The 143043-nt window shown below is 45.2% G+C and overlaps 5 protein-coding genes and 1 long non-coding RNA gene across 16 annotated transcripts in view; 3 read left to right on the top strand and 3 right to left on the bottom strand.

Moving 5' to 3' along the window:
- Positions 1-47838: 47838 nt before the first annotated feature.
- NXT1 (nuclear transport factor 2 like export factor 1) lies at positions 47839-51837 on the top strand. The gene is made up of 2 exons (XM_055265987.2): positions 47839-48114; positions 51105-51837. Exon 2 carries the CDS (start codon positions 51166-51168, stop codon positions 51586-51588), a length of 423 nt encoding a protein of 140 aa, XP_055121962.1. The 5' UTR covers positions 47839-48114; positions 51105-51165; the 3' UTR covers positions 51589-51837.
- A 1824-nt stretch (positions 51838-53661) lies between these two features.
- On the bottom strand, positions 53662-55188 carry LOC129474153 (uncharacterized). 2 transcript variants are annotated; one of them, XR_010119543.1, is made up of 3 exons: positions 55016-55188; positions 54440-54586; positions 53662-54198 (listed from the first exon to the last, which is right to left on the bottom strand). It is a non-coding gene; the product is annotated as an uncharacterized lncRNA (long non-coding RNA). The 2 variants fall into 2 exon arrangements; XR_010119542.1 differs by having other exon boundaries at positions 53662-54586.
- Positions 55189-55268: 80 nt separating this feature from the next.
- On the top strand, positions 55269-69568 carry GZF1 (GDNF inducible zinc finger protein 1). Of its 5 annotated transcripts, none has more exons than XM_063634223.1 (6): positions 55269-55451; positions 61803-63187; positions 64437-64531; positions 66205-66372; positions 67007-67185; positions 67535-69568. In XM_063634223.1, the coding sequence occupies exons 2-6, from the start codon at positions 61824-61826 to the stop codon at positions 67883-67885; spliced, it is 2157 nt and encodes a 718-aa protein (XP_063490293.1). In that variant the 5' UTR covers positions 55269-55451; positions 61803-61823; the 3' UTR covers positions 67886-69568. The 5 variants fall into 5 exon arrangements, with proteins under 5 accessions (XP_063490293.1, XP_055121069.2, XP_055121071.2 ...); XM_055265094.2 differs by lacking the exon at positions 55269-55451 and adding an exon at positions 59421-59663 and having other exon boundaries at positions 67028-67185; XM_055265096.2 differs by lacking the exon at positions 55269-55451 and adding an exon at positions 59679-60305 and having other exon boundaries at positions 67028-67185.
- Positions 69569-71943: 2375 nt separating this feature from the next.
- NAPB (NSF attachment protein beta) lies at positions 71944-118867 on the bottom strand. Of its 4 annotated transcripts, none has more exons than XM_055265100.2 (11): positions 118670-118867; positions 100383-100462; positions 94458-94574; positions 92535-92581; positions 92318-92395; positions 87638-87693; positions 87375-87459; positions 78676-78780; positions 77302-77370; positions 76880-76930; positions 71944-74915 (listed from the first exon to the last, which is right to left on the bottom strand). In XM_055265100.2, exons 1-11 carry the CDS (start codon positions 118765-118767, stop codon positions 74805-74807), a joined length of 897 nt encoding a protein of 298 aa, XP_055121075.1. In that variant the 5' UTR covers positions 118768-118867; the 3' UTR covers positions 71944-74804. The 4 variants fall into 4 exon arrangements, with proteins under 4 accessions (XP_055121075.1, XP_055121074.1, XP_055121076.1 ...); XM_055265099.2 differs by having other exon boundaries at positions 94458-94586; positions 118670-118851; XM_055265101.2 differs by lacking the exon at positions 94458-94574 and having other exon boundaries at positions 118670-118851.
- Positions 118868-130893: 12026 nt separating this feature from the next.
- The window catches only part of CSTL1 (cystatin like 1), a 21038-nt gene continuing 8888 nt past the window's right edge, over positions 130894-143043 (top strand). Inside the window, exons 1-4 of one of the 2 annotated variants that reach the window (XM_055265108.2) lie at positions 130894-131015; positions 131353-131695; positions 135120-135230; positions 135957-136117. In XM_055265108.2, the coding sequence (XP_055121083.1) occupies positions 131477-131695; positions 135120-135230; positions 135957-136040 (414 nt within the window). In that variant the 5' untranslated portion in view covers positions 130894-131015; positions 131353-131476 and the 3' untranslated portion in view covers positions 136041-136117. Of the gene's footprint in view, positions 131016-131352; positions 131696-135119; positions 135231-135956; positions 136118-143043 lie in introns of those variants that run through there. The other variant, XR_008654462.2, reaches the window with a different exon arrangement.
- The window catches only part of CST11 (cystatin 11), a 2466-nt gene continuing 1024 nt past the window's right edge, over positions 141602-143043 (bottom strand). Inside the window, exons 2-3 of one of the 2 annotated variants that reach the window (XM_055265105.2) lie at positions 143006-143043; positions 141602-141779 (exon numbers count right to left, since the gene is read on the bottom strand). The exon at positions 143006-143043 is cut by the window's right edge and continues 67 nt beyond it. In XM_055265105.2, the coding sequence (XP_055121080.2) occupies positions 141696-141779; positions 143006-143043 (122 nt within the window). In that variant the 3' untranslated portion in view covers positions 141602-141695. The remainder of the gene's footprint in view (positions 141780-143005) is intronic. The other variant, XM_055265106.2, reaches the window with a different exon arrangement.

The raw sequence follows: 143043 nt of genomic DNA, 5'->3' as shown, positions 1-143043 counted from the left end.
CACAGGCCTTCATACAGATTGCCCAGCCTGCACTGAATGCCTGCAGGGGTGGAGAACCCACTCCCCATGATGCTGAGTGGAGGACAGGCAGGCTTCACTCGCCACTACATTCTCAGGCCCAGTCTTGCTCTAAGTGGGTGTTAACACGGTATCTCACACATACCTGTCCTTTGGAACCACATGACAAGGCTAAACTTCACAGCGGCACTGCAATCTCAGAAAACAGCAAAGGTTAATGACTTTCTTCACAGAGTTGGCAAATAGTACTTTAAAGTTCATATGGAACCAAAAAAGAGCCCGCATTGCCAAGTCAATCCTGAGCCAAAAGAACAAAGCTGGAGGCATCACGCTACCTGACTTCAAACTATACTACAAGGCTACAGTAACCAAAACAGCATGGTACTGGTACCAAAACAGAGATATAGACCAATGGAACAGAACAGAGCCCTCAGAAATAATGCCACATATCTACAACTATCTGATCTTTGACAAACCTGACAAAAACAAGAAATGGAGAAAGGATTCCCTATTTAATAAATGGTGCTGGGAAAACAGGCTAGCCATATGTAGAAAGCTGAAACTGGATCCCTTCCTTACACCTTATAATAAAATTAATTCAAGATGGATTGAAGACTTAAATGTTAGACCTAAAACCATAAAAGCCCTAGAAGAAAACCTAGGCAATACCATTCAGGACATAGGCATGGGCAAGGACTTCATGTCTAAAACACCAAAAGCAATGGCAACAGAAGCCAAAATTGACAAATGGGATCTAATTAAACTAAAGAGCTTCTGCACAGCAAAAGAAACTATCATCAGAGTGAACAGGCAACCTACAGAATGGGAGAAAATTTTTGCAATCTACTTGTCTGACAAAGGGCTAATATCCAGAGTCTACAAAGAACTCAAACAAATTTACAAGAAAAAAACAAACAACCCCATTCAACAAGTGGGCGAAAGATATGAACAGACACTTCTGAAAAGAAGACATTTATGCAGCCAAAAGACACATGAAAAAATGCTCATCATCACTGGGCATCAGAGAAATGCAAATCAAAACCACAATGAGATACCATCTCACACCAGTTAGAATGGTGATCATTAAAAGGTCAGGAAACAACAGGTGCTGGAGAGGATGTGGAGAAATAGGAACACTTTTACACTGTTGGTGGGACTGTAAACTAGTTCAACCATTGTGGAAGTCAGTGTGGTGATTCCTCAAGGATCTAGAACTAGAAATACCATTTGACCCAGCCATCCCATTACTGGGTATATACCCAAAGGACTATAAATCATGCTGATATAAAGACACATGCACATGTATGTTTATTGTGGCACTATTCACAATAGCAAAGAGTTGGAACCAACCCAAATGTCCAACAATGATAGATTGGATTAAGAAAATGTGGCACATATACACCATGGAATATATGCAGCCATAAAAAATTATGAGTTCATGTCCTTTGTAGGGACATGGATGAAGCTAGAAACCATCATTCTCAGCAAACTATAGCAAGGACAAAAAACCAAACACCGCATGTTCTCACTCATAGGTGGGAATTGAACAATGAGAACACATGGACACAGGAAAGGAACATCACACACCGGGGCCTGTTGTGGGGTGGGCGGGGGGAGGGATAGTATTAGGAGATATACCTAATGTTAAATGATGAGTTAGTGGGTGCAGCACATGAACATGGCACATGTATACATATGTAACAAACCTGCACGTTGTGCACATGTACCCTAAAACTTAAAGTATAATTAAAAAATAATAATAATAATAAAAAGAAAAAATTAGAGCTAAAAAAAAAAGAAAAGAGTGAAGGTTAAGAAATCGCCCCACCTTCTATGTTCTGAGAACACTGAAGAAACCCCTCATATGACTTAGATAAAAGTCACAGTTGCCCACCCCCATTTACCTATGATAAAGTCAGATACAGGCCCTCAAAATCCCATTACTTGAGTCATAAGTGATGCACTGAACTTCCTGTCCCACTGATCAATTGGAACAAAATGCTTGCTAACCACACTTTGGCAAAGCATCTCTCCTTCTGAGCCAGCACACAGCCCCTCCTGAGAACACTCTGGGATCTACCGTCTGGTCTCAATCATGCCATCTCCACTCCTTCAAGCCACTTTCCCCACTTGGTTCTTTCTGGCCTTGTTGGCTCCCCTTCATAAAAGAAACGCCCTCCTTGCCTCACCCCTGTGACGCTGGCAGACCCCACAGTTGGACTGATCTCCTTCCGTGTGGCAATAGCCCTCCTCCCCGTGCAAGAATCTTTTCCAATAACGTCTCTCCTTACTAAGACCGGGTTAGTTTTCATTTGGTGCATAACAGCCATGATATCGACAGTAGTCAGCACCATCCCCATAACTGCGCACACACACCTGCCATGCCCCTTGTTGCCTGTGTGATCTAATTCTGCACAGCATTACTATTACCAGAAAGAGATAGCAAATGGCAGAGAGAGAAACTGAGATGCCAGGGCATGGGAAAGTGAATGAAGAAGTGCTGAAGCCATCCCAAAGCACTCTGAGCCAAAATCTCCCCACTCCTCTGGTCATGCACAATCTATCGATTCCTGAGTTTTGCACAGTGTTCCAGTGTTCCTCAGTGTCACAACCGTCTCACCACCCTCCCCTGCAAGATCTCAGAGGCCTTTCCTCTGTGGTTGAATGACGAGCATCTACAATGCTTGTGAAAGATTCTGTCAGTCTCCCAGAAGATCTGAGATTCCCAGGTTCTGAGAATGAAGTGGGCCAATAAATAAGTCAATTGTGGTGTGGATCTGAAGAGTTGAGAGGGTGTGACAGAGACCCTGTTTCGACAGTGGCCATAGCAGTCCTGTCCTGAAGCTCTTCTCTGATGTGACCAATGCTCCTCCCACCCAGGGTGGGTCTACACCCCCGCCCCTGAAAATGCAGGCTCTTGATGCCCCCAGGATGGACACAATGCTGTGTGTGACTTCTCAACTGAGCAAGACAATAAAAGAAGTCAGAGGCCACCAGTGTCTCCCTCCCTCTCGCCCTCCTCCTCCCCTTCCCCCATTCCCTCCTCTATGTCTCCCTCCTCCTCCCCTTCCCCCATTCCCTCCTCTGTGTCTCCCTCCTCCTCCCCTTCCCCCACTCCCTCCTCTGTGTCTCCCTCCTCCTCCCCTTCCCCCACTCCCTCCTCTATGTCTCCCTCCTCCTCCCCTTCCCCCACTCCCTCCTCTCTGTCTCCCTCCCTCTCGCCCTCCTCCTCCCCTTCCCCCATTCCCTCCTCTGTGTCTCCCTCCTCCTCCCCTTCCCCCACTCCCTCCTCTATGTCTCCCTCCTCCTCCCCTTCCCCCACTCCCTCCTCTCTGTCTCCCTCCTCCTCCCCTTCCCCCACTCCCTCCTCTGTGTCTCCCTCCTCCTCCCCTTCCCCCATTCCCTCCTCTGTGTCTCCCTCCTCCTCCCCTTCCCCCACTCCCTCCTCTATGTCTCCCTCCTCCTCCCCTTCCCCCACTCCCTCCTCTCTGTCTCCCTCCTCCTCCCCTTCCCCCACTCCCTCCTCTCTGTCTCCCTCCTCCTCCCCTTCCCCCACTCCCTCCTCTATGTCTCCCTCCTCCTCCCCTTCCCCCACTCCCTCCTCTCTGTCTCCCTCCCTCTCGCCCTCCTCCTCCCCTGCCCTCCTCTCTCTCTTCATCTTTCCCTCTCTCCCCGTGTCTCCCTCTTCCTGCTCCTCCATCTCCCTTTCTATCTCTCTCCCCCACTCTTCCATGCTTGCCCATGGAACCGGCCACCACTTTATGAGGAAGCCCAGTCCACATGGAGAGGCTCGTGTGGTGTCCCAGCTGAGAGCCAGCACCCTGTAGGCTTGTGGCTAGATGAGTCTTCAGAGATTTCAGTCTATGACCTTCACATCTTCCAGCTGAGGCCCACGGTGGAGCAAAAGCAAGCCATCCCACTGTGCCATGTCTGAACTTCTGACCCAGAGAAATTGTGGGAGATAGTAAAATAATCACTGTAGTTGGAAGCCCCCATGTTTAGAGGACATATGTTATGCAGTAAAGGACAACCAATCCAGGTGGAGATAGAGATGATATGCCAGTGGGTCAAAGCTCCACATCCTCCTTCTCCTGTCCCCCCACCTCTGCCCAGGCCACCCGCCAGCTTCTCATGCTCTGCCTGTCTCTCCTGCTCACTCTCTCACTGAAGGCCCCACTTCTCCTGCCTGGTAAAGCTGCTCTCTTGTTTCTGCTGCCAGTTCCTGTGGACCTATCTGCAGTCATCACCTCCAGGTGTTCCTGCTTCAGCCATCTCTGCAAGGCCACAGATCCAGCAGCCAAGAGTCGGGTACAGCCTGGCCATCTGTGAGAGATGTGGCTTCCCAATTAGAGGTGACATTTCAGATGAGACAACCCAGGAGACGCAGCCTCCACACAAAGACACACTGTGAATAATCACAGTGATAACAAAGTGACTGCTAGAAAGAATTCATTAATTGGGATCATCTTCACTCCAGAAATACATGTGAACATGACATTTGACAGCATCTAAAGTCTAATTTCACACCTGTCTCCAGCAACTACCTCCTATCTCCTTCAGCTCATCCACTCTGACACCTCCTGCTATCCATCCAGAGCTTCACCCAGACACCATCCCACCCCACCCCGGCTTCCTCACCCTGCAAGTCCCTCCTGCACCAGCCTGGGTTGCAAGACCCTGCAGGGAGCCCACCAGCCCCCACGACATGGGTGCATCCCACCTGCCCTGGGATGGACTCTCCCTCCAGGCCTAGGACTGTGCGTTCCTAATCTCCCCCTCACACTTAGTCCTACCCTTGCTCATGACTTTTGCTCCTATTTCAAAAAAGTAGAAACAGGGGCCGGCTCTACTCTTAGGCCTGGCTGCCCCTGCTGCCCCCAGTCGCTGGTGAGCTGAGGGTTCCACTGGCCTCAGGGACTCACAACCGCCCACAGCTTCTCTGGGGCTGTGCCCCTTCCCTGGCCCTGGCTATCCCATCAGGGCCTGACCTGCTCTCCACTTCTCTCTCGCCCTAAATGCTCTTTTCTTACCCCTGGAAGTTCTCACTATAGACACATTCACCCATCCCCATAAACTCAAATAACTCTATAAGCCTGATGACTCCCTGTTATAAATCCAGACCCATTTCTCCCCTAAGCTCCAGTTTTGATTTTCCAGGGGTTACCCCATGTGGATGCCTCATGAACTTTATACACAGAAGGGCTCACATGTGCTCTGGTTTCCTCCACACATGGTAGGTCAAGGTAGGAAAGGCGGAAATCCTGATTTCTCCCTTTCCTCACCCCAACAGCAATGCCAGATTATGCAATCCTCAAAATGCGTCTCACCCATGGCTCCTTTGCTCCATTTTTCACTCCTCTCACCTTCCCTGACCACCGTGACCTCTCTTCATGTGCTTCAGATTGCGCCCATCCATTCCTACCCACCACCACCCCTCCTGTCCCCATCCCCTCCCACTCCAGCTCTCCAACCCATTTCCCACGGAGCCAGGGTGGGGAGGGGGGGTGCCCTTTAATGTGCATGCATTACATCACTGCTGCACCTGCAACTTTTCTGACGGTTCCCATTAGGTACAAACAGCATTCCTCCCTGTTCCTTGCCACACCAGGCCAGGCACGACCTGTCTCCAGAGGCTCCTCCAGCCTCATCCTATGCCACTCTGTGGCAGGATTGCCTTCCCACCAACCTTGTGCACCAGCCATGGGGTCCTCCTTCTGCTCCTTGAACACTCCCAAATTGAGTCCACCACAGGGCCTTTGCATTAGCTGTTCTCTTTGCCTACGATGATCTTTCCCGCCGACCTTCACGGACTCGGCTAAAAGCCTACTCTTAAAGGCCTTCTCTTGACAATCCTGTATACAGCCAGTCTTCCCTTTCTTACTTTCTAGTCATTCCTTTGCAATTCCTTTATTTATAAATAGGTTATACAGGGTTCTAGGTTCTATTCCCTTCATAACATACAATGTGCCCCAAATTTCTTTATCATCTTCTGTGTTTGTGTGTTTGTATGTGTGTGTGTTTGTGTGTGTGTGTGCCTGTGTGTGTGCCTGTGTGTGTGTTATCTGTTTTGCCACCCAGGGGCAGGGCCATGACTCTTGTTTATTGCTGTATTTCACATTCAAAAGTACACACCTGGCAGTAAGTCAACGCCCAGTTACTATCTGTTGAAAAAGCAAGTGAAAGAGTGAATATGTGTACATCATGAGCAACACCAAGGACACCGTAGGGTTTTCCTTTGTAATCCTCAATCCCAGAAGATGAAAAAGGATGAAAAATGCTGTCATCAATAATGTTTTCTATTGTGTGTGACCTCTCAGGGACATTGATAAACACGACAAAAATGTAGACTTGTTAATCACAGGAGAAGAGCTGCCCATTCTCCAGGGACTCAGGGGAGGAGGCGTCACTCTGACTTGTGCACTCTGTCTGCGACCTTCTGATAAAGAGCTGACAAGTCAAGTCAACTCAGACGGCTGTCATTTTGAGCATTAAGAGGTGTTTGAGGGGACAGCTGTCTTTATTCCTAGGAGTGGTAAGGCAAGAAGGAGTTGTAAGTATTTCCCACACTGGAGGCTGCCTCAAATAAAAGCATTCCTGGTGTTAGGACTGCCATAGATGTTACTGCACTAACAGCAACCTGGTAACCTTTGTCACTAGGGTTCTCAGCTAACAATATCTTGGTTCATTGCTTTGACTGACGAAGCTCAGGAAACCTAAGTGATTTTCTTTGTGTTTGTCCTGGACGATGAGGCAAGCAGAGAAAGATAAATCAGAAAGTTATTTGTAAAACATTGTCAGGTTCCCAAAATGATCCTTGGAAAAAAGGATATAGGCTTATCTGTCTTTACTTTTTAGAAATAGAATTAATGACAGACACAGACTATTTTAGTGTCCCCACATCCTGTCTATCAAAGACAGGGAATCAGATTGTTCTTTCAAAGATTACCCTGTTCATTTATTTTAAAAACGTCTGGAGCACCCATCTTGAGCCAAACACTAAACCAGATCCCAAGAAATAGAAATGACCAAGACACAATCCTAATCTCCATGATCAGGATTCCCGGTAAGTGAGGAAGGCAGAGAAATAAGCAAAAGATCTCAAAATGGCAAGATAGGACTGTGATGGAGGTGTTCCCAGGGCTTCACCAGATGGGTAAGTGGAGAAGTGAGTGAGGGCAGCAGCAGAAGACGCAGACAGAGCTCCGGGGAGGACGGATGACTGGAAGAGCTTCATTCTGGGCAGAGGCCAAGAACGTCAGTGCTGGAGGGTGATGGGATTCAGTAGACTGGCCTATGCTCTTTGTCCAAGGCTTGGCATCTAACATGTTTAAATGCAGAGCTCTGCCCACAGGAGGCCAGGCAAGGGAATGGTTAGTGCTGGAAACATACCTTTTATAGGAACTCAGTGGCCATAGCGTATGGCACCTTCTCTTTGTAGAGCACTCAATGAAGACATGCTTTTATCTGGTTATGTCCCATCTTCCCAAAGACCCGGAAAGCTCTTTCCTTCACCACTCACCCCCGCCACCAAATATCTTTTGGCGACAATCCTAGCCCAGGCCCAGGGCCAGGTGTTGAGGGCACAAAGATGAGGAAGATGCCATCATCACCCCTCAGGTACAACAATCAAGCAGACCTTGAAGGCCAGGACTTCCTTTATCTCCTTAAACCCCCACTCCATGCATAAAGTAAAATGGGAACCTTACAAATCATTGTTGGCTGAGTTCCTTCCCCAACGCTGTCTTTCCCTTCCTCCCTCCTGAATTCCAGCCAATGGCAGATTCACAGGGAATACACTTCCAGAAGCAAAGAGCACAGAGCAAGGGAGTGGACGAAAAATAGCAATGCTGAAACTTTCACCATGTTTGGCAGATGTCATAAACACTTAAAAATGATTACACTGATTGTGACAACATTGGAATATGGAATAAAGAATTTTTATAATTGTTGAATATGTGAAGCATACCCCAGACATCATATATTTGATATCATATATTTGATATATAAATATATATATATATCAAATATATGATATATATGATATCAATATATGATAAAATATATATATATATATCCTTCAAGTTTGTATATAGAGAATGAATTTCATGGAGTGAGTAATTGAAGCTTTATTTATTTATTTATTTATTTTCTGAGACAAGCTCTCATTTTGTCTCCCAGGCTAGAGTACAGTGGTGTGATCATAACTCATTGCAGCCTCGAACTCCTGGGCTCAAGTGACTCTCCTGCCTCAGCCTCCCAAGTAGCTAGAACTATAGGTACACACCATTGCTCCCAGCTATTTTTTTTTTTTTAGAAACAGGGCCTTGTTATGTTGCCCAAGCTGGTATGAGACCTCAAGAGATCCTCCTGCCTCAGCTTCCCAAAGTGCTGGAATTACAGATGTGAGCCACTGTGTCCAGGCAACAGCAGTAAAATTTAGATTGTCATTTATTTACTTACTCTCAATACAGAGTAGTTGATTCTGCTGTCAAAGTAGAAGAAATGGCCCCGGAGAAACTTTCAGCCACTCTCAATAAGTTGGTCTAGTGTCTGTCTGTTTCAGTTATCCATTGCTGCATAACAAACCAACCCAATGCTTGTGGCTTAAAATAACAACGTACTATATATATCACAGTTCTGTGGGTTGCCTAGGCAATTCTCCTGTACTCGTCAGGGCTTGCTGCTGTGGCTATCTTCAGCTGATGGCTGGGCTGGGCTAGGCTGGACAGCCCAGGATGACCTTGCTCCCACATCTGGCTGGCACTGGTGGTGGCTGCTGGCTAGAATGTCTCAGTCTTCTTCCCACAGGCTGCACCATACTTCCACCTATCATGGTGGTCTCAGGCTCCAAGAGAGTGAGAATGGGAGTTCTTGAGACCAGAACTAGAATGTCATTCCTCCAGTCTGCTGGTCAAAGCAATTCCCAGGGCTAATCCAAATTGGAGGTTCACTTCCTCCTGGGAAGAGCAGTAACATCATGTCGCAGAGGGGTGTAGCCCTAAGAGGCTTCGCTGGGAACCATTTCACTATAAGCATGTGTCACAGTGCCAGGCAAAGCACAAAAAGGAACCTCAGGATGTGCAACATTTAGACCTCTGCTAAAGGTTGAAAGGAAGGCAGATATTCCCCAAAAGATCCCCTGATGCTCAAGGGGACAGTCTGCTACACGTGCGAGGGACGCCTGGCTCCCATGTCAAAGCTGCACATTTGTTATGTCTCATTAAGGTGTTTCCTTCAAATTCCTGGGGAAATGACCATCGGCATGTCTCCCTATGGGCTTCACTAGAAATGCTTTTTCACTCAGAAATACAAACAAGCATGCATCCAGGGAGTACAACCCCAGCCGGCATGTGTCAATGCATCAGCCGCCGGTTCAAGGAATAGAACTATGAGAAAACGTGTTTTTCTGGTCTCACTTTGGGCTGAAGGTCAGTTTCATTCCCATTCAAAGAGAGCGTCAGGTCACCCAAGGCTCCTCCACACCCTGGCTGATCCAAACAAACATGCTGTTCTTGGCAGACCAAAACTCCTGTCTCTGCAGGATTGCTCTCTGGAGTCCAGCATTTTCATGCTCCATCTCCAGACTGGGGCCACAAGGGAAATTGCTCAGGACACAGAGTTTTGATCAGCACAAAATATACCCTTCCTAAGAATGTGAGCACACATGGAGAGCCATGTACACCAGGTGAGAACTACTTCAGTTCCACCTTTGTGCCCTTTCCCATCATCCAGCCCTGCCCAAGCAGGGACAATCGCTCCACTTTCTAAACAAGCACACTGAATTCAACAATATTCTGGCAAGTCATGAAGAGCCGGTGTCTTGTTCATCTTGGTCCACCATCACCTAGCAAGATTTCAATGCGCTCTGGCTGCAGTCTCCTCCTGCTGAGATCATTCCTGTGTATCCCCCACACATCCACCCTCATTCATTTCCCCTGTCCTCACAGACCAATCCAGGGTACCTGGAACAGTTAGGGACCTTGTTTGCAAGCAATAGAGTCTGAAACTGGCTAATGCGGGCCAAAAGGGAAATTTTAATAGAAAGCTGTCTAAGAGCTCACAGAATCAAGGCACAGTTTGGCAACCAGTCTTACATGTTCCTCTGGGTATATCATGCACCCCTAATGTGACTGAGAGGTTCCAAGAAGCCTCTGCTGTTTAATAACATCTACACTGAGACCTGAGAGATATACAAGACTCACAAGTGCAAGGTATCAGGAGGATCCAGCACAGCCACTCCCTGCCAGCCTCCCTCAGTTTCCATCAGCTCTCTTACACCAGACTTCACTAGGCTTCCAGACCTGACACCACCTAGGGATGTCCTAGTCTGGTCTCGGGGAAAGAGCGCTCCTTTGGGAGTCAGGAGATGGAAATATTTCTTCCTGCCTCAGGATCCAGGGAATGACACTACTCAGCTATGGGCTTAGTTCCTTCCAGAAATGGAAGCATGTGGGCTTCGTGACTTTGAAGGCCCACCCAGTCTTATGTTCTATTTAGCAGCAGAGAATCCCAGCTTCTCTGTGTTCTACCTCCAGCTTTATAGAATCATGGCATGTTTTGCAAAGTAGTCACTGTGACTACTACTGCTTACTGAGCACCTAGTCAACCACAGGCTGTGCCCTAATGAATGTAACACTGAGGTTCTAAGCTTCACTGCAACCCTGAGCCAGAGGTCCCCGGACTCCTGTTTACCTGTCCCCCAAATGTCTCTAGGCTACTAAACTCTCACAGCACAAATTATCCCAATGTGCAAATAAAATGGCTCCAATCCCCACTCCGCTCCCAGATGGAAACCATACCTGAGTCCACAGGCCATTCAGCAGGCAGCACAGAGTGTCCACCATGCTCCCTGTCCCCTCGATGGCTGTTCCTTGTTAACTTCTGCTGTCCACAAACCACCTGCCACTTGTGCCTGTCACAGGCACACCACGCTCCATATCCTGAGCTTTCTCAGCTATTTGGATGTTGAGGCAGAGCTGGGCTCTGTGCAGGGTGAGGGGTTCTTCTATCATGTATGTGGTCCCTTGGGCCCAAGGCAACATGGCCTTCATCCAGATGCCTCGTGGGGTTCTTTTCTCAAGGCCCATTATTCCAACGCTGCCTTGCCCAGACCCTGTCCACAGCACTGAGTTCAAATGTCATGCCATCTTCTCTAAGGGCCACCATGCACAGTCACATTGCTCTTTCCTTCTTTGAGTAAAAAACCAAAGTTCCAGGCAGAACAAGTCACATAATCTGCAGGGCCCAGTGCAAAATGAAAATGCAGGTTCCCTTGTTCAAAACTGACTAAGAAACTCAAGATGATGACCACAGAGCATTAACCTAGCATGGGGCCCTTCTGAGCCCTGTGCGACTGCACATACCATGTGTTGGGAAGTCAGCCCTGGCGCCAGGCACCTGGGTGGCCATGCACAGTGGTGAGGAGGATCTAATGTGCATGTCAGAGGCCAAAAGATCCCATGCAGGAAAGCCAAGATGCTCTATGTTTGTGCAACTTTCCCATGGCTTTCTTCCACTCCACCCCTCCAAAGTGCTCAGCAAATGAATTTAACAACTGAATAAAGGCAGGGAGGAACAAACCTATGAGTTGGCAGGAAGCAAGACTGGTGCTTGGGTTTTCTGGCTCCTTCTTCATTGTTTCCACTCTTCCCAAATGCCAACCCTGTGCTGTAGGCGTTATTTGCCTTAAGGGAAAGCTATCATTTTAAATTTATAACTAGGTCAGAGTAACCCAGAAACTTTTTCTACCCTTGCTAGGGAGCTCATGCCCCACCCTCTTGAGTGACCTTCTCAAAATATTTTGCAAATGTCCTCTCCAGTTTCCACATTTGCCTGTGTCAACACAAGATTGGTAACTTACCCAGAAAGTATAGGACTCGAACTCAGACGCTCAGATTTGAGGTCCCTGCTTGAAAGTGAGAACTCAAGCACCTTCAAAAGGGTCATAAAGCAAAATCGCCTGGCTGTCCTTCTACCTCCATGGGGAAAGATATTTTTGGAAGGGCTTCGATGATTTCCCTACAATATTTTTGCCTGTGTCACTATAGGACTCTGTCCTAAGCCCAAGCAGAAGCCCTTGTGAGAAGCTGCAAGAGCAAAATTCCGCATGGTATAGAGGGAACCACTTGCTGACAGGCTTGTTTTTCAAACTACTTGTATTTATCTTATTTTTTATTTATTTTTTTCAAGACAGAATTTTGCTCTTGTCACCTAGGCTGGAGTGCAATGGCGCAATCTCTGGTCACTGCAGCCTCAGCCTCCTGGGTTCAAGCAATTCTCCAGCCTCAGCCTCCCAAGTAGCTGGGATTACAGGCATCCTCCACCACACCTGGCTAATTTTTGTATTTTTAGTAGAGATAGGGTTTCACCATGTTGGCCAGGCTGGTCTGAAACTCTTGATCTCAGGTGATTCTCCTACCTCGGCCTCCCAAAGTGCTGGGATTACAGGCATGAGCCACTGTGCTCAGTCTTTTTTTTTTTTTTGTCTGCCCTATTCCTCTAAATAAACAACAATTAAGCTAACAGCAGCGAGAGGATAAAACCAACATAATCTTTTCTGTGTTCTGCATCCAGACCTTGCAGGCACCGTGCACCCTGAATTATGCTTCTTCATCCACCCTTCACCCTTACCAACTGAACACATTATTCCCCAAGGTGAGATGCAATGTTGTAAATGGGTCCTAGAGCAACGAGAGGCTGAGCTCTGCAGGAGAAGCCCACACAGGGAGCTGTGTGGAGGGTGGGGGGCCAGTGCTGGAAGAATTCTGGTTTTCATTAAGTTTAGGCAAAGTTAACCACATGGACGTATTCTTTTCTGCTAATTTCAGACATTCTGAGTTTTAAAGTGCAAACTAAATACATTACATATCTAGAAGACACTGGAAGAAGGCAGAAGGGATGCAATAGTCTGTCGTGGAAATCCAGGAGTGGACTTCCTCAAAGGGCACATGGCAATGCAATTACGGCAAAGCATGGCTGCTGGAGGATGGAGCTCTTTAAAGCAGTCCCATGAATCTTGCTGTGCCAATGTCAATCCTCACCTGCCTTCTTTCCCTGCCCCAGCCCTGCCAGGTGTGTTTTTGTAAATCTTGATGTTCGTGTGAAGTAAGACCTTGTTAATTAGAATGGAAACAGCAACAATTTTCAAACAATATGTCTTTTGGTTATTCATCTATCAGAAAGAAGTTGATATCTGGGAACAACTGGGAACAATTCATGTTTGGGTTTTCCCTATAAAATGGAAGAATCGAGCTTCGGTTAAATAAGCCATCATGGAATGGGAAAGGCCATGGTGAATGTTGTGCTGTGGTTTCCCAGACACCCCTCATCCCCTAACAGACCACAATGGTGGCTGCCAAAGGCTCCCTGCTAAGCCTGTCTGGGAAATTTCCTTGGCCCAAAGACAGCCACATGGCCCAACACCCACCCCTCCACCTGAGTTCCATGTTGTCTACCTTCCGATGTGAATTTCCTTTATTGATTCTTAAAAGAGGTTCCATGGTACAGTAAGATTACAAAAGTCCAGTGACAAGGCCCAGAGGTGGGGTGTGGAGGGAGGCAGAGGTGGAGAGAGAAAGAAATAAGAATGCAATAAACCAGTACGCCACACACTTGGGATACTCAGTAAATGTTTGTTGGGTTATTGATCTATTTACAGAAACACTTGTAAATAACTAAGGACTGATGATCCTGAAAGCAAAATATAGTCTTCTTCCCACTTCTCCTGAACTTGAAGAATCTCACAGAATTCTGTATTCATACCAGCAGCATATAATATGATTTGAATGCTGTTATTTCATGAGATGTTTAAACCAGACTTTCTCAATCTCAGTATGATTGACATTCGGGGCTCGGTAATTCTTTGTTGTGGGGTATTGTCCTGTGCATGGAAGTATTTTCTAAGTAATGCCCCTGACCTCTACCCACTCAATGCCAGTAGCACCCCCAGTCCCAGTGTGACCAGCTGTCTCCAGACACTGTCAAATTTCCTCTAGGAGCAAAATGTCCCCCACCTTGAGAACCACTGATTTAGAGCAATGACCCAGAAGAACTAAATATTTATTCAAGAAAAGAACTCTGAATTATTTTGACTCAGCTCTGCAAGAACCTTTTTATCTCTTTTTTTTTTTTTTTTGAAACAGGGTCTCACTCTGTCATCCAGACTGGAGTGCAGTGGCATGATCTCTGCTCACCACAACCTCCCCCCTCCCAGGCTGAAGCAATTCTCCTGCCTAAGCCTCCTGAGTAGCTGGTATTAGAGCTGCATGCCACTACCACTCGGCTAATTTTTGTATTTTTAGTAGAGACAGGGTTTCACCATGTTGGCCAGGCTGGTCTTGAACTCCTGACCTCAAATAATCCACCTGCCTCAGCCTCCCAAAGTGCTGGGATTACAGGCCTGAGCCACCACGCCCGGCCTGCAAGACCCTTTTTCAATAAAAATTGGCCAGCTGGAAACAAGACCCCAGACTACACAGTGATCTGTTCCAACCATCCTGGTTCTCCATGGTTGTTGTGTCCTCCTCCCTAGAGAAGCCAGGAGCCCCTCTTACGCTGCTTATTTATTCCTGCATTCATCTAGCTGAGCACCTGTTGCACATCAGGCACTGCTCTGAGTAATGAGGATAAAGCTGCACACAAGACGGAGGCTAGCCCGGCCTCAAAGAACTTTCCCTCTAGTGGAGAGGAAGGGGACAGCACACAAGGAAATGAATATACTTCAGTGGGAAGTCCATGTGAAATGGAAGAGTTCCCTGACCCCCCTCGCATGACATGCAATGGGGTGTGGCTCATCTGTTTGGCCACCTCAACTGCGCAAACCCCTTACAGGAAGGTGATCATGCAGACGAGCAGGTGCAGGAGCCAGGGCAAGCACCTTGGGGCTCCAGCCCCATGCTAGCTTCTAGGGGTGGGAGCCTGCAACTCCCAAAGCCCAAGTAGGCATGTGTTACAGTGAATTCTTTTAGCTTTGCTGCCTGCAGATAGCTTAAGTGTTAACCAGCTCAGTGCCCTCTTCGTACCTAGGTCCTTGTCCGGGATCCAGAAAGAATCAGGTCACACACAGACTTGAGGGTGGTGAATGCAGGGTTTTATTGAGTGGTGGAGGTGGCTCTCAGCAGGATGGATGAGGAGCTGGAAAGGGGATGGAGTGGGAAGATGATCTTCCCCTAGGGCTTGGCTGTCCTGCATTCTATCTCCTCTCTGACCTCCCCCAGCTGAATTTCTCTTGGCGTTCAGATGGTCCCTCTCTTCTCTCTGCCATGCCATTCTGTTGTTCTTGTGTTCTTCTGCTTGTTCCCTCGTCTGCTTCTGGAGCCTAGGTCGGGGGTTTATGCAAGTACAGGATAGGGGGGCATGGCAGGCCAAAAGGCAACTTTTGGGCTTGAAAACAGGAATGCCTGTTCCCATTTAGGGCCACGGGTTTCCAGGATTGAGGGTGGGATCTTTGCTGGAGAACTGCCCACTTCTACTCAGTATTTCCCTGTCTCCTGTCCTTATCACATGTAGAGAAAAAAGGCACTCAGCTAGAGAGGGATGGGGAAGGTGTGAGCTGTTTGAGGTAGCAGGGTCAGGGAAGGTCTCTCAGATGAGGTGACATCTGAGCAGAGATTAGGATGAAAAGAGAAAGCCAGCCCTGTCAGCGTCCACTGCAAGAACAGCCAACCCCTAACCCTCAGCCCTGGGAAAGGAGCAAACACAGCTTCTTCTGAGAACAGCAAACAGGGCGCTGGAGCTGAATTGGTGTAAACAAGGGTACAAGGGGGAGAAGATGAGGTGGGGAGATGGGGGGTGCATGCCATGCAGGGACTTGGCTTTGATTTGATTTTGGCTTATAGTCAGGGTGAGTGAGAAGCCATAGGAGGGTTTGAGCAGGGGGGTACTGACAAGTTTCTAAAGAACCACTGTGGTTGCTATGTTGGAAATAAACAGTGAGGGGGTTGGGTAAGGGCAGGGGCAGGAAACTATATCAGAGACATGGCTAATTAGGATCAGCTGCATGGGGCCAAAATTCCCAAATAACAATGACTTCAGTAACACAGATGCTTCTCTCTCTACTGTAAACCAAGTATAGAGATAGGCCGATTGAGGCTGGTAATGGAGACCTTAAATTTTCTTCCAGCCTGCTTCCCCGCCATCCAACATTGCTGCCTCACAGTCCCAGAGGTTGGTTCAGCCCCAGCCAGCACGCCTGCATTCCAGCCAGCTGCTGTAAGGAAAGGTCAAAGAAGAACCTGTTCTGTCCTTTTAAGTGTATTTCCTGGAAGTTGTATAGGACACTTCTGTTTATTTCCTATTGGCCAGAGCTCCAGGGGAGGCTGGCAAATCCAGGTCTGTATTCTGAGCTACCATGTGGCCTCCCACTTCAAAATAATCAGGAGTTCTGTTCCTAAGGAAAAAGGGGGATGAATGTTGGGGAGACCATTAGCCATCTTTACCTTGAAGGAGACTGCACCAGTCCAGGTGAGAGATGATGGAGGCTCAACTGGGATGGGGAGAGTGGGGGTGGGGGTGAAAAAAGAAAAAAACTTATCTGGGGAATATGAGTCTTTTTAAATGTCAAACCCACAACAAGCATGTTTAAAAAATGGTTAACATCACTAATCATCAGGGAAATTCAAATTAAAACTGCAATAACGTACCACCTTACTCTGCAAGAATAGCATTAAAAAGTCAAAAAACAATAGATGTTTGTGTGAGTGTGGGTGAAAAGGGAATGCTTATACACTGCTGGTGGGATGTAAATTGGTACAACCTCTGTGGAAAACAGTATGGAGATTTCTTAAAGAACTAAAAGTAGATCTACCATTCGATCCAGTAATCTCACTCCTGGGTTATCTAAACAAAGCAAAATAAATTATTACATCAAAAAGACACCAGCACATGTATGTTTATTGCAGCACAATTCACAATCGCAAAGATATGGAGCCAACCTAAGTGTCCATTGACAAACGAGTGGATAAAGAAAATGTGGGATGTATGTGCCATGGAATATACTACTCAGGCATTAAAGCCAACAAAATAATGTGTCTTTTGCAGCAACTTGGATGGAGCTGGAGGCCATAAATCTAAGTAAAGTAACTCAGGAATGGAAAACCAAATACTGCATGTTCTCACTTATAAGTGGGAGCTAAGCTGTGGATATGTGGAGGCACACAGAGTGGCGTAATGAACACTGGAGACTCAGAAGGGGGAGGGTGGGAGGGGGATGAAGGATGAAAAACTACATATTGGGCACAATGTACACTACACTACTCAGGTGACAGGTGCACTGAAACCTCTGACTTCACCACTATACAATTCATACACATAACCAAAAATCACTTGTACCCAAAAGCTATTGAAATTTAAAAAATAATTTTTAAAATTCATAATAAGTTGAGGGTAAAGGAGTACATGGATTTCACTGTACTTTCTGCTCAGTTTTGTTGTGAACCTAAAACTGCTCTATGTAAAAGAATAAAATCTATATAAAAGAATTTTAAAAATTAAAATAGAAATAATAAAAAATAGAAATAAATAAACATCAGGCCAGAGATATTAAAATGAGACAGCAATCACATACTACTTCTGTCTTGAGCTATGAATTTATCTCCTGAAACTGCTTGCTACTGCCACAAGTAGCTATAATGTCTTATGTAGCTAATTAACATAATAATGCTTCAGCAGACACTATAACCCACACTTTATAGCTTAACAATGTGTAGCCAATCAATCACTAACCAATATTATTGCAGTTAAACCAATGAGAATTCCTAACAAACAACTTCGTACTGGCCCACTCCCTGTCCCCCTTTTCTGCCTTTGAAAATCCCCTTGTCAGTGCTGCTAAGGGAGTATAAGTATTCAGGCAACTTGAATCAATGCTCCCAGGTTGCAATCCTCAAGGTTGGCCCGGATCAACTCTACTTATATAAATTGTGCCCCAGCTTCTTCTTTTTAGATTGACAGTGGAAATTTAGAAGTGGTGAAATGCTGGAAATATTCTGGAGGCAGAGCTGATCTGTTTTGCTGATGACTTAGGTGTGGATGTGAGTGACAGAGGGGAACCAGGAACCAAAATTGTTTTCGGTTTCCATGGCTGCACAACAAATTATCAGAAACCAGTCTCTTGAAACAACACAGATAAAGCAAACAGCCCTCTAGAAACCTGGTGCAGGTCTCACTGGGCTGAACTCAAAGTGTGCATGGGGCTGGGCTTCTTCTTTGGGCTCTAGGGGAGAATCCTTGCCTTGCCTCTCCCAGTTCTAGAGGCTGCTTGCATTCCTTGGCTCATGGTTGCATTCCTTGGCTCATGGCCACCTAACTCCAGCCTCTCCTGTAGTCACCTCCCCTTCTCTGACTCTGATCCTCCTGCCTCCCTCCTATCAGAATATCAGGCCTACCCAGACAGGGAAGCCAGGATCATTGCCCCATCACAAGATCCTCAACTGAACCACACATGAGAGGTCTCGTTTGCCATGTAAGGTCACGTAGTCACAGGTCCCTTGGATTAGGACATGGTCATCATTAGGGTGCATTATTCTGCCTCCGCAGAAGTTTTAGCTGAATAACTAGGAGACTGGACTTGTCATTTAGTGAGATGGAGAAGAAGAAGGTTTGTGGGGAGGGGCAAGAGTCAAGCCCTGGTTTTAGCGGTGTTGATTTGGGACATCCTACTAGGCACCCAGTGAAGAGAAGTGGAGCTGGCTGGTGGGAGGTTGAATATGAAATTCAGGGATCTGAGCAGGAAATGTAAGTTGTGGGGTCAGCAACAATTGGATAGGATGTGCAACCCCAGGACAGGCTCTGTTTATATTGGGAATGGAAAGAAAGTGGTGTGGGAACTGAACTCTGAATGCCAGTGCTTAGAAGACTGGGCCATGAGGAAAAACCACCACAGGAGACTGAGAAGGGGCTTCTGGTGGGGAGAGGGAGACCCAGAGAGTGTTTCTTGTTCCTTTTATGAGTTTCACTGGGAACAGTAAGAAAAAGGGCTCCCTCTCTGGCTTTTGCCCAATACCCTGCCACTGTACCCCCTGCTCAGGAAGAAATGTAATCGGTTGAGGCAGCAGAAACAGGACAGAGGGCAGCTGGGAGGTTGAATCCACCTTAGGAGTGAGAAGGGGTAACAAAGTCCTTTGGGATTGACAGCTCCTGCCTTTTGGGTGGCAGCAGCACCTTCCCTGGCACCAGGTCCCATCCTTCTCTGCAAAATAGCTCTTTCTGTAGGATGTTACCTTTCCTGCAACAGTGGACCTCAGCCTCAGCTATGCAGCTTTGAAAAATGCTTATGCTTGGGAACCACCCTAGAATTTTGGATTTAATTGATCTAGGATGAGGCCCAGATGGGTCAAGCTTAAACAGCTCTCCTGCTGATTCCAGCATGCAGCCTGCTCTCCAGCTACAGCAAACCCTCCATTCACTGCAATCCCTGCAGGAGGCTGTTTTGCTAGCTTATATCTCAGATAAAGTCCTTTGTGTTTTAACTGTTCCTATGAAGTCCTGGTGAGGATGTGGAAGAACAAGAGCTCTCATGCTGTGCTGGTGGGATGTAAGATGGTGCAAGTGCTTTGGAAAACTGGCCGTTCTTTAAGGAGTGAAATGTTCACTTAACCACAAGATCACAATCATACCCCTAGATACTTACTCGAGGGAAATAAAGGCTAGGCACGGTGGCTCATGCCTGTAAACTCAACACTTTGGGAGGCCGAGGCAAGTGGATCATTTGAGGTCAGGAGTTAGAGACCAGCTTGACCAATATGGTGAAACCCCGTCTCTACTAAAAATAAAAAATTAGCTGGGCATGATGGTGGGTGCCTGTAGTCTGAGCTACTGGGGAGGCTGAGGACAGGAGAATTGTTTGACCCTGGGAGGCAGAGGTTGCAGTGAGCCCAGATCGTGCCACAGCATTCCAGCCTGGGCACATGGACACAGAGCAAGACTCTGTCTCAAAAAGGGGGGGGGGGGGTGGGGGGCAGGGGAAATTAAAAGATAACACCACAAAAAGGCTTCTAGACAATATCCCCTAGAAGCTCTATTTGTCCAAAACTGGAAACAGCCCACAGGTAAATAAAGAGATTGTAGAACAGCCATACATGGAATGCTACTCAGTGATGAAAAGAGACAGACCATCAATGCACTGAACATGGATGAGTCTCGAAGACATTCTGCTGAACAAAAGAACCCAAGTGCAAAGGACCACATATAAGTGCAATTCCCCACGGGAAGCTCTAGAAGAGGCACACCCAATCCACAGTGACAAATGCAGGCTATCAAGGAAGAAAATGGTCCCTCAATATCCATTTTCTCCATCCCCAATATTCCTCTGAGCACATGGACACTCAACATAAAAGCCACATTTCTCAGCATCCTTTGCAGCTGTGCATAGCTATGTGCCTAATTTCCAGCCAGCAGGAAGTAAGCAGGAAGAAGTGTACAACTTCTTTAAAAAGAAGAGTTAACGATTTTGCCATCTGAGTGACGACGAGGACGTTTCCAGCCACCAAGATTGCTGATGCCGAAAAAGAAGAGTTGTCTCCCCTTTCCTTCCCACCTTGGTCAAAATATACCATCTTGCTTGGGTCAAGAAGATAAGGAATAGGACAAAAAAGTACCAGACACCGTGGACCATCACATTTGCCTGGACTTCCTACACCTGCACCATCACGTGGAAAGAATGCAAATTATGCAAGTTATTTCTTTGTGGAACCTCTCTTATTTGGGGTGGCTATCAGAGCAGACAAATCTAGGTCCTAACCAATTCAGGTTCAGAGGATGAAGGGGGCTGAAATCACAGATTCTCAGGAGGTTATCACCATGCAATTCCTCATTCAGAGGACATGAATTAGCAGACAAGCTGTGGGGAAGGAATGGAGCCTCCCTGTCTCCAACCTCCCTGTCCACCAGGGCAGCCACTGGAAACCCAGGGCTTGGTATATCCCACAAGTCAGAGAAACACATGGTGTCCTCCTTCCTCAGCCAGGCCTCTCTCGCGCGCTGATGATGACAGCAGCCATGCTGCTCTCAGGACCAAGGAATCTGTCCCACAGCCGCTGGCAAGTGTGTCGGCCGATATCTTCAGCTGTCAGCTCTCTCCAGGAGCCGCCTCAGCCCAGCTGAGTCCACATGAAGTATTGTCTCTCCTGGGAGCAGCTGCACCCAATACTGATCCACCTGGAGGGTGGAGGCCCTACCCTGAGCTGACCAGCTCTGAAGAGCCATTATAGCCTGACAGGTCCCCAGGGGGTGGCTGAAGCCTCTGTGGAGACACCTGCAGCCTTGTTTTGCCCTGGTGAACCTCCTGCTCTCCAGTCTCAACGCAGAGCTGCTCCCCCTATGGAACCAGCCAGTGACATGCAGATAGCTATGTGTGGAACACAAGAAGCACTTGCAAACATTCTCTCCACACATGCCCACAAGACCCCACAGGCCACTGCTACTGAGGTCAACAGTGGGTTCTACCAGTTTTTTAAAAATTAGATGAGGCCGGGCATAGTGGCTCACGCCTGTAATCCCAGCACTTTGGGAGGCCAGGGTGGGCAGATTGCCTGAAGTCAGGAGTTCGAGACCAGCTTGGCCAACATGGCAAAACCTTGTCTCTACTAAAAATACAACAATTAGTCGGGCGTGGTGGTGGGCGCCTGTAATCCCAGCTACTTGGGAGGTAGAGGGAGGAGAATCGCTTGAACCTAGGAGGTGAAAGTTGCAGTGAGCCGAGATCATGCCACTGCACTCCAGCCTGGGTGACAGAGCAAGACTCTGTCTCAAAAAATTAAATAAATAAATAAATAAATAAATAAATAAATAAATAAATAAATAAGTAAAAAATAAAAATTAGATGAAATGAGGAAGAGCCAGTGTCCTGGGTTGGATGTCATCCATATCCCAGATGAGGCACAAGGGGGCACATCACGAACTTACCCACAATCTTTGCCTAAGTCATAGGAGGGCTGTAAAGAGAGCCGGGAGAGCCCCAGACACGCAGAGGAGGCTGCAGGCTGGGAAGGCTTGAGGGGAGACCCTCAACCAGGGCCACGGGGCAGGAAAGTGGAGATGGCTTAGACGGCTAAAGCCTGCTGAATGACAGAAACACCCTTGTCTCCCCAGACGGCCTCAAGAAGATATCATTTCTCAACAATGCCATAGCAAGGAATTTTTTTCTGGGAATTAAGCAGTGCAGCGCAAGGGAAGAAGGAACCGCAGGAGGCCATAGGATCCCAGCAGAAGCCTGGGGATTTCAGCATCACCTGCATCTGAAAGGGCAAGGACCTGGAAGTTCTATACCGCTCTGGCCGCTGGCCACCATCCGAAGGTCTCCCCAGCAGCCGGCACCCTGCACAGGGTTCACAGGAGGCTCAGTGTCTGCACAACACAGACTGTGGCAGGAGCAGAGGGACACCACACTGGCACCAGCCACTGGGCCTCAGTGGGCCCCTAGAGATTAGATTTCTCCCTTCTGGCAAAAGAGCAAAGTGGCTGTCTCAAGCTGCAGATCAAAAAGTTCTCCTATGTAATTGTCCACTTCTTATATTTAAGAACTCAAGGTAAAAACAAATTCTGCTCTAATTGGCAGTCAGACCTCACACTGCTTGATGTTCACAGTTCCCAAGCCTGAGCCACTGCTGGTGAGCAGGGTTGGTGGTCAAGAGGACAGGCTGGACCTGAGCAAAGGAGGGCCATGCCACGCCGGGACCTGTTGGACAACTCTGCATCTGTCCATCGCCACATCCAACCTCGACCATGCTTGAGAGTGATGACTGCCACCTCACTGCAGCCTCCTGGATCTCAGGCAAGTTTTTCTTTGGCCAGCTGTAACCTGGAGCCATGCAGTGAAGGGGTTCAGGTCACAAAGCTTGGCCAGGTCGAAAGGCACCATCCAGCCAGAGCCCTGAGGTGTAGCTGGCTGGTTCTTCAGGCATGTGCAGCCCCTCCCTGGAGTCCTGCCCCAACAAAAAGCATGACGCTGCTCCTCACAGTGCCCCAATCTCACCTCTCAGCCTCGGTTTCCTCATCTGTACAATGGAGACAGTCATAAAACCCACCTGACAGGACCATTGCAAAGATCTTCAAAAACTACAAAGCCATACCCAGATGAAAGCGGTCATCACTATTCAAGATGAGAAAAGCAGCAATTTACTCAGAATCTTGAAGAACAATGTTCAGTTTGAAGCATCAGTTTGCTTTTGCCTCCCCCTAAAAAAACTCCACAATTTAGGAGCTGCTGCCAATCATGAATCCTGACAGTGAATAATGATAATTTTGCAATTGTTTTAAACAAGTTATTTAAAATAAAATATCTGATGTGATTTCCAAATTACAGGGCTTGTTCCTAAGCAACAGCACAGGCTTTAAGAAATACGCACAAGAACAGAGAGAATCCAGGGCTGTAGCTGTGCTGGGTGAGGGTAAGCCTTGGCCAAAGATGTCTGCCTTTCCCTCACCATTGCCCTCTGCCTTAGGGATCTCAAGAAGTGGCCTTCTCCTCTTCTTTGGGGAGGCAGTTGACTCCTGACATATTGGCCTGGTGGGCCATTGGCTTCTACCCTGGCTGCCCTGCTGCTCCCAGCCATTGGTCCTTCACGAAACCCCCAAGGTTCATGTACCACATTCTTATTCAGGGCTGGGAGTGCATCTCTGCAGGCCCTTGCACCTACAAAGTGCAGGTGGCCAACTTCTGGCTTGTTGGGGACCCTGCTCTGCACACACACACGTGGGTGGAACTGCCCTCCTGAGACCTCTTGGTTTTCATGGACAATGGTACCACCAAGGCATTTCCCCTTCTCAGCCCAAGCCTTTAGAACCCCATCTCTTCCTCATGCCTGTAGTTGCCCAGCAGGCTCTCATTCAGTCCTTGTCTACCCTTCTTGGTGGGCCCAGACCCATCTTTTCAGTCTTTTTCCTTCATGGTGCAGCCCATAAGACATGGGGCCAACCAGACCCCACTGGGGCTTGCTGTTGCTATGGTTAACAGTGGGCTCTATCAGTTTTTAAAAATTAGATAAAATGAGGAAGGCCCAACGTCCCTGGTTTGGATGGATACCATCTCTTTTGCTGAGCTGCTACCTAAACGAATGCCTTTATTTGCCATCTGCTAAAAAGATTAGGTCCTTGAGAGCTGAAACGACTACCCTAGCTGAAGAATTGTATCTGATAAAGTGAGAGATGCTGTTCTTTGCTCCATAGTGCCTATTGGAGTCATTCCTTGTTGCCATCACCCAATGATTAAGATTGGGAGCATTTCTCCATCAAAGGCAATTTGCGGAACTCAGTCTGCTTTTGCATGGCTGCACCCTATTCTCAACAGTCCAGCACACACAAGTCAAGGATACAATAAAACTTCACCAAGTGTGATGGTTGTTTTGTATGTCAACTTGACTGGGTCACGGGGTGTCCAGATAGCTGGTTAAACATGGTTTCTTGTGTATCTGTGAAGCTGTTTCCAGAAGAGACCAGCATTTGAATTGGTGGACCGAGTAAAGCCGATGCCTCCCCCCAATGTGGATGGGCATCATTCAATCTGTTGAGAGCCAGAATAAAACAAAAAGGCAGAGGAAGGGCAAACGCTTTCTCTTCTGAAACTGGGCCATCCATCTTCTCCCATCCTCAGACATTGAAGCTCTTGGTTCTCGGGTCTCCAGGCTCAGCCAGGTCTTAGTACATTGGCTTCTGAGTTCTTGGGTGGAAGAACTGCCTGACTGCTTGAGTTGGGACATGGATCTTCTGCCCTCTGTGCTTCTAGTCCTCAGGCTTTCAGACTGGACTGGAATCCCCACCATTGGCTCTCCAGCTCTCGGACCTTTGAACTACAGCACTAGCCTTCCTGAATCCCCAGCTTGCAGATGGCAAATTGTAGGACTTCTTGACTCCCATAATCATGTGAGCCAATGGCTTATAATAAACCTCCTTTTTCTAGATATATATCTGGAAATATATTTTTTCATATAATTCTTATATTTATAATTTATATTAATATAATTTATCATACTATTATTACATATTATACTATTATTACATATTATATATAACAGCACCCATTGAAGATATATAGATTTATATCTCCACTATCCTACTGGTTTTCTTCCCCTGGAGAACCCTGACTACTATACCAAGTGTATAGTAGCTCACCATATTCTGGGTAGCTCACCATATCCCAGGATGATCACCCACATACATGCTACAACTGCCCCTTTCTTGGCCTTATTTTTTTCTCTCTTTTCTTCCTTTCTTCCTTATCGAATATTTATGACATAGGATTACTTATACTCAGAGATAGGGCCAAGCTTGTCTCCCACAAAGATGAAAGAGTTGTATAAACTCACCTCAAAGATGCTCCAGAAAGGAAATCAAAACAGGTTCAGAACTTGAATAGGAACCAGGAAAGAATCAGTGTTAAAGTATATTTCTCAAAATACAAATCACCTAGGGTGGGAGTGGGGGCTTGTGGAAGCACACATTCCCAGGTCCTGCCCAGATGGACTGAATCAAAACACTAGAGATGGGTCTTGAGTTCAACATTTTAAGCAAACTTGCATAATTTGTTTGCTTGTGGTTGCACACAAGTTTGAGAACCAATGCCATAGATATTCTGGAACAAGGACATATGCAGGAGCTGCATTTTAGGAAGCTCAGTCCAGCAGTTTATATAATATGCACTAAGGGGAGGGGGCGCTGGACACCTGGAGAAGATCAAAGAAGGATGGAGGCACTTGCAGTAATCCAAGTGTGAAGGCAGAGCCTCGAGTCAGGTCTTGTAGAAGCAGAGCCAGAGACAGGGGTGTGGGTGCCCATGACTGGAGGGAGGACTCAGGAGGAAGAGAGGGAGGGAAGCAGAACAAGTCAGGGAAGGAGTGAGATGGCCTCATATTCTCTGCAGTCACACCTCAGCCTGGCCCCACTGGGGGCTCTGGAGCAGGGGCTGCACTGTGGCATTGATCCACCTTGACTCACGGGCACCATGTTGGTAATGTGGCTATTTCCAGCCAGCACACACAACAGCTGGGGGTGTGACCACTCAGTAAAATGAATTGGGCAGGGCACCTGCAGAGTTATAATACATCAACCCTGGAACAATACACACCCCTTCGAATTTACTGACAAGCCAAGTTTCAAGCCAAAAATACAGTCCCCAAAAGGGTGTCAGTGGCTGGCCAAGGGAGGTATTATTGGTGTTAGAAGGAGAAAAGGAATCAATCCCTAGAGAAGATGCTACTTCTTCAGGGTCTGATGATTTCATTTCAAGGATTTTTACTGGTGTTTTTTCTAAGCAAAGTTTACTGGAAAATACTAAAAGAGACCCATGGCAGAGACTGGAAAGGAAAAAAGAAGAAGTGACTAAGCTGATGTTTTACGCATGACTGACTGGGACGATAACGGTATCAGTAACAAAAGGACCACATTCAAGTCTTCTTTTCTTTTTCTCAGATGTTTGCTAGAGCCATATCTGACCAACCAAGGTCCTTCAGGAGGGACTCAATCCTGAGATCGTCAATTCATCTTTCTCTCACAATAGCTTCATTAAAAATCACCACAATTCAATACTGACAAATCCCCATTACTTCCTATTATAAATCTTAAAACCATAAGAATCAGCATCTTCCTTACTACATAAACTTCCAGCCCTCAAATCTCACCTTTTTTAGGTAAGGGTGAGCTATTTGTTGACACTTGCACAAACCTTTGGCTGGCAGAAAATTTTTAAATAATTTCTAAAGAATCATTCAAATAAAATACCAGACCCAGGAAGAAAGAACCATTTCACTCACCAACAACAATAATGTCTCCCTCAACCATCTATCCACACACATCCAGGCACATCCCTTTTTGGTTTAGAACTGGTCAGGTGTGCACTGTGAAGGCATGACAAGTTGCTTCAGGAAAAGGAAGATCAGGTGTACAGGCTGTGGTAGGCAGACAGGCTCTGATCTTTATCCCCAGTAGATCCATCACAGGGCATAAGAACAGCATAGCTCTTTGAGTAACTGGTTTCTGTGTAAGCAATATATGACATTTCACAGACATTAGGCTCCCTCTGGGAATTCTTCTTCTGCATGGCTCCTTTACAAAACGAGATCCTCTTTTAAGACTGGTTGGTGCATCTTGGTCAATAAGAAGAGCATCGGCTCTATCACCATCTAAACCTTGAGGGTTTTCATTTAAATTATTGATTACGACCCACTATTGTAAAACAGCCTTACTGTATCTTGAGTAAAATGCCACTTTTACAACCCTTGGTCTCTACTTTACATTTTTATTATGAGCTTTTCAGATCCTCCTGATAAGGATTTAACTTACAATGGTCAATGAAAAACAACCCAAACAACCAACACGTATGAATAAAGACAAAACAAAAAAATTTTGAACCCAGAAGTCATTTGGCTTTGACTCTGTCCAATGCCAACTGAGTCCATTTTTCTTGTCCTATTTTCTCTGCTAAATGAGCCCCCAAAACTCTTTCCAGAGAAGTGAATAAAATGCATGACTCAGGATTCCCATCTCATTTATGTCCTGCCTCATGGAACCAGAAACCCCTTTTGTCCTCCATCAATCCCTGGTTAAATAATATTCCCACCTGCAATGAACTCTTTCTTCAGTCTCTACCCAAGGGCCAGCCCGCTGCATGCACCAACTTTCGCTGAGGGGTTCGGGGTCTGAGAAGTGACTGGTTTTGCCCTTCTATGCATGCTTGCTTTATTACTTAATGTTATGACTTAATGCTACTTAATGAAAACTCTGGCTGGCGGGTCTGCAGAGCAATGCTTCAGAAAGGGCTCTGGATAGATAATCACCCTTTGCCAGAGCCCCTCAGTATTCCCAGTGCCTCCTTTCTTTTTTTTTTTTTTTTTTGAGATGGAGTCTCACTGTCACCCAGGCTGGAGTGCAGTGGCACAATCATGGTTCACTGCAACCTCTGCCTCCCAGATTCCAGCAATTTTCCTGCCTCAGCCTCCCAAGTAGATGGAATTACAGGTGTGCACCACCATGTCTGGCTAATTTTTGTATTTTTAGTAGAGATAGGGTTTCACCACATTGGCCAAGCTGGTCTCAAACTCCTGACCTCAGGTGACCCACCCACCTTGGCCTCCCAAAGTGCTGGAATTATGGGCGTGAGCCACTGTGCCTGGCCGGCCTTCTTTCCCTTCCCTGTCTGCTTTCCCACTCCCTACTGGTGCTCCTGAGCATCACCTGCAAAATGATCAAGGAGTTCATTCTTAGGTCAGGGAATCCATTCTGAGGTCAGGGAGTTCATTCTGAGTTCAGAGAGTTCATTCTGAGTTCAGAGAGCTCATTCTGAGGTCAGAGAGTTCATTCCTAGGTCAGGGAGTCCATTCTTAGGTCGGGGAATCCATTCTGAGTTCAGGGAGTTCATTCTGAGTTCAGAGAGTTCATTCTGAGTTCAAAGAGTTCATTCTGAGGTCAGAGAGTTCATTCTGAGTTCAAAGAGTTCATTCTGAGGTCAGAGAGTTCATTCTGAGGTCACGGAGTCCACTCTGAGGTCAGGGAGTCCATTCTGAGGTCAGGGAGTTCATTCTGAGGTCGGGGAGTTCATTCTGAGGTCGGGGAGTTCATTCTGAGGTCAAGGGTCCATTCTGATAGCAGAAAGTTCATTCTTAAGTAAAGAAGTTCATTCTGAGGTCAGGCAGTTCATTCCTAGGTCAGGAAGTTCATTTTTAGGTTGGGGAGTCTATTATTAGGTCAGGGGATTCATTCTTGGGTCAGGAAGTTTATTCTTAGGTTGAAGAGTCTATTCTTAGGTTAGGGAATCCATTATTGCTTCGGGAGTTCATTCTTAGGTGGGGGATTTATTCTTAGGTCAGGGAATCCATTCTGAGGTCAGAAAGTTCATTCTTAGGCCCAGGAATTCATTCTGAGGTCAGAGAGTTTATTCTAAGGTTGGGGAGTCCATCCCGAGGTGGGGAGTCCTTTTCTTAGGTCAGGGAGTCCATTCTGAGATCAGGAAGCTCTAACCTAAAACAGTCTTTAGCTGGAATCCCAGTGTGGCCACTTAGTAGCTGAGTGGTCTTGAGTAAGTCAGGACCTCCAGGTCCACATGATGATCCCACCAGGCAGGCTCATCCCCTGGGCAAATCTCTCACTACTCAGCACCTGCTCTGCAGCAGAGATCCTGAGAGTGCCCACGTGTGGTGGGTGCTCAGTGCCCTCTTCAGATCCTGCTCCAAGGCCAGGGTACCCTTTCCCCACTGATGGCTGAGCCCCTTCTGCATCTCACCAAACCCCCACTGGTCTAATGAGCAGCCTATGGCAGGGACACGGGGAACCCTTGCCTCAACTCTGCAGGTTTCCAAAGCTCCAAGCTCCCCAGGGTCCAGTGGAGGCCTCTGTTGCAGCAGCATCAAAGCCCCACTGCTCTCTTACCCTTCCCAGGTGGGACTCCCAAGATCCCCTCCCCAACAAACCCCTACATGCAAATCTCCATCTCAGGGTCTGTTTCTAGGGGACCCAACCTGAGACATACTTCATAATGTTGCTGCAATCATCTAGGACAGAATAATTATAAATAGCAAAGCTCTGAAAAATGTTAAAACATAAGTAGTAGCAGTAGTAGTAGTAGTAGTAGTAGTAGTAGTAGTAGTAGTAGTAGTAGTATTTTGTTATTGTCAACATTCTCATCATCAGGGTCTTATTGCCTGGACTCTGGCCTGTTGGTCTCAACCCTCCCATGGCCTCCAGCAACCATCTCTCCCCCACCCCTCCATAGCACATAGCCTTATAGATTAAAATGTTCCTAATGGCCCCCAAACTGGTTGTGGCTCCCCCAGTGCTTGGGGAATTTCAGAGGGGCTGGGGAACAGTTTGGCTTCTGCAGCCATTTCTGAATTTCACTTTTGGTTTGTTCATGCTGTGCTGATGCTTCAGGAGTTGACCACAAAGTAGCCACCAGCCACCAAAGTGGCACAGGCTGGCCTGAGGGTCATGAGCCAACCCACTGGGCCATCAGTAACAGAGGCGAGCCAGCTACTTGGCTTCCCCTCACATTTCAGACTCGTTAAGCCAGGCAGGGGTGTGGGCATGCTGAAAGAACGCTCTTGTTCTCAATCTCTTTTAACTGGTGATGCCAAGAAGAAACTTAAAAAAGAAAAAAAAAAAAACTGACCAGGCACAGTGGCTCATGCCTGTAATCCAAGCACTTTGGGAGGCTGAGGCAGGTGGATCACTTGAGGTCAGGAGTTCGAGACCAGCCTGGCCAACATGGTGAAACCCCGTCTCTACAAAATACAAAATTATCTGGGCATGGTGGCAGGTGCCTGTACTCCCAGCTACTCAAGAGGCTGAGGCAGGAGAATCACTTGAACACGGGAGGTGGAGGTTGCAGTGAGCCAAGATCGTGCCACTGCACTCCAGCCTGGGCGACAAGAACAAGACTCTGTTACAAATAAACAAATATATAAATAAATTAATTAAATAAAATAAAACTGAGTTGGGCCAATGTGCAGCTTGAGGCAGTATTTCTCTGAGCCCTTTGTTCTCTAAGGATAAATCTTCCGATGAGCGGCCCCCACGTGGGTGGTCCAGATGAGGCAGAAGAATAGGGTCTGGAGGCAGGGAACCTAAGGCCATTTCAAGCTGACTTCCTAGAACTAAATTCAAAGTAAAGCCCTAACTTTCCACACCTTAGTAACAAAAAGATCAGAAACTACTCCCTTTGCAAACCCTCACCTTTTCTGTGCAGCAGATGGGAAACTGAAAGTACCTCTGATTGGTTGCTTTTTGCAACCAATCAGATGTTGCATAGGAGTGTAACTTTGTAACTTCACTTCAGCCTCTGACTGGTTGCAGAAAGCAGGCCGCCACTTCATTTACACAGAGTGAACACCAAGTGGCCAATGGGAAACCTCTAAGGGGCATTTGGACTCTGTAGATGCTATATCTTGGACCTTGAGCTGCTGCTCCACCCATTCCCACACTGTGGAGTGTACTTTCGTTTTCAATAAATATCTGTTTTTGCTCTTTCGTTGCTTCATTCTTTCCTTGCTTTGCTGTGCGTTTTGTCTAATTCTTTGTTCAAAACACCAAGAACCTGGACAACTTGCAGTCAAGACCAAGACCCTCTACTGATAACACAGGTCAGATACTTCACAGCCTGCTACTGAGGGATGCTGTGGAGCTTCCTGGGCCCAGGATCCTTGTTGGATCCACAACTTTCCAAGTGGCCCTCAGCACTCTGTGACCCCCATGTGGCAGCCTCCTCCCAGGAGAGACTTCTAGCCTGTATTAGCTTCATGCCAGCCTCCCGGTGTGGCTGCTCATACAATATGATGGCTGTGTTCCTTACCCAAAGCCTCTGTTCCCCATGGGCAGGAATGCCCTTGGAAGAGGAGCACCAGCAGGGGACAGGCCAGACATAGGGCAGCAACCTCATTAAATCTCATCCTCAGAGTCTTTGTTTTCTCTCATTTGGCACTTCTTCCGCCCAAATCTAGTCCCACTGCTAGATCCTGAGAAGACACCCATTTTTACACACCACAGAGCCCTTTCCAGCACATTATTCTTCCTCTGAACCCCCTGGGGTAGCTTTGGTTTGGCATGCTGACCCAGCACCCCATCCTTTATCTGGGATCTGAGTTGACTCCACTAGTCACAGAGGTGGTTGCCAGAATGGGCCTCACCAATTAAATTACCTCATGTACTGTCACAGCTTAGTGCTTGCTGCCAACTCTGGCTGCATAATAAATATGCATTTGAAAAGGGCACAGCAGAGCCTGCTGAAGGCTCATCCATTGCACATCTGACAACTGATGTTTGCTGTCACTGGGGCCTCACTCAGCTCCTCCCCAAATAGGCCTGTCCATGTCCTCTTTCCAGCTGGCCTAGTCCAGTTTTCCTCACAGCATGGTAGCTGCATTCAAGGGTGAGCAGAGAGAGACAGAGGTGTGGGGAGTTGGAGGGAGAGAGAGACTGAGAGAGAGGAAAAAAAAAAGAGGGAGTGAGCACAGGTGAGCTGAGTGGAAGCTGCATCGCATTCTATGACCCAGCCTGGGAACTCCTCTCTGCCCAGATTTAAGGGGAGGAACACAGAGGCCACCTCTCAGTGAGAGCAATGTCAGTCATGATGTTAGAGCAGGAGGTCTGAGACATCTTTAATTGTGCAGATGCCTTTGGGCAATGCAATCTGCCACCAGTGACATGCACTCAGTACCTACCTGAAGTCAGGCACCATGTGTGCATCAGGTCATAGCAACTCTTTGATCTTGCCAAAGCCTTGAGGCAGATTAACTAACTTGCCCAGGATCATGCAGCTGGTAAGTGGCAGAGCCAGCATTTGAACTAAGGATGCTCAGCTCCAGAGGTTTCTATGCACTTAAGTCTGTTCTCATAAATTTTGAGAGGTAGTTGCATTCCTTACATATAAAAAGGAACAAGGCCCTTCCTTCCTTCCTTCCTTCCTTCCTTCCTTCCTTCCTTCCTTCCTTCCTTCCTTCCTTCCTTTCCCTCCCTCCCTCCCTCTGTGGCCCATGCTGCAATCTACTTGGCTCACTGCTGCCCGCGCCGCGGACTGCCTGGGACTGCCGGCGCGCTCCTTTCGCTGCAGGCACGTTCGCCATGTTGGCCACGCTGCTTGCCAGCTCCTAACGCCGAGTACTCCGCCCGCCTCCGCCTCCCGAGGTGCTGGGACTGCAGACGGAGTCTCGCTCACCCGGTGCTCGGTGTTGCCCGGGCTGGAGTGCGGTGGCGTGGTCTGGCCTCACAGCAGCCTCCGCCTCCCAACCGCCTGCCTTGGCCTACCAGGGTGCTGGGATTGCAGCCCCTGCCCGGCCACCGCCCGGTCTGGGAAGTGGGGAGCGTCTCTGCCTGGCCACCCATCGTCTGGGAAGTGAGGGCGCCTCTGCCTGGCCGCCCCGTCTGGGAAGTGGGGAGCGCCTCTGCCCGGCCACCCATTGTCTGGGAAGTGAGGAGCGCCTCTGCCCGGCCACCCATCGTCTGGGAAGTGAGGAGCGCCTCTGCCCGGCCACCTATCGTCTGGGAGGTGAGGAGCACCTCTGCCCGGCCGCCCCGTCTGGGAGGAAGTGAGGAGCACCTCTGGCCGGCCGCCCCGTCCGGGAAGAAGTGAGGAGCGCCTCTGCCCGGCCGCCCTGTCCGGGAAGAAGTGAGGAGCGCCTCTGCCCGGCCGCCCCGTCTGGGAAGTGAGGAGCACCTCTGCCCGGCCGCCCCGTCCGGGAAGAAGTGAGGAGCGCCTCTGCCCGGCCGCCCCGTCCGGGAAGAAGTGAGGAGCGCCTCTGCCCGGCCGCCCCGTCTGGGAAGTGAGGAGCGCCTCTGCCCGGCCGCCCCGTCCGGGAAGAAGTGAGGAGCACCTCTGCCCGGCCACCCATCGTCTGGGAAGTGAGGAGCGCCTCTGCCCGGCCACCCATCGTCTGGGAAGTGAGGAGCGCCTCTGCCCGGCCGCCCCGTCTGGGAAGTGAGGAGCACCTCTGCCCGGCCACCCCGTCTGGGAAGTGAGGAGCGCCTCTGCCCGGCCACCCATCGTCTCTAGGAAGTGAGGAGCCCCTCTGCCCGGCCGCCCTGTCTGGGAAGTGAGGAGCGCCTCTGCCCGGCCACCCATCGTCTGGGAAGTGAGGAGCGCCTCTGCCCGGCCACCCTGTCTGGGAAGTGAGGAGCGCCTCTGCCCGGCCACCCATCGTCTGGGAAGTGAGGAGCGCCTCTGCCCGGCCACCCATCGTCTGGGAAGTGAGGAGCGCCTCTACCCGGCCACCTATCGTCTGGGAGGTGAGGAGCGCCTCTGCCCGGCCGCCCCGTCCGGGAGGAAGTGAGGAGCACCTCTGCCCGGCCGCCCCGTTCGGGAAGAAGTGAGGAGAGCGTCTGCCCGGCCGCCCCGTCCGGGAAGAAGTGAGGAGCGCCTCTGCCCGGCCGCCCCATCTGGGAGGTGAGGAGCGCCTCTGCCCGCCCACCCATCGTCTGGGAGGTGAGGAGCGCCTCTGCCCGCCCACCCATCGTCTGGGAGGTAAGGAGCGCCTCTGCCCGGCCGCCCCGTCTGGGAGGAAGTGAGGAGCGCCTCTGCCTGGCCGCCCCGTCCGGGAAGAAGTGAGGAGCGCCTCTGCCCGGCCGCCCCGTCCGGGAAGAAGTGAGGATCGCCTCTGCCAGGCCGCCCCGTCCGGGAAGAAGTGAAGAGCGCCTCTGCCCGGCCACCTATCGTCTGGGAGGTGAGGAGCACCTCTGCCCGGCCGCCCCATCTGGGAGGAAGTGAGGATCGCCTCTGCCCGGCCGCCTCGTCTGGGAAGAAGTGAGGAGCACCTCTGCCCGACCGCCCCGTCTGGGAAGAAGTGAGGAGCGCCTCTGCCCGGCTGCCCCGTCTGGGAAGTGAGGAGCGCCTCTGCCCGGCCGCCCCGTCTGGGAAGAAGTGAGGAGCACCTCTGCCCGGCCACCCCGTCCGGGAAGAAGTGAGGAGCGCCTCTGCCTGGCCGCCCCGTCCGGGAAGAAGTGAGGAGCGCCTCTGCCCGGCCGCCCCGTCTGGGAAGTGAGGAGCGCCTCTGCCCGGCCACCCATCGTCTGGGAAGTGAGGAGCGCCTCTGCCCGGCCACCTATCGTCTGGGAAGAAGTGAGGAGCATCTCTGCCTGGCCGCCCCGTCTGGGAAGTGAGGAGCGCCTCTGCCCGGCCGCCCCGTGTCTGGGAAGAAGTGAGGAGCGCCTCTGCCCGGCCGCTCCGTCTGGGAGGTCTACCACGGAGGCCAGAAGCAATGTGGGGGCTGGACGTGGTGGCTCACGCCTGTGGTCCCGGCACTCTGGGGGGCGAGGCGGGTTGATCACTTCGGGCTAGGAGTTCGAGCCCAGTCTGGCCAACTTGGCGAAACATGAAAAATACAACAGACAAACCAACCAACCAACTCAGTGACAATAAAACAGGTCTACCCTGGAGTCATACTCTAATTTTTTCTATTTTCCTCCCTTTCTGATCCTTTATCCCACTTTCTTTTTCTTCCTCTTCCTTCTCCCTCTTCTTTGTCAAATAGAGGATTGAGTTATTATCACTGATCCATATAAAGTCCCTCTCTCATTTATTTTAACTCCCACCCCCCATTTCTATTCCCCGACTTCCCATGTGCAACCTTCCTAATATGTTTGATACGCATCTTTTTGTTTGTATGTATTTTTTAGAAAATGTTTATTGTTTTTGTGTGCAAAAAAAAATTAATTAAAAAAAATAAAAAAAAAAAGGAACAAGGCAAAAAGTACAATAGAAGAACAGAATACTAGAAAAAAGGAACAGTTAGAAACATGAGATCATGAAAGTAAGCTTAGAAAATAAAGATATAATTGGCAAGATAAGGCAAATAATAAGTCAATAGAAAGGATACACAATAAAGTTGTTTGTTTATTTTTAATTCCCAGGGCACAGGCAAAAAAAAAAGAAAAAAGAAAAAAAGAAAGCAAGCAAGAGAGAGGCCAAAATTGCAAAAACAAAAGAAAGAGGAGAGAAAGTAAATCGGGGAAAGCCATAAAAAAAAAAATAGAATAACTTTTCCAGAAGGTGAAGGAAACCCATACAGACTGGAAAGGTCCAAGGATCATTAGGGAGTGACTCCAGGGGTAAAGGGCCTTTCAAGCAATGAGGGGTGCTCTGGAAAGGCTGGCCCACGAGATGAAGGGATTAAGGCACATTATTTTGTTAACAGCAAAAGCAACAAAGACAAAAACAATTAGGAACTCCAAGAAAAACAAGATCCTGTTCCACAAAGATAGAGCCGGATAGAAAGTAAACTAAAATAAGCATGGTGTAAGGAGGGTTGGAAAAGAGAAGGCTGTACACTGGACTTTGAATCTGGGAAAGTCACCCTTTAGGGGGTACAGACATCGTGGGAGAGAACAGAGCGAGTCCTACGTGTGTGGTTCTATAGTAATCAATAGTTAGGCCTAATAGTGAAAATGCTGCTTATTTATTTTCAATGCTTGGACTCCGTCTAGACAAAGAATAAACCTAATCCGCCGCTGTAGAACAGAAGGTAAATATAGTCATCCTTGATGCTGTAAATGTGAAGACAGTTCTTACTATATTACCTAGAATTAGTTTTGATGGCATCTAACTGATGAGCTCAAAATGATGTAAACAAAATAGACTTGTAGTTCTCACTTGCCTAAAAGAGAACTTACCATAGCTGTATGAAATAAAGGGAGCCAAGTCCTTTCACCCTCCTCTCCACCATCCCTAGGATCTGGCCCACATCTGCATGGTCCAAAATAGCAGCCAAAGTACCAGCCATCACATCTGCATTTCAGGCAGTTGAATGAAGACATGGGGGATGGCCCAGCCTCCCTAGTTTTAGGAAGTCCCACACAACACTTCAAACTACATCTCATCAACCAGATGAGGTATATGCCACAGCTAGTGGGAGAGAAACTAGGAAGCATGGTCTTCAGGCTGAGTGGCCACACACAAGTCAGGGTTCTATTTCCACAGGTAGAGGAGAGCATGGAGGTGACAGCGGCTCAAGGGTTAGTCACAGAGATGGGACTTAGGAAGAGATGGTTGAGAGAACTGTTATCCCCATCCCAGAGGGCAGAGAGTTAGACAACAGTCTTTATCATTGATGGAATAAGAAGCAGAGAGGAATTATGTATTTAAAGCTATAAAGGTCATCACTAGAACTAAATCTAATGCAATTAGCTAAGAGACTATTTTGTAAGATTCTATTGTAATAGTCATGGAAGATTGTCCAAAATAGATAAGTCAAGCAATTGAATTACAAGCTCATTACTTAGAATTACAGTGGTAACTGCCAAAAGAACAAAAACATAGGAACAGTTGCAAGTGTTTACCCCACGAGCCTGAATGCGAGGGAAAGCAAGGGGCAGGACAAGAGGTACCTGCTCTCCTTACAAACCTTCTATGCTCTTGGATCTCTGTACCACGAGTTGGAACTTTGCCTTAAATTTTTTAATTAAATTAATGCAGCCTCTGCTTCCACTCAAGGCTGGGGACAGAAGAGTTGCCAGAAAGAAGAAAGAACCACTTTGCCTGTTGCTGACAGCTGCCATCCGCCATCCCCACGAAGCCAGGGCCCCCAAGGAATGCAGAGGGCAAGGCTGAGGGGGCTTGGGGCATGGCCAGCTCTCCTGTCAGGGTGCCCCTTTCAAACCCAGCAGGGATGAGAATCCTCATCACCCGGAGTGCCCTCCAGGGGCCCACAGCTGGGAGCAGGAAGGGAGACTGGGAATGTTCCACCTGGGGTGACCCTCTTATGTCACGGGAGAAGGGGTAGAGTCGTGGGGAGGGGCAGGATCTTCTCGATGCCCGCACCCCTCGCTGGTTGTAGGCACTGGCTGGCAAGAACGGGCTGCCTGGGGCCCTGCGCCGGCACCCTGAGCTGATCCTCCCACCTGCCATCGCGCTCATCCCATTGTACACTGTGCATTCATTGCCTTGGAACCATCCTGGGACAAAGTGCCAAAGTCAGCCATTGATGAAAATGCTCACCAGGAAGCATTTTTGAGACAGCACCTCAGAATTTGAAATAGCACCACACTAAAAGCTGTGCTGCTTTGGAAAGGCAGAGACATCTGCTTTCCCAAACCGGTTCTAAAATCTCCTAGGGAAAAACAAAAAAGCCTCTCTGAGCAGCCACCTGTCAACACAAAGGAGATTTTATTGGACTTTTTAAATGCCCTATGTTTGATATAGGGAAAGAATACTTTGGTTTCTTGATCAGAAAAGATGTCACTCAGATCCTGTCTACAACGCAAGCAGAGCGGCTCTTGTCAAAGGCTAGACCACCCTCGTGTGGCTGCTTCTGTGAATGGCAATTCAGATTCGAAGAGCAATACAGATCAGACAGCTTCAAAAGCTGGAAAACTGGCTGGGTGCGGTGGCTCATGCCTGTAATCCCAACATTTTGGGAGGCCGAAGCGGGCAGATCACCTGAGGTCAGGAGTTTGAGACCAGCCTGGCCAACATGGCGAAACCCCATCTCCACTAAAAAATACAAAAATTAGCTGGGCAAGGTGGCACATGCCTGTAGTCTCAGCTACTCAGGAGGTTCAGGCACGAGAACTGCTTGAACCCGGGAGGTGGAGGTTGCAGTGAGCCGAGACTGTGCTACTGCACTGCAAACTGGCAACAGAGTGAGACTCTGTCTCAAAAAAAAAAAAAAAAAGAAAAAAAAAAGGAAAACTAAGCTCAACAGTCAAGCCTGAACTAATTGCAGAAGACTATAAAATAATAATTTACTTCATTAAATAAGCTGCAGAGCACTTTTCAACCCAGGCTACTTTTATTCTCTAGTCAAGGGCAGTTGTTTTCGAAGTGTGGTCCCAGGTATCCAGCATGCCTAGAAATTGGTTAGAAATGCAAATTCTGGCCTTGCCTGGGCCCTGCTACGTCTGAAACTTTGAAGCTAAGGCTCTGGCACCCTAGTGTTAGCAAGGATTCTGACACTCCTTCACTTTGAGAACTGTAGTTAGCATTAGATTTGTTACTGTCTGGCACTAAAAGAGAGCTGTTAGCCAAGACATTGACCCTTCAAAGGACCAGGAAAACCCATCTAGACATTCTTCAGGCGTTTTAATAGTGGGAGAAAGTCCTTTCTTTGCTCCCTAGCTTAGACAGAGTCCCCAGCAGCAGCCCCTGAGACAACAATTGCACTGCAAGCCACTTATTTGAGAGGTGATCCCAGGGGCACCTGTTGGGGTGTGGGGATGTGAGGCAGGGCAGGGGGAAGCCAGTACAGGGGCAGCACTGCAGGTGCCTGGCTCAGTCCCTGGAGAGCTCCGGGATGATGCAGGGTGTGCCTCAGAGATGTCCTGCCTGACGGGTTGGAGGGGTTGGAGGGGTTGGAACCCTCCAATTCCCATCTGTCCTTATTGAAGGATGCTCTTGGGTGTTAACTCTGGGTATTCCTGCCCTGCCGTGAGTAAGGTCCAAGACTGTGGCCAGAAAACCCTGGTCTGGAAAGGAGTGAAGAGGGCACCTCACTGTCTGCTCCACTCAGCTTTCCCAGGCTAAAGTGGGAGACAAAAAGTGCTTGCCGCTCACTTCTGAGCTCTCAAGATTCTGATTCTTTATTCAAAGCCCACTCATCAATCAAGGCCTCTCTCAAGTCCCATCTTTGCCAAGCGACTCAGCGTCTCCCACTTGGGAGCAGCCTCTCTCCGCACCAGCCTTCAGATCCATGCATCACTAAAACGTCGCTGCTGATGCTGGGCAAACCAGAGCCTGGCCCTGAGCCCACACGGCCTGGCCGAACACAGGGGAGAGAGCAAGAAATGAATGCCACAAAAGGGGCACAGGAATGTTCAGAAAGGGGAACACCACAGACCTTTCCACAAAGTGGGATGGCTGTAAAGAGAAGGTGGCATCTGAGCCAGTCCCTGAAGGATAGCAGAACTGTGTGCAGAAATGGGGGCAAGGTACGCAAGGCAGAGAGGGCAGCCTAAGGACTGGGGCAAGCAGCATGGATTCTGCATGGCTGAAACATGGGACAGCGGGAGAATGGTGGGAACCCAGCTCATGTCTCATTATGGAGGGCCTCGGGTCTGGGACCCTAGTCTAGGATATGGGGAGCTCACAAGTAGGGATACTGCAGAGTGACAGTTGTGCCCCAGGCAAGTCCCTTTGAGGAGCATGTGTGGATTCAGGACCAGAAAAGTCAGTGACCCGTTAAGAGAGGAAGAGAAGATGGGAGTGGAGTTGGGGTAATTGTGCCACAGGAGCTGCACCCACTACTCAGGCATTGTTCAGCTATCCACATGCCAACATTAGGGAGCAGCTACCCTGATTTTACAGGCTCAGAGGGTTAGATCACTCACAGGAGGTCACGCAGGTCTGACTCCAAGTTCGCATGCTCTTTCTGCTCTATCCACCAGGATTGTTCAAATGGCCCCAGCCCAAACTCCAGACCCACAGTAGGAGCTGCAGGGGCATAAGCGACTCAGCAAGGCTGAAGTAAGTGTGAGCCTCAGAGTGTGAGAGGAATGGCTGGCCCCAGCCCCTAGTCCTGAATCAGGAGGAAGGGATACAGACACTGGCCCCAGCCCTCAGTTCTCAGAGTCAGGAGGAAGGGACATACGGCAGCTGGGAGACAAAGCATCTAGAAGCAGAGGAACCCAGTGGCCATGAGGTCACGAAAGTCACCTCCAGTCACTTGGACCAGAAGACATGCCTTTGGGCAGCTGGCATGTCAACTGAGCCTCGAGGAAAGAGAATTTTTTTTTCTGTTTAATAATTTCTTGAGGTGAAGTTTATATAAAATGGGCTCTTTTAACGAAACAATTCAATGGCTTTTAGCAGTTTCACAATATCGTCCAACCTCTATCAGTTCCAGAACATTTTTATGACTCAAAAGCCTGGTACCCATGAAGGTGCTTCTCCCCATTCCTCCCTGCCCACAGCCCCTGGCAAACACCATTCTCCATTCTCTCTGCAGATACACCTATTCTGGATATTCCACAGAAATGGAATCCTACAACAGGTGACTTTTGTGTATGGCTTCTTTCATCATGTTTTCAAGGTTCATCTACATTGCAGCATGTATCAGTACTTCATTTATTTTTATTTATTTTAGAAATGGGGTTTCTGTTGTCCAGGCTGCAGTGCAGTGGCATAATCATCGCTCACTGCAGCCTTGAACTCCTGGGCTCTAGAGATCCTCCTACATTATCTTCCCAAATAGCTAGTACTACAGGTGTGACCCACCACACCTGGCAAGTTTTTTTTTAATTTTTTGTAGAGGCTAGGTCTCATGATGTTGCCCAGGCTAGTGTGGAACTCCTGGCCTCAAGCAATCCTCCTGCCTCAGCCTCTCAAAGCACTGGGACTACAGGCATGAGCCACCACACCTGGCCAGTACTTTATTTTTCATGGCTGAATAATATTCCATTGTATGGGTATACTACATTTTGTTTATTCATTCATCCACTGGACATTTGGATTGTTTTCAATTTTTGGCTATTATGAACAATCATGAACAAATACTCACTTGAGTACCTATTTTCAATTCTTTTGGGTATTCACCTAGAAGTAGAATTGCTAGGTCATATGGCAGTTCTATGCTGAATTTTTTTTGGACTCATCATATTTTTTTTTACAGTGACTGAACCATTTTACATTCCCACCAGCGATGCACAAGGATTCCAATTTCCCCACATTCTCACCAACATTTGTTATTTTCCATTTTTTGATTCTAGGCATCCTAAGATTGCAGAATGGCACCTCACTGGGGTTTTGATTTGCATGTCCAGAGAAGGGCATTCCTCGTAAACAAAGCAGCACAGGCCATTTTACAAGGCCATCATTCCCTAAGAGCCTTGTGTTTATAAGTGTCATGCCCTCAGCTCAAAGCTCAGCTCATTGAGACCAAGAATCATACATTTTACCTTTCCTTTGTGTCATTAGCTCTGAGCACCCATGGCTTAATGAGGTTCACAGCCCCTTTCCACTCAGATCTACAGTTGGCCTGCATGGTTGGGTCAACAGGAATAGCCACCTCCAAGGCTATGCCCAAGGTCACCACGGGGTTGCTTGTGAAGGACATTGAATGCGCCAGGTCCTCCAGAAGCTGCTTGTGCAGCCACTTACAACACCTGCTATGAATGACACCTTCAGTGCCTGTCTGAGGCCTGGTACTTCCCTTTTCAGGGGCCTCCAGCTGATTTCAAAATGCCTAAGGGCTTTTTTTCCAGGCCAGTGGAAGAAAAGCTTCTCTGCCCCTCTTGCCAGACAAGAAAACGACACCCTCCCCAGCAGCACTCAACTCTCAGGAGTTGAGTGTAAATTCCACAGTTCCTACACGCTCCTGGCCCTCCAGGGGGAATAATTCTGAAGCATGTGTTCTATGCTGTTCTATGAGGAGCTGCATAGCATGATGAGGATCCAGTCACCCACAGTGGTAGCAGCCTGGGTAATCTACTCCTCAGTCATCCCAATTCCCCACACCCCTATGCCTAGCAAATCAATGACTTGCACCAAAATACTTGCTTCGGATCAGCTTCTTGGGGAATCCAAACTAAGACATGTACCATGTGCTAGGCACTTCCTACACAGTAATTTATAAAACTAGCTTAGAAGCAGAGAAATAAGTGTTCCTGAGAGTTGAAAGTCAGTAAGACTTGGAACATACCTATGCAATGTCACCTTTAAGAGAAAAGAGGCTCCCAGCCCATGAGGTGAACAAATTAAAATATCCACCACCAGAACGTGGAAACGCCCAAAAAGGGGTGGGGTAATTCACAGGGGCAAATGTGGGCGGGGCTGGTGGGAAGGGACTGTGGTCACCAGACTCACGGTGGGGTATCTGGTCTCCCTGGTGACCACGTTCCTTCCTGAGAACATAGATCCTTCAGGCCTTGTCAACCTGTGCCCTTGGCCACTGGGTTCACGCCATCTACTGTGTTTCCTTGTTCTGACCCATGCTCTTATAGCCACCTGCACCTGCTCACATACAGAGCACATGAACACATGCTGCTTAGTCCCTGGGAAGTTGGTTCTGGCCATAGATGAACCAACCAACACCCGCTCTGGAGTGCAGCCTTGTGAGCTTGTTCTTGTGACTGTTCCTGGCCAATGGACCCATTTTCAGAAATCAGGACAAAGCCAGCCTCAGGACTGTGGTGAGTTCGTTGAGGTGGCGTCACTACGTAAGGCCTTGAGGGGCCTTCTTTTTTTTTTTTTTTTTTTTTGAGATGGAGTCTCGTCACCCAAGCTGGAGTGCAATGGCGTGGTCTGTGGTCTCAGCTCACTGCAACCTCTGCCTCCCGGGTTTAAGCAATTCTCCTGCCTCAGCCTCCTGAGTAGCTGGGATTACAGGTACCTGTCACCACTCACGGCTAATTTTTGTATGTTTAGTAGAGACAAGGTTTCACCACGTTGGCCAGGCTGGTCTCAAACTCCTGACCTCATGAAGTGCCCACCTTGGCCTCCCAAAGTGCTGGGATTACAGGCATGAGCCATCGCACCCAGCCAAGAGGCCCTATTTTCAAGGTTGCATTAGCAGCAAGTGGCAAACCCAGGTCAAACATACATTAAAAAGGAGTTATTGCCAGCACTAGGCTATTCCCTGGAGTCTTGGGGCAGGACCACAGCAAGGACTTGGAGAAGGAAAGTAATGAGTAAGAACACTGTCTTGCTGCATAGCAGACTACTACAAAACTTAGTGGGTTAGCATGACAACAATCATTTATTTTGCCCACAAATCTGCAGTTTGGGTGGGGCATGGCAGGGTAGGCTCATTTCTCTCCAAGTCATGCCAACCTAGGACCACGGTGGTTCACACATGCCACTCACACAACTGGCTACTGGGCACGTGTTGCTGTGGGGTGGCTCAGCTGGAGCTGGGCTTTGCAGCACAGCACTGGGCTCCAGGGACATGTATAGCTAGAGAGCAGCACCGACTGTATCTCCCTTTACAGGCCAACCTTGGCAGCCATGTAACACCATTTAGCCTGAGCCCACACAGTCACAAAGGTGTGCCTGACCAAGGGAAGGACTCAACACCATCTCCTGACAGGGGGTTGGGGAGGAGGGCAAGGTGAAGTTCCAGATGAGGACATGGGACCAGAAATTTATTTTGTGGCCATTTTCAGAAAATGTAACCCATCACAGTGAGGAATCAAGGCAACCACTCTCCATAGCTTGTGTGTGCACATGTGTACATGTAAGTGTGCATATGTGTACATGTAAGTGTGTATATGTGATTGTCCATGTGTACATGTGTGTGTGCATACATGTCTTGCTCCAGCTCTCTCCTCTCTCTGGTCACATGGCCTTAACCTCTGCTTCATCCGCTGTCTGTGCTCACGGCCTCAGTTATTCCTGCCTTCTCAGAATCCCTCCTCTTTCCTTTGGGAACAGCTCCTCCACATTACTTCTTTTGAGAAACTTCCTCCCCAGGTGTGTTTGGTGGGACTGTCCCTCAAGCCACCCATCCCTCCTGGGCAGCAGAGGGGTGGCACATGACTGAAGTTGGGCCAATCCAACTCTCTCCTGAGAATCTGACTTTAGTGGAGAATCCCGGGTGCTAGACACTGGTCACAGCTCTGTCAGTCCAACTCAGCCTCTGAGGCATCCACCCCCCAGTTCTTGTTCCCAGACTCCAAGAGCCACTTTACCCAGTGCCTTCTGTAGACTCTGCAAGCATCCTGCAATCTTCCATTAAACACTGATAAATATGCATATTTAGTTCCAATTCCACATAGAGGCTCTGCAGCCAACTGACCTCTCTCACGATTCCAGATGGCTGGTGGCTGAGCTGGGAAGAGGGCTGAGATCCAAACCAGAAATGATCCCTACAACCTTCTCAGACAAACGGCATCATTGCAGGCTGGGCAAATGCTCCAGATGGTGCCTCCTTGATACACTGCCATTTAATGTCTACAGTGTCCACATCCCCATTTTACAGAGGCAGTAACTGAAGGACAGAGAAGGCAGAGCTCAGATTTCACAAAACACTGTCTGACCCCACATGGTTTGCTCCTTTGGTAAACCTCCGAATCTCCTCAAAAGTCAGGTCCCCAACTGCCCTCCTGGAAAAGCAGCCCGAGCTCACTCTGAACTGGCAGTGGCTCAGATGATCCTGCTAAGGCCGAGAGATGGAAAAAAATGTGTTTTTGGTGGCAGTGCATTAGAGTCACAACTGCTTTGCTGTCACCGTAGATCGACCGGCTCCAAGTCATGCAGCCTCTCATGGCAAACAAATGCTGTTAAGATCCTGCGCCAGAGAACAACACTGACAATGAGGGAAAAGATCAATCCTGTGTTTACAGACTTAAAGATCCTTAAGTCAAGCCTGTCATCAGAGCTGCCAAGGACTCTGCCTGTGTGACCAGATGTGCCCTTCCTCCCTGGACGGACTCCACGCTGCACATGGGACCACTGGGCTCATCTTCAGAAGGTGCCCATGCAATTTGGTGACAAATCCCACCAATTTGTCAATATACTTCTTCCAAGTTTAAAAGCCAGTCATTGGAGGGATTGTTGGCAAATAAGGAAGTTGCTGTAGATGCAAAATGTCAAAGCATGATTCTGCTTTTCTAACGCTTTCTGGATGCTACTTGGTGCTCAGCCCCATGTGAAGCACTTAGCATGCATTGTTTCCTTCGCTCCTCACGTCAGCCCGAGGAGATGGATATGACCATTGCCCCTATTGTACAGAAGAGGCAGCTGAGCCCCAAAGAGGCTAACTCACTTGCCACAGCCACCCTGCTAATGCTTAAGCCACATTAGTCAAGTTGCAAATAACTTTATGTTTATGCCCAATTTTAAATAGTATAAAAGATAAAAGTGATTTCCTGGCTCTTGAAACTGAAAAGTCCAAACTTGAGTGATGATTTGACTCCCAACATAGTCATGAAGAGCCTGATTTCTTCCCAGCTTTCCTGTCTGCCTCATTATCAAGGGTCTACCACTCAGGGCAGCAAGATGGCTGCAGCAGTGCTATCCACACACTGTCAGTCCAGAAGGGAAGGGAGGAAAATCTCCTTCCCCAGAATCCCTCAGCAAACACCTCCAGGCTCAGTGGCCCTAACTGGGCCTCCGACCACCCTCAGCTGCGCTCAACGCATACAATGCCAGTCGTGTGCCCTTTGGAACCAGGGATGTCTCTGACCTCCCCAAACTCCAGGATCATAGTAAGGGAGGAGAACACCCCTCATATTGTCTTATGCCCAATTTCTGCCTCCAAAGAAAGAAGTAGTAAAAACTGAAAGGCAGAAATGAAATCCACAAGCAGACAGCCCAGCGCCACATCCTGGGCCTGGTAAAGACAGACCCCTGACCTAATTGGTTATTTGCATAAAAAAAGCACTGTGAAGATCCCTGTCCTGTCCTGTTCCGTTCTAATTACCTGTGCATGCAGCCCCCATTCACGTACCCCCTGCTTGCTCAATTGATCATGACCCTCTCACATGGACCCCCTTAGAGTTGTGAGCCCTTAAAAGGGACAGGAATTGCTCACTCGGGGAGCTCGGTTGTTGGAGACCTGAGTCTTGCTGAAGCTCCCGGCCGAATAAAGCCCTTCCTTCTTTAACTTGGTTTCTGAGGGGTTTTGTCTGCTGCTTGTCCTGCTACAATAGGGGGAATAAAAGTCAGAGTTGCTTCCAAAGAGAGCAGGGAGTGAGTGTTGAGGACAGATCATCACAACTATGCAGTTGAGGAGCAATGATTTGAACCCAGGCTTGTCTGTTCATTCAAACAGTATTTATTGAGCCCTCGCTATGGGTCAGGCACAATTTTATATGCTGGAGACACAAACCTAAAAGGACCCTAACCTAAAAGGCAGACCCCACAAACCTAAAAGGACCCTAACCTAAAAGGCAGACCCCACAAACCTAAAAGGCAGAACACCTGCCTCTCAAGGCTAAAGTCTCACATTTTTAAAAGGCCTTGGAGCTGCATTAATGTTCTTCTAACCAGCTTTTCTAGGTATGAATCGACCCTGTGACACCAGGATGGTACTTCGTCAGCCTCCTTGTCGATAAACTCAGAAATAATGGTACCTCCCCCAATAAGTTATGTCAAAGAAATGAAAGGGGCTTATTATATAGGAAACAAAAGCAGCACAACATCCAAACTACTGAGCATGCGGTAAATCAACTCTCATTCCCACTTCCATCCACGCCGATTTAGATCAATCCAAGTATCACTGCCTTGGGGTTCAAAAAGCCATTTTAGTTCATAAAGCCCCGAAAATGCTCCTTCACCCTCTGTGTCTTTTTAATAATCCAAACTTTCCACCTACTTAACTGAAGTGTGTGTGTGGGGGTGGGGGTTCGACGGGGGGAAGGGGTGTCCTATACTAAATAGCCCAACTGTTTTCAACTTGTCCTGAAATCTGAGACCAAGATTCTCTTGTGAATCCAAGCAAAGGGAGCCGACGAGACGCCAAGAAAGCACAGGTTAAACTACCTCACTTCATGTAGCCCCAGTTCTCTCCTGGCTTTGCAATTAATTATTCAGCCTTAGACCAGCAGATGGAGCTGAAAACGTTATCTAAAGAAATTAGGTTTTTCTTTTAATTTACAAGCTACTTTCTCATGCCTCCACACTGAATGGTTACATCCTGTGGAGCCTGTTCGTAAAGTTCAGTAAAAATCCAGTTCTCATTCCAGAACAGCTGAATGGTAGCTAGGGACGCGTTAAAACAGAATCCCAACCCCAGCCACGCCTGGGTTTCCCGGGGCCCCTTAGGCCTCAGGGCTGTGGGGAGCCGCCGTCACTCCTCCGCCTCACCCACGTCCTACCCTCGGCCTAGTCTCCGCCCACTTTTAGCTACGTTTCCCATCTGACTAAAACCGGCTTCCTCCGTATCCACCAGGACGTCGCGCTTAGAAGTGGCCTAAGCTCCTAAGGAGCGCGATCGGCTCAGGCACTCCGCCACGCGGATTAAACGGGGCGCGGCCGGCGTTGCCCTCCGTGGCCTCAAGCATTGCGGCGCCTCACACGTTGCCAGACGGAAGGCCTCGGCGGGGTCAGGCAGCTGCTGCTGGCCGTGATTGCATCAAGTGGTGACGTTTCACTAGCCTTTTAACTGAAATCACTCCAATACAGGCGAATGTGGGACGAGGGGAAAGCACCTCAGCCAACCCCACACACCTTCCCCGCCCTCACCAGCCAAGCGGCCTCCGCGCAGCGGAAAGAAAAGCAGACGCCACACCCAGCCCTAGGGGGCGGGACCTGAGATTTGGCCCAATCAAGGATCCCACTTAACCAGATGGGCCGGAGTCTGTGACCCGGTTGGACCAATGAAAACTCAAGGGCGGATTTGCCGGGATTTCTGGGAACGTGACACTCCCGGAAGCTACCGCCTCTTAAAAGCCACACATGGGCGGAGTTAGCCTTCCGGCCCGCAGTCCCACTGGTTGAGTTCGCTGCCTGTCACGGGAATGCGGGAGTGGGCGGGGCCGGGGCGCTCGCGTCTGCGCGGAGCCCGGCTGGCCGCGCGCGGGAAGCCGCGGAACTGCGCCGGAAAGTCCCCCGGCTGTGGGGCCCCGGTGACCCAGAGTACGTCTCCAAGAAGGAAGAGGAGGGGAGAAAGGCGGCTCTTCCCGTGCCCCTACCCGAGGCCTCGGTGGGCCCACCCTGTGACCTCCGCGACCGGCCCCTCAGTGGTACTGCGGCCCGCGCGGGGGGCGTCCCGACCGTGGGCGCCGCGGCCCGCGCTGACCCTGGACGTCGCCGCGCAGGTAGATTGCCGTCCCCCGGCGGTCTGAACCCCCGAGACAGCCCCTCGTGCATACCCCACGCTCTCCTCCATTGTCGAGAATGAGACACGGCTGTGCCTTTGTCCACGTGGTAGAGTTGCCGCCGGCGTGAGGCTCTCGCCTGTGCAAAACGCGTGGCAGCGAATTCTCTTCAACGAGGAGAGGCGCGTCCCCTCACAGAGCAGCTCTCGGGTCTGAGGAGGGCCGGGCAGCGCGTGCGTCTGTCTAGGTTTGAATTAAAGGCGACTCACAGGAAATAAGGCCATGCCACTGTGGTAGCTTCTCCCGTCCAGCTCCGGACGCTCGACGGTGCGGGCCGTGCGAGGAGGCGGCGGTCTTCACAGCCTCTTACTCCAGTCCTCACGGTCTGGTTCTTTTTCTGATTTGACACAGAGCGGCACTGACGGCCCCATACGTAGCTGAGAGCCAAAAGTGGAGATGGTACTTCTATGGGGTGTGGGGGCGTGGCCAATTGTTAGATTGTTTGGAAAGACAGCCAGGGGCGGAGAAGAGGGGCATTTCTGAGATGATGGGGGGACTGGTGCCATGGAGGGAGGAGGAGTGAGGTGGAGATCGGGAATTCCAGCCAAAGAGAAATGGGGTCACTGGGAGAAAATTCCCACTCCAGCAGTCCTGGAGTTGTGCTCATGGAGACTTGCTTACGCGAGTAAAAGGACAGCGTCGTCTTGACAAAATTTCAGCCCTCAGTCTAGTCTTGTAAATGATAGATCAGGAGTGTACTTAACCGTCGTTACCTTGATCCTGCCCTAGGTTAACCTTTTCTCATTTGTAGAATTGTTATAGTAATAACTTTTTCATCCATTTATGGTAACATTTAAATGAGGTAACATTTAAATGAGGTAACATTTAAATGAGGTAACATTTAAATGAGGTAACATTTAAATATGCGAAGCCCTTAGCAAACACAGCGCTTCTTATTCGTGGTTTCCGCGTGGGGTGGATTCAGCCAACCTCAAATAAAAATATTCTTCAGAAAAAGAAAAATGCGTTTGTACTGAACATGTAGAGGCTTTTTTTTTCTTGTCATTGTTTCCTAAACTATACAGTATAACAACTATTTACATCCCATCTACATTGTATTAGGTATTACAAGTTACCTACAGATGATGAGGGTATATAGGAGGATGCTGCGCATAGGTTATATCAAACAATAAGTTATGTGAAAGAAATGAAAGGGGCTTATTTTATCAGGGACTTGAGCAACTGCAGGTGTTGGTATCCTCGGGGGTCCTGAATCCAGTTCCTCACAGATACCGAGGGACCGTTGTACTCAGTTCAGAGTGCAGTTGAGGCTTAACTTTGAGGTCTGTGGAGCGCGTGGAAAGACCCACGTCTGAAATTGGCTCTTAAATGCTCATTTTTAGGACAGCTTCCCTCCCAGCCAGCCCTTTACCAGAAGCAGTGCACCACCTTTGCAGCTGTTATAAGTACCTGGCTCTTTCCAGCCCTCTGTGGAATGTTTTATCTATTTCATAAGCTAATCATTAAAAAAAAAAAAGTCTTTTTTTGAGATGAAAAAACTATTCACTATTTAAGTTTGTAAGTATAAACTATTTTAGTAATGTCTTCTATTTTAGTAATCCACTATTTTAGTCACGTCCTCTTTTTTTTTAAGTGAAATATTTTAATTATGGAGAAAAGAACATAACAGTTGTACCTGTACCCTGAAAAAAGTAAATGTCAATTTATTTATGCTTTTGGACTTTTTTATTGGGGGGACAATGTGACATTTCAGCTATAGTTCACATTCTGTGCCCACACACCCAAGAGCTTTGAAATCTAACATGCCTTTCTGTTGAGGCACTGTGGCTCCACAGGACTTATCTGGTGGATATTAGTACCTGTGTAAGCTGGGTGTCCTGCCTTCTAATCCCCACTCACCCAAGAGGTTTGCTGCTTCCAGCTTATCATGGGGATTATGGCTGCCATTTTGGTTCTGTCCTCATATCATTTGTGTTTCTACCCTCTTAAGAAACCTGCGTTCTCTGCCCTCCCAGTTCCTCTTGAGTGAGCTCATGATAGACTTTCTGGGACTCAGCAGCTGACAAGCATTTCATTGGTTTGGTTGGCCTTTATTGGGCAGTGACCATTCTTCCCTTCAACATGGTCCACTGTCTTTACCAAGGGGCAGTCATGTCTGTTGCAAGCATTCAGGAAAGAGTGGCCTTCCATAGTCAAATGTACTCTATTTTATAAAATGTGATTTTAAAAATTCGTGGTCCAATCAGGCCTCCTTACCCTCTGGGAATTGATTCCAGCAGCACCCCCTAGCCCCACAACAGACCAAATCTGCTCATGCTCCAAGTCCTTGATATAAAATGGCATTAAGGCGGGGCACGGTGGCTCATGCCTGTAATCCCAGCACTTCGGGGGGCCGAGGCAGGCAGATCACCTGAGGTCAGGAGTTTGAGACCAGACTGGCCAACATGGCGAAACCCTGTCTCTACTAAAAATACAAAAATTAGCCAGGCGTGGTGGCAGGCACCTGTAGTCCCAGCTACTTGGGAGGCTGAGGCAAGAGAATCGCTTGAACCTGGGAGGCGGGGGTTGCAGTGAGCTGAGATCGCGCCACTGCACTCCAGCCTGGGTGAGAGTGAGACTCCGTCACAAAAACAAAATGGCACAGTACAGTCAGCCCAACATATTTGCAGGTTTCGCCCTGAGGTTGGCTGAATCTGTGGATGTAAAACCCTCAGATATGGAGTGCTGACTATAACGAAATGTTTTTAACTAAACAATGTATACTGTCTCAGTATGCCACAGTGGTAATCCTATCTTAACAAATGAGCAAACTGAGGCTTAGTAAAATTAGGCATTAGGCACTATTTGAGCCTACAGTCATTGTTCTGCAGTCTGTAACTATTTTGCCAGTAGTAGAAAAGGAGGAATGTTCCATTGTCAGGGCAGAATGAACTTTGGCATTCACATCTCTTCAACCTTACTTCCCGCAGCCCCTGGTTCCCCAAGGCAGCGGAAATACCCTGGTGGAGCCCTCCTGCCATAGAACCAGAGATGGCATCTGTGGATTTCAAGACCTATGTGGATCAGGCCTGCAGAGCTGCTGAGGAGTTTGTCAACGTCTACTACACCACCATGGATAAGCGGCGGCGTTTGCTGTCCCGCCTGTACATGGGCACAGCCACCCTGGTCTGGAATGGCAATGCTGTTTCAGGACAAGAATCCTTGAGTGAGTTTTTTGAAATGTTGCCTTCCAGCGAGTTCCAAATCAGCGTGGTAGACTGCCAGCCTGTTCATGATGAAGCCACACCGAGCCAGACCACGGTCCTTGTTGTGATCTGTGGATCAGTGAAGTTTGAGGGGAACAAACAACGGGACTTCAACCAGAACTTCATCCTGACCGCCCAGGCCTCACCCAGCAACACAGTGTGGAAGATCGCAAGTGACTGCTTCCGCTTCCAGGACTGGGCCAGCTAGTGGGGGTGGCAGAGGTCTCTTTGCTTCATTCAGCCCTAGCTCTGTAGAGAAATGCAAACCTCGACTCTCAAGGATGTGAGGAACACAAGTTCATTTCTGTTGTTGCGGAGACACTGCAGACTCCACTGTGCTGAGGTTGAACTCTTTTTTTTGTTGCTCAAGCTCTAGGAGTCCCTTTCCTGAATATATACTTGTTTGTCATAGTTTCCTTTTCAAAGTAGTAAACTTTTCTATTTTTCTACTTGCCCAGTAGAGACTCTGATTCTGGAAATTCTGACAAATAATTTAATAATACACATGTTGCTTCTTTCCCCCTGTCTGATGTGTTTGACCAGGTTTTGAGGGAGGAGGAGGGCTAAAGGCAGAAAGCATAGTAGGAAGCACCCGCACAGGGGTGAGGATCAGAGCTTAGTACCTACCCCAGGCACCAGTGTGCACATAGTTGACCCACCTGGAGCTGTGATTCACAGCCCCATGCACACTATAATCTCTTGGGACACTGAAAATTACCTATGCCAAGGCCATACTCCAGACCCAACCATGCTTGAGTCTGTGTGTGTGTGGTGGTGGGTAGGAGGGTTGGTTTTTTTTTTTTTTTTTTTTTTTTGAGACAGAGTCTTGCTCTGTCACCCAGGCTGGAGTGCAGTGGCATAATCTCGGCTCACTGCAACCTCCATCTCCCGGGTTCTAACAATTCTTGTGCCTCAGCCTCCTGAGTAGCTGGTATTGCAGGCACATGGTACCACAGCTGGCTAATTGTTTGCCTGAATCTTTGAGGATAGGACTGGGCATGGGCAGTTTTAAAAAGCACCCTAGGTGTCTTTTAGGATACATCACCTTAGGATATAGCAAAATCACCTAACAGATGGCTGGGCCCTACCTTAGCACCTTAGCTGAAAATTAAATGTTGAGAACAGATGAAATACTAGAGTTAGCTAATAATTGCTTATAAATGAAGCCACTATATTAAACTCATTCATAAAGAGAAAGTGAATCAGCACTGATTCTGAGAGGAAGAAGCACTGAAACTGGGATGGGGGACATCAGAACTAGAAGCTGCTTTTACTGATCCTAAAGGCCAAACCCAATTGCATTTCTCCAATGTAAAGAATAGAGAACCCTGTAGAAGTTGGACCAATAGATGATGTGCCTGCCATGCTGCAGCTTCCCCAGTTAAGTTGTCTTTGGTAAGAGTGTGCTAAGTTTGGGATAGGGTAGTCAAGATACTGGGATGGGAAATTTTGAGAAGGGTAAGAATCCTGATGAGCACAGTGACATGGGTAGCCGTTTCCTCTTGACACCCCTTCCCTTCTCTATTATCTGAAGCCCAGTGTTTTGAGAGACAAAGGACCCACCTTAAAGACTTGACTTTCTCATTCAATTTGTAGCTAGGTCTGACATGTGATTAAGTTCTGGCCAATGAAGTAGGACTGAACTTGGGGGAATTTTCCTTCAACAGACCTTTCTTTTTTCCCCACTCTATCCTGCTGCCTGGAAAGGTTATGCTGGCCTGACCATGGGCTCTGGCTCAGTCTTGGCCAAGAGAACAGCTCAGCTAAACCCTAGAGGTAGGATAGTGCTGAGCTAAAAGGAGTCTAGGTCCCGTGTGGAAACACCAAAATAGCCACAGCTCACTCAACCTAAGACTTCTTTTTAAATGAGAAATCCCATCTTAAGCCATTATCAATTTGGGGTGTGTGACACTGACACACAGCAGCAATCCTAAGTGAGGAAAAGGATTTGAATGGGGCAGACTGGTCACTATAGGGCCCAGAGGACACGGGGACGGCCCCAACTACTGCCCCTCAGGTCCGGGCCAGACCCCCAGTGGACAGGGAGGATAGGGTACTGGGCGTGTGTCCCCACCCACACTAGCCTGGTTGCAGGCGGCCTCCAAGGGCACAGCGGGAAGCTCCGCCCTTGCCACACCCCCGCCACCCGGGAAGACAAGTGTGCGTGGCACCCTCCTCCTTCGTCCCTGCGGGTGGGGTTTCCCACCGGTGGAAAGCGAAAGCCCCTCCCGTTATGTCCAGCGCGCTGACCACTGCCTTAATTATAAGGCAGATGAAGGTGAAGAGTTTACTGGTTTTTATTTTTACAACTTTTTCTAAATTTTAAATTATTTTAAAAAGTTTAAGAAATTAATTGTGCTGAGTGTAATCATGCAGTGCGAGTTCTTAATAGTGGCCACATCCACAAACCTTGTGTGAAAGAACAGAAGGCGTTCTGCTGTGTTTCACCGTCTCTCCCTCGCTTCAACTTCCAGGTTCCACAGTAGTGGTGACAGCAAGGTCTGTTGGTTTCTTTGGTTTGGGTTTGATGAAAGGCCACTCCAGTGGGGTAGGGGGTGGGCAGGGAGAACAGGGGCTGGGGTGGGAGGGGCAGGAGTTGGGGCCTTGGGGAGTGGAGGAGACGAAGGGGAGAGTGGCTTGGAGAAATCTGGAAGAAGAGACATTGGAAGGCCTGGGGAGGTGAAATGGACACTGGGTGAAGCTGAGGAGTCCTACTGAACCATGTTACCTCTGATCCTGATATTGCCAGAACACCAGGAAATCAAGAAGCTTCTGAATGTGGTCTGTTGCAAGCTTGGAAGGTGCACACCTGTTGCTGCTAATTTGGACAATTTGGGGGAAGAGCAGAGATTTAGATGTTGCTTTGGTCGACCTTAAACACCAGCCCTGCCTCCCCTACCACCTTGCCAAATTAGGGCCCAGTCTCTCTAAAGAGCAAACAGAAAACTGCAGAAAGTTGCTTTGTCCTGTAGACAAAAGGCTGGGACTTGGTAAGAGGAGGGACCCAGGATGCAAAACTTAAGACCAGCCTGGCCAGCAAGGCGAAACCCCGTCTCTACCAAAAATTAGCTGGGCGTGGTGGCGGGCGCCCGTAATCCCAGCTACTCAGGAAGCTGAGGCAGGAGAATCGCTGAACCCAGGAGGCGGAGGTTGTAGTCAGCCAAGATCGCGCCACTGCATTCCAGTCTGGGCGACAGAGCGAGGCTCTGTATAAAAAAACAAACAAAAAATCTTAAACATCACCAACGAGCCTTGTGAGAAATGGTTTAACGTTGTGAAACCTTGCCCAATTTTAAGGCAGGTAAAGGCGTGTGTTTCAACTGAACCCCAGCTGCCCTTTAGGGCATGCTTAATTTGATGTGGACTGTAACCTATTTTGCAGCATGGTAGAGATTTGGAATCTGCACATTAGGAAGAGCGCCCACGAGGCGGTGGCGTTCTTTCTCCATCGGAGCTCACACCCCTCCCGGGGCGCCCTCTCCCAACCCGGGCTCCCGGTGAGCGCGGCCGCCGCTCCTCTGAGGGTTGCTCTTCCCTCGCTTCCAAGCCGAGGCCTCCGCGACACGAACGCCACGCCCGAAGCAGCTCTCGGAACCCAGAGCGCCCATGGGCAGCTCTCGCCAGGACGTACTGACCGAGGGTAGGCTGCCCAGCCGAGTGGGAATGTTGAGGAAAGGACAGCAGCTCAGCAAAGGAGCTGAGTAAAACCACAGCCCAGACCCCGCTGGCCACCAGCCCGAGACCAAGACGCAGGGGGTCGCGCCAGTTTCGCACACAACCGCAGGTTCCAGCATCCCCGATACGACCGACGTCATTACCCTGCGACCGCTCAGGACACTTCGGAGAACTCTTTTTTCAGCTAATAATCGCGCGGTGGCGCGACCACGTGACTCCGGCGCCCTATCCCCGCCGTCCGTCTTCAAGGAGCTCTGGAAGGAACTATCCCAGCGGCTCCAGAAGGCGGGGAGAGGCGGGGCCGGACTCCGGGACAGCCAATGGGCGGGGAGTGCCGCCCAGCCGGACCCACCGGCTGCTCCCTCACGAGCCTGTGGGAGTGCGCCGGCGGTGCAGGTGAGGGGCAGCAAGGACGCCTAGTGGGCAGGGCCCCGCGGTTGCGCGAGCGTCAGTGTTCTTCCTAGTGCAGTTTAGAATTTGATACATTTCTTTCCAGTCTATTTCTATAGATTTGTTTTCAAATCAGATCAGACCCTGTGTAAAATAGTGTAGCCTCCGTTACTCATTATAACATGGTGAGCATTTCCCCAAGCTATTACACATATTTTTAAACATTGTTTTAATGACCGGCATAATAATCCAGTGCTTGGATATATCAAATTATTCGGCCATCTCCTTATAGGTGAGATTGTTTCCAAAGTTTCACTAATGTGAGTCCACTGCAGTGAACGCCCTTACATAAAAATTGTTCACTCCCGTGTACTTTTCTCGTGCAGAGTTCTACAGCATGAAACACTATATTTAATTGCATCAGGGTGATGTTTATCAGTGGCTTATTATTGTTTTTATAGTATTCTATTGTCAGTGAAGTATGCCATTCACACTCTCAAGTGAGTTGTCTATTTGTATTATTTTTTTAAAAATCACAACATAAACTTAGAAAGGAGAGCTTTATTTCTTTAAAGGGTGATAACCTGCAAGGTGGCCCTTCTGACAGGCTGGGAAGCATAGCTTCTGGCAGGAGCTCAAAAGGCAGGCACCTGGAGGGAAGGGGGCCTAAGACAGATTGAAGCTGAAGGGCTTAGCCAAGTACACATATGAACAGGCCACAGGAAGAGCTATGAATATTCATGAAACGGGTCCTGACCCAAGCTTACTGGACAAACGTGCATGTTATAGGTGACCTACTTTGGGGTGGACTCAGCATTTACATGTATTCATGTATTACACTTAGACCCTCTAAGTTGAAAGATCTTTTCAGAACACTGATGCACTTGTGTGCAGCCTCTGTAAACCGCCAGAATCAGACCCTATTCGGTTGTTTCCCATCAGGAAAAAGTTACTGCAGTCAGTCTCTGGTCCAATCAAAGCAGTAATTATTTGTGGAAGTGGCGGGGCTGGGGCCGGGGGCGTGTCAGTCAGCATGTGGATGCAAAGCACATTGTTTGAATATTGCTTATCTAGAGGCTAGTGCTTGTTTGGCTGCTAGAGAATAAAAACCTTGTGGCAGTTAAGGCATAGTTTCTTCTTGAAGGGTAGAGGTGCATGACAACCCTTGCTGGGCATAGCCCTTCATTCTTTATCATTTAGTATTGCCACAAAGAGTCTGTGAGTCTTATGACCTCTATTTTAACCTTAATGCTAGGATGGGTGGTGCACGGAAATGAGGCCTGTCCAACCTCTTGTTCCATCATGGCCAGGAACTCAGTTTTTAAGGTTTCTCTGGCTTAAAAAAAACCTGTTTTTAATGTTTGTTTTCTCCCTCTTGGCCAAGAGGGAGTCTGTTCCATCAGTTGGGGGGCTTAGAATTTTATTTTTAGTTTACAGTATACTTTGCTACTTTTGTGTTAGGCTGGTGTTTTTTACCTTACTGATTTCCAGAAGTTCCTTTGAATAAGCTTGTTGTAATTTCTACCTTTGAACCTGATCTAGTTTATAAATTCCTGTAGCATTTCTAAAGACAATTTTAATATAAAATATATGATTATCATATGCCTTTTCTTTCTTTGGTTAGGCATTAAAGCTATTAAGACACACAACTAAAGCAATCCTTTCAGCATTGAATGCTAGCTAACATAATCAAAGATGCAGTCTCGTTCTATTGCCCAGACTGGAGTGCAATGGCGTGATCTAAGCTCACTGCAACCTCCATCTCCTGGGTTCAAGTGACTCTCCTGCCTCAGCTTCCTGAGCATCTGGGATTATAAGTGCCTACCACCACTCCCGGCTAATTTAGTTTTGTTTTTTTGAGACGGAGTTTTGCTCTGTTGCCCAGGCTGGAGTGCAGTGGCACAATCTCCACTCACTTCAACCTCTACCTCCCGTGTTCAAGCGATTCTCCTGTCTCAGTCTCCTGAATAGCTGGGATTACAGGCATGTGCCACCTTGCCTGGCTAATTTTTGTATTATTAGTAGAGAAGGGGTTTCACCATGTTGGCCAGGCTGGTCTTGAACTCCTGACCTCAGGTGATCCGCCCACTTCGGCCTCCCAAAGTGCTACAATTACAGGTGTGAGACACCACACCTGGCCTAATTTTTGTATTTTAGCAGAGACGGGGTTTCACCATGTTGGCCAGGCTGGTCTTGAACTCCTGACCTCAAGTGATCGGCCTGCCTCAGCCTACTAAAGTGCTGGGATTACAGGCGTGAGCCATGGTGCCTGACCACCTTTTTGTAATGCAAAACAAAATCATAAAACACGATTCTGGGCCTGCTGGAGCCATGGGTGAAAACTGCATTCATTCCAATTTCTTCAAATCCTGGAATGCAAATATAAAGAGAGTCCGCCTAAGAAAGATTTCTGTCACTCATTCATTCTTCAAATATTTATTGAGCACCTACTATGTGTGGGAAACTGGCTCCAGTTCAGGAAATATAATTAAAAGTACAATCTCCCAATCCTTTTCAGAAAGGTAATGGAGAAAGAAAACACTTTGTAATTGAATAAGCATTAAACTAGAATGTGATACCCATCAGAGGCAATCCACTAAGAGACTGCAAAGACAGAACGAAATTTCCCTCTTTTGTGCAGCCAAGCAATCTATTACGCACATTTTCAAGATAAACAATAACTAGTTCTCAAGGGAAGTTGGCAGCATTTTTCATCACACAGTTCATCTAACCTGATATTTGGGGTTATCCTCTGTGTTAGCCAATTGGCTTTATCTAGAGGAAAAAGAAACTTGTATCTTTATGATATAATTTTGTAAGTTGGAACTAACGGCCCACTGAAGTTAGGCTCCTACTCTCCCATTAAAACTGGGAGATAGGGGCATTAACTCCCTTGATACTTAAAGAGATGGCTCCTAGGTCCTAGAGAAAGACATATCTAGGTTATAGAGCGGACAAAAAAGGCCTAACTAGTCTTCAAAAGGATTTATATATTTCAAAGAGAGGAAAAAGTACTTACACTAATTACCAATTTTCTAAAAGTAAATGTTCAAAGTAAAAGGGAGGGAAATCTCTTATTTCCAACAGGAAGTAGTAAACCTCTTATTTTAAATTTGTTTTTGTCCTGACAGTCCCCAAACATTACAAACTCAACCTATCAATAAGACAATTTCTTCTACTGCTGGCCACAGTAACGGACTGCATGACCTGGCAAACCTTTAGCAATGGCTGGGAGCAAAAGGCAAGGTCAGTTTATGGAGAACTGGAAGTCTGACTCAAGGAAGGTGTTTCAAAGCGGGCTTTGGTTAGTATTGAGCAAGAACTGGTGGAAACAGCAAGATTTCGAGGAGTCAGCGAATCTTAGGGCATCAATTGTGCTTTCCCCGGAAAAGTGGATGGGTCTCTGGGGAAGTTCTGTGGTGAACAAAGCCTTCGCCGGGATGGGAACTCCTGGAAAAATAAAGCCGTGCAATAAAGACCACAGGGTGCAGTCCCGGCTCCTGGCGAGCCGCGTCCCCCAGTAGGGGCAGGGGCACCGATAAAGAAGCGCCCCAGAGGAGAGCGCCGCGCCCCGCCTGGCGCCAGTTCTCCAGCGCCCGTGGAGGCATCTGCGCGCGGCTGCGCCCCCAGTAGCCACGGTGAATGCCAGCTCCAAGCCTGGCTTGCCGCGAGGTCCCTCGCGTGGCCACGGGGCCCCACGGGTGCGCTCGGCCTCGGGGACCTGAGCAGCTCTTAGTGGCAAGCGAGCTGCAGGCCACGCCCTGACCGCTGGCTGCTGGGGCCCGGAAGCGACGGCGCCTCGCGGCCAGAAGCCCGGAACGGACGCGAAAGTGACCACGCACCTCTGGCGCTCATGTGACTTTTCGCGACTGGCCCCGCCCCTCTGTGGCGTGCCGCAGCGCAGACGTCGCTGTCTCCTGCGCAGGCGCAGGCCTTGGCTCGCGGTGGGTGACGCAATGCGGCGGGTGACGCAACCGGCGTCGCCAGTCAGTCGCGCGGCCAGATCAGGTAGCTGCCGGAACCGCTCCGTCGCCCGAAGTGTGCGCTCAGCCACTTCCTCAGCCCCGTCAGGGGCGGGGCCGGCCGCGGGAGAGGAGGGGCCTGCAGCGACCAATCTGCGGTGCCTGCGCAGGGTGCCACGCCACGCCCAGCCGGGCCGGCCGTTCCTACCGGTCTGGTCCAGCGGACAGCGGCGGCAGCTGGGGTGCCGGCTGGGAGGTGAGTGCTCGGCCCACAGGCCTGGCCCCGGCCCCTCGCCGCCCGCCGCCGCTTCTCTGTGGTCCGCGCGCCCCGGCTGCTCTGTGGAGCTGCGGGTCTCGGGGATGTGGGAGTGGGGCAGGGGGCGGCCCGAGGGCCTGATCCACGCGGCCCCGGATGCCCGCGTCGGGAGGCGGCGCGTCCGGCCGAGGAGGGGCTTCTCTGTGGCTGCAGTAGTTTGTTCTCCGGGTCGTCTTTGGAGTGGCGGAGCGGCGTCCGGGCGCTGGGGCGGCCAAGTGGCGCGGGCAGGGTGGGAGGTGCCGTGAGGGCGGCGAGGACAGCGGCGGCTTTAAGCCTCCCTGGAAACCCTGGCCCTTGTGGCCGTGGACGGGGCTGCGGATAGCAGCGTCTCCTGGAAGGGCTCTGGCTCCGTGAGCCCCGGGGATTCAGGAGCCGCCGACGGTGGTGCACATGCCGGGCGCACTAGGAGGCGGCCAGAATGCCAATGAGATTCGGCGGACACGCAGCTGTCACCGGCCGCAGAGGGCCCTGTCTCCACCTCCAGTGCCTGCACTCCAGTAGCCAAGCAACATAGGAAATCGCGCTCAGAACCCACTTTGCTGATTGAGAAATCAGGTCCCCTCGAAGGCCCTGTTGGCAGAGGTCTGGGGAAGTCAGGGCTGGCGGTGCGTGTGGGCATCAGGCTGAGAGAGCCCTCTGCAGTCTTGTTTCCCCAGGCTGGGGCTGGGACCGGGACCACTGAAACCCCGCCCCACTCTTATAGATCCCTTGCTTAGGCTTTGTCAGTGTTCTCACAGTTTACTGTGGCGTCTCCTTCAGGCGCCGTTGATCAAACCTCATAGGTACCTGTTTACAGTGGAATTCCCAGAGGGCAGTCTTTTCCATGTTTGGGGGACTGGTGGTTGTGGGGAGCGGTATCATTGATGAGACTGCAGAAGGGGAGAGGGGTGGAACTAGTTTTTCAGGGAAGATGATGACAAGTTTTTTTCTAGACATGTTGAATCCGAGGTGACATCTGTGGTCTGGCCGAAGGAGGCTAGAAGGAAGGCATGTGCTTTGGATGGACGGAAACAGGAATCAAAGAGGAAGGTAGATTCAGGAGCTGAAGGGCAGGGACGAACTTCGTGGAGAAAACATATTCAGGGAGTTTGTGGCAAAGCAGCAGAAATGACGATGGGGTGAAGGTATCTGGAGGCCTTAGGTGGGGTTGGTGAAATTTGCATGCCCGCTGCAGTGGAAAGATTTAGGGGCTAAAGATAACCCTTTGCTTTTGGCAAGGCTGAGGGGAAGAGTGTGTTGAGTAGTTTGAGTTGAATCCGGGCACCAGGCCCTGGCTCAGGTCCCAACCAGCCATTGACTGTTACCTTGATAGATCCTCATCTATGAAATGGGGATCACTGTAGCACCTTGGCCTATGTGTGGGAAACCAATAACAACTAGCCAACAAGTTTCAGGCTCATGGAACCCTGGTAACAGCCGGTCAGCCTTCTTCAGAGGAGGAAATGGGTTCACAGAAGTAGCTTGCTCAAAGTAACATAAAAGCCGTGGAACTTACATTATTTCAGTAGAGTAACAATAGTTCAAATTATGAGGAGTTTAGGATGTTGGGAATGGGCGATGAATTGTGAACTGCTTTTCCAAGAAGTTTTTCTCATGGAAAGTAGTTATTTAGTTGATTCTTTTCAAAAGCAAAAATGATTCCCTAAGGTTTTGGATTTGCTCCCAGATGGTGGTGGCTATGTGTTTTAATTATCTGGTTTCCTGATCAGAGAACTGGACATTATTGTTGCCATGAATTCTTTTACAGTTTTGGGGACTATGTAAGCAAATTAGATAGTGACCTTGGTGAGCAAATTACTGTGTTAATGTATTTCACTAATCACAGCTTCCATCATTTGTTTATCACTGGAGGAAATCTTAGAATACACTTTTTTTCATGCCAATTTATTACCTTAGGAAAATGCATGAGGAACTTCACTTTAGAAAACTGCTAAGAAGTGAAATGTCATTTGAATCTTTACCTGAGTAAAGCTAGGTTGTTAATGAGTCTATATCCTCTCAAGTACTGAAGGAATCCTCAAATTTTAGTCCTTTTGCATCAGTGGTTGCTCATGTATAATTCTTGTTTCTTTTTCAAAGCTGTTTTTGGAAGGAAGAAAGATGGAAAGCAGTGCAGTTCTGCTGGAATCCAAATCCTCCCCATTTAACCTACTGCATGAGATGCATGAACTTCGCCTCCTGGGTCACCTGTGTGACGTGACAGTCAGCGTGGAGTATCAGGGCATCCGCAAAGACTTCATGGCCCACAAGGCAGTGCTGGCTGCCACCAGCAAGTTTTTTAAGGAAGTGTTCCTTAATGAGAAGAGTGTGGATGGTACTAGGACTAATGTCTACTTAAATGAAGTACAGGTTGCTGACTTTGCTTCATTTCTTGAGTTTGTCTACACTGCAAAGGTAAAGGTAGAAGAAGATCGGGTGCAGCGAATGCTGGAAATGGCTGAAAAGCTGAAATGTTTGGACTTATCAGAAACTTGTTTTCAATTAAAGAAACAGATGTTAGAGTCAGTACTTTTGGAGTTGCAAAATTTCTCAGAGTCTCAGGAGGTGGAGGTGAGCAGTGGCTCCCAAGTTAGTGCTGCTGCTGCCCCCAGGGCAAGTGTGGCCACTGATGGCCCTCACCCCAATGGTCTCACGGATTCCTTGGGCTACCCAGGAGAGAGAGCCAGCAATGGCATGTCTTCAGATTTGCCACCGAAGAAGTCCAAGGACAAACTAGACAAGAAGAAAGAAGTAGTTAAACCTCCCTACCCTAAAATCAGGAGAGCTAGTGGAAGGCTGGCGGGGAGGAAGGTCTTTGTGGAGATCCCTAAAAAGAAATATACGAGAAGACTCCGAGAGCAGCAGAAAAGTGCTGAGGGTGACGTGGGGGACTACAGGTGTCCCCAGGACCAAAGCCCAGACAGGGTGGGCACGGAGATGGAGCCGGTTTCCAAAAATGAGGGTTGCCAGGCAGGTGCTGAGTTGGAGGAAGTGTCAAAGAAAGCAGGGCCGGAGGAGGAAGAGGAGGAGGAGGAGGAGGACGAAGAAGGGGAGAAGAAGAAGAGCAACTTTAAGTGCAGCATTTGCGAGAAGGCGTTTCTGTACGAGAAGAGCTTCCTGAAGCACAGCAAGCACCGCCACGGCGTGGCCACCGAGGTGGTGTACCGCTGCGACACCTGCGGCCAGACCTTCGCCAACCGCTGCAACCTGAAGAGCCACCAGCGCCACGTGCACAGCAGCGAGCGCCACTTCCCATGCGAGCTGTGCGGGAAGAAGTTCAAGCGCAAGAAGGATGTGAAGCGGCACGTGCTGCAGGTGCACGAGGGCGGCGGCGAGCGGCACCGCTGCGGCCAGTGCGGCAAGGGCCTGAGCTCCAAGACAGCACTGCGGCTGCACGAGCGCACACACACGGGAGACCGGCCCTACGGCTGCACTGAGTGCGGCGCCAGGTTCTCGCAGCCGTCTGCGCTCAAGACGCACATGAGGTATGCAGGGAGCCATCCAGAGGGGTCCCTGCGCACTGGAAGGGTGTGACAAGCACTGAGGTCGTCCTGGGATTTGATGTCTTACTGCTTAATTTCTCCGCTCCAGATGTGGGGGCTTATTTCCAGACAGCGCTGAGTTCTCTGTCAAGGTAGAGGGGCTGCGAGTGATGGCTCTGCTCCCTTGTTCTGAGACCCCTGGGGCGCCCCTGCTGGCCAGGAGGTCCCCCTGGTGGGACTGCGACAGCGGCCGCGGGCTCGCCCCACTGTGCTGGAGGAAGAGTTGGGCCTCGTTACCTTTATTTCTCCTTTCCTGACTCTTCATTTAGATCTTGGGTTCTGTGACCCTCCGGGTCCCACAGTCTCAGTAGAGACCTCAGTGAGATGCCATTTCAGGCTTTAGGACTCGTCTCTGGTCTTTCGGTTCTCAGGCTTGGAAGGAGTGCCATCTTGGCAGTCTACACTCCAGAATCAGGACAGACAGTGCTTTCTGTTTCTTAATATGTTTCTGAGCTGTAGGTGTGTGGTGATGTTTTTAAATATTTCCTTATAGTTCTTAGTATATTTATTCTTGAAATCCCAACAAGCAGTTGTTTTCTCTTCTCTTCTAGATCTGCCCTCAAACCTCGGTCAGTCTTGGGTTAGTAGCATGGTGTTCATCTTTTACTCTATATAATAAGTTAAAAATACTTGGTTTAGGAAGTGCTCAGTAAATTATGTTTGATTGCTACTTCATACTAGTTGTGACATTAAAATGCTTATGCATTTAAAAAATGCCACCGTCAGCAATTTGAGAACAGTTCTCTTTTCTCTACTGGTGATGTCATATTAGGAAATGAGAGTAACATTTTTGATCATGTGACACTTAATCAGCAGTAGTTCCTAAGGTGTTTGTGGCTGATTGTGTATGAGACAGCTTTACAAATGTTAGATTGTGGTCTTTAGTGTTTTAAAAAATCTGCAAAGGCCTGGTCTCTACCTGCACATGCCTTATAGCATCAGCAATAGGGCTTGTGATCAGGTGTAGATGAACATTCCAGTCAGTGATTTATGGAAAATGTGTGGATCCATTGACCTTGTGCAGAAACTCAGTTTATTGTGGGATGGAGATTATGGGCTCTTGACCTGTCACTACAGTCATTCTCATTAGGTCTCTTGGAATAAATGATTTTTGCAGGATAGAGTGGAAATTGTATTGCAAAGTGAGCTTTGAAATACATCCTAAGTTATCATCTGAATGTTGTACTTTCAGAATTCATACAGGGGAAAAACCTTTTGTCTGTGATGAATGTGGTGCAAGATTCACTCAGAACCACATGCTGATTTATCATAAAAGGTGTCACACAGGTAAATACCCATGCTGTTGTGATTGAATGTCTTTCCTAGATCTAGAAGGAAATGCAATTGATTAATTTTGAAGTTGGCATCTACCAAGGTGGTGCAGGTTAAAGCCATGATATAGCTTTTCCATCTAGTAAGTGAGCAAAATGAATAAACATACACCCATTGCCTTTGTTGCTAGTGTGCACATGGCCATGGCTTTTATACCACCAGGCCATAGGATCTGGCATGCACGTCTTAGGTATCAAGAGATATAAAATAGTTCTTTTGTAACTGAAAATTTTTTTTCTAAGACTCTGTCCTAAAGAAATTGTCCAACATGGGAAGAGCGGTATGCTGTTATCCCACTTCTTGCTATTTTTATTAACTAAGAATGGGAAACAGCCTGATTGTCCAACCACAAGGAAGTGCTCCAGTAAACTCTGGTAAATCTATACCCTGGCTTATGACCCGGCTATTCAGAGTAAGGGCTCTGAATGACATGAAAAAGTCTGTGCTTGGATGTTCAACTTTAAAATCCACAATTAAGTGTACAGTTAACCTCAACTGTATTGAAAACCTGCACATAAAAGACCAGAAGAAAATAAGTTGTTATATGATACATTAAGGTAGTAGGATTATCTCATTTCTGTTTTCCAAAGTCTTTATGATTTATTATGTGACAGAGAAAATTTAAGTTGGCTTTATTCTGCTTCAGCACAGTAACCCTGAGGTTTAGAATCTTGTGGAAGATACAGAAGCATACAGCACTGAAGTGTTCCAATTCTTCTCATTTTCTTCTTTGCTTGCATTTTTTATACTTACTTGTAAACACTGGCTTACAAGCCTCAAGTTCAGATGCATGTGAGACAGAGATGACATGTCTCTGACTCATTAGACACCACATCTGTGTGATTAGACACCAATTCTGCTCATTCTGAAGTCATAATTCATGTTATTAAATGAAAATCTCATTTAATGTCATGAAATTAGCATTTAATGACATGAGTTTTGACTACAGAAATGAGTAGAATTGGTGTTTAAAGAAAGCTTAGGATTGGGGACAAAGTCAGGTTATAATGAAGGATTAAGTTAGAATTGGTCCTTTGATAAGAATATTAACATGGTAAGATTTTACTAAAGTCGCTGTTTTTATTTTGATGTCTGAAATCGGGCACAGCTAATAATTTGGTAAGTCTTATTTGTGGGATTAAACTACAAAAAGTGAGATGGTATTTAAAACTTTTGTCCTACAATTCAATCAAGTTGATTGGAGTTGCTACTCTAGAATAGTGATACATATCCATTGTCAACTTCCCCTTTATTCTGATAAAGATCCATAGAAGTGTTCCTTTGAAAATAATCCAGCAGTTCCTCCAAACAGAAGTTGTGAAATTATTTTCTTGTTTGGAATGAGTAAATTTCTAAAATGTGAGCCAGCTGAACAAACAATACCTCTTTGATTCTAGTCAAATGGAATTTTTCTTGCAATTTCCAAGGATATTTTACACCAACTTTCAGTAAGTAGCAAGCATCATACATGAATATATATTTTATGATAGTTTTTACTAGAAAATGTAACATGCTGCCTACCAAGGCACTTTTGAGGAGTTCATGTGGGTTTTAACAGTGGAGACCTACTGATCCATGTGTTTTTAATGCCTGTATTGTTTATGACTTTATTTCATTTTTTCATGTAGGTGAAAGACCTTTTATGTGTGAAACATGTGGCAAGAGTTTTGCTTCTAAGGAGTACTTAAAACACCACAATAGAATCCATACTGGATCCAAACCCTTTAAATGTGAAGTATGTTTCAGGACTTTTGCCCAGCGGAATTCACTCTACCAGCATATTAAAGTCCACACAGGTATGGTTGGAATGTCCCAGGGAAGGGAGTTTAGTTTGGCCAAAAAAAAAAATTCCAAAGCTTGTAGATTTACCAGTAAATTACTTGGAACTAAGCTTTTGAAGAAAACTGGCCAAACTTTGTATGTCATAATAGCATTTATTTAGAGATTGTTTCTAACTCTGAGAAACTGAAAAGTGGGAGCACTTATGTGTGTAAATGAGAGAAGACTAAGTCCCTTTGCTACATGGAGTTTTCACTGAAAAGGACAGACAGCTTAGTCATGGTGTGAATGTAGGAAGTAGATGTGGATGTGTGGACATAGGGATAATGATCTGTACATGTTAGTATATGCACACGCACACATGCATATTCAGTTGTTAGGGGTCTTTTAATTATATACTCCATTACCGTGGAAAACAGGTGTCATTCCTATAGTTATAATACCTGCTGCAGGCACATGTCCTGGCCCCTTTTTGGTGTAGGCCATAAATTTTTGGTATTATAGAGATAGTAGATTTGTAGCCCTTAAGTTGTTCCCAACATAACCTTCCTTCTGTTGGATGCTGAGGCTTCCCAGTGGTTTACAACAGCATCATTCATTCAAGTATGTATTCAGAATTAAGCACAGTAGGCCAAAGGGACCCACCAGCAGTCTCCTCTCTCCCTGCCTCAGGGGAGCGTCCCTACTGCTGTGACCAGTGCGGCAAGCAGTTCACCCAGCTCAACGCCCTCCAGCGCCATCGCCGCATCCACACAGGGGAGAGGCCATTCATGTGCAATGCATGCGGACGGACATTCACCGACAAGTCCACTCTTCGACGGCACACCTCAGTAAGCAGTGGGTTGGCTTATTTGAGAAACAAGCTGCTGTCCTTAGATACATGGAAAGAGAAATACCTACCACCATTCTCCAAGGTGGTTAGAGGTCGAGACAACAAGTACTTTCTCCTTGGGTTGTCTCTGCAGTGGAACACTCACAGAGTGAATGAAGTGGAACACCAAGCCCCAAGGCCCAGGGACAGCATAATCCACGATGACTACTCTGTAACAGTGAGGGTGGTGGCAGGCAGGTACTTATTAGTGAAAGTTGAAAATTGAAGTTGTAGAGGGACTATTGTTTTAAAAGATGCACTTGTTCAGAGACACATTCAGTGACTTTTGTTTTGTGTTTAACTTACAGATACACGATAAGAATACTCCATGGAAGTCTTTCCTCGTCATTGTAGATGGCTCGCCCAAGAACAATGATGGACACAAGACTGAACAGCCTGATGAAGAGTATGTGTCATCCAAGCTTTCAGATAAATTGCTGTCTTTTGCAGAAAATGGCCATTTCCACAACCTGGCTGCAGTCCAAGGCACTGTACCTACCATGCAGGAGAACAGTTCTGCAGACACAGCCTGCAAGTCGGATGACTCCGTGGTGTCCCAGGACACCCTGCTGGCCACCACCATCAGCGAGCTTAGCGAGCTGACCCCACAGACAGACTCGATGCCCACACAGCTTCACTCTTTGAGCAACATGGAATAAGAGCTTCAAGCAGTTCCCATCCTGTTAGTCTGTGTGGTAGCTGAACTCAAGATGATGTCAGGCTAAGAAAAATAATTGTCCATGTGGGCAAGAATGGCCTCTGCAGATTTTCCTGAACTTCTGCTAACTTGCACGGCTTTATCACAGCATTTTTAAAGCTTTCCCTCAAAAATCCTGATCTGCATGATCTCAGCTACTTTATTGACAAACAAGGCAGTGAACATAACCTTACTTAATTCTGGTGTAGGGTGTATGTGTTAATCGTTCTAATTCTTGATTATCTAGTTTAGACAACTGCTGGTCTTAACTGCAGAGTACAGAGCACTGAACCAGCTCCTGATATTGTCATTAGCAGTCTTCCTGGCTTCTCACCCTGCCTTATATTTCCATGTGGGTTTACTTCTCGCATAACTACTTTTAAGGTATTTTTCTTCCAAGCTGAAATAAAACTGGGGCCACATATTTTCAGTCATTTCTTCCCTGTTGAATTGAAGCAAATCGGATTTTCTGTGGGGACCCTCAAATGCAACTGAAGAAATAGATTGTTGCATTCATTCCTCCCCACCCCCCATTTGTAGGCAGTAAACAAGGTATGACACATTGAACACCTGCAAAACTGCTAGCATAATCTCAGCACATATGCAGCTAGGAAGTTTGTCATAAAATCAACTTAGAAATGAGATGAGACTGTTAAGTTTCAGTCTTAAAAAAATCAGATTAGGTAAAAGCTGTCCTACCAAAGAGTCTAGCAAAACAATATAGTATTTTTTTGCAGAGGCGTGAAAAATTAGATGCTTTAGAGTACTTGAAAGTTGTGTAGTCATTTTATTTGCAAAATGAGGTGACTGTGGCAAATTCTAGAACACAGAGTATTATTATTTTTGCCAGGTTTTTCTGACTTGATTTCTGTAATTTCCAGAAACCCAGACTTCTCATTTCTATACCTAGAGATGGAAACAGGCAAGTAACTGACATGTCTATTTCCTTGGGAGCATGTGAGAACACAGCAGTAGGGACCAAAAGTCTCAGCACACTTACCTCCGATTATGCCTTAAAGAGTTGATTGTGAAGAACCAGTAACTGTCTCAAATGCTTCTTTCGCTGTTTCATGCAGGACTTAATTATTGCTTTAAAAAATTCACAATGAAAAGACGATTCTGCTGTATTTGTTAAATGTTGACATTTGGTTCTAGGGCCTTGAGTATGTGCCATGTGCTTGTGAAATGCTTTGATTCACATGTAACATTTAAACATATTAATTTAAAAAGGGAACCTTGGAGAATTCTTTTGTTCGCTAGTTCCTTTTTTGTCTACATTTTTAATTTATTAAACTTGCTGTGAAAACATTGATTTTCTAAGAGGAAGGTACTTTGTCCTTAAGTTCCAGGATGAAGATGTAGCTGCACTATGCCAGAAATTAATGAGGGAAGACTTTCTTCCTAAGTGCTTATGTTTTAACTTATGTTAGTGAAACCACTACAAGGTGTTTCAAGCGCTGATAACATGTTTCACACCTGCCCTTGGAGGTCACAGTACTAATTTACTTCAAATTTAGTTATGACAATGTCACTGTATCCTAGTTATGTTTACAGAACAAATAAATAATGACTGTCACACATCCAGAGGAGACCGAACCTGCCCAGCTGATGTACTGTTTTATGGAATAAAGTCACTTGATCAGAAGGAATTGAAACAATAGATTATTTTGTTACCTACTGGAGGGATTTTTGTCTTGAATTTGTTTCTTTAGAAATTCTACAAAAAAATGTTGTTAATGTCTGCTTTGTAAAAGCAGTTTTGCAATTTTTTAAAGATCTACTTCTGTGATAATTTAGGCTCTGCAGAAATAGGATTCTTAATTGAAACATATAATTTGCTTAATTAGATGAATAATGAAATGTAAAATCTGGGTCCATAAGCCTTTATTTCATACAGTCCTAGGATTAAGCTGTTAAACTGCTTGGATCCCAGTTGGTCTCTGGCAGTGGGATCCTGGAGAGGAGAAATCCTGGCCTCTGCTCACGCGCAGGCCGCAACCGGGCTCAAAGGGCGGTTGAGCTCTCTGCCACTTTGTTCAATGTAAAAAGTAGGCATCAAAGATATGACTTCTACTATATACATTTCTCTGTCCCTGAGAACAGAGAAACCTAACCCTGTAGGGGACTGGTTACAGAGGACCTCCTGGAGCGTCTGCCCCATTCCTCCAAGTCCAAGTACAGCCATGCCGAGTGGAAGCAAGGCCACCCTCTGAGTGGATTGGTCCCAAGTGTGTAATGAGGAAAGTGCCCAGGTGCCGGCACACTGCCTCTCCCAGAGCCTCAAGAAGGGCCATTTAGGAGCTTACTTCAACCATTTTCCAACCATTTTCTGTGAAATACTGTCAGCCCAAATTCTAAAGGGATGTGCAGCCTTTTGTTTTACCAAATTCTTTGTTGTCGTTTGGAAAAAATGGGCCATGTGGTGGAGACCTTTATTTAAGGTGATTTTTACAGAAATGTGATTTTGCTGTAGATGATTATCCAAACAAGTAAATTTGAGTGTATAATTTAATTTTTAACCTGTTAAATAAACCTTGTCACTCCAAGGAGTTCATTTTTGGGAAACAAGATGGGTACTTGTCAATTTAACCAAATATCATGATACTCAGGTACTCAGGAGTAACAATATTTCATTTGATGTGACTGAGAAAGCCAACCAGGTCAGAGGATCATCTAGCACAGCAGTCCCCAACCTTTTTGGCACCAGGGACCACTTTTGTGGAAGACAATTTTTCCACAGGTGGGGGGACAGAATGGTTTCAGGATGATTCAAGCACATTACATTTATTGTGCACTTTCTATTATTATTGCATTGTAATATACAATGAAATAATTATACAATGCACCATAATGTACAATCAGTGGGAGCCCTGAGCTTGTTTTCCTGTAACTTGACAGTCCCATCTGGGGGTGATGGGAGACAGCGACAGATCATTAGGCATTAGATTCTCATAAAAAGCATACAACCTAGATCCTGTGCCCGTGCAGTTCAATAGGGTTTGCACTCCTATGAGACTCTTAATGCCGCTGCTGATCTGCCGCTGCTGATGCAGAGCTCAGGTGGTAATGTGAGCCACGGGAGTGGCTGCAAATACAGATGAAGCTTCACTGCCTACAGCTCACCTCCTGCGTGAGGCCCAGTTTCTAACGGGTTGGGGACCCCTGATACATCATCCTAAATGAGACTCAGAAAATCATCTGCATACCTTTGGCAATCCGTACATGGACTCTTAACTAAGGCTGACAAAACTAAGCTTTTAAACTATCATGGTGGCATCTTCATTAGGAAATTGATTCTAAGAAGAGCCACTTGATTTAGGCTTTGAATGATCAACAACTCAATGCCTAGATGGGGACAGCTTGTTCTACCATTTAAAATATTTTGCTTTGACTTGAAGTGTTGTGAATATACCTTAGGACCTGAAAACAAAGCTCTATGATAAGATGGTAGGAAGAGCCAGCCTGCACTACCCCCCATGGGTCCTCTTCCTCATCAGAACTTCAGGCCCCAGTGGTCAGTGGGACTGACCCTTCCCCAGGGGCATCTCTTCTCTCTGTGCAGATACTTTGCAAAATTAAGATAAATGCCCACACTGACCAGATAGTTGAGTGGTACTTTCTTGGGGTAGGAGAGTGTCAGGCTTAGGGGTGCCTCACCTCCCCACCAGTCTTCCAGCAACCATGCCTTCCTCAACTTTGCAAGTAACTGTAGACCCTAAAGGATTCAAGGAAGGGATAAGAATGTGAGGTCTGCAGGGTTATCACGTACTTTAGTGGACTGCATCAACAGAAGTAACCAGGGTTTCCTTCTAAACCCTCAGTCTGCAAAACCATTACGGTGCCCTGGAATTCCCATCAAATGACCGGAGCCTACAGAGTATTAATGTCTGTTGCCTTAATCTTAACGGGAACAACTTGAAACAATGGAAGCTACTTTTGACCTATGCCAATTTAGCAACAAGACTCATCAAAATATTACTGATAATTTCTACTTTACAGGTTAAAATAAAACAAACATACTTTTTCTGCTAAGGTAGATTTATTGTTACACATGGTTAGTTTTCATAATGTAATCCCCTGCCCCAGAGCAACTCAGGACTCCATGGAGCAGGAATTCTGCTCTTGGTCATAGCTCATACCACAGCAGGCAGGTCACGGGGGCATGCTGTGCTGCCAAGTCCTCCAAAGGAAGTCAAAAAGGTTTGCATTTGGACATTTAAATGCACAAAATCAGGAGAAACAATAAATGCACAAGGGCTGGTGCATATACTTTGGTTACAGTGACGCCACCACACACGGTCACGACTGTGCAAAAATACTGCTTTCAAATCATTAAATAAAAAAAGGAACTCACACAAGCTATAAAAATGTTGCCACAAAATGCAAAACTTTCCTGTAAGAAATATTAACTGACTTTGACTATGAACTAACTCCAGATTTGCTAAAGTACAAGAATTGTACCATAAATAATTATATTTTGTTCATAAGTAACATTCTATAAATCTTGAAGACCTAGCTCACAGGCATCTTGAAACATGGCACTGTCCTACATCCACGGGACATTTAAAGGAAGTAAGTTTGCACATCACTGACTGGGCTTTTCTCTCATTCTTTTTTTTAATCTTCTGGCAGGTCTCTTCTAGCCATTACAATTACTTTGATTCTTTTCATGTGAAATATTAAAAACAAAATTTAATTCCAAAAATTAATTCTTAACCCCGGAATTGGTCCCAGTGTTTATTGCAATACAAACAAGTGACCCTCCAATTGACACAACAAAATGTTACAAACATTATTGTTAAAAAAAAATACCCATTCAGACAGGGGTCTGTTGGAGTATCAAGATGAAAGCTAAACATAATTGCCCTAAAATAAATCATTTGGTTTTTACTTTAAGTGGTCAGACCAGAAGATTCTTTAAACAAGTAGAAACAAACTACTTAAAACCAGAGGACTCAAGCTGCAGAACCACTCCTCACACCCCATTTTCACAAAAGTGCATTTGGCTGGTTGTACGATATTAGGTAGGGAAACAAAACTTCATTTTTCTCTCTGATCATTTTTTCATAAGAGATTCTAAGAAGGAGTGAAAAAGTACCAACTGGACTCCATTCCAGGTCTTACCTCTAGAGACAGCCAGCTCTGATTTAAGAATCTCAGAACTTGGAAGGAAGGAGGAAATCCACATTAAATTCTAGGGCCCAACAGACAGAGCATCTTCATTGCCACCCCCAGTAGTGGGGACTACAGTACACCTGTAGTCCCAGTGGATGCCGTGACATCACAGAGCTTCCTGCTCTACCAGCCCACCTCATGCATGTCACCACCATAACTATAGCCTGCAAGTCCTTGTGGCCACCTGATGTGGATCCTCTACAATCTGTCCTCGGCTGGCCCTTCCCACTTCCTTTCCTGCTACTTTCTCTTTCTTCCTAGACTGACCTACTCATCATTTCTCAAACAACCTGACTCGACCCTTGGCCTGGAAACACTACCAATTCCAGTTGAGAGCTACCAAAAATGAAAACATTGCAATACTACTTGCTACTACCTGATGTAACATAGGAAGTTTCGTTACCTGTCATCAGTGAAGCTCCGTGATGTCAGAGTGTCTGCTGGGTTAAGTCTGGCAACACATTTCAAATATGAATCATTTAACTATAAAATATGCAGAGGACATTCAGGAGACAAGCATATGTCTAAAGTACAATATCCGCATATAAAATAATAGAATCAAGTTCATGAATCAAGATAGCATACATATATTATATAAACCAATTAAACATGACAGAGTTCAAACACATAAGCCAACATATTCCACCAGCTAAGAGAACAATCAAGTCCCCTGAGAAACAAGTTGGGGTTCTTGCCCACTTGGGCATAAAGGACATTCCTGTACCACATTCACCCCACCTAACCTATCTTGTGCAATAAACAGGAAAATTACATACATTCATTCTCAAGCTTGACTTAGATAATCTATCCAGCCCTGACCAAGATTTCTATAGCCACAGCACAGAACACACCACCTCAATGTGGGAAAGTGTATAAACATGAAAATAATGAGCAGGCTGTGCCAATTAAAATACTTTAATGCAAATGTAAAGGGATTTCTCCTCCAACTAAAAGTGAAAACTATCTCCAGAAAAAGAGAAAAATTCCATTTATAATAGATGTGATGTGTGTGTGTGTGTGTGTGTGCGTGTGTCTAAGTACAAATCAAATTCACTTTGACACTCATCCATACATGAAGCAAGTACTTCCAGAAAGCTCCTTTCCTCACAATGTGATGCCTACAGACCCTGGCTATTCTCAATTTTTGCCATGCACATGTTAGCATACGCAACAACACAAAAAGCAAAGAAACTAGTCACTAGCACCATCAAAATAATCACAGGATAACAAAAATAGAAATGATTTCTAATAAAATTATAAACTCATTCCTAGTAACTGTCCTAAACTAAACACACATTTAAAGAACATATCCAGATGCCAAAGCACAGAGAAAATGCAAAGCATCTATGAGAACAACTGGGTTGAGTACTCAAGTCCAACAAAAAGGACATAAAAACACGTGGCAACATTAAACACAGGCTCCGCAAATACCAATGAAATATGAGGAATGAGATTCTGAAGTACTTCTCAGAAAACACTGGGGGTTCTGATGAGCATGAAACAACCCATCATTACCACAAGATGAACAGGAGCCTCTCCTTCATTCATTTCACAGCAACACAGACTTGGCGAGCTTAAATAATACACAGGCCGTCTGGCTCATATGCAACAAAATTAAGCCATTAAATAGGGATCCCATAAAGATCACTTGACCCTAAGACAAAACTAAAGAGGAGTTAGCTGCATGCCACAAAGACAAAAACATTTCATTTTAGGTCTCCATCTCCTTCTCCATCCCCTTGGATGGACTTTTTGATGCGAAGCAACATGGTGGTCAGCCACTGATCCAAGCGAGATATTGAGTCAAATTCCTTCACCTAGTGTAAGGAAAGAGGAACAGGAATTACCCCATGTAAATACATTAAAAACACAAAATAATAGTAACCCAAGCTGTTTATACCTTTACAGCCATAATCTACTAACTTTCTTCATCATTTGAAATTAATCATTCCAGTTTATAATTTTCTTCATTAAAAAATTGTTTATTTTTTCATTATCCTGTTACTATTTTGATGATACTAGTGACAAGTTCCTGGGCTTGACATTTCTCTGTTTTCAAACATGTGTAAGAAAAAAATTCATTAAGTCATAATTATTGTGGCAAAAGAAACTGGACATTGTATAAAAATTTGAAAGGAATATGGAAAATTAATACTCACCAAACATGGGAAAACATTAATTACAGAGTTAGAATATGTATGGAAGCGGAATTAACACATTTCAATGCATTACCCAAGAATAAAATTACAATAGGATGAATATGATGTGGTAGGCAAAAGTTAGACAGGAAAACATTCCTTTCCACTATCACGCCTGAGCTGTGATTAACATGTTACAGGAGGCTACTGAGAAATTTGCTTGAGGCTGGATGTAGTGGCTCATGCCTGTAATCCTTGAAGTTTGGGAGGCCAAGGCAGGTGGAAAGCTTAAGCCCAGGAGTTAAGAGACCAGCCTGGGCAACATGGTGAAACCTTGTCTCAACAAAAAAATACAAAAAAAAAAAAAAAAAAAAAAAAATTAGCTGGGGGTGGTGATGTGCACCTGTAGTCCCAGGTACTTAGGAGTCTGAGGTGAGAGGATCACCTGAACCCAGGCAGTTGAGGCTGCAGTGAGCCGTGATCACACCACAGCACTCTGGCCTGAGTGACAGAGTGAGGCTCTGTTTCAAAATATATTAAAAAAAATTTTTTTGCTTGATTCTAAACATGAGATGGCAAAAGATGGAAAAACAAAAAGTATAAAGAAAAAACCCTCATTTTTTTAATATATATATTTTTATTTATTACTTATTTATTTATTTTTGAGATGGAGTTTCACTCTTGTTGCCCAGGCTGGAATGCAATGGCGTGATCTTGGCTCACTGCAACCTCCACCTCCTGGGTTCAAGAGATTCTCCTGCCTCAGCCTCCCGAGTAGCTGGTATTACAGGCACACTCCACCATGCCTGGCTAATTTTTGTATTTTTAGTAGAGATGGGGTTTCGCCATGTTGGCCAGGCTTGTCTCAAACTCCTGATCTCAGGTGATCCACCCGCCTTGGCCTCCCAAACTGCTAGGATTATAGGCGTGAGCCACCATGCCTGGCCACCTTCCATTTATTTTATGCCACAAATACAGCAAATTCTCACTACTTAGTTTTTATATTTTAAATTATATTTAATTTTTTTTTTTTTTTGAGACAGAGTCTCGTTCTTTCACCATGCTAGAGTGCAGTGGCACAATCTCCGCTCACTGCAACCTCTGCCTCCCGGGTTCAAGCGATTCTCCTGCCTCAGCCTCCCGAGTAGCTGGGACTACAGGCGTGTGCCAGCATGTCGGGCTAATTTTTATATTTTTAGTAGAGACGGGGTTTCACCATGTTGGCCAGGATGGTCTCGATTTCCTGACTCATGATCTGCCTGCCTCGGCCTCCAAAAGTGCCAGGATTATAGGTGTGAGAAGCCGTGCCTGGCCTTAACTAATTTTACTTTATACTTATTTATGGGTCAGATTATTTTCAAAAGAAAAAATTAAAACAGCAAATTATAAGAATATAAATGGAATATTTGCTCCTGAACTAGTCTCACAGCTAAATTAGTTTTGAGTATAAGTTGAATCTCAGCATGGCTAATGGAACTGTTTAATTTGTGTAATATATAAAAGGTGACGTTTGGAAAATACAACTTAAGGTATGCTGGAGTCATGTTCAAATAAATATTCAGAATTTACATAAGGAAAAGGAAAATAAGTTTCTTTAACTTAAATCTTCAAATAATGTACCATGTCCCAAAAGCATAACTTACTGCTTCAGTGTAAGCTTCACTGTTCTGTTCTTCATGAGCTTCTAGGAGTTTCTGGTAGCATAAAAATATTTTAAAAAACAGTTCTGTAAGATGAAGTCCCATTTCTAAATATATACTTTAAGTATAATACCAATGTTGCCAAATATTGCACACAACTGAGGAAATACTCGTATACAAGTCAAGAGCCAAGTTAGGGATCTAGCTTTTGTACTAACATTTCTTAGGTGCCTATTTCAGAACACAACTACATGTTTCTGACCTTAATTGCATTTGAACACCTATAATGCGAAAGCAGGAAAGTACCAGGGCCCCTCAGTTAGCAGACTTTATAGATTAAAACTTCACTTCATACCCAATCCCACTTAGGTGCTGTCACCTAACAGAGCAAAAGCATTTTTCTTCAAAGTTCTAATATTACTTACTTTCAATAATTTACATTCTCTTGAATCAGTAAATGCTGGAAACATTTCCTCATATTTCTCAAGAGCAAGCTGAGAGAGAAAAACCACTCATCAATTTCAGACTTACTAAACAAAGCTTTCAACATTCTATCAGCTTCAAATAAGATCTACCTATATCCTATTAAGTGTTGAAGAAGCATGTAGTTAAACTCAACAGCAGAATCAACATAGAAAATCTGTCTATTCTGAATTTTCCATTTCAATAAAGAATAATTTCTAAACTACTTTTTTCTGAGTTAGGCTGCTGCCAAGAAGACAGTGTAAATGAAAATGAATTCTTAAACACTCAGACCAGGTATCTGTATCCATCCATTAAATGGAGAAGTTCTTAATACAGTCCAGATTCCAAATAAATTACATTTAGGTTCCTGCTCGAAGCTGACAGAAAGAACAGTTTCTCCTACTGGCTTTAATTCTGCTCTTCCAACTCCAGACACTGGCCACACCAAGGCTGCCTGTCTTTTTGCCTCTTGGCTCCCAGTACTCACTGTGCTTTCCAACTTCTTCCCAGTCCTCACTCCAACACCATTTCTGAGCTTGCCTGTTGTTTTGGTTGTTTTTTAAATGGATATTATCCTACTCTTATTGTCTCCTCCCTTAGTTCCTTAATTTCTTTCTTTTTTCTTTTTTTTGAGGCGGAGTCTTACTCTGTCACCCGGGCTGGAGTGCAGTGGTGCGATCTCAGCTCACTGCAACCTCTGCCTCGCAGGTTCAAGTGATTCTCCTGCCTCAGCCTCTCAAGTAGCTGGACTTACAGGCACCCGCCACCACACCCTGCTAATTTTTTTGTGTTTTTAGTAGAAACGGGGTTTCACCATGTTGGCCAGGCTGGTCTCGAACTCCTGACCTCAGGTGATCTACCCCACTTGGCCTCCCAAAATGCTGGGTTTACAGACGTGAGCCACCACACCTGGCCCCTTAATTTCTTTAAAGCAAAACTACTGGAAAAAAAAAAAAAAACAGTGGCTACCAGTGAACATATACATATATTTAAGCCTATAGCACTAAGTATTCCCAGGCAGTGCCCCTCATTCAAGTACCAGGCTCTACACTGCTTAGTTTCTGAGATCAGATGAGATTGGGTGTGTTCAGGGTGGTACGGCTATAAACTATCAGGTAACTTTTGAGAACAGCTTTGACAGCTGTTAAAAGATTACAACTGGGACACGTATCACAGAATAATACTCATTTTTAATGTACCCAGTTTATTCTTGGTACTAAAATCGAAATGAAATGATACCAAGAACAAGAGAGAATGTGTACGTATTCTTATGGGTGAAATCAGTCAATCAGTGCTCAAGGAAATCAGTCAATCAGTGCTGAAGGACTCCTTACCTTGGCATTCAACTCGTCTACTATGAAGTGGCACAGGGCAGCTTTGAAGAAGTAATCCTTTGCACTGTATTTCAACAAAGGATTATCCATTGTGTTTGCCCCAACCTAGGCACAGAACGCAGAGTTAAATTTAAAAGGTTTACCCTCCTATATCAGGCAAAGTCATTCTCATCTGTTGCCCTTTAGAAAATAATTATGTTATCTTATGTTAGTTTAGCTATGAAATATATTATTTTATCCCAATACCATACAGTAGAAATTTTACTAGACAAGACCGTTAAATACATGAAGTCTTAACCAGTTAAAAATAGCTCAGAAGAATTCTGCTTCCAATAAGATGGAGTAAACATCCTTTCCCCTAATCCTCCCACTAAGCACTACTAAAAGCCCAGGTCATTTTCTAAAAAACAAACGTTTCCCAAGGGAAAACGTGGTGGTGGGTCCCCTCGGTTTTCTTTTCCCTTCCTATATCCATGGCATGAAACTGAGAAACCAGCAACCCAGAAATGCCAGTATGCGCAGATCAAAAGAGAAGATACAAAAGCCTGCTCTCTCTGGCCAAAGGACTAGAAAAGGGGCAGCCCAGCAAGAGAGAAAACACTTAGACAATAACTGCTCTACTCCAGCCAAATACCACAGAAAAACTGAGGCCCTAACCCCATTTACATCATCAAAGGCTGAAGAAGGAGTCCTAAAGTCCATTCTTGAAAGACTGTAAGAAGGACCCCAATACCTCTGCTTAGGAGCTTCAGAGAAGGCCAAATAGGGAGCTGAGGCTTGATCCCCACCCAACCCCTGCCACTAAGGCAACACAGACCACACTGGGAGCCTGCATCCTGTCTCTGTCCAGCAGGAAAGAGGTTCCCCTTCTTTCTCCAGCTGGTGAGCTGTCAGAAGAGGTCTAACGGAGGGTGAAGACTCTCACCATACCAAGAACAAACCAGCACTGTGCTGGCAGAAACAGATAAGGAGAGGGGATGCCACTTCTGCCCAGGGCTGACTAGCCCCCTCAGGTGTCAACAGAGACCTGGTGGAGAGCTGACACTTCTACCTCCACCTGGCAGTAATGAGGTAACATCCCCACCTTCCTCAGCCAGAGGAACGTCAAAGAAGGCCAACTGAAAGAGAAGGTTTAAACAAGACCCAGTCTCATAACCTAATGTGCAAATGCCCTGTTTTCAATCAGAAATGACTTGTAATACCAAAAACACAGGAAGATCTCAAGCTAAATGAAAAAAGACCATTAACAGATGATGGTTCCAGATGACGGTTCCAGATGACGGAAATGTCCAAAATATCCCACGAAGATTTTAAACAAGCCCTCATAAAAACGCTTCAACAAGCAATTACAATAACACCTGAGGCTAATGGAAAAACGGAAAGCATGCACAAAGAAAAAGGAAGCCACGGGAAAAAAGATATAAAGTAAAAACAAATAAAAATTTCAGAACTGAAAAAAAAAAACAGTACCATACATAAAAAATGGGTGGGCTCAACAGCAGGATGAAAGGGACAGAGGAAAGAAGCACTGAATGGAAGACAACAACAGGAACAACAGAGAGAAGACAAACTGACAAAAAGGAACGGAGCATCAAGGACCCATGGGATAATAAAACAGTCTCACTTTTGCGGCATCTGCATTCTAGAAGGGGAGGAGAAAGAGAAAGGGGCTGGCTGGGCATGGTGGCTCATGCCTGTAATCCCAGCACTGTGGGAGGCCGAGGCAGGCGAACCACTTGAGGTCAGGAGTTCAAGACCAGCCTCGTCAACATGGTGAAACCCTGTCTCTACTAAAAACACAAAAATTAGCCAGGTGTGGTGGCAAGCACCTGTAGTCCCAGCTACTTGGGAGGCTGAGACAGGAGAATTGCTTGAACCTGGGAGGCAAAGGTTGCAGTGAGCCAAGATCGTGCCATTAAACTGGCACGCCTGGGCGACAGAGCAAGACTCGGTCTCAAAAAAAAAAAAAAAAAGGGAAGCTGAAAAAGTACTTGAAGAAATAACTGCTAAACGATTCTCAAATTTGACAAGAAACATAAACCTACAGATTCTGTAAGTTTAGGGAAACTCAAATAGCTTAAAACCAAATATATCTATCCAAGCCACATTATAATTAAACTTCTGAAACTAAAAGAAAAAAAATTATGAAAGTGTCTAGAGAATAACACCTTTTTTATAGGGGAAAACAAGTTGAATGACAGCAAACTTCTCATCAAAAACAATGGAAGCTGACTGGGCGTGGTGGCTCATGCCTGTAATCCCAGCACTTTGGGAGGCTGAGGTGGGTGGATCACTTGATGTCCGAAGTTTGTAAAACCATTGAAGCCATAAAGTGCACATTTTTCAAACTAAAGGAAAAGAACAATCAACTTAGAATTGTACTCCCAGGAAAACTATGTTTCAGAAATGAAGGCAAAATCAAAACGTTTCCAGATAGAGGAAAACTAAGAAAATCTGTTGTCAGCAGACCTACCCTAAAAAAATGACAAAAGGAGGTTCTCTAAACAGAAAGGAAACAATAATCTTGGAACATCCAGAAGGAAGAAAGAATATGGTAAGCAAAAATATGAGTAAATATAACAGGCTTTCTTTCTTGAGTTTTCTAAATTATGTTTGATGGCTGAAACAAAAATCCTAACATTGACTTATGTGCTTCTAAATGTATGCAGAGGAAACATTAAGACAACTATATATTGAATAGGGGGAGTAAAAGAACAGAAAGGGAGGTAAGATTTCTATATTTCACCAGAATTGATAAAATGATGACACCAATCTAGAGCATTTAACCACAAAAGCTACACAAAGATATATACCATTGATTTTCCAACAAAACTGGTTTAAACTGTGTGAATCCACTTATATACGGATTTTTTCAACCAAATGTGGATTGAAAATACAGTATTCTTAGGAATTCAACACCCATATAAATGGAAGGCCGACTTTTTTATATGTGAGTTCCACAGGGCCGACTGTGGGACTTGACTATTCACAGATTTTGATATATGAGAGAGGTCCTGGAACTAATCCCCTGTAGACACTGAGGAATAACTGTACTTAGAAACACTAGAAAATCAAGTAGGCTGGGCATGTTGGCTCACGCCTATAATCCTAGCACTTTGGGGGGCCGAGGTGGGCAGATGACTTGAGCTCAGGAGTTCAAGACCAGCCTGGGCAACATGGCAAAACCCCATTGCTAGAAAAAGACTTGAGCTCAGGAGTTCAAGACCAGTCTGCACAACATGGCAAAACCCCATCGCTACAAAAAATAGCCAGGTGTGGTGGTGCATGCCTGTAGTCCCAGCTATTCTGGAGGCTAAGGCTGAGGTGGGAGGACTGCTTGAGGTTGGGAGGTGGAGGCTGCAGTGAGCCGAGGTTGCACCATTTCCCTCCAGCTTGGGTGACAGAGTGAGACCCAGTCTCAAGAAAGAAAAGAAAGAAAAGCAACCCATAAAAAGGTTGGAAAAAGAAAACAGAGAACAAAAGGCAAAGAATAGAAAGCAAAAACTAAAATGGCAGAAAGCAGAATTAAGCCCTAACATATAAATAACTGCATTAAATGTGAATGATCTAAATATACCAATTGAAAAACAAAGATTGGCACAGTGGATTAAAAAACAGGATCCAGGCTGGCTGTGGTGGATCATTCCTGTAATCCCAGCACTTTGGGAGGCCAAGGTGGGTGGATCACCGGGGTCAGGAGTATGAAACTAGCCTGGCCAACATGGTGAAATCCCATCTCTACTAAAAATACAAAAATTAGCCGGGCGTGCTGGCACGCGCCTGTAATCTCAGCTACTTGGGAGGCTGAGGCAGGAGAACTACTTGAACCCAGGAGGTGGAGGTTGCAGTGAGCCAAAATCACTCCACTGCACTCTAGTGTAGGAGACAGAGCAAGACTGTCTCAAAACAAACAAAAAAACAGGATCCAACCACAAGAAACTCACTTCAGTTATAATGATATAGACAGGCTGAAAGAAAAAGAATGGACAAACACATCATATAAACATTAATCAAAAGAAACCAGGCAGGGCTATAAAGTGGATAAAGTAGACTTGAGCCAAGAAAATTACCAGAGACAGAGAAGGACATTATGTAATGATAAAAGGGTCACTCCAGCAAGAATAGCAATCCAGAGCTGCAAAGTATGTGAAGCAAAGACTGACACAATGAAAGAAGAGTCAGACAAATCCACAACTACAGTTGGAGATTTTAACACCCAACTCTCAACAATGGATAGAATTAGAAAGAAAATCAAAGGCCAAGTGCGGTGGCTCACACCTGTAATCCTGGCACTTTGAGAGGACAAGGCAGGCAGATCATTTGAGGCCAGGAATTCGAGACCAGCCTAGCCAACATGGCACACACCTGTAATCCCAGCTATTCAGGAGGCTGAGGCACGAAAATCGTTTGAACCTGGGAGGTGGAGGGTTGCAGTGAGCTGAGATCAAGTCACTGCACTCCAGCCTGGGTGACAGAGCAAGACTCTGTCTGAAAGAAGAGAGAGAGAGAGAAAGAAAGAGAGAAAGAAAGAAAGATAGATCAGCAAGTATATTAAAGAATTCAACAATGCCATCATCCAACAGGAGCTAATCAACATTTATAAACATCACCCAATAACAGCATAATCATAAAACATATGCCAAGACAGACCATATTCTAGGCCATAAAACAAAACAAATTTATAAGAATTGAAATCACGCAAAAATATGTTATCTAACCACAAAAGAATTAAAAACAAGAAGTCAACAATAGAAAGATTACAGAAAAATCTCTGCTAGACACTTGGAAATTAAATAAAACACTACTAAATAATCCATGGGTCACTGAAGTCTCAAGGGAAATCAATAAATCCAACTAACTGAGTAAAAATAAAAGTATAATGATATAATAAAATTGGGAAGTAGCCAAACCTGTGAAAGCATAACTGAAAACACTAAAAATGCATACACAACAAAGATGAAAATCAGTAAGCTAAACTTCCATGTCAAGTACCCAGAAAAAGAGCAAAACAAATCCAAAGAAAACAAAATGGAGGAAATAACAATAAAAACAGAAATCAGTGAAAATAAAAACAAAAAGAAGAGAAATAATTGAATTCTACCAAATATTTAAAGAGGAATTCACACCAATCCTTTACAAACTCCTCCAAAACACAGAAGAGGAAGAAGACATCCTAATGCATTGAGACCAGAATTACCTTGATTCCAAAACCAAAGACACCACAAGAAAACTAATGATCAATATCCTTTATGAATATAGACATAAAATTCTCAACAAAATGTTAGCAAACCAATTCTGGCACTTACAAAAAGTAGAGTCAGCCACAAGGGTGGTCAACATCTATTTCACTGGACCCCAATAAAAACTCAGAACACTGCATTCAGGGGAGCTTCCTTGGTTGGCAGCAGTCTACGCTTATTTTCACTTATTACTGTAGGGGGAAGTAAGTGCTGTTTACATAACTCCACTGAGAGCGGACAACTGAAAGCTCTTCCTGGAAGTCTCCTAGACCCTGCCCTATGAGTCTCTCCTTTGACTGAGTTTAATCTGTACCCATTTGCTGTAATAAACCATAATTGTGAGTATAACAGCTTTCGGTGGGTTCTGTAAGTTTGTCTAACGAATTATTAACAAACTTGAGGGTGTTCTTGGGAAACCCCTCAAAGTTTGCAATGACCAAGTAGAATTTATTCCAGGAATGTAAGGTTGGTTCAACATATGAATATCAATCAATGTAATCTACAATATTAAGCTGATTAGGACAAAAACCATATGCTTACCTCAACAGATGCAGAAAAAAGTTTGACAAAGGACAAAAACCATATGTTTATCTCAATAGATGCAGAAAAAAGTCTGACAAAGGACAAAAAACGTATGTTTATCTCAACAGACACAGGAAAATGTCTGACAAAATCCAATAGCCTTTGATGATAAAAACACTCAACAAACTAGGAAGAGAGGGGAACTGCCTCAAACTGATAAAAGCATTTACCAAAACCCCACTACCGATATCTACCGATATCATACTTAATATGAAAGACTGAAAGTTTTCCTTACAAGATCAGGAACAAGACAAGGATGTCTGCTCTTGTCACTTCTATTCAACACTGCACTGGAGATTCTAGCCAGGGCAACCGAGAAAATGAAGTAAAACACATTCAGATTGCAGAGGAAGAAGTAAAACTATTGTTATTTGCAGATAACATGATTTTGGATATAGAAAACCTAAGGAATCCACACAAAAAAACCTATTAGAGCTAATAAACAAGTTTGGCATGGTTGCAGGACAAAAAATTGATATACAAAATTCAACTGTATTTCTATACACTAGCAGTTAACAATCTTAAAAGGAAATTAAGAAAATAATTCAATTTGTAGTAGCATCAAAAAAAATAAAATACTTTGGAGTATATTTCACCCAAGAAGTACAAAACTTACACACCAAAAACTACAAAACATTGTTAAGCAAAATGAAAGAGGATCCAAATAAATATAAAAGGAACTCTGTATTCATAGGCTGTCAGACTTAGTATTGTTAAGATGGCAATACTCTCTGTGATGACTGATTTTATGTGTCAACTTGAGTGGGCTACAGGGTGCCCAGATATTTGGTGTTATTCTGAGTGTGTCTGTGGGGTGTTTCTGAATGAGATTAACATTCGAATCAGTAGGATGAGTAAGCAGATTGCCCTCCCCAATGTGGGTGGGCCTCATCTAATCTACTGAAAACCTGAATAAAATAAAAGGTTAAAAGGAAGAATTCATTCTCAATGCCTGTCTTAGAGCCAGGACACTGGTATTCTCCTGCTTCAGACTTGGACTCAGACTAGAAATTACATCATCAACTCTCCTGGTTCTGAGGCCTTTGGATTTGGACTGGAGCTATACCATTGGCTCTCCTGGGTCTTCAGACTGCAGATCTTAGGCCTTCTCAGCCTATATAACCAAGCAAATCAATTCCCTCCAGTAATTTCTCTCTCTAAACACACATACACACTCACACACACACAAACACACACACACACATACACCCCTACACCTCTTATTGGTTCTGTTTCTCTGGAAAACTCTAAAACCACTCCAAATTGGTATGCACATTCCATACAATCCCTATCAAAATCCAAGCTGGCTACTTTGCAGAGATTGTCAAGGTGATCCTAATATTCGGATGAAAATGTAAGGGATCTGGAATAGCCAAAACAATTCTGAAAAAGAACAAAAAGCTGGAGGACTCACACTTACTGACTTCAAAACTTACTGCAAAGTTACAGAAATAAACAGTGTAATACTGGCATAAAGATGGATAAATAGATCAATGGAATAGAGAGCCCAGAAGTAAGCCCTCATATTTCATATGGTGAAATAATTTTCAATAAGGGTCTTAATACCATTCAATAGTTAAAAGATAGTTCTATTCAATAATTGGTGCTAGAAAAACTGGATATCCACATATAAAAGAATAAAGTTGGACCTTTACCTCATACTATATACAAAAATTAACTCAAAATGGATAAAAGACCTAAACTTAACAGCCAAAACTATACAATTCCTAGAACAAAACAGAAAGGAAAAGCCTCATGATACCAGATTTAGCGACGATTTCTTCTATATAACAACAAAAGCCAGACAAAGAAAAAATAGACAAACTGGACTTCAAAAATATTAAAGACTTCAGTAAATCAAAGGACATTAATAACAGAATCCAGAGACAACCCACAGAATGAGAGTAAATAGTTGCAAATCACATATCTGATAGGGGATTAATATCCAGAATATATAAAGAACACCTAAAACTCACCACCAAAAAACAAACAACCAAATTGAAATCCGGAGAAAGTACTGGAATAGACATTTCTCCAAAGATAAACAAATGGCCAATAAGCAAATAAAAAGATGCTCAACATAACTAGTCATTAGGGAAATAACAATCAAAAACAGAGTAAGACAACATTTCACACTCATTAGGGTGACTATTATTTAAAAAAACAAAACAAAACAAAAAAACAAAACAAAACAAGTATTGGTGAGGATGTGGAGAAACTGGAACCCTGTGCATTGCTAGTGGGAAGGTATAATGGTGTAGCCACTGTGAAAAAGTCTAGCAGTTCCTCAAAAAGTTAAACATGGACTTACCACATGGCCCAGCAACTGCAATTCTATTCCCAGGTATGTAACTAAGAGAACTAAAAACACCGCCACAAAAACTTTAACACAAATGTTCACAGCAGCATCACTGATAATAGCCCCAAAGTGGAAAAACCGCAAACATCCATAAATTGATAAATAAACCATGAGGTATTAGCCACGAAAAACAATGACATACTGACATTTGCTGACATGGATGAACCCTGAAAACAATACACTAAGTGAAAGATGGCAGTCACAAAAGGCCACATGGTATGTGATTTCATATATATTCAAGGTTCAGAATAGACAAATCCATATAGACAGAGAGTAGATTGTGTCTTCCAGGGACTGGGAGGAGAGAATGGACTGCTGGGCTTCTTTTGGGAATGATGAAAATGTTCTGGAATTAAGTAGTGGTGAGAGTTATACAACTTTGTGAATAGACTAAAAACCGCTGAACTGCACTCATTACATGATGTGTGGGTTATATCTCAATAAAAAGAAAAATAAAAAGTTTAATTTTAAAAAATTATTCAGACAACTTCTCTCCAAGGAAACAACAGTATCCTCACCTGCTCATAGATCTCAATGGCTTTCTGGTACTGCTCAAGCTGGGCAGCATATGCTGCCACCTTCAGCAGACACTTGTTTGCTGAGCTGAAATCAAGAACCAAAGCAGAGTGAGTAACAAGCCAATGGAAAAACAAAAGATGTGCACTGGGCCTTAGAACATCTTCATTTGGTGTAGTCAAATACACTCACAGAGTATAAAGAAGTATTTTTTTATCACACATAATAAAACCCATTAAATCATATTAAGAAAAGTAATACTTGCCTGTTGGATTCTTCTCCTTTGTAATAATCAGCAGATTGTTCATAATGTGCAATAGCCTGAAAACATACATATTTTATTCACACACAATTTATTTGGAGAGCTGCATTTTAAAACTACATTTGCATAGGTATTTTTCCATAAATAAACCTACTCTACCAGCAAACTTTTCACAACTCGGCCTGCTTTCTTTAGGAAATACAAGAAAGCACGCAGAATGCTTGCTGACCATCAAAATCTGTTTCCCCCTCCCCACATGGCATATGCCCAGCTATGCCACTTCCTCAGCTTCCTCTATAGTGAGGGGCAGCCTATGACTAGTTCTCTCCAGTGAAATGTAAACAGACATGCTGGGGGCCACTCCCAGGCTTGGGCCATATATCTCACTTTGCATCCTCCTCCAGGCCTTCCACTTCCCATGAGCTAGGATGGCTATGACCAAGTCCAGAGTGACACTGTAAGCTAGACACCAAAATGGCAGAACTGTCAGGCAGGTTCCTAAGTAACTACAAAGGACACAAGGTACCTCCAACCCCAGTATCTCTACCACTGTCAAACCCTTAGCAGCCACACTGGATTGTTAGAGAAATATGAAGCCCTAATTACACTTTACGTCTGACTTGCAGCACAGACTACACCCACTAATACCTTAAGTGTCACCTACAATAAGCGTGTTGTCATCAATCTAAAACATATGGCATCAAGTGGAGAAGAAACAGAGATCACAGGCCAGAAAGCTAGAAGTCCTTGTCATGCTGTGGTGGAAGTTAGTGAAATCAAGCACGTGGCAACTCAGAAAAAAGAACTGGTGTCGGCCAGGTGCGGTGGCTCATGCTTGTAATCCCAGCAGTTTTGGAGGCCAAGGTGGGTGGAATACCTGAGGTGAGGAGTTCAGGAGCAGCCTGGCCAACATGGTGAAACCCTGTCTCTAGTAAAAAGATACAAAAATTAGCTGGGCGTGGTGTGGGCACCCGTAATCCCAGCTACTTGGGAGGCTGGGACAGGGGAACTGCTTGAACCCGGGAGGCAGAGGTTGCAGTGAGCTGAGATCACACCACTGCACTCCAGCCTGGGCGACGAGTGAAACTGTCTCAAAACAAACAAACAAACAAACAAAAAATAGTTGTCTACCGGAGTCCAAAACTAAGCAAAATGGCTGAGAAGAGCCAGATGATAGTGTGTGCTGCTGTTTTTAGCACAGTTTTGTAAGAGCTGAACTCTGCAAAGAATCAGCTGGTTTGTAGACAGTGGTAGACAGCCTTAGAAATAAGGCTCTCATAAGATTGAAAAAACCTTCTATACCCCAAATAACAAGAGGTAAGTATGAGCAGTTCTTTAAACCAGGGCTCTAGCCAAAGTTTTTCTCTAACAGGTCAGACAAGAAATATTTTAGGTTTTGTGCATCTTTTTTGCAACTACTCAGCTCTCTTGTGGTAGCATAAAAGCAGCCATAGACAAGATATAAATGAATAAGTGTGGTTGTGTTCCAATAAAACTATATTTATGAACAATGAAATTTCTAATTTCATATAATTTTTACATGTCGCAAAATGCTTTTTTCTCCCAAGGATTAAAAACTGTAAAAACCATTTTTAGCATGCAAACATACAGAAGCAGGTGGTGGGTTTGCAGGATGCTTGAATGACAAAGGTTTCCCAGCAAATGCAAATGAGGGAGCTAGCAGTCTCTGAAAATCAGATTAAAGGTGCTGCCTTTCTGCCCAAGCCCATTAGTTAAGTGGCTTCAAGGCAGCTCCTAGTGAGTTAGAAAAGAGCCCCAGGGACAAGAAAACGAATAAAACAAAACAGGCCATGGAACTAGGCAGCTTTCATTTGTGATGCACTTTGTCTTCATTCACTTCGCATCTGTTACTGAGCACCCACTTTGTAAACAGGCATCATGCTAGGCTCAGGGCTGTGATGGTGAGCGGAACAATTATGGGCCCTGCCCTCACAGAGCCCACATTTTAGAGGGAGGAGATGTACCTTCATCAGGTAATCTCACATGTGTGTACATGACAGCTCTGACAGGTGCTCCAAAGAAATATTTTCTTCCAGACTATTTCTGTATGTGACTAAGTATTTGCAAAAAGAGAACCATAGTATACCTATTCTTTTATAGCTGCATTTTAAAATTCAGTATTCTGTGAAGGTCAGGCATGATGGTCCATGCCTGTAATCTCAGCATTTGGGAGGCCAAGATGGGAAGATTGCTTGAGTCCAGGAGTTTGAGACCAGCCTGGGCAACATGAAAAGACCTCATTTGTATGAAAAATTAAAAAATTAGCCGGGCATGGTGGCACATGCCTGTAGTCTCAGCTACTCGAAAGGCTGAGGTGGGAGGATCGCTTGAGCTCAGGAGGTTGAGGCTACAGTGAGCTGTGTTCATGCCACTCCAACCTGTCCAGCCTGTGCAACAGAATGAGGCACATGCCACCATTCCTGGCTAGTTTTTTTTTTTTATATTTTTAGTAGAGATGGAGATTTCTCATGTTGCCCAGGCTGGTCTTGAACTACTGGGCTCAAGTGATCCTCCTGCCTTGGCCTCCCAAAGTGGTAGGATTATAGGCATCAGCCACTGTACCTGACCTTTTTTTTTCAAGAGAAAAAAAGAGTATGTCACATTTCATTTTATCTGCTCTCAAGTTTATGGAGACACATGTGTTGGAGACCATGCCTGGGGAGCAGAAATGACATAGCACTGCAGGCTCCTGCCCCAGAGTGCCCTTCTGACCACTGTGAAAGAGGAAGCTGGAACAGGAGCCTCTGCTGGCAAAGATGCTCTGCGCATAGTGCTCATCCCCGCGAGACTCACTCAAACCTAAATAAAGATACTGTGGCCATCCCAGACACCCTGACCAAGTAAATACCCCAGCCACACCAGACCCATCTCCCTCCCATTCCATCATCAATTCCACATCAGGTAACAAAGGAGGTTCAGGTCCAGCTCCATCACCTTCCTCCAGGATCCACAGATAACCTTCCAAAGAGAAGGCTCACACACACATGTCAATGCACAGGGTGGCCCTGACTTGATCAAGATCAGGGAGTATCCTCAGAAAAGTATGGCAATTATTAAAAAAAAAGGGTCAAATAATAATTTTATGTAACAAATATGAGCAAATTTTGTGCTGAATAACCAACAGGTGGAGGTCACACAGTCAAAAGAGTGAACGTTAACAATGCCAGTCCAATTTCAGTAACGCCTAGCAGATCCTTCCCCAGACCAGGACGACTCCATTTGGTATGGTGGAGGCAGGGGTAGCATTTGTTTATTTAGCAAATATAGATTCCACTAGGTCCCAGAGTTCTGGGCTCTTGGGACACATCAGCAAAGCAGAGACAAAGCTCTCTGCTGACACGTGTGCCCATTCTGGCGGAGGGAGAGAGACAACCAATATGAGAATGATGAACAAGCATATGAGACGGCATGTTGTAATGAGACATCTGCTCAGCAATACAAGAAGTGAGGTGTGTGGGGATCTGCTATGTTTTCTTGGGGGGGCTATATTAACTAGGGGGTCATAATAGGCCTCATGGAAAAGGTAATAAATGAGCAAAAATGGAAGGGCATGGGGAAGTTAGCCACGTGGACTTGAAAGATGTGAGGTGTCAGCCACATGGACATCTGGGGAAGAGCTCTGCAGACAGATGAAATTGTGGATACAAAGGTCCTGAGGCAGGAGCGCTCATCTGACATGTGTGCGGAACAGCAAGGAGGCCAGGATGGCTGTGCAGGGTATGCAAGAGGAGGAGAATAAGAGAAAAGAGGAGAGGCCGGGCCACACAGGTGCATGGGGGGTGTGGGGCTGGAAGGAAGCAATTCAGTGGAGCCATGAAGGCTCTGCACAGCTCCAGCTGTTCCTCTTAGTGAAAGGGATCTAATGAAAGGCTGTGAGCAGTGGAGAAACAGAGTATGATGCAATGCTTAGAAGGCTCACTCTGGCTACTCTGTGGCATGGGGATGTGGGGTTGGCAAGGTAGGGGGAGCAAAAGCAGGGAGACCGGTTTGAAGGATCCTGCAGCGATCAAGTGCAAGCTGGGAGACAAGGTAGTGAGTTGTGCCAAGACTTGGGAGCAGGAAGGACACCGCTCAGAAAAATTGCTCACAGCTTGTAGGGAAAGAGAAAGGGCAAGGAAGCCTGTAGTTTAGGGGAGAACACTGGGTTGGGGACAGGGCATCTGAGAATCCAGTCCCAGACATGTTGGGTTAGAGATGATTGCTGGACAAAGTGGAGAGGTCAGCAGGCAGGTGGATACAGGAATCTAGCATTTGGAGAGAGGCCTGGGCTGCAGTCAGATTTGTGAGTCACTGGCACACAGATACTTAAAGCTGTGATGCTGACTGAGTGTACAGAGGTCACCTCTTACACTTTCTTCACTGGGCCTTAGAGTACTAAGCAATACAGCTGAAGGTTCTTTTGGCAATGGTAATATTCTGACGTGAATCAGAGACAGTGGAAACAACAGGTGATCTCTGTAAATCTTAACCAGCTCTCATGTCTTAGATGTCCACTCCAGGAAAACAGCCCATCTACTTAGCCAGCTAGACCCTGAAAGTCTCCAGGCAAGGCCATCTATGACCACTCTACACCTATGATCACTCTCAAACTGAGGAGAAGAGAGTTCTTTGAGTCAGCTTATCTGCCTGCTTCACATCTGAGGAAGTGTGCCCACTGCTTACCTTCTCAATGTCTACAAGTTCAGTCTCATAGATCTCTGCAATAGTAATGTGGTGCTTGGCTGCAATTGTAAACCTTCCCTAGGGGAAAAAACAAGAAACAGTCACACACCCATTTTACCTATCTGAATGCCAGTTTGGGAACATAAAAAAGAGAGAGAGAACTCTAAGCCATCTCAAGACTCCACCCCACAGCCACTCAAGCAATGCAATGTCTTACCATGTCTGTGTAAATGTCGATGGCTGCATTTAAGCAGTTGATAGCCTCTGAAGCGTAGGCATTTAAGAAAAACAAGGAAAAGTCCATTCAGTCAAAGAGGGTTCAGGTGAGGCTGTCTTCTTGGCTGTTATTAGAACGTTAATGAGGTATAATTTTGGAGTGGAGGGTGGGCAGGTTAGTGAGAAGCAAACAAAAATCATGCACAAGTCCAGATTCATCAGCATGGTTTTGTTCTCAGCAGCTACAGTATAATTTAGGGAACTGTAGCTGCAGTAACATTGGCTTAGTTACTCTTAACCTTAAAGTGAGGACTCCATCCAGGCAAAAGACTGTATTATAAAGAAAATAAAACCATACAGGTTGTCACCAACACTGATAAATCTGCTAAAATATGAATGCAAACATATTCCTCATTAATACCATGCATATATATTAATTTTGGAACATGGCACCACATCACAAGAACAATCACCTCAATAGATTCTACTCTCCATACAGCCAAAAGCAAAAGCACTTTGAAATGCCTATTCAAACAACCCTTAAGCAAAGTCAACATTCTGTATAATGTTCAAAGATGCTAAATTGCAGCATACTAACAAAATGAAGAAACAAATCTAATAAATAATAATGCTAATAAATTATACTAATTTTCTAAAAAAGTGAGCCAAAAAATTTTCCCTATCATAAAATGATGGTGTTTATAATGCTGGCATACAGTGACAGCTCCAAGTTTATTACATTTGGTTTAAAGAGGCAGCAAAGTAGAAAGGCCTGACTACAAAATTAGAAAGGTAAGCAGATGAACAAAAATTGAAACAATTTCCCTCTAAACTACATAAAAAATACGGATCCCTGTTACACCTTTTAAAATACAGAATACAAAAATAATCTATCAATAATCCCACTCAAATCCGTTGTTAGTACTCAGATGTACTTTTCCTTTGTGTTTACTAGACACATTTCTACGTGCACAAACTTTTTTCTGAAAATGAGATTATACAACATTCAGTCTCATGTGCTTCTTTAATTGACATGTAAACATTTACCAGGTTACTGAAGATTCTCTGAAACCACGGATTTTAATGCCTGCACCATATTCTAAAGTACTGATGTATTACAATTTTACCACTCTAACAGCTCATTTAACCTGCGTCCAGTTTGTCACTTTGGGAAATAAACTGTGATTAATCCTCATAACAAAGGTCTTGCAGATACCCTATTTCTTTATGACACATTTATTCTCAAAATTTGGGATCTGTGTGTTAAACAAAATGGACTGCTAAAAGATAAAGGAAAAACACAAAATTTCCGCTGTGTACGCGTGTGGAAGGGAAGAAATTAATACTTTTAATTACACTCTTCTAACTAAAAAGAAATAATCTTTGCAAAATTTTACCACATTAAATATCCAATTGCATTCCTTCCTCAAAACAAATACTTTGAAAAACTTTTTAAAAAACCAAATGGATACTGTATGAATAAGACTTTTTAACGATTGAATATTACAATCTCCCATTAACTGGATCTGAAAACTCCTTAGGTATTTAGCAGTAAGGGAACATAAGAGTTTCCTTTCATGAACAATACACATTTTCACAAAATTAAGATACAAGAAGTCTTAGATAAAATTAAAGGTAATTTCCAAAAAATTCTCTAAAATGCAATATAAATAGAGTTTAATTAAATGCTGCTATAAACTAAACAGCCAGTATAAATTTAACATAATTTCTCCTCATAAAAGCCCCCAAATGATTAAAAAAGAAAAATCCCTAAGGTTATCAAAATTTCTTTATTATTCCAAAATACAAAAATTCCTTTTTACCAGGACTTGAAAGCACACCAACACTGACCTTAACGTTGAGGAAAGTACTGACTGGTTAGTTACACACAGAGATAGGCATGCTACATGCCTGGCTGTCTTACCTTGGGGATCTGCCTTTTTGTAAGCATTTCCAGCATCCACAAAGCTGGTAGCGGAGTCATGTTTGCTCTGAAGCTGCATGTGGAGCTTGGCTGCCTGACAAAATGCGTTTCCTGCAGCTGAAGAAGACACTACAATTAAACACAGAGGAACAAGTCCCCCCAGAGCAGCCCATGCTGTAAGTACTAGACCTCCCTAGAAAAATTATATTCCACTGGAAAGAAGCATTCTAGTCAGAAGCGAAAATCCATGTGGTCCAGTGCCACTCGGGCAAATATAAAAATAACCAGAATCAAGTCAAACAGTGATGAAAGCTTCTCCACCTCAGCTCCAGCAGACTTTCCAAGTGTCCCTGGGCACTAAGCCACCATTCCCTGATCTGGCCATTCAATACCAATAGCCAAGTCTTGGGCTACTCAATTCAATTCCAGTAACATATAATAAACACCAGCTAAGGGCTTCAAGCCACAAATGATTAAAGAAAGGTAAAACACTGAGCGCAAAGATATTTGCTCACTTTTCTATCTTAGTGTCTCCTACACTTAGCTGTCAGTGTGGAAGAAACTGCTAATGGAGGCTTCGTGGATAAAGTAAGTTTCCTAAAGAGTGAAAATCAGGCCCACAATTTTGAAATCCAAAAAAGCCTAAAGATCCAAATTTTTTTCTTTAGTTTACAGCAAAATCTGACTGAAATTTATATGAGGTTTAATCTATTTTACCCCATTTAGTGTGAGAATTTACAAATTTCCCTGCAGAATCACTGATGGATCTGGTTGTGGGGTACTGCCCAGATCTCCAACTGAGACACCGTACAACATATAAGGTACATGAACTAATCTTTTTCAGAAAAGGTATCGGATCAGGGACCATGGATTCTGGAGTGCTGGAAAAAAAAGAGGGAAGGAATCGCTAGCAGAGGAGTCACATGAACACAGAAGAAATGCTTGAAGGTAAGAAAGGGCTGGAAGTGGAGGCCAGTGACAAGCCTGCCCTGACTGGAGGAGGCCAGTGGAAATCAAGGCTGAAGCTGCATCAGGCCACTTCCCAGAGGGTTTCAACATCAACATGCGAAACTTCCTGAGTTCAGAGAAAGCAACACGACAGACTGCCTCTGAAAAATGAGTCACACTGGGGAAGTGAGTACAGCAGAAATGGAGAGGAAAGAATCTGACCTACCAGGAAAAGCATGGTTAAGAATATCACAAAACCTTTGGGTTTCTAAAAAAATTATCATAAAGCAGTACTCACTGCTGATATTAAACATTTGCTATAAATTTTTTTGTGAGAAAAAAAAATCCAATTCTTTTCCTTTTTTCGAGACAGGGTCTCAATCTGTCACCCAAGCTGCAATGCAGTGGCGTGATCACAGCTCACTGCAACCTCCACCTCCCAGGATCAAGAGATCCTCCTACCCCAGCCTCCTGAGTAGCTGCATGTGCCACCACACCTGGCTATTTTTTATTTTTAATTCTTAAAAAAATTTTTTGGCTGGGTTTGGTGGCTCAAGCCTGTAATCCCAGCACTTTGGGAGGCCAAGGCGGGTGGATTACCTGAGGTCAGGAGTTCAAGACCAGCCTGGCCAACATGGCGAAACCCTGTCTCTACTAAAAATACAAAAAATTAGCTGGGCATGGTGGCAGGTGCCTATAATCCCAGTTACTTGGGAGGCTGAGGTAGGACAATTGCTTGAATCCGGGAGGCGGAGGTTGCAGTGAGCTGAGATTGTGCCACTGCACTCCAGCCTGGGTGACAGAGCAAGACTCTGTCTCAAAAAAAAAAAATTTTGTAGAGATAGGTTCTCACTATGTTGCCCAGGCTGGTCTTGAACTTCTGGGCTCAAGCAATCCTCCAGCTTCGGCCTCCCAAAGTGCTGGGATTACAATGATTATACCTAGCCGTAAACATCCAATTCTGCTAAAGCTTCGGCTGCATCTCTTGTTCCAACTCCCTCTCCCCAGAGGAAATGCATAATTCTCACGTGGGTTTCTGAACCTGAGGGCAAAGGGACAGTACAAACTCTGGAGCCCACCTGCCCAGGTTCAATTCTTCCTCTGTACCAGTTTCTGATTAAAAAGAGTACCCAGGCATCTTTGAAAAATATGTAACCACCAGCATGACATGGGTAGTGCTATGATCTGAATGGTAGTATCCCCCCAGAATTTGTATTACTGGAGCCTGATACCCAATTTGACAGTATTAAGAGGTGGGGCCTTTGGGGGAGTGATGAAGTCATGAGAGCGCCACCCTCATAAATGGGATGAGTGCCCTTATAAAAGAGGTTGAAGAGAGCTGCCTTGCTCCTTCCACCACATGAGGACATAGCAAGAAGGAGCCATTGTGGAAGCTGAGAACAGTCCTCACCAAACACGGGGTCTGCTGGCACCTTGATCTTAAACTACCCAGCCTCCAGAACTCTGAACAATACGTTCGTTTTCTTTATAAATTACACTAAGGTATTTTGTTATAGCAGCAGGAAGAAACCAAGGCACTGAACAATCAGAGTACATGCCAGCCTCAGGGCTAGAGCTGGAACTGAAGAAGCCCTGCTGGCCCCTGGTGAATCATGAGAGGCTGATGGGTATCCAGAAGGGGCAAAGGCCACTGCCAGGGCAGTGGCCATGCACCTGGGGTACTTGGGGCAGCACTTAACCATGAAGTGGCCACTCAGGAACATATCTGGCTAAGTGGGAGCTTTGATGGGCTCTGCCTCAGAAGAACGTAGTAATAGCTTGGATTTCACAAGTAAAGTGCTTAGAAGGGCCTGACTCACATTACATAAGGTGGCCACTTTCATTATTACATGCAAATCTAGCCTTAGATCATATCTGTGGTTTGGCATATTGAAATGCCATCATTTTTTTACAACCTACATCCTTGCTCTCCTGCTGGCATTTCATTTTTGATAACTTATCTATGTTTCCTGTCTCAGAATCAGTCATGGGCCATCCTTTTGTTGCTCAGTAATACCACAACACCCAGGCTCTTCTGGGCTACCTCCATTTCTCCAGACAATAGTAAGTGCTTTAATTTTACATTTTCACATTCCCACATTCCAAAACGAGTTGCTGGCTTATTTTTTCACTCTGACTATTCATTCCAATCACTGACAGCAAATGCTAGCTCGGTCTATCTAAACTTGGAAGTGTCGGGCTGGGCACAGTGGCTCATGCCTGTAATCCCAGCACTTAGGGTGGATCACGAGGTCAGGAGTTCAAGACCAGCCTGGCCAACATGGAGAAACCCCATCTCTACTAAAAATACAAAATTAGCTGGGCATGGTGGCGTATGCCTGTAATCCCAGCTACTCCGGAGGCTGAGGCAGGAGAATCACTTAAACTCGGGAGGCGGAGGTTGCAGTGAGCTGAGATCGCGCCACTGCAGTCTAGTCTGGACAACACAGCAAGACTCCATTCTCGGAGGTGGAGGGGGAACTTGGAACTGTCTTTATTAAAGGATCATATATTAAATTAAATGGCCTCTGGGAAGCCACACAACTTAGGCTAAATTTCCTCACTTGCAAAACTGTTATAATACCTGTGAGGATGATCTCTCAAAAGCTGAGTATCAAACAAATTAGCTTAGTCATTGTGAAAGAACTTTTAAAACTATAGAGATGCAATGCTGTTATTATCATCACCAATGCAACATGGATAGAACTTCAAGGAGTCTAATATTCATCCACTCAACAAATACACTGAGCACCTATGACTTTGCAGGTGATAATCCAGGGCCTGGAGATACAGCAGATAAAACACACAAACATGGCCTTCCAAGGTTTACTTTCTAATGAGAATCACAATATAATAAAAACATGTAAATGTAAATGAATAAAACATTATGTAATTTATTTTTGCTAGATGGTGATAACAGTGTTGGAGAAAAAAAAAAAGGTTCCAGGAAGGACAAAATTGTTATTTTTAAAAGGGGTGGCCAGAGAAGACCTCACCAAGAAGATGACATGTGAAGAGGGAGCTGAAGGAAGCAGGGACCCAGCAACATTCTGTTTGGGGGAAGAGTAGGGAGACAGAGGGAACAGTACATGCAAAGGCTCTGAAGTGGGAGCTGGGTGCAAAAGGAAGGGGATAGTCTTTGAGGGACACTACAGGGACGTCAGCTCTTATTTGAAATGATATGACCTTACTTAACTTGTGTTACGTTACTTCATTAACACATTTATGCCTAGTGTTCCTTTACTGGAACGCTAAGCACGTGGGAGTTATTTACATCCTATCCTACTGCTCAAGGTCATCGCCAAGGTCTGATTTCCAAAACTCAAAAAATTGCAACCTCAGACATAAATGGAAACAGACTGGAAAAGTGCAGCAGTATGACAATGTCAGGAGGCTAGAGCATCACTCCAGGCAACAGATGACAGATGACGGGCGGTGCACATACAAAGCCTCAGTTACATACATGATCAGTGGCCTCTCTGAAATGGAATTTCCAAAGGTTAGAATACTTGATCACCAGATACAATAAGTAATAAGTGGTCTCAGCCGGGCGCAGTGGTTCACGACTATAATCCCAGCACTTTGGGAGGCCGAGGCGGTTGGATCGCCTGAGCTCAGGAGTTCAAGACCACCCTGGGCAACATGGTGAAACCTCGTCTCTACTAAAATACAAAAAATTAGCTGGGCGTGGTGGCGCGTGCCTGTAGTCCCAGCTACGCGGGAGGCTGAGGCACAAGAATCACTTGAGCCCCAGAGGCAGAGATTGCAGTGAGTCAAGATTGCACCACTGCACTCTAGCTTGGGCTACAGAGTGAGACTGTCTCAAATAAATAAATAAGTAAGTAAGTAACAAATAAGTTTTATTTACTTACAAATAAGTAAGTAAGTAAATAAGTAAGTAAGTAAGTGGTCTCTTCAGGTAAGATCACTTTTTACTTATAAGACCTGAACAAAATAAAAGAGGGAACGTGAAACAAACTGTTTTCTCCTCCATTTTAAAAATACAATATAATTCAGGCATAAGCATGTTTTGAAAAATAGCATATCTAAAGCCTTAGCTAAAACTAAACTTCTTACAAAGATCTTTAAAGCCAGAAGAGACCTTTTAGATTAATCTAGCTCAAAAGCATTTTCTCCTTTGAAATGATTTTAAAGTGTCTGCCTTGAAACAGCTTGTAGAGGGCGAGTCCCACTTCCAATCCCACAGCAGCTGTGAGCCAGAGCGCAACACTCACGTCCCCTGCTCTGGTCAACGGTGGTCTCCATTTTCACTACAGAAATATCCCATCACTAAGGCATGAAAGATCTCTTTCGCTGAAGGGAGAGGGATGAATTTCTCTCAAAGAGCCATCCCATCTCAGACCAATGAAAATAATAATCCTGTGGATTTTGTTATGCCTGGTCTCACTGGATAGAAAGCATTACTTTAAAAAATAACCAGGGGTCTATTGAGGTTAATGTAAATCCATCCCCCTCCCCCCAAACCCCACTGTCATAGTTCTCAGTGGAATCACAATAAGTTATTGCATAGCAGAGAATGATCATTCTCAACCAATGTTCAGGTAAAGAAAACCAGGCATTTCTCTTTATCCCACTACTTTTAATGACTTTTATTCCAACTTTCATTCCTTATGGCACTGTGTTTATTTGAACATATTAGTACGAAGCAAAGATTACTCTAATTCCAAGTAATTTTAACTATTTTTAGTTACCACATGCCTACTCTATTAAGAAGTTTATAGAAACTAAGACAGACACGGTCCCTGCGCTTGAACTTAAGCCAGGCTTTCCAGCTTCATTCACTTAGAGCAGACTCCTTCAGTCTCCGTATGTCAGTAGCAGCCACACCAGTTATTCAGCACTGACACCTGTCTCTGGGGCCAATAGTCTTGCTCTTCAAGGGGAAAACAGTCATTTCTTCCTTCAAAGTGATTTTAAACCATTTGCCTAAAAAACAAACAAAAACTTTGTACATACCACTCCAATTTTTAGCCATCTTGAACATATTTGCAGCTCTGGTATACATTTCACAAGCCTCTTCTATTCTTGTGTTTCCTCTGAGAAAAAGTTAAAAATTAGGTTACATTTTAACAACCATTCACATCTCTAATTCTCCCTCCCTCAAATGATAAACATTTAGTATATACTTGTTATGTGCCAGACAAGCATTACAGAATCTTAACCTTAAAGGAAATACTCTTACTATCCCTGTTTTCCAGATGAGGAAACTGGGGTGTTAAGTGGTAAAGTAACTAGCCTGAGGTGACACAGAAAGGATAGCTCAGAATTAAGACTCAAACACAGGGCAGGGCATGATGGCTCATGCCTGTAATCCCAGAACTTTGGGAGGCCAAGGCGGGCGGATCACCTGAGGTCAGGTAGGTGTTCGAGACCAGCCTGGCCAACGCGGTGAAACCCCATCCCTACTAAAAATACAAAAATTAGCTGAGGGTGGTGGCATGTGCCTGTAGTCCCAGCTACTCAGGAGGCTGAGGCAGGAGAACTGCTTGAACCTGGGAGGCGGAGGTTGCAGTGAACTGAGATCGCGCCATTGCACTCCAGCCTGGGCAACAAGAGCAAAACTATGTCTCAAAAAAAAAAAGAAAAAAAAAGACTCAAACACAGATCTGGCTGACCCCAGAACCAGAGGTGTTACAAACTAAAGATGTTATTCTGATTACATCTTTAATCAGAGTCCTTCCCATCTATAAAAGCTGGAAGTTGTATATCAGTCTCAGTAGTTAAAAGTACGTTTTTCAAAGGAGATTAAATTTTGAAGGATAAAGACATCTTTACCCTGTTACCTCCCAAGAGTTCAGCACTATATTTATTCAGAAGCCACATCTTATGAGAAAGTGGCATGACATTCTACAGCTGTATGATGTCAACTCTGGTAAGGGCAAGTCCTTCTCCAACCTGGAGGAGGCCCCAGGGTCCAGCCCAGTTTAGAAATGCATTTTGCAACACCCTGAGAAATGCATTTTACAACACCCTGAGAGAAGGGTACCTCCACTGTTGCTTGAACATACACAGTTCTGCAAAGTTCTTCACCAAGCAGCTGATTCCACTGAGGGACAGCTTTAAGCTACTTGGAAATTTCTTCTCACATAAAAGCCAAAATTATCCTCCATAATCCTCCCAGAGTTAACTTTGCTTTTACTATGCTAAGGCCCCTCCATGAAAGATGTTTATCTATCTTGTCTATTTATAATCATAAAATAACCAGTGGAAAACTGAGATGTAGTAGACTCTGTACAGTACACGTAACAAGGAACTCAGTGGGGTATGGACATAAGGACGCAGAGATAGGAGAGGTCAAGGCTGACACTGGATGCTGGGCCTGGTATGAACACATGTACATGAAAGAGTGCACACACACGTGTTAGGAACTCCAATAAACTCCAAGCTCCAGCAGACGAGCTTGCAGCTCCCTGTCAACACAAGTCCTAGTGCAGAGCAGAGGCTGGGCATACAGTAAGGCTCAGGTGTGACTCAGACCTTAGGCAATAACTACTAACAGTATGGCCTGGGACCAGTTCTTTAACTCCTTCACACCTCAGTTTTGGCATGTGTAAACTGAAGATAATATTATGTATACCTAGGAGTTATTATGAGGATCAAAAGAAATAATCCATATACAGCTGCCACTGCAGAGCTTCACCCAGAGTAGGTATTCAATCAGAATGGTTATCATATCTAGATCCATGTATGGAAGGCATAAAAACCTTTGGGAATATTACATCGTATGTCTCATAAGGAACATGTATCTAGAATAAATGCAAATCAAAACCACACACGTGATACCACGTGGCTCCTGCTAGGATGGGCTACTGTCTGTCAAAAGACAGAAAATAACAAGAGTCAGGAAAGACGTGGAGAAACCTTATATACGTGGAGAAACCTTATATACGACTGGGAGGAATATAAAAGGGTGCAGCCACTTTGGAAAATGTTACCATATAACCCAGCAATTCCATTCCTAGGTACACACCCAAGAGAAATGAAAACACATCCCAGCAGGGCGAGGAGGCTCACGCCTGTAATCCCAGCACTTTGGGAGGCCAAGGCTGGAGGATCACCTGAGGTCAGGAGTTCAAGACCAGCCTGGACAACATGGCGAAATCCCATCTCCACTAAAAATACAAAAACAATTAGCCGGCGTGGTGGCACATGCCTGTAGTCCCAGCTACTTGAGGGGCTGAGGTTGCAGTAATCCGAGATCGCAACACTGCACTCCAGCCCACCAGTCTAGGTGACAGAGCGAGACTTTGTCAAGAAGAAAAGAAAGAGAAAGAGAGAGAAAGAGAGAGAGAGAGAAAGAAAGAAAAGAAAGAAAGAAAGAAAGAAAGAAAGAAAGAAAGAAAGAAAGAAAGAAAGAAAGAAAGAGAGAAAGAGAGAAAACGCATATCCACACAAAAACTTGTATGCAACTGTTCACAGCAGCATTGATCATAATAGCTAAAAAGTGGCCAGGCACAGTGGCTCATGCCTGTAATCCCAGCGCTTTGGGAGGCCAAGGTGGGCGGATCACTTCAGGGCCAGGAGTTTGAGACCAGCTTGGCCAACTTGGTGAAACCCCCATCTCTAGTAAAAATACAAAAATTAGCTGGGCATGGTGGTGGGTGCCTGCAATCCTAGCTACACGGGAGGCTGAGGCAGGAGAATCACTTGAACCTGAGAGGCGAAGGTTGCAGTGAGCCAAGATAGTGTCACTCCACTTCAGCCTGGGCGACAGAGCGACTCCATCTCAAAACAAAAAAAAAGCTAGAGTGGAAACAACCCAAAAGTCCATCAACCGATTAACAGATAAATAAAATGTGGTATACACATACAGTGGAATATTAATGCGCAATAAAGAGAAATGAAGTACCAGTACCTACTACACCATGGTTGAGCAGTCACAATGAGATGCCATTTATACGACAGGTCTACAGTAGGGAAATTTTTAGAGACAGAAAACAGGTTAGTGGTTGGTAGTGCTATGGTTTGAATGTTTTTGTCTCCTCCAAAACTAAGTTAAAATTTAATCCCCAATGCAACAGTGTTGGGAGGTAGGGCCTACTGGGAGGTGTTTCGGTCATGAGCCCTCTGCTCTCATGAATTTATTAAGGCCACTAATAAAAGAGCCTGTGAAAGGGAGGTTCCATTTTCTCTGGTTCTCTCTTCTACCATGTGAAGACAAAGCAAGAAGGCCCTCACCAGATACCAGAAGCTGGTGCCTTGATCTTAGACTTTCCAGCCCCCAAAACTGTGAGAAATACATTTCTGTTCTTATAAATTACCCAGGCCAAGGTTATTGTGTTACAGCAGCGCAAAGCAGGCAAAGACATCTAGAGGTGGGAGTGTTGGGGAAAAACAGGGAGGTGAGGGAAAATGACAGCTAAATGGTACAGGGTTTCTTTCTGGGGTGATGAAGATGTTCTAAAACTGCTGTGGTTGCATAGCCCTGTGAATAGGCTAAAAACCTCTGAACTGTACATTTTAAATCAGTGAATTGTATGGTATGCATATTAAATCTCAATAAAACCTCCTCCCCAACACACACACACAAAATCAAAAAACAAACAAAAACCTTTGGAGACTATGTTACACAGTGAAAGACAGAATGGCAACAAGCCATACCAAAAATGAAGTGTCAGAATAAGCTACAGCTTTCTCTCACACCTTCATGTCCCTTTCCCTCCACTTCAAATCTACACATTAAAAAAAAAAAAAAAAAAAAAAGAAAAACAGCTAATAAGTTTCCTAAATGGAAAATTCCTGACATGAAAACGTTCTCAACCTTAGCCATACCTCCCTTGGCATAAAGTCTTGCTACTTTCTTGGGTCTTGTTTTTCTAAAGAGTACCGGGAATCTTGAACTGTAATTATAGTTCAATCATTCTTATTAAAGGTTTCTAAATAAAACTAGCTTAATTAAAATGTACTTTATCCACTTATTTTCAGAGACAGGATACAGCTAGAATTAACAGAGTTCCTACATTATTCTAGATTTTGTGCTAGATATTTCCATATATGTTATGTCATTTTCATTATTACAACCACGAAAGACACTATTTCCATTTTACTGAAGAGAAAATGGTATCTAGAGGTCAATGGCTTATCCAAGGCTACCCAGCCAAGGTCAGTAGTGTACCTGACACTTGACTTCAAGTTCAGTGAACTTTGAACTTTGCTAAACCATGAGATCCTCATGTCTCCTGAAACACAATCGCCAGAGGTAGCCTCACTTTAAAAACCCATTTGTCACAAACCGACCATAACTTTAAAACTTCCGGAAAAAAGGTACTTTTGAAATTATGCTGGATGCTTATTTTGTTTTATGTGAAAGTTAATTTTTTGTAAATTTTATGGACAAGCATTCAGAATTTGCATTCAAAGTAACAACTGTCATCCAGAGGTCTCACAGTGAGGCAGAAGATCCTTGGAAAAAATATTCTGTGAGGAATCCGTATTAAGCAGCAACATAAGTTAAATACATGGCACTCAATTGACATTAAAAAGCTAAACTGAGCTAAATTAACTATTTTTTTGTATTACAGGAATCTGACTTGGAAGAAGAAAACATTTTCCCCACCGTGAAAGAAAACACTGCCCAGCTAGCACAAAAACCACTGCCACCTGGCTGGCCCAGCTGAACCACCCCTGCATTCCAGAGGCAAGGCAGACTTCTTGACCGTACTTATTCAGGAAATATTTACTGAGATCCATATGTGCCAGAAAACACTAAGGAAATAAACTTCTTGCCCACAAGGAGGTCACAACATTGAGGAAAGAATATCAAGTTTCACAGCTAGAAGGGTCTGAGAAAAAGCCTATCAATTCCCCATGTTCCCCTGAGGAAACATGGTCAAAGCCACAAATGTCCCACCAGGAGCCAGTGAATAGCAGAGCTGTGAAAACCAATTCATCTTCAAATAATCTAAAATCTTGATTTCACCCATCCTGAATAATAACTATTTCAGAGCATTGTAAAATTATGACAACTATAGTCCGTACTATTTTAAAACTGTGGGTGGGAGGAAGGAGACATCGTAGAATTGTGAGAACTAATGACACACACATCATGAGATGTACTTCAAAGAAAAAGGCTGACAACTCCTGAGACAGAAATAAAGTTGCCTCTAAAATCACAAGATATTAGAGTAGAAATACCACAAAAAGTGACAGTGACAGTACTACGAAGATAAGCACGTAGAACCAGAGGCAAAATTCAGCTCTTAACATCAAGATGCCATGAAGGGGTGTGTCAAGCCACCCCAAAAGACTGAAAAGGGACTTGCCCAGTGTGGGGAGCCTGGGGGGACCCCCACGAAGCATGGTACCTCCTTCTTCTCATTATTTACCAGCAGTATCTCCTTAGCCACTAGACTGATGCTCTGGGGAAGAGGAAGCAGCACAGGGCCTGGCACACAGGCCACAATAACAAGGCTGACTGCTTAGTGTCTGGATGGAACAAACTGTCCACATTAATTTTTTAGGTTTTCCCATGTATGCCTCAAAATAATAAGCAAATGTAGAAAGAATCCATAAGAGAGGAAAATTCAAAATCTGTCTGAAAGTGCCTCTGCCATATAGAACTACTCTGTGATATCATAGGCTCTATAAACAATTTATTTCCACCTGATGCTTCACTTCTGGAATCTCCACAGATTCTAAAAACTGGGGGCTTTCCTAGGTAAACTTAACCCTTCCAAGATTACTTTATTTCAGGGCTTAATATATTTTAAAAAAGTACAAATCTTTTATGTGATGCAAAAGTAGAGATTTCTTCAGTGGGGGAGATGCAGAGGCCCCAGGAGGACACAAAACAACTGGAAGAGATATTTTTACATGTTCTCAACACAAAGAAATGATAAATGCATGAGGTGATGAGTATGCTAACTATCCTGATTTGATCATTATACAACACAGACATATATCAAAAAATCAAATCGTACCCCATCAATATATGCAATGTAATGTGTCAATTAAAAACTATTTTTTTTTTAAAGGTAGGAGGGAGATACTCTCCAGAATGCTAATTTGAATTATTACATCAAAAGGCAGCATTTAAATGTTTCACTGTTCTTTTATAAATTGGTAATGCAGAAGCCCAAGGTATGCTGGAACGGCCCAGGGCATGGGCTTGAGTCAGACCACCTACAAATGAACACTATCATTTATTTACCAGCCTCTAGTTCCCTGGAGCAGCCAGGCCTGTCTTGGCCTTGGAGAGAAAGAAAAATTCCACCAAGCCAGCTAGCACTGTACCAGTAAGGGGAGCGCTGTCTCAGTGGCCTTGAACTTTTGGAATCAATTTTGTAAGAACTTTTCACTTTACTTCTGCTTAATTAAGGACAAAAATCATAGATTCTCAGAGAAAATAATCAGAGACATTTAAGGACTGTGACCAAAGTATTTGTGTTTAAGCACAATTTCTTGAAATAAAGCTTATGAGAACAAGTATAACAAAGAAAGCTAGTTAGACGTTATTTTGACAATAGTTTTCTAATGCTTCAACTTTATATGGGGAGTAGTCATCTTTATAGAGAAGAAATAGGTATAGACTGGACCTATTTATAAAACAAAACAAAGATATTTAAATACTTAAGAAAGATAATGGTAAATGCTAGATCAATTCAGAAATGACTGTTACACACAACCTGATTTACCAAGAGCAGTTTTTAAATTGAATTTCAGTCTTTATAAAAATTTAAGCTGAATTTCAGTCTTCAGAAAATACTGATGAGACGTGATTCCCAAAAAATCATGGTGGCTGCTTACAGATAAATATATCCACACATCCTCCAAAAACCTTACAGATCAACAAAAAGCAAACACAACCACCCATAATCCGTGCCTACAGCAAAAGGAGGCAGTATTCAGCAAGCCTCCGTTAAATATAATTGAGGAAATAAAAAATCCAAAACTACCAGAGCTAGCAACACTGCCTCTGCTGCCAGTCAGAGGGGCGTCTGTGGACACGAGAGGTGAGTTTAACCTGGCAATCATCATCCAGGGAAGAACTCTCAGCAAAGAAGTGCTCTACCAAGGTGGGCAAACACCCCAGACCAGGTGGAAGACCTGGCAGGTTAGAGCACTGCAGCTGGGAACAGAATAGAGGGGCTTTGCCACAGACGGCAGTTTCCAGAAGACACTGCTTCTGGGAGAAGGCAACTTAGAAGGTGGGGGCAGCTCTATGGAGGCTTGGCAGTGAAAGGAAAGAAGGCAAGTGATGGAAATACATTCTTGAAACAAAAGAGTATCACAGAATTAGAAGTCACACAAACCTACCCCTCCACAGCACCATTCATTAAAGAAACCACACTTAACTGTACCTACACAAGGCAGCATTTAAACTAAGAAACCCATGAAGTCACACAAACCCCTCATCTCCTGTCACAGAAACACATGCTATTGTGTGTCCAAGAAACTCTGTGACTCTTTACACTAAACAGAAAGGAGAAACAGCATCCATATGAAGCTACTACATAAGAAGATCCTAAGTGAATTAATGCACGAATAGAAAATCAAATACTGCATGTTTTCACTTGTAAGTGGTAGCTAAACACTGGATACCCATGGGCATAAAAATGGCAACAGTAGACACTGGGGACTCTAGAGGGGTATGGGGAGAGAAACAGTTGAAAAACTATTGGGTACTATGCTCAGTATCTGGGTGATAGGATCATTTGTACCCTAAACCTCAGTATCACACAATATACCCAGTTAACAAACTTGCATATGTACCCCGAATCTAAAAGTTGTAAAAAAGAATAAATATTAAAATAAAAATGAGTCATACCAAAAAAGCCCCAAAACAAAAAAGAAACAAGAATTAAAATATGTTCCCTAAAACAATCACAAGGCACAGGAAAACAATTCCATATGACTGAAATATTATTAAACAGATATGAAAGTATACCATAAGCTAGAAATTTAAAAACTCATCATAGAAATGCACAAAAAAATAAGATGATGAACTCTTGTTTCGAATTCTAGAAGGATAGAAATAAAAAGACAAAATGATCTCGGAAATAAAATCTCTGTTATAACATACCTAAGGGGAAAGCAGATTCTACTGACAATAAGGAAAACTATGAAAACAGGCAAGGGAACAAAAATGAAGAGAAAAGGATCTAAGTAAAAGTAATATAGAATGGGCAAAGAGCCAATATCCATGTAATTAGAGTCCCTGAGGAAGGGAAGAAAAAAACCCATTTTCACAATCTGAGAAAATTTTCTGGAAACAAAAGGCATGAATCTAAATACTGAAGAGGCCTACATGTACTTGGAAAACTGACCCAGAATAGTCTACTGTGAAACATATCCTAGTAAGATGACTAGATTTTATAAATGAAGAACATTTCTGGGCTTCCACATAAAAACGCAAAGTTACTTATAAAACTAAGAAAATCAGGCTAAGACTTCAACAGCAACATATAGAGCAAAACAACAGTGGAACAATGCTTTACCGGAAACTCAAGGGGGAAAAAAGTGTGAGCCAAGGATTATAAAACCAGGCCATCCATCACGCACCCCCCCAGTGTAAGCCAGGACCCAAGGCATAACTAAGAGATGACTAGGAAACATAGCTGAAATGACTGGTGGTGTCACTGCATATGTTGTATTGTAGATCTAAGACAAAATGTAAGGACAAGGGTAGAAAAATAATAGGGAAACAATTCTATGTCTGACAAAGTACAAACGGCTTTAAAAAAAAAACAGGCATATTAGAGAACAAGAGATGTAGAACATGCTCACTGAGAAGCACATAGGTAACAGGAGTTTTCTGGAGTGAACAAAATAATAGGCGCCTAAGTAAGGAAAAGGAGCTAAGGATATTTAAAAACATTTATAGCATAAAGGTAACCAGTAGAACAAAATTACAAACCTTCCTAAATAAAAAAAGAGATGACATGAAGACAAATAGCAATGAAAATATAATATACAGTAAATATAGTAGTATGACAGTTAAGAACCAATCATATACTTGTCATTTTCAGATCTGCTCAAAAACCAAAACCCAACTTTGTGCTCAATACAAGAAACACAACTAAAATACCTACTCTGAAAGGCTTAAAATAAAGAGATGGTCAAAAGTATACCAAACAAATCAAGCAGCTCTCGTTAGAGCTGTCATAACAGCAAATAACCCTGACATCTCCCAAAGGCTTCTCTCAGTCACTTGACTTGTTTACTGCAGACTGGCTGTGACTGCTGGCTCTTTCTCCAAGTGTCATCATTCTCTACTCTGGAATGTAGCATTTATACGGTATATATACTCTTCTTAATTTCTTACAGAAGGGTAAAAGCCATGGCAGAAGTGCCTTCCACTCATACTTCATCAGTCAAAGTCAGTCACATGGCCACAACTGGCAGCAGAGGGCACAAGGTAACAGACAGCATGTATGATCCTCTTACATAAAAATCTTAATGAATGCAAACACAAGCAATAAGAAAACAGAGATTGCTACCCTGCAATGAGACAAAGTAGAATTTGGGCTCAAAGGCCTTAAAGGAAATAAAGAAGTTCACTTCATAATGCTAAAAATATAATTCATAATAATATTAGTTGTGAAAATCTATGTACCAAAAACACAGTGGACCCCTTTATAAAGCAGAAATTGCAAACGTTAAAAAAGATAGAAATACACTTATAAGAAAGCAGATATTAATATGCCCCTGTAAGTCCAAAACAGATCAAGTGAACAGAAAATACAGACATGAAAGACACAGACAATATAATCAATAACTAGACAAGAGGGATCTCTATCAAAATTTGATAAGAAAATATCCACCTTCTAAAGTATACATAGGAGACTACAATCCCAGCACTTTGGGAGGCCGAGGCAATTGGATCGTTTGAGGTCAGGAGTTTGAGACCAGCCTGGCCAACACAGTGAAACCCTGTCTCTACTAAATACACAAAAATTAGCCAGGTGTGGTGGCATGGTGCATGCCTGTATTCCTAGCTAATGGGGAGGCTGAGGCAGGAGAATCACTTGAACCTGGGAGGCGGAGGTTGCAGTGAGCCGCACCACTGTACTCCAGCCTGGGCGACAGAGTGAGACTCTGTCTCCAAAACAATAAAGTGTACATGGGGGCTGGGTGCAGGTGGCTCATGCCTATGATCCCAGCACTCTTTGGGAGGGCAAAGCAGGGAATTGCTTAGGCCAGGAGTTCAAGACCATCTTGGGAAACACAGCAAGACTCCATGTCTAAAAAAAAATTTTTAAATAAAGTATACCTGGACCATTCATGAACACCAACAATATATTAAGTGGCAAAGAAAATCTGAGTAAGTTCTCTGATCGTAATGAAAAAAAAAGTTTAAGTAATAATGTACAAAGAAAGGCCGTTCTTTCTACCTGGAATAAAACCCTTAAAATAAAAACCTCTTGGAACAAAGGGGAAACAAACTAAGATAAAAACAGATCTATAAAATACAACTGAAGCAGTTTTAAGAAAAAAAATGTATAGCCATGGATATTTTAATCCATACAAATAAAGTAATGAAAACAGTGAATGAACACCTCCCTAGAAAAATGAACCAGAGGGAAAAACAAAAGAAGCCAAAGAAAGCAATAAAGATAAAAGTATAAGTCAGTAAGAAAACACAAAACCAGTAGAACAAATCAATAAAATATTGGTTGTTTAGAGAAAAAGAATCAAGGAAAAAAGGGGAAAAACACAAATATAAAAGTAAAGTGACAGAAGAAAATTACTAAAACAGAACATTTTAAAAGTCAGAAAAGACTACTATGCACAATGCAAATACATTTTTTAAAATTTAGATAAAATGAATTATTTCCTAGGAAAACACAATTTACCAAAATTGACCTCAGTAGAGATAGAAAATTTAAACATTACAAATTTCAGAGACAAAAACAAGAAAGTTATCAAAGAAATACCCATCAAAAGCCCCAATGGTTTCACTGTGGTGTATTCTTAAACCTTCAAAGACCAGAGTCCAAAAAAAAAAAAAAAAAAAAAAGAAAAACATCCAAATTATTTTTAGGAGGCACCTGTAACAGCAATGCTTCAAGTTGACAAAGTAAAGCTATATACAAATGAATTGTAGATAAAACAATCCTAAATCATGTATGTAATAATAGAATCTAGGCCGGGCACAGTGACTCATGCCTGTAATCCCAGCCCTGTGGGAGACCAACCAGGCAGATCATTTGAGCCCAGGAGTTTGAAACTTGCCTAGCCAATATGGTGAAATCCCATATCTAATAAAAATACAAAAATTAGCTGGGCATGGTGGCCTGTGCCTGAAATCCCAGCTGCTGAGGAGGCTGAGGTGGGAGGATCACTTAAGCCTGGGAGGCGGAGGTTGCAGTGAGTAATATGCACATCACTGCACTCCAGCCTGGGCGACAAAGTGAGACCCTGTTGCAAAAAAATAAACAAATAAATAAAAATAAAAATGGAATCTACATTTAAAAATATATTATAATCCTGAGAGGTTTACTCCAGGAGTGTGAGGACAGTACAATACAAGGCCTCATATTTAGTAATTAACATATAATAACTCTAAGGAGAAAAATGTTTATCTCCACAGATATTCAAAAAGGCCTTCAAAATACAACACTAATCCCTAATGAATACACGGACTAAAACTGGAATTGACAGACAAGTCCTCACCATGAAAAAAGATATCTTAATTCAAGAAAGTATTGACTTATTAGATTTTGTTATTACTTATAAGTTCCACTTAAATACAGAAATAGTTAACATTCTGAAACTACTTCCACAAGTTTCCTTACTGTGAACTTTATTAGTCACTGAAAATTCTTTGAAGGTACAAAAGCTTTACTGATTTTATCATCCAATCAGATAAACACAGTGTGAAAATCTAAGAAGAGTATATGAAGTCTGTAACTAGGGTGATTCTGTGTCCTCACTGCATAGATATGCTTGACTTGTACCCATTTTCTTAGTATCTCAAAAATACCACAATTTGGACAATATATTCTCTTTAACTCCATAACTCACAAAAATAGAAAAATATATTTAAAAATTTTTAAGTATAATATTTTGATTAGCTTAATTATTCAGCATTAATTCATATGATAAATTAAGATTTAAATATGCTGTTTATATATAAAAGGTAATAGAGACTGAGACATAACTAAGTAAAATGAGGAGGTAAAGGGGAAAATGTAAGACCATGTAAGTTATAATAAATTCTTCATCATTTTTAGCAAAATCAATAGATACTGTCTAAAAATCAAGATATCAGGAAGTAGAAGTGCTCTAAAATTATTTAGAAATGTGGTGGTAACCATCAGAAAAACTAATTAGAAAGTTAAAAATGGTTGCTCCTTGGGAGTGAGATTATGGAAAAAGAAGACTCAGAGAACTTTACTTTTCAACTGAAAACTCTCTGCACTGGGCACTGTGGCTCATGCCTGTAATTCCAGCACTTTGGGGGGCCGAGGTGGGCGGATCACAAGGTCAGAAGTTCAAGACCAGCCTGGCCAACATGGTGAAACCCCGTCTCTACTAAAAATACAAAAATTAGCTGGGCGTGGTGATGCGCATCTGTAATCCCAGCTACTCGGGAGACTGAGGCAGGAGAATCACTTGAACCCAGGAGGCGGAGGTTGCAGTGAGCCAAGATCATGCCACTGCACTCCAGCCTAGGCAACCGAGCAAGAGTCCGTTTCAAAAAAAAAAAGAAGAAAACTCTCTGTACTCCTTGTACTTTTCTACAGTGTACAGCTACAATGTTTATAATAAGCAAATATTTAAATAAAATGCCTAGTACAGTGGCTAACACCTGTAATCGCAGCACTTTGGGAGGATGAGGTCAGCAGAGCAGATCGCTTGAGTCTCGGAGTTGGAGATGAGCCTGGGCAACGTAGCAAGACCCTGTCTCTACAAAAATAAAAAATTAGTCAGGCATGGTAGTGCATGCCTGTAGTCCTAGCTACTTGGGAGGCTGAGGTGGGAGGATCTCTTGAGCTCAGGAGGTCAAGATCGAAGTGAGCAGGTATCTCGCCACTGCCTTCCAGCCTAGGCAACAGAGTGAGAGCTCGTCTCAAAAAAATAAATGCATAAATAAAACGGAAGAAAGCAACTTAAACTCTCCTTTACTTGGTATAGCTTTGCTCTTGAAAACTAGGTAAGAATAAAAGAAAAAACATCAGCATTTGTATTAGCATTAATACATTCTTCTCTCCACCAATATTTACCACGTGACCACCGCACACCTCAGGCTGGGTGAGGTGTTAGCCACAGCAACAAAACAGGCAGACTTCCAAGGAGCCACACATGATCACCAGCCCTCCCTCCCTCTCCAGAGTAACTGCACCTCACAGAGCTCACAAGAATGAAAGAATATGTGGAGAAAACTGCAAAAATGCAACAAGAAAAAGGTCAGTCTGGTAACAGTTTATCATTTGATACCAAGCTGTAACAACCTAAAATCAGAAAACCAAACAGTTATAATAAAGTTATACAGCTCTGTGCAACTGAATAAGCATTCTGACCTCATTCAATCCTTAACTACTGTGAAAAATAGATTCTGTCCCTCTGCCCATCTGAAAACTAAAAAAAACAAGTTCTGAGTATGATTTACTTGACTATGGTCACCAAAATATTAAATGAGAGAACTTGAGCCTCCACCTGGTCTCCCCATGAATAATAATATAATTATATTTCTTATGTATATTATATAATTTATAAAAATAATTGTTCAATTTATAATCGATTTCTTTTGAGAAAGATACACAAATATACGTATATATTTCTTATACTGTATTACCTATCTCTATAAGTAAACCTGAGCCTAATAATTTTTTTAAAAGTTCAATCTGCATTTGAAAAAGAATTGTAACTGAGGAAAACCTAAATGCTTCACCTATGTTATCACATGGCCCCACCATATTTTGGCCAAACTTAAAAGCAATCTTTGTTGAAATAAACACAAGTGAAGAATACTGATAATTTATAGTCTACAATGCTTAAGAAATATTCACAATTTTCACAAACTAATAAATTATAGATTCATAATTATTTCAAGATAACCCAATGGGGCCTTTCATTAAATTTACATTGACATTGCCAGATTTATAGCTCTTGTGTAAACTCTGAGACTAAACACTGAAAGGCAAAGGAAGACGGCGTTAACCATGAAAAAAACATCTTTCCACTGGCATTCTTTTTTTTTTTTTTTTTTTTTTTGAGACGGAGTCTCGCTCGGGGGCCCAGGCTGGAGTGCAGTGGCACAATCTCAGCTCACTACAACCACTGCCTCCAAGGTTCAAGTGATTCTCCTGCCTCAGCCTACGAAGTAGCTGGCATTACAGGCGCTCGCCACCACGCCAGGCTAATTTTTGTATTTTTAGTAGAGACGGGGTTTCACCATGTTGGCTAGGCTGGTCTCAAACTCCTGACCTCAAGTGATCCACCCGCCTCAGCCTCCCAGAGTGCTGGGATTACAGGCGTGAGCCACCGCACCTGGCCACTAGTATTATAAGAGGCTTTTCCAATTCAAAACAATCTTAATGTCAGACTCAGGCTGATTTAAAATGATACCAGTAGTTCATTAATATTGTAAGTTGGAATTTGAAATTAACTACAAAATTCCATAGCTCATCCCTGGCAACAAACTGAAGGACAATACAACTCCTTTGGAAGTAGTTTTACTAAATGTACTATACTACAAACTTGAGAAAAAGTTTTAATTCCACAACTACAAAAGCACATCACTGCTTAAACAGTAATTAAGCAGAAACACAAATCACCACAACAGTGGTTTCCTGCAATGTTTGCATCCCTTGTCAGCTCTTTTCCTGGGGAGGAAGGTGGGGATGGGGAAGGAATATTGATACCTTACCTCTCAAGCAGATAAGGCAGAGGATTTGTGCCTTACACAGAGAAGAAATATTTGACTGACACGTTCTCATAAATACATATGCATATTTTCATCTAATTTTACTGAAAGCAAGAAACAAAAGCTATAGAATACTACTAAGAATACAGTATTGCCACAAAACCAGTGAGTGGTAAACACTAGAGAACTCATGACAGGCTTTAATCTGCAGATAGAGCATTCAGAATGTCTGTGATGTGAAATATCTGCAATATGCCAAGCACCTTTTAACGACTGCCACAACCTCAAAACAGATGGCTTATCCTCTTTAAAGCACCAGCTAGTCAGCTCTTAAATAAATGAGCTCTGATGATATTCAAGTCAGTATGTGTGTTTTATTAATTTTGTGTTACATCAATTCTGGAGTCTGACATAGAGATGGATTACCCTGCGTTTTAAATAAAGGATTACATGTAGACCTTTAGGAATGAAAATGGGGACATTCTATAGCTAAGAAGGCAGGGGCAGGGTGGAGTAACATGTATTCCAGTCTAGAAAGGTGATGATACATGCCATCTATAAGGTAGGATTCTAAACATCTAAAATTGATACAGAATCTTAATTGTCCTACTGTCACAGAAACACTATGTCTGTTTTCTGGCTTCAATAATTATACAATATTACTAAACTCCTAAAACTCTAAGTACTCCTTCCTGCAAGCTTTCCTGGAGCAAGTATTACTGGAAATAACAGTCTTCGAAGTATAAATCACACTTGCATCGTACATTCATGGTTAAAGCTCTTTCAGATATTTTATTTCATTAAAAGATCAATGAGGCTGGGCGTGGTGGCTCACGCCTGTAATCCCAGCACTTTGGGAGGCCAAGGCTGGTGGATCACGAGGTCAGGCGTTCGAGACCAGCCTGGCCAACATAGTGAAACCCCGTCTCTACTAAAAATACAAAAAAAAAAAAAAAAAAAAAATTAGCCGGGCGTGGTGGCGGGTGGCTGTAATCCCAGCTACTCAGGAGACTGAGGCAGGAGAATCGCTTGAACCCGGGAGGCGGAGGTTGCAGTTAGTTGATATTGCGCCACTGCACTCCAGCCTGGGCGACAGCGTGAGACTCCATCTCAAAAAAAAAAAAAAAATCAATGATGCAGTCTATGGCTCTGAAATTCTGGAAAAGTCATCTGTTTGGCCTACTGCTTCTTTGATAAATAACTGGAGCTGATAATTTTGATGGTCACTGTCTCCAACATCCATGGTTCCAAATGTTTTACAAACATAACCTCACTGAACCCCCATAAATTTTGAGATATACCATTATTATCTCCATTTTATAGACTGGAAACTGAAGCACAGAGAGGCTAAGTAACTTGCCCTAGGTCCCAAAGCTAGATAATAAACCAACCTGTTGTACCCAGGTAAGAACTAAGATGCATTAACTTTTGTGTAAACTGAGTGTGAATGGTGAAGATTGGTCTTCGTATATGTCCTGTCAATAACATAGGTAGCAACATTTAAAAGGGAGATGTTTCTTTAAAAACAAAGGCTTTTCAAAATCCTTTAAGGATTATAAGCTCAAGATTTGGCCTAGTTTCCTAAAAACATCGAAAACCTCTTTCCCAAAAGGAGTGTTCTCCTGAGACAAGCACCAAGTGCTGTCATGCTTTTTCCTCTGCCAGTTACAGACTCTCCCACAGGGAAGCACTTCCTGACTTGAAATAATGTTGTAACATTAAAATAACCTCCTGGCATGAGGTACTATGACATTAAATTTTATCAGAGTGAATTTTAAATGTTTTGTGAATCAAAACATTTAAAAGGAGTTAGTGTGGCGCTAGCACTTGATGGTACTGTCATAACTTTTAAATGCAAAACAAAACATAATTCTAGCTATATCTCCTATACATCACATGAGAAATCTAGAAACCAGCTGTGATAAATGCCCTCTGAGAGGTTCCTGAGGACAGGGACCCTTATCTTCTTGCATTTTTGCAGCCCTTTATGTATTTCTGCAGTTATGCGTACTGCATGAAACTTGTCCTTAAGCATTTCCTAAAGATTATCAATAGCGGTAAAGTATAATTTATAGCCAAAGCAATGAAGTTGGCAAAACAAGCTAAGAGCCCATTATGTCTGTCTTCTGAAATAGAGTCTGAACTGAATGTGTACAGAAATAAAATCGTGTCTAGTCATGCAACGGGTTAAGTATCTGCTCTTGGTAACAGCAAAGGATCTTTCACTTTCAAAAGAAAACAACGAAACAGGCACACACAAAATTTCTGCCTTTCTCATCCTAAACAGCTGAATCATTCACATATTCAACAGCCCAGAATTCTTCCGGGCTGTCAGTGCGGGCTCTGCTTTTTGAGAGGTTGGAATTTAAAATCCTCCTTAGGAGAGCACGGAAGAATTACAGGAAATTAAAGGGATTCCCAAAGGGCGCTGACTTAAACAGGAGCAGCGTTACCGTTAATCAAACAGGAGGCCCTGGCTATCAATCAATCTCTGGAGAAGGAAAAATACTACGCTGAGAAAATATATTCGTTCATTATTCAAGTATTTACTAAAGTTGTACTCGCCGCAAGGCCCCTGGAGGGAGGCCAACAAGCACACCAGCTCTGGATCCCGCGCCGGACCGCCCCCTCCCCCGCCGGGCCCACCTGCAGGCGGGACGCCCCCAGATGCGCGTGCCAGGCGCCGGGGGCGGCCCCTGCACCGACCCCTCCGGCTCCACCCGGGCGCGCCTCACCCGGACGGGTCTCCGGAGCGATACGGGCTTCAGCGTGGCGAAATGCACCAATACGACTCGCCACGCATGGAGAAGGGGACCCCACGCGCGCCGCGAGCTACCGCGCCCGCGGGCCTCAGGGAGCCGCTGACCTTCTAGGTCGTGGGACCCCCGCACCAACGCGAGCCAGGGCGAGGGGGGCGATCTGGGGTCTACACAGGGCGCGTGGGGCTGACAGCCCCCCCAGAGTGTTCTAGGGGCTTCGTGGGGCGCTTGGGGGCCCTGGGGGTCCTGGGGGTTCTCTGAAACGCGCGTGGGGGCTGAGGGTCCCTGTGAGACTCCGGGGTTTCTAAGGGGGCGTGTTAGGGGATCCGGAGGGCGTGTGGGGGCTGAGGAACCCTGGGGAGTTCTGCCGACCCTAGGGGGTCTCTAAAGTGAGCGTGGGGGCCGAGAGCCCCTGGGAGGATGCGGGGTTTCCAGGGACCCTGGGGGGCCCTTTTGGGGTCTCTGGAGGGCGCGTGCGGACTGAGGGCCCCTGGGCGTCCTGGGAGCTCCAGGGGGCGCTGGGGGACCCTACAGGATTTCTGGAGGGCGCCTGCAGGCTGAGGGCCCCTAGGCGTGGTCTGAGGGCCCCAGAGGTTGCGTGGGGGGGTCAGCCTGAAAGGAAGGGGACCAAGTACGGAGACCCCCCCCCAGGGTATGCACGGTCTGGCGCTCACCCAAACAGCCCTCGGAGGAAGGAGTGGGAGGCCTTGACTCGCTTCTCGGCCTCCGCCATCAGCTGTACTGCCTCACGCTCCTTCCCCGCGTTGTCCATGTCGCCCGCCGCGGCCGCCACAGCCCCCTCAGCCGGCTCGCTGCGCGCCCAGGCGCCTTAGCCCTCCCTCTGGCGGTCGCAGGGGCGCAGGCGCAGGTGCGACGCGCGAGGCCTTTCGGGAGCTGTAGTCCGGGTCCTGTCATGGCGGCGGGGATTCGCCAGCCGCCTACTACAGTTCCCAGGAGGCCCGGAGGGGGTGTGTGTGAGCCGAGCTTGCGCATCGCTAGCTCCCAGGACATCGGCGCAGGGGGCGTGACCCCCCCAAAGGGGTCCTGGACCAAGGTGAACTTTAATTTTTTGTGTATGCAGAAATGGAAAATGATCCGTGGCCTCTAGTAAAGATCACCTACTCAGTAAGACTCGCATGGCAATGGGATGGATGAAGGAACAGGGGATAACAGATTGGATGGAACCCACACCCTGCAAGCAAGTTCTGCAAAACAGAATCTGGTGTAGCCACCAAAGCATCACATGCTTGATACCGCCCACCAAAAAACGAGCAACAGCTGGCAATAAGAGCCATTTTTATCTCCAAGAGCAAGACGTCCCCAATATAAGTTATTTTTAAATCTCCCCAAACTGTAACTTTCTGTTGGTCCTCTCTTCCTTGGTTATAAATGAGTTGCATATATGCAATATATGCATAATCCACTCTTTTGTTGACTGAATTATAGTCAATGGATGTGAGCCATTGAACTCTTATCCTTTACATAATACTGGTCATAGTGGATGGATCTCCAGGGACAAAATGTTTGCCTGCCAGGAAGACTTCTAATCTCCTAGGAGAAGTATCCATAGATAGATGGAATCCTGTGCCAGAGACTTTCGGGCCTGTCCCAGAGGGAGTTATTTTTGAATACAATGTCTAGACCATTCAAGCTTGGCAGTGCTAAGGCAGAGATGCTGAAACTAATAAGAAAATCACTGCCAAGTGAGATTTATGACAGTTTCAAATTGTTGATAAATACACTCTGGGCACTGGCATGCAAAATTTTAGAAAATGAAGACTGTCTGTAGAGAGCAAGGCAAGAGGGGCCAAACTCCTAGAAAGACAGTTGACTAAAGCACATGTCACAGAGTTCATACATTTCAGGACTCTGTAGAGATAGAAAGAAATCTCAGCTCTTCATGCAGTTTATTTACGATTACTACATGCATTATTCTAACTTTGAAAAGCTGATCTGTGTGCTTTTGGAGAGAGAAGGAGGCAGGAAACTGGAGGTAACCGTAAATGCAGGGGAGACCAGAGAAAAACTGTAAAAAGTGAACATAAGCATTTGGAAAGCAGAGCAGTCTCTGGGGGTTTAATGGAGTGAGGCTAAATCAAAAGCTCCTAAGTATATCAGTGTGTTGGTTAAATCAGTTCCCTAACGTGGTTCGATTCAGAAGCTCTAATGGATATTTAAGAAATACTGATTCCTAGGCCACTGGGTTTTGGTATCAAGGTCTCTTGCAGCTGGGGTCTAGAAAATGCACATTTTGAAAAGAACTCTCCATCCCTATTCTAAAGCACACCGTTCTAGATTCCCATATCTGTAGTCAGTTGAAAAGGAGCTGGAACAGACTGCCTCCTCGAAGCTAGTACTTGGTTTCTGGTAATTTCCTTCATTCTCTTCTTTGTCACAGGAAATTTGTGGGCACTCCCACCGTTCTGCCAGTCCACACCAAAGTGGGAGAAAACCTTCAAACCTTAATTACTGGGTAGAGCTAGTGTTTTATTCTCCCAGAGGCTGGGGGAGGAAAGGAGGCAGGGCAGAGAGATGAACCTCACAGAATAAGGCCTGACTAGACAGACAGCTGAGGAATCCTTGAAACAAGAAGGAAAAGAAAAGGAGAAGCAACCCTGGTGTGGATCAGGAGAAGAGTAGAAGTCATCTTGGAGAAGAGGCAAAGGACCCACTGCCCACACCTGCGCTGCCCAGGATGGAGCCACTCACCGCTGGTGGCCATTTACATTCAAATTAAATAATATTAAATAAAATGTAAAGTTCCATTTCTTGGCTGTACTAGCCACATTTCAAGTGCTCAATAGCCACACATAGCCAGTGGCAGCTGAAAGAGTTAAAAATATAGCACCCTGGTGGATTGACTAAGTTAGATACCTGATGGATTGACTAAATTAGATACCTGAGGGCGGTGGCTCACGCCTATAATCCCAGCACTTTGGGAGGCTGAGGCAAGCGGATCACTTGAGGTGAGTAGTTCAAGACCAGCCTGGCCAACATAGTAAAACCCCATCTCTACTAAAAATACAAAATTTACAAAAAATACAAAAATTAGTTGGGTGTCGTGGTGCATGTCTGTAATCCCAGCTACTCAGGAGGCTGAGGCAGGAGAATCACTTGAACCTGGGAGGTGGAACAGAGGTTGCAGTGAGCCGAGATTGCACCATTACTCTCCAGCCTGGGCGACAGAGTGAGTGAGACTCCGCTCAAAAAAAAAAAAAAAAAAAAAGTTAGACACCCGCAAAACGACAGGTGCAAGAAGATTACTTTGACTTTTTCTTTTCTTTTTTGCATACGGAATACACACTGGACCCTCTGACCTCTTGTTTCTTTTCTCTTTTCTTTTTTTTTGAGACAGAGTTTCACTCTATTGCCCAGGCTAGAGTGCAGTGGCGCGATCTCGGCTCACTGCAAGCTCCACCTCCCAGGTTCACGCCATTCTCCTGCCTCAGCCTCCCGAGTAGCTGGGACTGCAGGCGCCCACCACCACACCCGGCTAATTTTTTGTATTTTTAGTAGAGACGGGGTTTCACCGTGTTAGCCGGCATGGTCTTGATCTCCTGACCTCGTGATCCACCCTCCTTGGCCTCCCAAAGTGCTGGGATTACAGGCGTGAGCCACCACGCCTGGCCCCAACCTCTTGTTTATTTAAAGCAAGAGATGAAATTCCCATATGAAAGATGTCCTTCTTATACTAGAAATTAAGCAACATTCTTATCATCAAAGACAGGAAGTTGAGGCCAAGAGAATTCTGTACAAATCCTGTTAAACTAACCCTTATCTTGTTAGTCACTTTTCTATCCAATTAACTACCCTAGCCCAAGCCCCTCTGCCTCATCACATTTTCAGTTTACTATTCTTTGTCCAACTCAGTAAATAAGTAACACACTCTACTGCTTCTTTGGGTTTTCATTTCCTTATGAGGGCTCCCAGGCCATGTAAAACTTGTATCAAATACATCTGTGTGCTTTCCTGCTATTAATTTGTCTTATATAAGTTTAATTTTCAGACTCCACCAGGAGCCTAGGTGGATGGAGCATGAGATGCCCCCCTATACTACTATATCGGACTGCACAGACAGAGAACAATTTTATCATTGCACAAGTCCTAGCAGATGGCACTAGCCTCTATGTGCTTTGCTTTTCAGAAGCTCTGCACACGTGTAAGAAAAGAAGAAAAAGCCTTCAGGGAGTTTCTGAGAAGGCAGAGCAGGAAAGGAGCCTGTAGCCTGAACAAGGCAGAGCCAACAGTACTACTGGCTTTTCCCTGTGAGCAGATGGAGGTGGACACCTGGACACTCAGACTGAATCAGCACATACCCCGAAAGATGATCCATCAAGACAGGGCTGAAGCTACTTGAGAACCCCAACACTAAGAAAGCCAGAGTCAGAAAAGAACAGAATCGATATGGAGAAAGGGTGTAGCCAACTGTATGTGTTCACAGAAGGGGAGAAAGCACCAGGCAAAGATCCAGTATGGAAAGTTACGGGACATCACTGCTGCTCCACTGAAGCAAAGCAAGAAGGCTCACCCGCATTAAAGGGGAGGGAAATGAGATGACGTCTCCTGACGGGAGGGCCTCCGAGGATTTGCAGATGTTTTCACACCACAACAGCTAGGTTAGGGGGAGTCCGTGCTCACCCTGTTCCACTCTGGTTGCACTGACAAAGTTGGGAAGCTGGAGCCCCTACGCTGGGGTTGGGGGACAGTCCTCAGGTCACATGGCCCTGCATGGCATGGCCCAGCGGTCCCTGCCCAGGTCTGCAGTGGCCTCCTCTGATGACATCTCAGCCTTGGTTCTGCCTGAAATGCTAAGCGTGGCTCAGAGTCATCGGACAAGGTCAAACCATCTAAAGCAGAGTGTTCTGCTTCAGAAGGCAGGGAAGGAAGAAGTCCATTTCAGGAGGCTCTTCACCCAAAATCGTTAAAGGAATGCATTAGTGAAAATAAATCTTCCATCTGTGTGGATGAGGTTGTGCAATTCTAAGGATAGAATTTAATTGTTCTATTTACAGTGATTCTTTTCATTTTTCTCGTAGACTAACAAAACCCAAGAACATTTGAATGACACATTTCAGAGAAATAATTAAACGGCTTTTGTTAATCTCTAAAAAACTTTTTGAAACAACATCAGTTTATGTGTTTGTGTGTTATGTGTGTGGGGTGACATTTCACACCCTGTCAAAATTGTTACAAGTTTCCCCAAATGTTAATCTTACTTAACCTTTCCTTAAAAAATTACTATATAAAATACAGACCAAAAAGTTGCAAAAGGTAAAATTAAATATACACAAATATCTGTTAGGGAAAACAAAAAATGGTAAATTAAGTTAAAATAAATGCTTATGAGAAAATACACATTATTGTCATTAGTAAGTCTTCTTTTTTTTTTTTTTTTTTTTTGAGACAGGATCTCGCTCTGTTGCCCAGGCTAAAGTGCATAATCACAGCTCACTGCAGCTGAAATCTCCCAAACGTAAGTGTTCCTCCTACTTCAGCCTCCTGAGTAGCTGGGACTACAGGCATGTACCACCAAACCCAGTTTTTTTTTAATTTTTATTTTTAGTAGAGATGAGGTCTTGCTGTCTTGCCCAGGCTGGTCTCAAACTCCTGAGCTTAAGCAATCTTTCCATCTCAGCCTCCCAAAGTGCTGGGATTACAGGCATGAGCCACTGTGCCAGATCAAATATTCTTCTTTTTATTAGTTGATGTAAAAGTCTACAAACAAGTTTTGAAATTAACTTGACGCCTTTATTTATGGCAAATGAGCATAAGATCATTTTGACAATTTTTATTTATATTATATATTCTAGGACCTTTCTTATCTATGCTTAATATAAGTTATGGTTGTGAGCCACAGACACAATTCCTTAAAGGGAAAAATGGTTTATTTCCCACATACTCTTTGAATTCCTTTCACATCATTATTTAATATTACATTAGGAGAAATTTTACAGAAAAAAAGCTGCTCATAATTCCACCTACCCAATGAAACATTTTTAATTTTTTATACATATATAGTGCTATCTCATCTTTATCCATCAAACTTACACACATGTAAGCATTATTAGGAGTATGCTTGTAGTTTGTATTTTTTGTTTGTTTATGAAACATATATTTTCTCTGTTGCTATAAGTGTTTGTAATTGATTGTTAATGGCCAATAGTTGAATGAATCAAATTTCACAAAACCTTTTTCCTCTGTGGCATATTTGGTTTGCATCACATTTGGTTCTTAGGGAAACATCTAAGACTGTCTTGGAGAGTGAAATAATTTCCCCATCACTAGATTACACCGTCCCAGTCTTATTTAGGGTGCGGTGCTAGCATTTCTTCATTATCAGGTGGAAAGAACTGGGTCTTCACAAATCTACTCTTAGCATGGTAGTAACTGGCTTTAAAAACACAGTCAACCCTTATTATTCATGGATTTCATATTTGCAAACTCACCTACTTGCTAAAATTAAGTTGCAATCCTAAAATCAACACTTGTGGCGCTTTTGCCATCATTCACAGACACTCAGAGTGGGCAAAAATGTGGCTGGCCTGACAGCTTGTTCCAAGCTGAGGTCAAACACAGCAACACTCTCCCTTCTTGTTCCAGCTGTTGTTGTTTTTGTTTGTTTGTTTGTTTTTGAGATGGAGTCTCACTCTGTCTACCAGGCTGGAGTGCAGTGGCTCAATCTCAGCTCACTGCAACATACACCTCCTGGGTTCAAGCAATTCTCCTGCCTTAGCCTCCCAAGTAGCTGACACTACGGGCATGTGCCACCATACCCAGCTAAGTTTTGTATTTTTAGTAGAGATGGGGTTTCCCCACGTTGATCAGGCTGGTCTCGAACTCCTGACCTCAGGTAATCCACCCGCCTTGGCCTTGAGCCACCACTCCCAGCCTTGTTCCAGCTCTTGTATTGTTAACAAGTGTCCTTCTTCACAGCCTGTTTAGTGCCACGTTTCACAATTTTGTGTGGCTTTTTTTTAGAGGTGGGGCCTTTCTGTGTTGCCCAGGCTGATCTCGAACTCCTGAGCTCAAGTGCCTTTAGCCTTGGCCTCCCGAAGTGCTGGGATTACAGGTATGAGCCACCACATGTGGTTTGAGTTTTGTGCTTTTTGGTTGGTGATTTTGCCGTTTAAAATGGCCCCAGGCATAGTGCTGCAGTGCTATCTAGTTCCTAAGCACAAGAAGGCTGTGAGGTGCCTTATGGAGAAAATGTGTCTTAAATTAGCTTCATTCAGGCATTTACAGGGTTGTTGGTGGTGAGCTTGATGATAATGAGTCAACAATATATATTTTAAAAGACACCTCTAACTAAAGACACACATAAAACGAGGTTAAATATTGATTAATTGACAGAAAATGTTGTAACCAGAGACTCAAGGAAACCAAACCTTGTATTTTTCCTGGGCACAATGGTTTAGCATTTACTACTTCTGTGTTTGCAGAGATTTTATAGAAGATAACTTCTGCAAATGATGAAAATCAGCTGCACATTGGGAGAGTATCTGGATAAAGAAATGAAATGAAGTCAGATCATAGAATCTCCCTTTCCCAATCCCTAAAAGAAATGGGCAAAAAGGTAAAAACTAGCAGCTCTTCAAGAGAACTAAGACAGAGGGAAATCATCTGGTGCTGGCCAATTTCTGTTTGCTCTCGAGCCCCACTTGCTAACCTTCTGTTATGGTTAATTTTATGTGTCAACTTGACTGGGCCACGGAATGCCCACTATCTGTTAAATGTTATTTCTGGATGGGTCTGTGAGGATGTTTCTGGAAAAGGTCAGCAGTTGAATCAGTGGACTGAGTAAAGCAAATGGCCCCTCCAATGTGAGTGACACCATCCAATCCAATCCAATGAGTGCCCAAGTGGCAGATGGTTGAATTAGCTCTGCCTGGCTGTTTGGACTGTGACATCAATCTTCTCCTGCCCTCAGTGCTCCTGGTTATTAAGCCTTCAGACTCGGGTTGGAATCTACACCTGTGGCTCTCCAGCTCTCAGGCCTTCCAACTACACCATTGGCTTTCCTTGGTTTCCAGCTTGCAAACAGCAGATGGTGGACTTCGAGGCCTCCGTAATTGTAGAAGCCAATCCTTTGTAATAAATGTCTTCATATCTCTGTGTTTCTCTGGAGAACCCTGACTAATGCACTTTATCCATGCTGCTCTCTGTTTCACAACACAGGCTGCTATGGACTCCATCCATGGGGCTCTTGTGCCCTATAACTTCTGCCTGTATTTGACAACAAGATGCCCAGGAATGAGGTAGAGGACAGAGGGGATTGAGATCATGGTGTTTGTCCCCTGCTCCCTCCACAAAGTGGCCAGCTGGCACGCCAATTCTTTCTAGATTGTTTGCCTCATCTTTCAGGCTTAGGGTAGCTGGCATGGCTGCTGCAGACACTTGCCCTGTGTCCCGGGGTTTCTGTGTCCCTGCCCCATTGCACACTGCCCCATATAGAAACTGCCCTGAACTCTCCTGTTGCAAGCGTGCCTGTGCTGACTGTGGAGACCCAGACTGACATGCTCCCCAACCCATTGGATGAGGCCAGTATAACCTTGAAAGCCAAACCAGGAAAGCACAATATGAGAAAAAACAATCATAGGCCAGTTTAACTCATGAAGATAGATACAAAAATTCTGAAGAAAACATTAGTAAACATACCACACACAAAAATCTAGATGGATTATGGACATAAATGGGAAATGCTAAACTTTAAAAATTTCAGAAAAAATATTTAAAAGTAGCTTGATGACCTTGATTTCCTAAATAAGACATAAAAAATGCAAACCACAAGAGAGAAAAATCAATACATTCTTTCCATTAAGATTAAGAATATTTTTTCATCAACATGCCATAAATAAAATGAAAAGACAACCACAACCCAGAGGATGACATTTGCAAGAAGGATAAATAAATCCTACAAATCAATTGGAGACAACCAAACAGAAAAATGGGCAAAAGATTTGAACGTGAAGACTTAATTACAGATTTCAACAAACTCTTGGCCCTCTTCTGCTTTTGCTGCTCATTGCTTCAGTGGGAAGAGCATCTGCTTACAGAAAACCAGAAAGATCGCAGGAGAAGGTGGAAGCAGGAGTGTCACAGCCTGCAGAATCCACTTGCTTTTTCTTTGCCGTCAAAATGGAACCTGATGACTATTTAAGAGCTGGTAAACAGATAGCGTGTTGTGGAAAACGTCTGCAGAAAGGAGACCAAAGGCTGGATGAGGACGATGACCTCCCCACAAGCCCTTCCACTCTGGGCATCCTTGGCCTCTTGTGACACGCTCTGACTTTTTAAGGCTTGTGATTTCTCATGTTTCTGTGTCTGGAAAGAGAAAATGTACCCTGGGACCTTTGGAGCAATGCCAGTTTGGAGCCATCTGTAGCACCGCCTTGTTTGCTGACTTTCTGTGCGCCTGCTGCTGGCCTGCTCCCCGGAATCAGAAGGCATTTCCAGCCAAGGTCAGCCATGTTCTTCTGCTGCTGCCCTGGGGGCGAGGGCTCAGGGCTGCAGTGGGAGCTGCTGCTGGCAGCATGGACTCTGCTCACCTACCCCTGCCCTGCAGCCATGGCTGGGAGATTCCTCAAGCAGGCACAGACTGCTGACCATTCCTTCCTGGGCCATGTTTGGAGGGTGCCTGGCAGCAGGTGGGTTGCAAATAGATTTGCTTTCTGCCTGGGTTATATCCAGGTCAGCAGCCAGCCTAGAACAGGATTATTTAGGGGACAAAGAAGAGCTTGTCAAATAGTGCTACATGCAAAAAAAAAAAAAAAAGAGTGGAGAGAAGAAACCAACCGAGATCAGCCGTATTGTTTACAGAGGATTATTTGTTTCCCCAGAGTGATGAGAAAATTTCAGATAGCAGTTGTCGGCTGATGAAGAGAGTGTCACAGTGTGACCCTTTCCCGGCACCAGTGCCATATCTACTGGTGAAGGAGTGATGAAAAACTACAGCCAGGAAGCTCCCTGTCTGCAGGTTCCTCAGCCCACACAAGCAGAGCCTGCTGGGATAAAACACACCATCATGTTCTTGTTTATTTCCTGCTTCTCCTAGGAGCTGGACTGATAAATCCCGAGCTTGGTCATCAACAGACAGAACCGGGAAGTTGTGCAGCTCATAGAGGGCCTCTGTGGGACACACACCATCTCGCCCACACAGCACCCAGCCACAGGTTGATCCAACAGGAATCCCACATTTGCCATCATGACTGGTCCAGCAGTGGCCTGTTACCAGGTTCAGCTTATGAGATAGAAGTCCCGGTTTGCTGGACTCCTGGGAAACATACTTTTCTTTCTTTCTTTCTTTTTTTTTTTTTTTCCAGACAGGGTCTTACTGTGTTGGGCAGGCTGGAGTGCAATGGCACAATCACAGCTCACTGCATTCTAGACATCCTGGGCTCAAGCGATCCTTTCACCTCAGCCTCCAGAGTTGCTGAGACTACAGGCGTGTGCTCCACGGCTAGTTTTTGTGTTTTTTAGTAGAGATGAGGTTTCACCATGTTGGCCAGGCAGGTCTTGAACTCCTGGCCTCATGTGATCTGCCCACCTTGGCCTCCCCAAAGTGTTGGGATTACAGGTGTGAGCCACTGCACCTCGCCAAATTGCACATATTTAAAGTGTGCAATTTGATGAAATTTGTCATACGTATGCACCTGTGGAATTATCACTACAATTCATACAACAGACATATCTATCACCTGAAGTTTTCTCATGCCCTTCTGCAATCCTTCTCTCCTATGCCCCTTATTCCACAGACATGAGCAGACCCCACAGTTCCTGTTATTCCATGGTCTAACCAGATCTCATATTTTTCCCTTCTTTTATTGGCAAGAACAGGGCTCCTATTTGTTATAGCCAGCACTCCTAATTTACTCTTGTTTCACGGAAATACTCAGGCTCCTATTTTTCCATTATTTCATGACAGTAACCAGACAACAACTAGGTCGTCTATTTCCCTTTGTTCTGTTGCCCAGGCTGGAGTGCTTGGTGCGATCTCAGCTCACTGCAGCCTCGACCTCTCTTGGGCTCAGGCGATCTTCCCACCTCAGCCTCCAGAGTAGCTGGGACTACAGATGTGTGCCACCATGCCTGGCTAATTTTTGTATTTTCTGTAGAGATGGGGTTTCACCATGTTGCCCAGGCTGGTCTGGAACTCCTAGGCTGAAGCAATCCTCCTGGTCTCGGCCTCCCAGGTGTCAGCCACTATGCACTGCCCCTATTCCATGCTGTAACCAGGCTCCTTGTCTCCCTTTATACATGTGCCTTACCAGAATCATATTTTTTTTCCTGATTCCATGTCCACAGAGTCAGAAATCAGCGTTCTGCTGACACAAGCTAAGGAACGCCAGTGTGACCGGTTAAGCCCCTCGCATCTCCTTCTGTGGCATAGTCAGGGTCTGTGTTTTCCTTTTCTTCAATTAAAATTGCCAGTGACTCATTTTCCTCTTTATGGACACAACCAACTCCCATATTTCTTAAGCAGATTTATCGTTTATGCTTTGAGCCCCACGTCCATGGGGTTTCTAATATGGCCCACCCAATGTTATTTTTCCTCTCTACGGGCCTCAGCCTGATGGGGGTATCCCAGGTGTCTGGGGCATGCTGAGATGGCCAGGTCTGACTGGCCTCACTGATTACTCGGAATCCTTCATTACATATTCTACAGCAAGTGGCCCTCGGCAGCTCAGGCTCAGGGAATTTCAAACGTATCACCTCCACCGGCTGGACAAGTCCTCTCAAGACAGGCTCTGGGGCCAAGGGAAGATGTTGTGACAGGTGCTAGCAACATTGTCATGATGGAAGGTGGCCTGGCTTCTGGGACAGGAGGGACCTGACAGGCCATGGGTTAAGTGTGGGTTCAGAGTCACAGAAGAATCACAAAGAAGACATTACTATGCACCCGACACCTGACTTGGGAGCAGGTTCTTTGCCTACATCCAGTTAGTCTCTACCACAATTCAAGAGGAGTCTTTCTCCCCATTCTCATATTACAGATGAAGAAACCCAGCTTAGGGAGATGAGGTAACTCTCCCAGAGTCCACAGCGAAGGACTTGAGCCAGGACAGTTGGATCCTAAGGCCCCTGCTTCCCCTCCCTCAGCACGCTACTCCTCACAGAACAATGCTTTATTTAGTTTTGGACATTTTAACCTTTATTTTGGAATAATTTCAGACTTACACAAAGGTTGCAAAAATAGCATAAAGCATTCTCGTATACCCTTCATTCCACTTCCCCAAATGTTAACATATTATACAATCACAGTACAATGGTGAAAACTAGAATATCAACATTCACACAATACTATTAACTAATCTGCAGATTTTATTCACATTTCATCAATTATTCCATTAATTTTTTTTTCTGGTAGGATTCCATTTAGGGTTTTTTTTGTTTGTTTGTTGTTTGTTTTTCTTTTTCTTTTTTTTTTGAGACAGAGTCTCGCTCTGTCACCCAGGCTGGAGTGCAGCGGTGCCATCCTGGCTCACTTCAGCCTCCACCTCCCGGGTTCAAGTGATTCTCCTGCCTCAGCTTCCCGAGTAATGGGGACTACAGGTACACGCCACCACACCCAGCTAATTTTGTATTTTTAGTAGAGATGGGGTTTCACCATGTTGGCCAGGCTGGTCTCGAACTCCTGACCTCGGTGATTTGCCCACCTCAGCCTCCCAAAGTGCTGGGATTACAGGCGTGAGCCACCACGCCCAGCCAGCAAATGTTTTTAAAATAGGGCACTCATGGGCTTTTGGGGATAAGTAACACCTAATCTTCAGGGGTCTGCAGGATAATTTCGAAATGGAGCTCACAGCTTATTCCTCCCTCATAGGAAGGCTGCAATTACCTCACAATGCTCCACTAGGGTCACAACAAGATAGCAAAAAGCCAGTGCAGGGCCTGCAGGTATAGGGGGATCCCGCAGGCAGAAATCTGTGGTGGGCGGGTGGCAGGTGAGCAAGGAGAACGTGTCTCTAAAGGAAGCACAGGGAGCAGGTGGTGGCTTTGTAAGACAGTTGGAACCCAAGGAAGGTAAGAAGAATGTACCACCCCTTGCTCCATGTGACTGCTTCCTTATATCTCAGTTCAGATATTACCTTCTCCATAAGGCCTCTTCCCTTCCTGTAAGTGATGCTTCTCTATCTATGACCCCAGCTCTTATTGCAGAGCACTGTAGGGGCTGTTCTGGGGGCTTTCTTCCCTGAGACGTGTGAAGGCAGGGAGAGGGGCTTGCACGCCTTGGCAGGTGTTTAAAAATTTTGCTTGCCTGGATCACCAAAGAACTGAATGGGTGGTGTAAATGGGTAGAAAATGAACTGGCTGGAAAGTGAACGACAAGGTTCAGGTCTGAATCTCTGTTTAAATGCAGGCAGGCCATCCCCCAGGAAAGCCTATGTTGGTGAGGGTTATGGTGGGAGAACGAGTGAGCTACTGCCTGGCACCACCACACTCTGGAAGGTGCAGTTGGGAGGAAGGTTTCTGAGGCTGTAGACATGGGGATCGGATGCTGGAGAAACCCCCTGCTGCTGCTGATCGCCCTGGTCCTGTTGGCCAAGCTGGGTCACTTCCAAAGCTGGGAGGGCTTCCAGCAGAAGCCCATGAGCAAGAAGAACATGAATTCAACGCTCGACTTCTTCATTCAATCCTACAACAATGCCAGCAATGACACCTACTTATATCGAGTCCAGAAGCTAATTCGAAGTCAGATGCAGGTTTGTACTTTGCTCTCCCCAGACATCGGCAGGCCCTGTTCTTGCCCGTGCAGACATGTGAGGATTCTGGGGTGGCTCCCAAGAGAACCAAGTGCTGGTTCTCCGCGAGGTCCCAAGTGGGAAGCATCTTCACTTGTAGCAGGTCCATATTAGAGTTGTTCAAATCCCAGAATGTCCTTAGCCACGCTTCCAAAATGCTTTTCTAAGGACTGGCATGAACTCTAACTCCATTACACTTAGAGGCAAAAATGTTCACTGAGGATTAAACTCTTTTTTTTTCTTGCGATGGAGTTTCGCTCTTGTTGCCCAAGCTGGAGTGCAATGGCATGATCTCAGCTCACTGCAACCTCCTCCTCCCAGGTTCAAGTGATTCTCCTGCCTCAGCCTCCCAAGTAGCTGAGATTACAGGTGCGCACCACTACACCTGGCTAATTTTTTGTATTTTTAGTAGAAACGGGTTTTCACCGTGTTAGCCAGGCTGGTCTTGAACTCCTGACCTCAGGTGATCTGCCCACCTTGGCCTCCCAAAGTGCTGGAGTTACAGGTGTGAGCCACCATGCCCGGCCAACTCTTTTTCCTTGGGAAGAAATGCCTTTCATTCTGACATTTGACCCTGCCAGAGTGACAGCAAGGATAATTTTGCTCCCTTTAAAGTTCTCATTTGGCAAAATACAAATATTCTCTGTAGGCCTGTAGCCCCCAACATTTTCTCAATGTGCATGGTTGTAAAATTCAAAACTGGGTGTTCTGTGTTATACAAACTTCAAATTACACAGAGGGTTTATTCTGGAAGTGGAGGGGATGTGAGAGATAGGATTCAGCCAGATCACCTCACCTTCTGTTTTACATATAAAATTTCTCTGAAATATATCAATCGAAGGATAATAGAAGAAAGAAAAGTTGTTGGGGAACCCCTTTTATTGGTACAACATTTCCTCAAGGTCAGATAATAAACTATACAGTCACCCTTGGTGTCCATGAGGAATTGGTTCCAGGACCCCTCAGGATGCCCACATCCACGGATTCTCAGGTCTCATGTAAAATGGAATAGTGTTTCCACATAACCTATGCACATCTTCCCACATATGGTAAATCATTTCTAGATTAATTATAATAACTGGTACAGTGTAAATGCTATGTAGATAATTATTATACTGTACTGTTTAGGGGATAATTACAAGAAAAAAAGTTCAGTATAGAGGCAACCATACTTTTTTTTTTCCTGAGTATTTTGATGCAGGGTTGTTTGCATCCATAGATGTGCAGCTCATAAGTACAGAGGGCCGATTGTAGAAGTTGGGGCAGCAACAATGCTACGTCCTAGTTCAATTAGCTGGATTTGGGAAAACACAACTGGCTATGGGAAAGCTCTCTGGCCAGAGAGTAAGGTGGCTGGAACAGAGAGAACTGGCAAGGGGGGAGGGCAGGGTGGGGAGGATGAGTCAGCGTTAAGTCAAATCCTCATCCCAGTGCAGACTGTCCCGCGGGCTGGCTCAGTGAGGCACTTCTACCACAAGATGGCGATGTTGCCTATTTGGTTCTTGGTTCTTCCTCGACTGGTTAAGACCCCAGGGATGCTTGTCTTGCGAAATCAATCTATCACCATTAAGTTAGCTGTTAAAGAATAATGATGAGCATTTGATGTCATTCACATTGATAAGTAGACAGAGCAGGCGTGCCTCCTGGTAGCTGGGTGATCTTGGCATGGGCCTCTGGGCACCCCCACACCCATATGACCACTGTGTCTGTCCTTACACCTCACAGAGGGGACAAGAGCAGGCATGGAGGGCTGCAAGGTGCCTCTGGGGCTTCATGCCCAGCTCCTCCCAATTGAGGCTCTTGGTCAAGTGATATCCAGACTCTCCAGACCTCAGTTTCTTCACCTGCGAAGTGGCTCAGAATAGGAGGGAAGTACTTAGCACAGTGCCAACATCTAGTAGCACCTGTAAAAATCTTTGCTGTTATTATGACTACTCCTGTTATTATCCAACAAATAAGTCTAATAACGAATAACATTTTGCACACTGGAACGTCAGTTACAGTGATGACCAGTGGTTTAGTTTTTCCTTACATTCTGAGCGTGACCATGCCTGGGGCAGCCCTGCAAATGCCCATGCGTGGATGGCCCCCACATGCTTGGGTGCAGGGAGGCTGGTACTGCCCTCAGGCCTAGGCTCCCTGCTGCCCTGTCCCAGTGTTTGCTAAGAGTGTCTTCCTCCCAGGAGCAGTGTGGGCACTCTCTGCCTCAGTCACCACCCCAGAGATGACCAAGCCCTCTCATTGGACTTGACCAGTGACAGGGCAAGGCAACAGGGAGCCTCCCAGAGCTTCTCCTGCACCAGCGAAGATCCACTAATCCACATATCTACTCGGGAATCCAGCTCAGAACCCAACAGGGAACCGTAACTCCCAAGCTCCCTGTTAGAGTCTCCCTTCTGGGCGTAGGACCTCCCTGCCCACAAGGGCTTTTCCAGACTCCAACCCCTGCAGGCTTCATGGCCTCACACTTGATCACAAGTGAAAGAGCCATGGGGAAATCCCTGGCGTGCGTTCTTGACGGCTCTTGTACCCACCATGCCTCCTTCCTTCATTTCTGTACACGCTAGGAGGAAACTGGCATTATTCTCCTCATTTCCTAGATGAGGAAACTGAGATTCAGGAAAATTTACAGAGTCTGCAGGGGTTAAAGCCAGATTTTTGTTCTGTCACTCTCTTAGCACCGAATCTGCTTCAAAGTAACGCTGCAGACAGTTTGCTAAAAGATTTAATAACTTATAATTATGAAAATATTTAAAATTTATTTTATGCATTAAGGGAAATGCAAGCTTCCATTTAGCCCACATAACAACTCCACGAGCAGGCACAATTGTGGTTTGTAGTTTGTAAGTGAAAAAGCTGAGGATGCTAAGTAACTTGCTCAAGGTCACAGTCACTAAATGGAAAATGTGTGCCCCAGATCAATTCGATTCCAAAACTGTTTTTAATTGTATTGCTAAGCTGCCTTCCGCTAGGTTGGTCAGGAATGATAGCAGGGAGAGAGGAAATGGCAGAAGGCACTGGGGGGTGGGAACAAGATGCTGGCTCTGTTGCATTATGAAGGCCACATGTGCCAGCCTGGGAGTGGCCTGTGGTGGCCAGGCAACCCAGCTTGATGTTACCTCTTCTGTCCTGAGGATGGAAGGGAGGCAGGTGAGAAGCTTTCTGTGGCTGCTGCAGCAAAACCAACCTATGACCAGGGGCTTTGGCTGCCATTGCCCTCCCTCCAGCCAGAAGTAGGGAGAAGGGAGCCATGCTTTTGGTGGGTAAGCTCTGGGAACAAGGACTGTGGCTCTGGGGGCTTTACTCTCTGTCCTAGCTTCTCCAGGAGAGGGTCAGCCACTGGATGCTTGGAGTCCACACTAACAGCACAACTGATTCTTGGCAGCTGACGACGGGAGTGGAGTATATAGTCACTGTGAAGATTGGCCGGACCAAATGCAAGAGGAATGACACGAGCAATTCTTCCTGCCCCCTGCAAAGCAGGAAGCTGAGAAAGGTGTGTAGTGGAAGTCATCCCAAAGGGACTTGTGAAGTGAACATTTTAAAAAACAACAGCTAGAAGTTGACAATTTTTCCACTTGTGTGGATTGGCGCCAGCTGGGGCCCAGCCCTGGGGCTGCCTGGCACCTCCTGAGGCTGCTGGGGGAAGGAGGGAGGCTTTATATTTGGGCTGGTACAGTCCTGCACCCAGGCCTCTGGTCACTTGGACCCTTCTCCAACCTGGCCTGCTCCCCAGACCCTCTGCATGAAAGCCGTGTTTCCCTTTCCCTGGGGTCCTTCTTCTGTCTTCTCTCTCCCACTCCAGGTCTCTAAGGTTGTCCAATTTCCTCCTTGTTCCCTTCTATTTTTCCTGGTCCCTGGGTGGCACCCCTTGAAAGCTGGCAGATACAAGGGGCTCCCCCATGCCTGGGGGGGTGCAGGAGGAGGGGACAATGCTATTGCTCCTTGCTGGCCTGCCTGGCCCACATGACAGGCTGCTGCCAGGCCACAGGCTCCAGGTTCACCTGCTGTAGGTCCCAAGTGGCTGGGTAGCGGGAAGACAGGGTGACATTCCTGTTCCAGACTGGCCCTCCTTTCTGTTTCTACCTTTGACTGTGGGCAGCTCCCCTCTCTGCCCATGGGGTTCATGAGCAGCCACAGGGACAGACCTGGGGAACAGGTGCCTATTGCTCGCCTTTGAAAAATACTTCCCCCAAAGTCTGTTTTCTTTCTTCTTCCACAGAGTTTAATTTGCGAGTCTTTGATATACACCATGCCCTGGATAAACTATTTCCAGCTCTGGAACAATTCCTGTCTGGAGGCCTGAGCATGTGGGCAGAAACCTTGGATGAGGGCTCAGACGATTGAGTTGTGCACCGGCTGTTATTAAACTGTAAAGGATCATGTCTCCCTCATTGGGGTCTCATTACACATGCACACACACACATGCACACACACACGAGTGTACGTGCACACACACATGTACACACTTACCTTCACAACCCACACACACAATGCTCACACTCACGACACCTTCATGCTCTCACCACTCACATACATGCAGACTCACTTTAACAGCCTCACACACTCATCCACCCGCCCACCCCCTCACTCATACATGTCAAGCACATGCACACTCACTCTCACGCACATTCAGTGGTCTTCAGGGGTTGGTGCAATCTTTTCTTTCTTTTCCTTTCTTTCTTTTTTTTTTTTTGAGACACAGTCTTGCTCTGCTGCCCGGGCTGGAGAGAAGTGGTGCAATCACAGCTCACCGAAGCCTCGAATTCCCCAGGCTCAAGTGATCCTTTCACCTTAGCCTCCCAAGTAGCTGAGACTACAGGTGCACACCACTTTGTCCAGCTAATTTTTTGAAACACTTTTTTGTGGAGACAATATCTCCCTTTGTTGCCTAGGCTGGTCAGGGACCCCTGGGCTCAAGTAATCCTCCTGCCTCAGTCTCCCAAAGTGTTGGGATTATAGGCGTGGGCTACCGCGCCCACCCAGCTGATGCAATTAGAACAGAATGTTCATAATCATTGGTGAAACCTCATCATTCTTTCTACACCACCCCACCTCTCTATGGCTTTTCTGAATTTAGCATGTCCCTGAGCTCTGACCCTAGTGTGGGGAGCCCTATTTCTTCCCAGCACACACACAACACTGTGACTCACACACATTTTTGTGATTTGTGATCCCAAGACCAAATTCACATTGAGTGACTCACTAGAGGACTCACAGGACTTAGCCTAGAGTCATTCTCATGGCTGTGATATGACAGCAGTGGGACACAGGGTGAAACCAGCAAAGGCAAAAGGTGCATGGGGCTAGGTCGGGAGAAAACCAGCCAGGAGCTTCCAGAGTTCTCCCTTGGTGCCGTCACACAGAGCACGCTCAATTCCCCCAGAAGTGAGCTGTGACAGTATGTGTCACAAGGAAGCTCCTTAAGACCCAGCAGCCAGGGTTTTTACCGGGGGCTGGTCATGAAGGCAGCCTCTGCCTGGCATGTGCCGAAATTCCAGACTCCCAGAGGATAGCAGGGGTTCAACATCAACCCCACTGCTGTACAGAGAATGTAGACACACTGAGGCCCTCTTATCATGCAGGAAAAGTTTTCTATCAGTGTAGGGAACTGTTGACCCTCCAAGTTCTCAAACTCCATCCAAGGCCAGCCTTGCAAGCAGCCTTTCTTTTCTTTTCTTTTCTTGTTTTTTTTTTTTTTGAGACGAAGTCTCACTCTGTCGCCAGGCTGGAATGCTGTGGCACGATCTTGGCTCACAGCAGTCTCTACCTCCTGGGTTCAAGCAATTCTCCTGCCTCAGCCTCCCTAGTAGCTGGGACTACAGGTGCGCACAAAATTAGCCTGGCTAATTTTTTTGTATTTTTAGTAGAGTCGGGGTTTCACCATGTTGGCCAGGGTAGTCTTGATCTCCTGACCTGGTGATCCACCCACCCCCCTCGGCCTCCCAAAGTGCTGTGATGACAGGTGTGAGCCACTGCGTCTGGCCTGCAAGCAATCTTTCTAAGGACAGCAGTTCAGGCGGGCTGTGCAAACTCTTCTCTGCACACTGAGTCATTGAGCCTCCCATGTTCTGATGGCTGCTAAAATAAGACCTGTGTTTTCTCCTCTTCTCTGGCTGACAGTCGATTAGAGAAGGTGCATGTTAGACCAGAAATGGTCTAATAGCCACAGACAATGACTGACAGTGTGCCTATTGTACCACTTGACCATTCAGCCTCTTCCCAGGCACCAGTGCCACCAGCTGGTCATAATGGCAACTTGAGGGAATATTGCTAAAGGGGAAGAATAAACACAGAGCAAGAACCTGAAACTTGGCAGCAAGGCCTGAGAGAGGAAGAGAGGATGGAGGAAGAGAGTTAAAGGAGGTGGAATTCCTGTGCAAAAAAAAAAACCACAAAAACAACCTTCCCACAAACATCACAAAAACAAAAAGGCAAGAAAGCACCCAGTCCTGCGAATCTAAGCTAATTGAGGGCTGACTGGGTGACCAGCACTGGCCTGCTGCCCACATTATCCCATTTGATCATCATGACCACCCTACGAAATGGCAACTTTTCCTCCACTTTATAGATGAAGAGCCTCCAAAGGCAGCCTCTGTCCAGATTCTAACATCCTAGCTTAACACAGTTTGTTGGTTGCATTTTTAGAAATGGAGTCATACAATATGTATTCTTTTGTTTCTGGTTTCTTGAATCCAATACATCTGTGTTGTCATGTGTAGTTATAGTTCACTTTCTTTATTGTATAGAATTCCTTTGTGTAAATTACCACAATTTATCTATTGTACTGATAATGTACTTTTGGGTCGTTTTCAGCTTCTAAGAACAATAGCTATTAACAAGCGTGCATGTGCCTGTCTAATGCTGGACACATTACATGTACTTCTTTTCTTTTCTTTCTTTTTTTTTTTTTTTTTTTTTTTTTGTGAGACAGAGTTTCTCTCTTGTTGCCCAGGCTGGAGTGCAGTGGCACGATCTTGGCTCACTGCAACCTCCACCTCCCAGGTTCAAGAGATTCTCCTGCCTCAGCCTCCCAAGTAGCTGGAATTACAGGTGCCTGCCACCATGCCCAGCTAATTTTTTGTGTGTATTTTTAGTAGAGATGGGGTTTTACCATGTTGGCCAGGCTGGTCTCGAACACCTGACCTCAGGCGATCCACCTGCCTCGGCCTCCCAAAGTGCTGGGATTACAGGCATGAGCCACCGTGCCTGGCCACATACATGTGTTTCTATTGGATATATGCCTAAGAGTTAGTGGGTAATAGGATATGCTTACGTTTAGCCTTTAGCTATTTTTTGCTCAAGACTTTTAAACATTGTTTGTTTTTTACCTAATTTGTTTTTCTAATGTTACTTACTTATCGATTTAAATCTTGTTCAACCTCTAAGTTCTTACTTTTTGGACATCTTTTATTTATATGGTCTAATTATACTATTTCTATCTTTTCTTTGCTTTCCAACGTTAGAGTCATCTCTTATTACTATTATTGTTATTACTATTTTATTTCAATAGGTTTTTGGGAACAGGTGCTGTTTGGTTACATAGATAACTTCTTCTGTGGTGGTTTCTGAGATTTTGGCACACCTCTCACCTGAGCAGTGCACACTGTACCCAACATGTATTTCTATCTCTTTAAACACAATTTCATATCGACACTCTATTCTTTTTATAATGTTTTACCAAACTTTATGGCATTACTTTGAATTTTTTAAAGTGAACTCTCCCACCCCACCCGCTCACCTTGCTTTCATAACTGGCAAACAGGAAGGGTGGGCCTGAGCCAGCGTTGAGACAAGAGTGGGCACCCAGGCCCTGGCTGAGTACAGGGAGGCAGCACAGCAGAGCTCTCCGGCGATGGAGCAGTGCTGTGTCTTGAGCATGGTGCTGGTTACATGAATGTACACATGTGACTAAATGGCACACACACAGTACCAATGTTGGCTTCCTAATTGTGATATTTTTCTATGATGTGATAAGATGTAACCATCGGGGGAAACTAGAGGAAGGACACAGGGGACGTCTCTCTACTACCTTTGTAACTTCCTGGAAATATATACTAATTTTTTAAAAAACTTCAAAGAAAGCCCCTACAACGTTGGCTGAGAAATCCAAGAGATTAATGGGCACAAATGTTCTACCTTCTCTTTTTAATCTCCCCAAGAATAGTAATGCCTGCCTTGGGGACACCATAGCAAAAAATGTCAGAAAAGTGTTGAATGTTGACTGGTATTAAATTACTACCACTGCCACTGCCAGTGTTCTTACTAATGGTTAATATTTATTTGAATGCCTGCTTCATGTTAGGCACTGTGTTAAGCAATTTATATGCATTATCATCATCAATCTTTACAACTGCCTCAAGGAGTAGGTACTGTTATTCTCAGTTAAAGATGAAGACATTGTAGGTTAGCATCATCCCAGGCAGTTGGCGCAGGGAAACCCCACCTGGGCCCCACTGAAACAGGGTTCTGGGCATTCCAGCACTTCAACAGGGAGAGTAAAAGCCAAAAAAAAATGATTTGTTCTTTCAAAGCCAATCCCATCTTGGTGAGAATTGGTGTTGCTGACATGCATCTCAGCTCACAGTTCACACGTGCAGGAGCTCTCCTGTTGGTGCTCTGCCTATAATCTCTCAAATCTTGCACTTTCTGTGCATGCCAGCTTGACTTCCCTGTGGCCCTTTATCTGTGCACTGTCTCTGCTGCTTACTCTGCCCTGGAGCTGCCTCAGGCCGGAGGTACTAGGGAATTCATGCCCCCTAAGACCCAATACTGATGGGAACTGAACTGTTGGATAAATACCCCAACTCCCTCTCCCTGCAGGGAAATGAATGCGATAATGCCGTGTGTGTGTGTGTGTGTGTGTGTGTGTGTGTGTGTGTGTGTGTGTGTTTGCTATGGTGTCCCTAGACCTCACCTGGTTATTAAACCCAGGGCTTTTGCTTGAGCTCTTGGGAACAAGATCTTCCTGCCTTTCTTACTGGATGTGAAGGAGGACACACCTAACCCACTGAGCTGCTGGCAGCCTCCCTGCGATCACATGGAGGAGGAAGTGGAGTGGGGTAAGCCCGGCGACATCATCTGAGACCTTGAATCAGGCTGTGGAGTTGGGGGATGCTTCCTCCCGTGGCTGCTGTGCCTTCTGTGGAAAGAAAGCCCCTTGAACAGAGGACTCCTGGCTTCTCCTTGTCCTCAGGACTTCCTCTCCTGCTGGGATTAATCTGACTGGTCTGTTTGGGAAGAATGAACTGGGCATTGTCACCAGGTCTGCCTCCTTCACGGGGGGCACATATGTCCCTTTGCTCCTCCAGGAGAGGAATTTGTTTATAGACAGACCTAGTTTGGTCCAGTGTTGCTCGTGCAAGGGGGCAGAAGTCTAATTCTGGAGTTTGCAGTTAGAAAGTGCACTTGCTTGCAAAAATAAGGCACATCTCTCAACCTGGTTATCGTATCAGTAGCAAAGGCCTTGTCTTTCTTAGTTCTTTGGTGATTTCTTCTTATTTCACACTTTAGGCAAGGAGAGAGGGTGATCTTCATTGGGCCCCTCAGAGGTGCCATCATAGGCCATACTTGCAAATGTCTCTTGGCTGTTCAGTTGCTTTGAGCTTCTTCCCTCTCCTTATTCTGCTTCTCAATTTCTCCATACTATTTTAAAATCTAAAGAATCTTAAAATCTTGCCTGATATGAGAATGAAATTGAAGTTCTGCTACCATGAAGGCGTAGGTGATAAGGTCAGGAATAATGTAGGTCACCTCATTTGGACCCCCAAACTGTCCTGGCCCAGCAGACTTTCAGATTATTACTATGAGCTGAAGAATTTGGATAAAAGGATAAAGAAAAAAAGTGGAATCACTATCTTAAGAGAATATATTGACAAACATTTATTGCCTATATTAAGGATTATTGCTCATTGCAGGATTCTCTCACATGTAGTGGCCACAGGTGTACGCTCCAGGACACCTAGTCACTGCTGCAGCTTTTGTTCAAAATTTTGTACTGTTCAAACCAGGGTACAGCAAACACTGAGAAGAAGCAGTTGACTTGCTAAAACAAAGGCAATATTTTAAAAGATGCAAGGTGAAATTTAAAAGGAGAAGGAAGAGGATGTAAGACACGAAGATGGAGAAAAGGCCACCACCTCTCCACCCCTACAATCCTATTTGGCCACAAACAGAAGGACATTTTCTGGAATGATCCCAGCAATGTTACTATCAAGCGGCTGAAATCAAAATAAATATCAAACAAGATATTTAGAAATAAAGTGTCTGCGCAGCCCATATTCACCATGGGTACTGCTGATTCTTTTTTCCCCCTCTTCATTTTTACTCATTTTTTTAAACTTCACTTCTTCCCTTACTTGTCGTCTCTTGGCTCCACTTATTCATCTACCCATTCTTCCAAACATCTATTTATCCCTCCATTCATCTACCCATATGTCTATCCATCCATTTGTCCATCCATTTATCCTTCAATCCATCCCCAATCCATCCATTTACCCATCTGTCCACCCATCAACCCATTCATCCATCCTTCCATTCATCCCTCATCCATCTCCATTCATTCTTCCATTTATCCCTCCTTCCATCCACCCATCCATCTTTACTTCCTGACTTTGCTTCCTCTCCCTCAGTGCATGCAGCCTTGCTTCATTCCTTCATCCATCTGTCCACTGCACCATCTCCTACAGATGGGCCAGTGCCAGGTGGGATGAAGCCCTGTTGGAGCTGGAGCTGCCTTCGGGGGTGGTGGCTTCCCAGCAGAGCATACGCATGCAAGTTTGTGCCCCTCACCCACCCTCACCGTGATTCAGAAGTCGAATCACTTCTGAACTTGTTTCCTCACCTCCTCCTCCCCTGGATGAACACGGCTGGATGAAATGAGAGAGGACAGAAGCTCAGCACTTGTGCGGCCTTGTCATGTTGACTCTGAGGTATTCAGTCAGCACACCTGCCAGGTCCCTCCCACAGGCTGCTCAAATATTAGGAATTGTCTGCTTCCCTCACCCCAGAGTGTGCCCCTGCAGCTCGGCCACCTCAACTCCTCTCTCTGGACATGTTCAGCCTCCTCACACTCCTTCCAGCAACAAAGGAGCAGCATCCCGGCCGTCTCCACCTTTGCTTTCCCTCTCTGAGGAAGGAGGTGTTACCCATGCATTCTTTTCAAGCCAGCTTGAGGAAATTCCAATTAAGTCTTTCCAACTCATTCTAAAGCCACAGAAAAACCTCACTGAAAAGGACTTCTGTCTACGTTAAAGTGCTTTTACCCAATACCTTGTGAAGCTCCCCTTCCTGGGGGACACAGTTCGTGG

This window comes from Symphalangus syndactylus, chromosome 24 (assembly GCF_028878055.3).
Source record: "Symphalangus syndactylus isolate Jambi chromosome 24, NHGRI_mSymSyn1-v2.1_pri, whole genome shotgun sequence".
In the NCBI taxonomy this organism is placed as follows: Eukaryota; Metazoa; Chordata; class Mammalia; order Primates; family Hylobatidae; genus Symphalangus; species Symphalangus syndactylus.
Note: the sequence above shows the minus strand (reverse complement) of the source record. Positions and strands in the feature narration are given on the sequence as shown.

What these genes read in the sequence shown, in the direction of transcription:
- NXT1 (XM_055265987.2), top strand. Translation starts at nt 51,166, where the DNA reads ATGGCATCTGTGGATTTCAAGACCTATGTGGATCAGGCCTGCAGAGCT.
- NAPB (XM_055265099.2), bottom strand. Translation starts at nt 118,767, where the DNA reads ATGGACAACGCGGGGAAGGAGCGTGAGGCAGTACAGCTGATGGCGGAG. An exon ending in CAAAAAGGCAGATCCCCAAG is followed by an intron (nt 92,582 to 94,457) that starts GTAAGACAGCCA and finishes CCTACGCTTCAG; the next exon opens with AGGCTATCAACTGCTTAAAT. An exon ending in CCATTGAGATCTATGAGCAG is followed by an intron (nt 78,781 to 87,374) that starts GTGAGGATACTG and finishes TTCTGTGCCTAG; the next exon opens with GTTGGGGCAAACACAATGGA.
- GZF1 (XM_063634223.1), top strand. Translation starts at nt 61,824, where the DNA reads ATGGAAAGCAGTGCAGTTCTGCTGGAATCCAAATCCTCCCCATTTAAC. An exon ending in GCGCTCAAGACGCACATGAG is followed by an intron (nt 63,188 to 64,436) that starts GTATGCAGGGAG and finishes TTGTACTTTCAG; the next exon opens with AATTCATACAGGGGAAAAAC. An exon ending in TCATAAAAGGTGTCACACAG is followed by an intron (nt 64,532 to 66,204) that starts GTAAATACCCAT and finishes TTTTTCATGTAG; the next exon opens with GTGAAAGACCTTTTATGTGT.